Below are 118,864 nucleotides of genomic sequence, written 5' to 3'. Positions count from 1 at the left end.
AAAAAAAAATATCTCAAAACTCAGTTTTGCAAATGTCTGAGGAAGAAAATGCATTCAACATGTTTGTTAGACCTCAAGGCTATACATTAAAGGCCAACTCCATTAATTTTACGCAGTAAAGTGTGTTTACAGGTGTTGGGGTGAAGGATTTCTACTACATTTTTTCAAATATACAGTACTATCAAGCCTTCTTCTCTCCCAGAGTAAGCTGCATATTATCTGACATTGCCTCCTGTAAAATTGCTGGAGTTACCCTTTAAGTTTGCATGAGAAACGCTGAATCAAACTTGTTACAACTTGTTGCTATAACTTTTTTTCTGCGTTTACAAGAAAACTCCACAGAGCATCTCAGCAGACAAAGTCTGTTGTCCTGCAATCGTTGAGGTCTTATGAGCACTTTAAAGGTGCAATATGCAAGATTTTTAGTCGAAATATTAAAACATTTTTTAAAATAAATTACAAGCTAAAATTATCAACAGAATGTGAACATGGCAATATTGACATCATAACATCTATGTATTGGACTGTAGAGTTAGCATGTTAACCAGCTAGCCCCAACCAGTCCGGTCCAAAGCTCCTGTGCTAGCTGTGTAAACATCAACATACCCATGGCACTCTGAGCTCATAGTCCAGAAGGCTAAACTCATGGCAAACAGAGTTAACTACCTAACAGCAGCTACAGTTAGCAGCATATAGCGGTTTCTCTGGTGGTGTACTGCCCCCTTTTTGTTTGGAATATAAATTAAACAGCTGGCCAAATCTTACATATTGCAACTTTAAGGACTTCCCATCTACAATTTCACGACCACTGAGCACGCTCCAACTGCTGCTGATACTATGAACCTCGAAGTTTTGATAAGTGCTGTCTTTTTGAGGACAAGAAGGAACTTTGGAGTGCAGTTTTTTCACATTAGTGAAACTGGATATTGTTTTGCGCTAGTACCTAAAGAATTGCTAGAGTCTGTGTTAAAGATGCAGTCCGTTGGATTTCAGAGGATCAATTGGCAGAAATGAAATACTTGGCACTAGAGAGGGCCTGTTGCATTTTACACATTTTTAGCGGCCACATAGGTTGGTGTCAGGTGAGGGGTATTCAGTTGGTTGCAATGTGCAACCTCAGTGCTGGATGTCACTAAATCCTGCACACTGAACCTTAGAAGGGGCACTCAGAATTTTAATATTTACAATATTACTGAGGTAAAAATACAATATGAAAATTATTTTTTCCATAAGTGAATAAACAAGCTGTTCTCAGAGGAAAATAAGGTCCCAGAACACTGTTTGAAGCTAGAAAGGTGGCAGGGTCCGCCACATATAAACAAACTAAAACAGTATGAAATTGTGTTGACCTTTAAGGTCAGTTTGTTTATTCAGTTTGTTTAGGCATAAAACAATTAATCAGTGGAGATCCTTCTCTTCTTATTAAAATGTCTTCCCCAAAACTACGTAATGCACCTTAAATAGGCGTGAATGGAAATATACAAAATTGTACCAGAGAAGGACAAAAAAATTCCTGACAAAGACCTTAAAGGCCGAAGTGTTGCATCAATAAAAACTTTTGGGAGCTTGAAATTTTCATCCTGGCTCCACAAGAGCTCAAGAGAGTCTAAGGAACAAGCAGGGAGCACAGTGTCACGGGAACACGATGTTGCATGATAGCAATATGTACGATTGTGCAAATTAATCATTTGAAGTTTTCTTTAGGAAATGATTTTGTGACCAGGAACTCACTGGTTCATGTCTCAGTCAGAAGGAGCCTTAATGATGCTGTTAAGTCGAGGAGGAAGGTGATTAATTTCCCACGATGCCTGCGTTCAGTACAGTCGGGCTGTGTGCGATGATGCTGGGCAGCTCCCAGGTGTAAATCTGTGCATCTTTATTACCGCATCAGGGGAAAATGTACCGTCTCAGCAAATCTTTAGCTAAATATGTTGACACTGCTAATTTATATTTCAAGACCATTCATCAAGAAGCCACATGCACTATTTCAGCTGCTTACCAAGGTCAGTAAACGCCTCCATACAAGTTCAAACTAAATCAATGCGGTGAGATGTCAAAGTGATACTCGTTTTCTTCAGCTATATAAACAAGCACCGTAGTCTTAATCAATGCACATGGAGCTTATTACAATCACAGTTACTGTAGGATGAGAGTGCTGGTCAAAACTGAGGCCTGATCTGTAAAGTGCACCCCTGTCCTCGATGCATCTGTCGGCCTCCCGAGTTTGTCATTGTTAAGTAGGTCTGTGGATGTAGGGCAGCCTGTGAGGTCACACAGGTAGATCAGACAGCCAGGGTGGAACACAGGAATAGTTGTGTGCAGCTGCAGGAACACAAGCTTTCAGCTCAGAATCACCAAGGAAAACTGAATGCAGAGATGCTAATGTCAGTGCCTGTGAGCAGGTTTCAGAGGGACCTCTGTCCCACAGTCTGAAGGTAAGGGACTGAACCAAAGTGATCTGTGGCTGATAGCTGGCTCAGAAAAGAAGAAGGTGTAGTACTTTACTGAAGATCTGCAATGCAAGAAAGAAAAACTTCATAATTTTGGGAAATAGCGTTATGATTATTTGTTTTCCTGCTGCGAGTTGAGATGAGAAAATGATCCTGCCAACTTCAGAGTAGAGTAGCGTGATAAAACATGTTGACACTGACTGTTTATAGTCAGGAAAGCTGCCAACATGGTCACTTCATCCCTTCCATTTCCCAACCCAGTGTCAATTCTGCAAACCACAGATATGTTGAAACTTTACATTTCTTTTTCTCCATTAGCCCTAAAATACCTGTACCTGAAGACGATACCTGGAAATTGTCCCGAGATCTCCTTAAAAATATCCAGTGGTGTCACACTTACAAATGTTGAAACGCAGTCTGAAACTGCAGTCACTGGTTTGGCAGTCTCCTCGCCTAGATGTAACTCCAGCAGCATCCTCTCTGCATTGACAGGGGACGTGAACCTGATATGACAAGTTTTGTACAGATGTATGTGTGTCTGACATGATTTTGCATCAATAATAACATTTTAAAATCCTTGAAATGGCACCTACTCCTTCTCTCTCATTAAAAATTCCAGAATATATAAAGAATATTCATCATTTTACAAGTTTAAGTGCTGAACGCAAGACGTCTCTTACTTCACTGTAAATACTAATATGGTATTCTGACATATAAGGGGGAGCGTGCCCATTTTTCCTAAAGGGGTAGATCCAAAGAAGGTTTTGAAACATAAGACTCTGCCCCCCCTCCCCTCACAAATAACTTTCCGACAGTCCCTAATGATCCATCTTCTCCCTCAGAGGAGCACACGTCGCCAATCTAACCTCCACTAACACATATTAGTTTATTGATTTCATCAGTTAAAGAATGTGGTGAACACTTACAGGATATTTGAATGTAAAGAACTGTGTTATGTCAATCGGAGGTAAAGACAAATCCAGACATGTAGTTTAACCCTTTCCTGCCATCATGTGGTCACAGGGGTCCAGCCTGTCTGAAGGGACCACACCTAAAATGAGCTGACGTAAGAGCGTACAATATGAGCTCTGTGTGTGGGGGTGCTCTGCCATGTGAAGCGGGCATGCTGCCAGCACGCTAAGCACACCCCAGGGGCCTCTGGGTAATTATGTTATAGGTTAAGGGCAAATGTGCGCTTGCGGTGAGAGGGGATGTTGAATACAGAGCGCTTCGAGGAGTCCTAATACTGGGGTTTAACTCAGACTGGGTGTGTCTGCAGTGAACTCACTGTGACATACAGTGTACATACATGTTCATAAGCATCATTAAAGAGTCACATATAAACACTGTGATACTCCAGCTTAAGTGTTTTTTCATGTTATGGCCAAGAAATGATGAATGATGAATTACAGGCCAGAAATGCAGGTAATGTATGTGGTGGTGAAGTATAGAGAGAATTCAACATCTGCAGAGCTTCTTTCCTTTAAGACTAAACAGCAGCCCCTTGAGGCTGAAAGCATCATTGCACCGAGAAAATCCAAATTTAAATCACAAGGTGCTCAGCACATGTTAAGGCCTGATATATTATAGTTTTCCCAATTGTTTAAAGGTGCACTATGTAGTTTTGAAGAAATTGTCATCAGAAGAGAAACTGGGTGAACTGAATAGACAAACAAACATCGAAAATCACAACACAATTCCTTTTTAGGGTTAGGGTAGTTTATTAGAGTATTATTTCAAATCTGTAATATTACTCGTACTTAAGTGTGCATTACACCATGTAATGTACTTAGTTACTTTTGAAATCATAATTGATTACAATTTGAATTAATATCTAAACCTTCCATCTGCATTTTTGTAGCCAATGAGGTTATCCGATCAGTTAAAAAGTAACTCGTACTCTGAGTAGTTTGAGGGCAATACTTTTACATAAGTATTATTTTAATACCAGTAGTTTTACTTGTGTATGAGTAGAGTTTTTCAGTTCTCTCTCTACCACTGCAGCTACCATATGAGCACCTCTTGCAGAGCATCAATTTAAACACCAGTGTGAAATATTTAAAACACTTCTATCAAAACACTGCTCCTGTACTGAAGGGTCTGGCTTTAACAGGCCATGCTGAATGCAATATTCAAATCCCGCTCAGATTTCATTAGAAATTCTAGATCCCCTTCCTCCTCCTCCTCCTCCTCTCTGCTCTCTATGCTGCTCCATCCCCCTCCCCCCCCCCCCCCCCCTGGCACTGTAGAGTTCACCACAGGTGTCTTTTATACGCTAAGAGGTGATTGAAGTGTTTTGCCAATTAAGTTTGATCAGGTAGAAAGTGAGTAAAAATGTTTAAGGCCAGTGTTTCCAGGTGAACAAACTGTGCTCAATGATGTGATTTGTGCTAGAATGATCAGGAACTTATTAAATACATGACATCAGTGGCTCCCAAATGGTTTGCTGACACACACGGGTGTATTGTGAGGCAAGTCAGGGTGTGCTGTGGGACAACTTCAGATTATTATTGCAATATACAACCGTACGACAAGTAATGATTGTAATGTTTTTAATTGAATACATCCGTCCTTTATACACATTTTCCTGTAGGGACAAAAATATCATCAGGAAATAATAGTACAGAAAGCAGTATTCCCAACTGCTGTAATAAAACATGATAGTTTATTTGATACTCCAAAATTAATTTAAAATTATGACATTTTAGTTTTAGTTTTCTCAGATGCTGCTGGAACCATCTCACCCAACTTAAGTTTGAATGTTTTCCATCTGTAAGCAGCTCTCCAGCTGCATTGTGGGACAAGCTGGTGTCTGTCAATAGCACGCTCTGACAGGCCAGCAGTTGCAGAGATAATTCTACTCACCATGTGTTGGACTCACGGAAAGATGGACAGATGGACAGACAGTCTGACATCTATAAACCCTTATTTACTGCAGACTGGACTGCATCACATTGTTGAGTGCTCCTGCTATTCTCTCCACCTGCACACGGATCAATAAGCCCCCCTCACTGAGCAGAGTGCAGGCTGTGAGCTCCCAGGTACTCCTTTCATAGCACTCGCCAAAATAAAAGTATTGGATAAATGCAGGAGAACAGTGCGTGTGAGAACAGACAGTCAGTCAGATGAATGGACTCTCTCGAGGACTCTCTCCCCTCCATCCAACAGCTGTATGGGTTTTCAAATAATCATCTAGCACGAGTCCAACAGATCCATCACTCAAAGTCTCACGTTATTCCTCTCACTCTGTTCCAGGCTGCAATGTGTTAGCAAACAGCTGAAAGGTTTCTTAACTGCCTCCCATCGAACGGCTGCCTGTCATCATTGATGTCACGTGAATTGGCTGACACATCAGTAACGGGCCTGTCGGATAATCAGCATCCTGGAAGGTGATACAACAGCAGTGACTGTCCTCAGCCATCCCTCTCACACGGCAGACCTTCAACAAGTCAGTCAAATGAATCTAACAATTAGGTTCCGCCAAAGATATTTTATTAACATATCACAGAAATCCAATTCTTTCACGGACCTTAACCAAAGTTAATCCTATAGATCAACTTCTCAAACTGTGGTACAAGTACCACTAGTGGTACGTGGAGGAATCCTAGAAATGTTTTTTTATTTATTTTTTAAATAAAATAAGTAAATTAAAAAACAAACAGGATAATACTGTCAAGATGCAGTAATTCAAATTGGAATACCGAAACTGAAATGTAATTTAAAATAGTTTGATAGTGAACCGAGTGCGAGTGCTATCAGTTACTGAAGGGTCCAGTGTGTAGGATTTAGAGGCATCTAGTGGTGAGGTTGCAGGTTGCTACGAACAAAATACCCCTCACCTCAAAACTGTGAAAAACACAAAAGGCCGTCTCTAGAGCCAGCATTAGGTGCGTCTGTTCTGGGCTACTGCAGAAACATGGCGGCGCTACATGGAAGAGGACCCACTCCCTCTGTAGATATAAAAGGCTCATTCTAGGGTAACAAAAACACAATGATTCTCAGTTTCAGGAGATTATACACTAATGAAAACATGATCATAATAATTATGTTCCAATATTTAACAACAGGTCCCCCTAAATCCTACACAATAGACCTTACCTGGAGAGCCTGATATTACCTAATTAAAGTGGGTGTAAAAAGTTACAGATTAGGTTCACTCACGTTTTTTTTTTTTTTTTTAGCCTGCTGTGCACTATCTGGCCTGCACCAAACGGCAGACTAGACACAGTTAGCAACGAGCCAGTGAACATAGATGAGCAATTAGTAGCTGAGGTAGTTGATGGAGACGAAACACAGAGCTAAAACACTGGACCACAAGGAACTTTCATTTCCTGTTGATTCTGGCGGTATGAGCACCAACGCCTCCCGTTGTGAAGATCTTTATCTGGCCAGCATGTGCATTTGTTTTTAAGGTGAGTGAAAGAAACTGTCAACATATTTTCAACACTATTTTTCTTTATAAACACAGCTGTGGCTACGTAAGCATAATAACTGTAATATGACAATGTTGAAACAGGGCAAACTTTGTTTCAGTGCCGTACCACCAGACTACAGAGCAGCTTCTTCCCTCAGGCTGAGACCCCTCGATTCACCCTCAGCACTCCAGCATGAAATATTTAGTTTTACGACTTATCTGACCCAAGGTAAGTCAGAAATCCACGTTGTGTGTTCACAGCTTCTTACTGCAGGTTTGATGTATGTTTTGAAACTTATCAATGTCACTTTCAGTAAGGAAAGTATTAGGAGCACAGTACTAACTTTCTTTTATCATTTGACTTCCATTAGTCATTCACATTCAAGGTCTATTGCTGCTGATGTTTGCAAGAAAATATCATGCATACAGCACAACTGCCTTATGTTCTTACTCACGCCACTCTTTTGATGTGTACGGCTTTTATGAACCTATCTGTACAACATTTTCTGCTTCGGTCCATTCACTATTTCATGGCTGTCTGAATGTGTAAAGCACTCAGTGCACGCTGGTGTTTCACATTACATCGCTACAGGGGAGAGAGTAAAAATCACATCTGCGGCACAGAATTCAAAATCCTTTTTTTTCTACTTCAGGGTGATTTCTGTGAAGATACATGTACACAAACAAGCACACTGAGTCAATTTTACCTCTGTGTGTGTTTGACGGTCACTCACTGCAGCACAAGAACATCTGGAGGAGTAAAGGCACTTTCCCAACATTTCTTGAGACATCTTTAATTCAAACATTTCTTACAGTTATTCCGTCAGACATAAGTGCATCTTGGTTTTAGTATGCAATTAGAGTTGTATTGAAAAGTCATTAGCGCTACAGATATCCACACACCCATCTGTCATACTGCTTTAAGATGGATATCATAAACCTGGTGTAGAGTCAAAACTATAACTTAATGCATCAATCAATAAGACTGTTAGTCCAATAATTGAAATGGACAGTCAAAAGAGATATAAATATATCTTGCTTTCATTTATTTTCTATTAAAGGAATGTTTGGCTAGCTAGTACTACTGAAAACACTAGTGGCTACACTCAATGGGCAACAGCCTTTTCAGCTAGAAGGGGACGTAGATGTAGGCTAACGTGCATCATAATGTTGATGTAGAATGTAACAGCAAAACAGCATTCTCCTGAACAACTGAAGTAGCTGGGGACTTGTTTTAAAACGTAAAAAAAACCCAACAAAACCTGTCGACATCAACTCAGGGTGTCATCATGCAATATAATGTGAAACAAAATACAGTTAGTCTTCCCCCAGGTGTTTTCTCTTTGTTTCTTCATCTCTCCTCTTTGTTTTCCTCCCCCTACACTTCCAAGTGGATCCAAGGAAGCCCTGAGATCCCAAATTGATTTCAAAAGACGTTATTTACACCCTCAACGCGTGGTTGAGCTTGTACTCCCACTTCAGATGCACTAGCAGTTTTAGCATAGCAGCTACAGAGAAGATTTCAGTGCTAAAAAGGGTGTAAATAACATATTTTCAAATCAGTTTGGACTCTCAGGGCTTCCAGGAGACTTGGAATACGCCGGAAGTGCTGTAGAGCCATTTAATGTTTTCTTGGGGTGTTTTTTGACATTTTAAAACAAGTCCCATCTACTTCAGCTGTTAAGGAGAATGCTGCAACACCTTTTTTGCTGTGAAGGTCCAGAAATGTTACGAAGCTTACTTTCCATCAGCATCGGGGCAACAGATAATGAATGAATTTTTATTTTTGGGTAAACTCATCCTTTACGCATTTCAGCCGGCAAGCTAAGTTATCTTGCTAATGCTACACAGAAGTCACAGACATTGTGCTTCTATTTTCATAACATCTTAAAGTGCTCGTCTCTTGGAAAGAAGTCTGAGGAAGATGCTGCTCGGCTCAACTAGGGAGGGAATAAAAGATAAAATATGTGGCAAGACCAAAAAAGGGAGAATTAAAGAGTTTAAGAATTAATTTAAAACTAATTTTAACAGAATTGTAATTTATTTATGTTTAGGCTACAGTTAAATTTATGACTAGTCTGACAACGACAAGCCAGAAGCACAAGACTCCAGACATTAAATGGTGATAACTCTTTCTGCCAGAAAAAAGACATTTTGGATCAAAATTCTGTCATAATAATATCTGCAGATATAATTTTTCCACACCTCATGCAGGCAGGTGCTCAGTATGGTATCTGATACATACTGTGTCATCAAATTAACTGCAGTCCTTTTTGTTAGCTGTTTAAAATTTGCACCACTCATACATTTCAAAATCTGCATTTACAAGTAAAACACGTGTGATTAAACACAATTATTCAAACAGGCTGCAGGTATCCAGACCATGTGGACACGTCTCATCCGCTCCCGTCATCACCTACACAAACCATCTCAGCATCAATCAATAAGTGCTCATTAATTTGTTAGTGTGGCATTAATAAACTCACGTCCACTTGACTTGGCTAAAACTATTTACTTGATGTAAATATCCAAGAAAACAGCAGCCAGTCTAGAAAAACTGAAGCTGAACCTCAAAAAATACTTCCATGACAAATCAATGTTGGCTGTGCTGAACCAATATGTGGAGCCATACCAGAATGACTTCACATAACGGAGTTGTTGTGCGCTGTCCATGAAAACTGAATTCTCCTACAGGGCCAGACTCTGAATTATAGTTTCATTTACTTCAAATGATCTCTTCAATAGGAAAACAATGCTTTGAAAATGACAATCTGAACCGCAAAGAAGCTTCAAACATGGTTAAAGATCAATTCAATGACTTTTCAGAGCTGAGCACACTGGCTGGTATTTCCTGGAATATCAGGGAAAACTCCATCGACCGTGTCCAGGCTGACCCTCTCCCTTTGTTCGCTTTCTTCAATTCACATTGTCTGTGTGTGTGCATGTGTGCGTGTATTCTCATCAGCGTGTTACAGTTTGCTGGTCAGCTGTGGGTGTGTGTGTGTGCTGGCTGTCCCTGGAAACCCTCCATCGAAGGCGGCGTTCAGCACCTCGTCCAGGTTTCCGGCGAGTACAAAGTCGAGGTCGACGTGGACGTTGGCTGGAAGCTCCTCGAGGTCCTTCTCGTTGCGTTTGGGGAGGATGACGCGCTTCACTCCGGCCCTGTGAGCCGCGAGGATCTTGTCCTTGATCCCGCCCACCTGGGAAGGACAGACCAATCCAGTTTGTTAAAACTGTGGACGGATTCGACATCTTATTATGCGTCTGATGTGATGAAATCTCACCGGCAGCACCAGCCCCCTTAGCGTGATCTCTCCTGTCATGGCAACGTCTGATCTGACCAATCGGCCGCTAAACAGCGAGGCTAGGCAGGTTACTATGGTAACACCTGCAGAAGGGCCATCCTTGGTGACAGCTCCAGCAGGGAAGTGGAGGTGGATGTCTGTCCCTTCTAGTGGATCGGGACCCCCCACCACTGTTCAAACACATGCAAATGCAGAGTGTAAATGCAGGTTTGCAAGCCTATTCCACAATGTGCTTCATCCTGTAAAGGCATGTACAGTATGTACATTAGACCTGTGAGAACTCACTGTTGGCGAGCTGGTAGGTTTTAGCGTTCGTTCTGAGCCAGCTGATAGCCAGGTGTGCCGATTCTTTCATAACGTCTCCCAGCTGTCCGGTCAGAGTGAGCTGACCATCTCCCTCCATACGACTCGCCTCCACAAACATGATCTCCCCACCGAGGGGAGTCCAGGCCAGGCCCAGAGCCACGCCGGGCAGGGTGAGCCGCTCAGACACCTTCCAACACACAGACACACAGACACACACACACACACACACACACACACACACACACACACACACACACACACACAAACATCCGTGAAGCTGCATTTGATGGAATCATCATCAGAACTTCAAGGAGCGTTTGCAAAATTCAGGAATGAATGTGAAACACAAGGTTGTTGTGACCTCTGAGTGAAGGAGGGAGGGAGAGGAGTGGGAAAAAAGTGTAGGGGGAGGAGAACAAAGAAGAGACATGAAGAAACAAAGAGAAAACACCTGGGGAACACTAACTGTATAGTGTTTCACATTATATTGCGTGATGACACCCCGAGTTGATGCCGTATTATGTTTTCAATGATTCCGACTTCTTGAGCAGCAGCTGTGGTGGAGCTGCGAGACATCTCCACAGGATGCCTTTATATTCATGAGCTGTGGGAGCGGACTGCAAAGTTCAGACAGTCGTGAAAAAAAAGAAAAGTGCTTGGAGGACAAATTCTGCACATGTTTCTGTAAGTGTGGATTATGAACACTGCCGATTCTCCACAGATGCTTCTGCTTACCTCCATTTCAAACAGCGGAGGTCCCAGGATGTCTTTCAGGGCGATGTGGTCAATCACTATTGGCATCTCTGGAGGCGCCGCCTTGTCTGAGCACACATGAAACAAATTGAATCCTATTGAGTTAGCGTACTGCTGGATGTCCGACCATGCATAAAAACATGACATCTGCTCAAAACTTATTTCTTTCACATTTAAGGTGAGGGGTTCAGGTACTAAAATACAAGACTAAAGGAAACACACTTCTCTTGTACATCAGTGTTTTAAAGTTTTTAAAGTGTATGTAAGCACACTGCGGGGAACAGCCACACGTCTTACTCTTCTGTTTAAAGAGACAAAACTGTGGAAGACCGGCCTCAGAGAGAGAAAGAAGAGAAGGTGACAACAGCTGCAAGTGAGACTGGAAATTCACACGTGCACCCCCCCCCCCCCAAGACCCCGCCCCCCCCCACACACACACACACACACACACACACACACACACACACACACACACACATCAAACAGTGAAACTACAAATAGTGGACAGTCATCAAACACCATCCCCTTGGAAAAATGCAAAATACATGCACAAGAACACACATCATTTGCAAGCTCACACACACACACACACACACACACACACACACACACACACATCAGTGTTTCTGCTGCGTGCGGTGACATCAGTTACCTGGCAACACAGAGAGCTCTCTACAAAGCAGCACAAAACAGCGTCCGACTTCCTGTTTCTCATGTCCCTGTCACTACTCTTTCTCTTTCCTAAAGTCCCACCGACTGAATTCATCCTGATTTCAGTCAACATGTCTGATCATTTCAAGCGAGTCTGGAGGGATTTTGAAGTCTAGCCAGCGGGGACACATTTTAATCCACTGGGAATCCTGCAGACAAATTAATACTGCGAGTATGACTTCCTAATGTCATTACCAAATGATTAATGTAGAACGGGCTCGTCTCCACCAAACATGCTGACACAGAACTTGACAGGGTTTATTTTGTAATAAAGAGCAGCTGCTGCGCATTATCCAGCCCATTACACAGCTACTGGCAGACATCATGTTGGAGTTGGAAGGATACTTCAGACACCCAGCAAAATAAAATAACATTACTGTTTATCACTCATATTAAACAGAGACTTTATGTCACAGTTGGGACGCATTTGTCTGTCTGGACAAATGACTCGCTCAGGAATAATCAAGATGATGAATACAATACATGATTTTGGTGGTTTGTACAGACAACCTATTCAGACTTTTATCATGGGGGATGTACATGCTGTTAGTACAGTTCCATCTTATTCCTAAAAAGGCCCACCTACGCAACACTTAAACTCCACAGACCATGTTGTTCTTTTCAAACATCTACTGAAAATACTTAAAACACACTCCACAAGTATGATAAGCACAGGAGGAATGGCATGCTGTGCACATAAAGCCAGTCAAAGACCAGTGTGATCTCGAGGCTTCATAGCTGCAATTAACTTATCTAACAAGCACAAGACAGCATGTTATAATCTTTCAACCAATCAGAAGCCGGGGCTGAGTCCGATGCCATATATATATATACAGTCATGGAAAAAATTATTAGACCACCCTTGTTTTCTTCAATTTCTTGTTCATTTTAATGCCTGGTTCAACTAAAGGTACATTTGTTTGGACAAATATAATGATAACAACAAAAATAGCTCCTAAGAGTTTAATTTAAGAGCTGATATCTAGCCATTTTCCATGGTTTTCTTGATAGTAACCAAAATCACTTAAGTTCTTACATCAATAGCTATGGCACTGTACTACCAAAAACACTGCTTTTAAGCATTCCATGTTTTCTTTTCTGTTTGCTTTAAACACATGATACACACAGGAGTTAGTACTTGATTGCGTAACCATTGTTTTTGATGACTGAAGCCATGCGTCTTGGCATGCTCTCCACCAGCTTCTGACATTGTTCTGCTGTCACAGCAGCCCATTCCTGTTGCACAAATTCAAACAAATTTGCTTTGTTTTTGGGCTTGTGGTTCTCCATTTTGAGTTTGATGATTTTCCATAGGTTTTCAACTGGATTCAGATCTGGTGATTGAGCAGGCCAAGGCATGGTGCGAATGTTGTGGTTCTCCATCCAGGCTTTAACTGACCTTGCTGTGTGGCAAGGGGCATTGTCTTGTTGGAAAATCCAGTCATTCGAGGCAGGAAAGAGTTTTCCAGCTGATGGAAGAAGACTGTTTTCAAGAGTAGCCCTGTACATGACCTGGTTCATTCGCCCTTCACACAATTGCATTTGCCCTGTTCCACTCATACTGAAACAACCCCAGATCATCACTGATCCACCCCCATGTTTTACTGTAGGGGCAAGACAGTCTGGTTTGTAGGCTTCTCCAGGCCTCCTCCTAACCAGTAAGTTAGCTGGAGTGGGCATCAACTCAAAATTGGATTCATCACTGAAGAGAACCATAGCCCAATCATCAACAGTCCAATCCTTGTGATCCCTAGCAAAGAGTAACCGGGCCTTCCTGTGCCTTTCGTTGATGAAGGGCTTCTTCCGTGCTCTGTGTGACTTCAGACCAGCTTCAACAAGTCGGTTTCGAACTGTCCTTGCCGAACAAGTCACATTTCTCGACAGTGCCCACTCATTTTTAAGGTCCCTGGAGGTCTGACGACGATTCCTGACACAGGAACGGACGAGTGCACGGTCATCTCGTGGGGTAGAGAGACGTTTCCTGCCGCGGCCAGGTAGCAATTTGGTAGTGCCGTGTTCGGCTTGTTTTTTCTTGTTGTAATGAACAGCTGTCTTGGAGATCTTTAGTTTTTTTGCTACCTGTCTCTCACTCATGCCAATTTCCAGCAGTGCCAAGATGGCTGCCTTTGTGGCTTCACATAATTCTTTTGTTTTAGGCATTATGTGAGAGCTGACAACTTCTGAGTTGTGCTATGGCTTGAATGTAAGCAGGAAACCACTCTAAGCCTTTGCATGTGCAGTGCTGCTTATGACATGAAATGGCCTCTTATATACCCTGGGAATACAATTAAGCTTAAGAATGTCAAATAGGACATAAAGTATTATGTGATCAGCTGCATTTTTTGTCGTGTTCATTGTATTATACCTTTAGTGGTACCAGGTATTAAAATGAACAAGAAATTGAAGAAAACAAGGGTGGTCTAATAATTTTTTCCATGACTGTATATATATATATATATATATATATATATATATATATATATATATATATATATATATATATATATATATATATATATATATATACAGTCGTCCTCAAAATTATTCATACCCTTGCTAATTTTTGTGATTTTCTATTTTTGTGATGAAATGACTGCATTTTTTCAAGTTTGTTTATGAGGTATACGTGACCAACAAGTGAAAGAATGACAACAATACACATTTCAAGAAATTCTTCATTTCAGGGGTATTTTATTGAAGGATTCCCAAAAAATGCCATGTTCAAAATTATTCATACCCCTGACAATATCTCAACAAAAATCTTTGTCCTGTGGTTATTTCAAAATGTTACAATGGAATAAATACCATTAACATTGTTGAACAAATGTTAAACACTGATTTAAAAAAATAGCATCTTTCCAGAAGAGTATAAATAGAGGAAAAGTGTTCTGGTCATTCTCAATTTCTGGTCATCATGGTCAAGAAGAAGGAGCTAAGTGAAGACCTACGTCGACGTCTTGTGCGTGCCCACAGTGAAGGAAAGGGTTACAAGGCCATTTCAAAGCAGTATGATGTCCCTGTGGCAACCATCCAGAGCATAATTAACAAGTACAAGAAATTCAATACTGTTAAAAACCTCAGCGGGCGTGGCAGGAAGCGTAAGGTGTCCCCCAAACTTGCCAGGAAAATATGCTGAGAGGTCAACAACAACCCCCAGACCACAACCAAGGCCCTAATTGAAACGCTTGACCAGGCAGGGACAAGGGTCTCACGGTCCACCATTGAGCGAGTCTTGCACAGAGGAGGTCTCCATGGACATAGGCCTCGGAAGACGCCGCTGCTCAGGAGGAAACATGTGCAGGCTCGCCTGGCCTTTGCTAGAGGTCAGCCCAGCTTTTGGTCAACCATCCTGTGGTCTGATGAGACCAAGTTGGAGTTATTTGGCCATATGGATGCTCAATATGTCTGGAGGAAGAAAGGCGAAGCATATAAACCAAAGAACACTGTGCCCACAGTCAAGTACGGTGGTGGACGCATAATGCTATGGGGATGCTTCTCTTCCAGTGGCACAGGGAACCTAGTCAAGGTCCAAGGAATAATGAAAAAGGAAGATTACATCAGGATCCTTGATGAAAACGTGAAGGAATCTGCTGAGAAACTACAGCTTGGCCACAACTGGACGTACCAGCAAGACAATGATCCCAAACACACTGCCAAGGTAGTGAAGAAATGGTTCACGGACAATGATGTCAACGTCCTAGAATGGCCAAGTCAGAGTCCTGACCTGAATCCCATCGAGAACTTGTGGCATCACTTGAAGACCAGAGTGACGGCTAGGAAACGGACCAACCTGACCCAGCTTGAGGCTTTCGCAAAGGAGGAATGGGCAAACATCCCACAGGAGACATGCAGGAAGCTTGTGGACACATAAAAGAATCGTCTCAAAGCAGTCATAAAAAACAAAGGCTATGCTATTGACTATTAAAGGAAGACATTGGACTAGGGTATGAATAATTGTGAACATGGTATTTTTTGGGAATCCTTGAATAAAATACCCCTGAAATGAAGAATTTCTTGAATTGTGTATTGTTGTCATTCTTTTAGTTGTTGGTCACGTATAACTCATAAACAAACTTGAAAAAATGCAGTCATTTCATCACAAAAATAGAAAATCACAAAAATTAGCAAGGGTATGAATAATTTTGAGGACGACTGTGTATATATATATATATATATATATATATATATATATAAAAATCTAGGCTTCAAACAAAGTAAGACAGAATCTAACATGAGACAACCATATAGTGAAGGAATATATATGAGGAAAAAATATATATATATACAATATAAACAATGGCTATGTCTGTAAAAATACTCACTGAGAATATCTCAAAGGTAACAGAACAGCCCAACTCATAACATCACATTAAGCAGTAGTTCACCGTTTAGAGCCCGGGGAAACAAGGTCTGTAAGGTGAAGATCCAATAAGCCTCAAGGTTCTTTAAAAACAAGATCACCCCCTCTAGGTGGCAGACTAACCTTTTCAATGCCACAAAACCGTGAGGTGGAAATGTCGTGTTTTTCATCATTTAAGTGTACAGCAACGGGATAATTGCAGTCATTTCTATGTATGGCGCTTTCGGGTTCACTTATGCGTTGCTTCAACTTCCTAGTGGTTTTACCCACGTACATTAATCCACATGGAGTGCGTACACAACGTGTGTGGAGGCGCACGTGATGACACTGTTAATGGAAAATGATTTGTTTGTGTGAGGATGAGAAAAGCTATAGGTTTTATAGGTGCTGTTGCACTGTGCGCATCTCCCACACCGGTAGTTACCGTTGGGTAAAGGGCTTAATAGCCTCTGTTGTATCGGCTGTGTGGGTTTTTGGCGTGCAAAATTGAACCAACAGGTCTGTTTTGGCTAGTTCGGGATCAGATTTTAAAATATGCCAGTGTTTTTTAAAAAACGATTTAATGACATATGACTGAGGAGAATACGAGGTGATACAGGTCTCAGAGAAACTTTTCCCTTTTGTTTCTTTTTTCTTCAACAAATCAGAGCGGGTTTGTTTAGTGCAGTCTCATAAGCCCCTTCAATCCAGTCAATAGGATACCCACGCTGGACAAATCTCGCTTTCATGTCTTCAGCTTTCTCCATTACATCTTCTGTTGTATTGCAAACCCTTTTTAGTCTAAAAAACTACTTGAATTCTTCATCATATGGTTGTCTCTAAGTTATAGTTTCGCGTAATCAGCTTCTTCATAGCCTAGATCTAACCTACTTTTGTATTACATTCATACATTCATACAAACAAATGGTTTTCATTCAGTGGTGTAGATTTGTTGGTCCAGATGTGTTTGATGGGATTTTGAGGGATGTCTGTCTGCGGTGTGGCCTGATTGGGCCACATGAGTCCACAAGCCTACTTAAGACAGCCTCCTCCATTGTCTTGTGAGATAACCTGATGAAGGTCTATGTACCGAAACGTTGTTGTCATTAAACTGAATGAACTGCAAGTGAAGTGGACAGTGTGCAGGAGTCTTTTTCCTGACCTAGTAAGAAGTGGGATATTTTTCCGACTTGTCTGGAACGCAGCATTAATTGGTTCTGACAGACCCGTTTCACTGCAGACATTTTGACTTGTCAAAGCAGGAAAAGTGACCAATGACATTAACGATGGCACTATTCAATTAAGTGTCACAGTAAACAATGCCAGTGAGTGAGCATACACAAAACCAGAGCCCTGGAACTGGTTTGCCAAAATGGAATACAGCCGTCATTAAAGGGTTTAAATTCCACCTGTGCTTTTCCTGCATGTCTGCAATGAAAAGGCTCTATATTAAGCATGCTGCAGTTGGACCTGCTAATCCTTGGCAAATCAAACAGCAAAATACAAATTATTTCCAACTTTTTCTCGATTGTATAAACGGCTCTAACACTTGACTCATCACAGCAGGAGAAGCACAGACTGTTTACAGTGGCTGCTGGTCTGCTCGTCACCATGTAAGATGTGTTTCCTCGGCGCTCTGTGAGGTTATGATTGACCAAAATCAAATTACAAGCACTATTTATTTGTAGATACTTGTTTCTTTGTTTTACCCTGTTAATTTTCCTGATCACGAGTTTAGCCCACTTGTTGCACTTGTGAGCACGCCGTGTCTTCTGCTCAACTGAAGGCAGATCCTTTGTGAGGAGGCTGCACCGAAGCCCTCCACTGACCCAGATTCCTTGCCATAAATAGATGCCAACTATCCTAACCTTCCCAATTGTGGACGAATCAAATCAATGCTCCGCACAATAAAACAGGATATATGCGGGAGAATTCACTTGACTTGCTCGTGGTTTCATTTTTTTTTTTTTTTTATAGGTATATGCAGGTTCATAGCAGCGTTAGCAGCTGCTAGCGTCGACCCCTCCATGACCTCACTACCCAATAGGAACGACATAATCTCTGTTTTATAGTCTCATCCACCTCGTGAAATCCTATATCGCTGCATGCCATCAAAATGCTGTAAGAGGATGATATACATTTTGAAATTGAAGATGATGTATGGGATGGGTGGTTGTGACAGGTTCACTCCTCTTCCACCTCTGCTAGGCACAGGTGTCTACACTGTGAGGTTCAACACCACTATCACATAATTCAGGTTGAACCATCAAGAATGTACGAGGATGTCGACGTTATCAGCAACAATCTTTACCTATATCCATGTGTTTAGGACATGCCCCTCTCTGCATAACATTTGGTTGGAAATATCCAATACAATCTTACAAATTATCTCCCTCAAACCACCTGAAATCACTGCCTTATTCAGAGTCACCCTCACACCTGCAATATTAAATCGTATGAGGAAGTTTATAGCTTCTGTAACTCTCTTGCTGCCCCCCTTTTTCTTGTCAAGTGGAAATCTTCCGCTCCGCCTACCCATTACTCTTAGATTAGAGTTATGTTACATTACATGGTTACTTTGCTCGTACGATCAGATAAGATAGAACTTTATTAATCCCAAAGGAAATTCTTCATATGGAAAAAAAAATGATGATACATTGAGAAGATAGTAAGCTAGTTTTTTTGCATATGCTGATAAACTAACCTTTGCTACCATCCCAGACTGACAGACCATTTTCAATATCCCTCCCTCATTTATTGAAATTATACGTTGAAATTATACATATGCACAAGTGCATGTGTGTTCTTCTTTTCGTTCTCTGATCTTCGGTCTTGTAATGACTTAAAGCTTTGAAACTCGTTATACTACTGTTATCTGTTTGGAAACCCAATCAGTACATTTTGGAAACATTAACAATGGCTCTGTTCTATTCAAATGTCCCAGTGACCTCTTGATTCCACTGGGCACTTCTCCGTTACCTGACGTGTGTGCTGCTGTTTTGTTCTGTCTTCCACTGGAAATGTTTCAGAAGCAGAGCGTCATGCCTGCTGGATGTAGTTGCCCAGATTGTGTTTATTTTATTTCTCCTTGTTTTTTTGTGTTTCTACTGTGGTTGAGAAGGCTACGTAGTTACATTTCAATACTTGTCTGTTTTAAGTGTTTTTATTGTAAGTATTTCAGACTGTTGTGCTGTAGAGCCCCAGTTGGCACCTGGTGTTTTATTTTAAAACAAACTGACCAGATGCACAATGCTGTTCCTTTGTCTGACTTTGTGTCTGGCTCGATCTGCTGTGTGCTTCTGCAAAGATCAGACTCAGCGCATATTCTCTGTGGGGCAGAGCGGAGAGCCCAGTGGAAACTGGAGGTAAGGCATGACAGTGAGCCGGGATGAATAATAAGTAATTACACCTGTGCTTTGCCTGATGTGCCATGACAGAACATTAAACATAGGGAAGGCCTATTGGTACATGAAGCTTAGTGACCTAATTTAAAGGTCTACTGAGACAGAAAAAACAATAGCATCAGTAGAGCATCTAACTTATTGTGAAAAGGCCATCTTTCATTTCTGTCTGCTGCTTCATTTAATCTATTCATTTATCAGTGGGGTTACATGAATTAGGGATTTTGTGTGTGTTTGTAATGTTAGGGCAGATGATCTGCTTAATTAGTCATGGTGAAATAGGTGCAATGATGCTGCAATCCATTGCAAGTCGGAAGTTGATACTTACGAGTACATATTCCTGATTTCTAATCTAAATGTATCCCAGTACATCTGCTTGGGAAAATATGGATATGCACAGCAAACAGATGTTTGTATGTCAAGTCTCTGACCATCACAAGCAACTACAGCAGCTGATTTATCAGATTATGCCAGTAGCGCAGAGATGGGAGGAGTAGGCTCCTATTGCTTTCTATCAAGCATAAATGAACAGAATGGAAATGAAAAAGGCAACTGAGGAGTGTTAAGAGTTGTTACAGAACGTTTCATAATACAAATACTACATTCAGTAAAAAGCAATGAGAAGGTAAAAGGTAACTGTTCACTGTGAGCTGCCATACTACTGTGATGTCATGCGTGTTTATCTCTGTGAAGTCGAGCTTGGTGGATATCCTGCCTGAAAAGTTACCTTTTATTATCTGCATTTTAAATTTGTACATAAAAAACACCTGAGTGGTCACATTCAAAATTAAACCAAAAAAAAAAAACACTCCAGATATCGCAAGAGCGCTTTATGTGATAAAGTGCAATAGAAACAGGCTTAGTGAATAAATGATGTACACAGAGCATGTGACTTAAACGTCCACTGAACCCTCTGCTCCACTGAGGAGGTGTAAAACGGTGGCAGATGAAAACAGGAGCGATAAGGAGACTGTAACATTCTTTAAATTAATACATGAAACAAATGTAGTGTTTCAGGTCGGACTAATACTCATTTCATTGCTCCATCTTGTTGCGCCTTCTTCCTCTGCAATGTTTTAAATGGCACCTGACTGGAAAATTAGCGCTGCCAGTTGTTTACTTGGAACTAAATCCTAATAATCACATAAGAGTCAGGGATGGAAGCAAGAATTCATTTGCATTTTCTTTTGCAGATTTTCTCAAAATTCAGGTCAAATATGCACTACATTTGAATTAAACCTAGTTTGAGTCAAGTTGAGGAAGAGACGGGGTAAAACTCTTTCATCCCATCATATATTAATGTGGTTTCTGTTTTTTTAAATCTGTATGATTTGGAAGTTTTGTATCAGGTTATCTCGCCCTTTGGTAACCTGAGCAGAAGGTATGTTCCAGTTAGGTGAGGCAATATTTTCTGTTTACAGCAATTATCCACTGATGGTGCCACAATAAGAGCATAATTTGATTGTTGTTATGATTATTTCCATAAACTTTAATTTATGTCAGTATGTACACATGTATGTAGAGGCATTTATGTGTTACTGCAGTGCAGGCGAGTTTATCCCCTCCCACTCCAATCAGTCCAATCAACACACAGGGGCAGAAAACAGAGAGCTCAGGGTATTACCTCCTTGCTCTGTTGGGCTCTCAGGGATCAAACTTTCTGTTTTGGTGACTCTGTGACCTTCAGCGACCTTCACAGCCACAGCTCGGCAGATCGCCCCGATTTTCCTCTCTAGGGAGCGCACACCTGCTTCTCGGGTGTACCTAAAACAGCAAACACACAACAGATGAATACAATTAGGCGGAGATGAGGTTTCACTAGCAATGTAGCTTTTGTTGCAATGACCCTTTATCTTGGTTTGGCCTGCGAGAGGAGAAAACCCTGAGAATCTGAATCATAAATAAACAAATTAACTTAGAGAAAGGAAAGTAGAAATTCCCCATTGGCAATGAACTCAGGAGGCTGCCCTCATCCATCTGGCTGAAGGATGTTCTCTGTAATTTGTAACCCTGCAAAAGGAGTACTGGTCAATTTTCAAGACAAATAGCCACTAAACCACCTGACAACTAAATGATACACTCTGACAACCAGAAGTGGAATCCCACGTTAGCCTCAGACGTGAGCTGCCAGCTGGCTGAGCCCTCCGCTCCTCATATCACACACTGGATCTGCTCTTCACAGGACTAAATGTTGAAGCTTTTCAGTGAACATCCAACAATGTCCAAATCAATCTGGGGAAGTTAGTTGAATACAATGAACGACTTCCTTCTGTCGTTGCATCAGAACAATATATGAGCTCAGCAGCATACCATGTTTACTGTAGCAGAAGAAGCCCTTTGCAAAGTGACATGACAAGTGTTTATTTTACTACAAATTCCCTTTAAAAAGTCTACGTTCAATCATATATATTTCCAGTATTTTTAATGCAAAAGTGACGTGGTGTTTATATGCGTCCATCATCTACATTATTGGGTGTATTGTTCTCACATGTATATTGTCAATTAGCCAATACACAGATGATGTGATGATGTCATCACTGTTCATCTATAAATATGGTGTGTTTACACCCTCACCTTTACGATGAAGACCACTTGAGGTGCAGGTATTTATTCATCTTCCTGAACACTATCTCAGCTCAGCTGATGGACAGGGAGTGGCATCCTTGCCAATGAGATCCACATTTCATTTATTCATCCAGAAAATAAAATCAGATAAGAGCTGCACATAAAATGTGGTCCTGCTGCTCTATAATTAAGTCGAGGTCATGTCAAGCTAGTTTTTTTTCCATTATGTTTGTTATGCATGTGTCTGTGTGGACCTGCTGATTATATCCTGCGTGGTCTCCTGTGGTATATGTAGCTGCTGAGGTGTTAATCCATGCTGCTCCAGCTGGTTTGGGATCAGGTGACGGTGAGCTATCTCCACCCTCTCCTCCTGCGTGTAACCTGAAACACACACAGATTTATCATTGCACACCTATAACATCGTCATACTCGCTGCTGACAGTTATAAAAAATGATTAAAATTGAGGGAGCAGAAACAGAGAAAACGTCTTTTGTATTTCTTTGTGTTATGTCTGTTTATTGGTACTTAAGTTGTCAAACAATACAGACCGAGTATATATAATACAAAATAGTATTAAAACAGGGACGATATACAGTATAGCTGTTAATTGAGGTACAAGGCTGCTTTATGTGGTCATAACTGACATCTCACTTAACCTACTTATTGTGGCAGAGAGTTGCGAGGATATTTTTTCGTGTAGCCTCTACATAATCAATGAAGGGTTGCCAAGTGTTATGGAATTTGTCAGCAGAGCTTTGTGATGTGAATCTGAGCTTTTCTAGTTCTAAGGTGCTGCATAACATCTTTTATCAACATAGCGTTAGTGGGAGGTTGTGTCTGTTTCCAATTGAATAAAATTAATCTACCTTGCCACAGTTGAAAGGAGTCCTTTAAGTGGACTGTCCTCTCCCAGTACCCCAAGTACAGCCAACACTCATCTTTTTTTATTTCTTGCCAAAACCTGGCGCCCACATTACCCACAAAACAACTTTAGTGCCGACAGTTTGGTCGGATATTTGGGCTTGTTATGCTGTTGTGTCAGTCAATGTAGCCTCAAGGCGCTAGCCTCAAGCTGAGATGAAGAGCAAGCTGCAGATGTTTGGTTTGCTCATTTGTTTCTAACTCCATACCTCCAGACATGACATGCCTTTAGCTGAAACCAAAGCTGACTCAAGAGACAACACTCTAATCAGTTTTCACACAGCTCTCTCTGGAGCCATGAAAAGCTTCGAACAACCTTTATCAGATATGCTGTAGTGTAACCCAACACCTGTATACAGACTTTGATGCATTTAATGTGCCCTAAAAATAAAGGCAGAAGGTTCTATTTATAATCACGAAAAGCAGCAGGCTAGGAAATCCAACCCCGGTGGTGTGTTTGGTTTGTCTGTCAGTCTATCAATCAATCTCCAATCCTCTCTGTCAGTACTGTGGACAGTGCAGCACCTACACACTCACCCCTTAAATTAACTGTATTCATTTCACCAGCTCAGAGCACAAATGCCCACTTGCTTGTGGGGCTTACAGTAGTTACATAAAAAAAACATTTAAACACCAAAACCCATTCAACCACATGCCAGCACAGGCTCCGCGTGACCTCACTGCTCTCTGTCTCTTTTATAAATTAGATTTAATCGGCATTAAATTGGCAAACGGGCGATTAAAGTATGACAGAATACATTATGCAAAATGTATTTACAGACTTTGTTAGCTAAAAAGGAGGTTCTGCATCCAATCACATGGGTGCTGGTATTAATGTTGGAGGTCCTGAATGCTGTTCTGGCAGCATCCGGCACAAATGAAGCCCTGCATGTTTCAGTGTGTAAAACAGTGGAATAAAAACAATCCAGCGAGCAATTACGTAGAAATGTGTCCTTGATCCTTTTGAATTATCTTTCCTTGGTTGTTAGTAATAACACAGGTTATCATCTACAGTTCATTTGTCTCTGTCTCTGCAACATTCTTGAACAGCTTTAGTGCAGTTTTATCTGGATATACTTCAGGTAATGTATGTTAACGACAACAGTGTCTTATCTTTGACGCCCTTTAAACATGTTTTAGAAGATAACAGACCGGGGTGATGGCACAGGTGTTGTCTGTATTATAAAAACTAATTCAATGATACAGATAAAGCTGGACATGGAGTTGCTGTTTCATCTGTTCCCTGAATATAATCATACAGATTCAGTGACATCACCTGAGCAAGAGTTTGTCTTAAGATCAAATAAAACTGTGCAGAATGGTTCCTGAGAGTGACTCTCACCCACCTGGTACCTGTAGCACCTCCATCCTGTCCAGCAGGGCCGGGGGAATGGTCGCTGTGGTGTTTGCAGTGGCGATGAAGAGCACTTGAGAGAGGTCGAAGGCCACGTTGAGGTAATGATCTGTGAAGCTGTGATTCTGCTCTGGGTCCAGGACCTAAAAGAGCATTTAAAGACCGTTGCAGTGGCAGTGTTGAGAGAAAAAAACCATTAAAAGAAGAATTAGTGAGTAAGTACAATAAATGCCTACTAGCAGTTGCCGCAAAGCTTAAGGTTAGGCTTCGAGCATGTAAAGGTTATGCTGAATGATGACATCTGACACTTCTACTAAGTAATCTGAATGAGAGCGCTGACCTCTAGCAGTGCAGCTGCAGGGTCTCCTTGCAGGCTCTTCCCAAGTTTGTCCACCTCGTCCAGGAGGAAGACAGGATTATTGACACCTACTGTCTTCAAACCGTTGATGATGCGGCCGGGCATGCTGCCTACATATGTGCGCCTGGAGAAATGAGCAGAGGACGTACTGTATTGATGTGTAACTGAAACAGAACTTTATTCTACTGATGACAGTAGTAAAGTGAAGAAACATACATATAACAATATGTCATCTACTTTTTGTAAAAGTATGCATTGCATTACCACACAACAAAAACAAATCTTGGAAGAATTAAGATCCCAGCAATGTTCTCTGTTACAAATTACCTAATGAAAGCAAGTTTCAATGTCAAGTTGTCTGGCTTCAAACAAAAGAATAAAAAAAGTAAACACAAACCACACACATTTTAATAAGAAACCACTGGAGGGGTCTATTTCTCAGACAATTCTTTTCTGAAGTTGAACAAATTGTATAATCAACCGTTAAAGAACACTCATCTTTATCACTCGCTCTCCTGCTGTTGGTATGCCGGACACATGTTTCTCATCTGGCTGATAGAAGCTGTCTCAACTCTGCTTCATCTGCCTTTAAACTACCCGGATTAGAATCTGCAACCTGAGATGAACTCTGCTGCCCTGTTCACCTCTCTGCACAGACTCTCACAGAGGCATAATCGCTGATACATGGCCTGTCAAGCAAACCTATCGATGAGAACACACACAATGGAGCGTCTGCATTTGTGTGTCTTGATACAGATTAGACTCCCGATGGAGGCTGTTAACAGACAGATGAAAGGTTCACTGAACTGATGAACTAATGATTATTTTACTGGCTCTGAGTCAATCAATGCACTGTAGTTCATTATCAACTTCTGTTGTTTTTGCTGCAGTAAACTTTACTTGATGTATGACATGAGAGAAACAGCTAATATCAAGGTTAAGTCATAGGTGACTGATTGATTGATTGGTGGCTAAATTGACATAAAGTTCCCCGACCTATTTACCTCTCATGTTTGTAATTTGACAATGTGGTTTACTTGTCAGGGGAAGCGCCATGTCTGATATGCTGTCAGATTGCATTAATATCTTCACCTCAGGGTAGAAGCTCTACTGCCTTTCATCTTCAGGATCTTATCATGCACATCTGTGCTTTAATCATCTGTCTTTCAAATGACATGCAGCTGGATTTCCAGTAACGCTGCAATATATTGCCCAGATTTCCCATTGTGTTGAACTGTTGGACTGAATAAAAAATAATTATGTTTGAAATGCAGTCCAGATACTTAACTCACGGGGGCTCACTCAGCAGCAGAGAGTGCCCACAGAGCCACTGTAAGCTCCACCATTAAAATAATTAACTGCCATGTCACATTGTTTTACCCAACGTTTGAATTATCCGTGCCCTAAAACTAGACTAAACTAGCTGCTTAAGATGAATCACCATATATTCTTCTCATATCTTTGAGACATCTCGAGCATCATTGCGCTTGCCTCTCCCTGTGTGGTCCAGTAGCATGGAAGGGAACTATGCCCTCTGCCCCAGAGAACTCTGTATATCTATATCTATTTATACTGTGGTGGCAAAACATCTGCTGTCAGAGACCTCCAGCAGAGTTGTTATCTTATTAGCATACCTGTGTCCTCGGATGTCAGACTGGTCACAGACGCCTCCCAAAGCGATGCGGTGAAACTCTCTGCCCAGAGTCCTGGCTATGGAGCGACCCACGCTGGTCTTGCCGACCCCTGGAGGCCCCACAAAGCAGAGAATGGGGCCCTACAGACACAGCATCACCATGAAATTGACAGATAAATACAGAAATCCCTGTTCATTTTCTTTAATAATTGACTCTTGTTTTCTACAACCCTGGATTAAGAAAAAGGTCTAGTAATTAGAAAACAAACTATGTTTATAGACAAAGGTTGTATGAAGTGTTCCTGAGCCCATGTAGTAATATCCTTTATACAATCATGTTTTTCACTAAGTGGAGAATCTCGCCTCATCCTTGCTTGTGAACGACTGAGCCTTTTGAGGTTGCCCTTTCTTTACCCAATCATGATACTCTCACCTGCTACCAATTACCCTGTGAAATGTTCCAAACAGGTGATTTTGGAGCATTCCACAACTTTCCCAGTCTTTTGTTGATCCTGTCTCAACTTGGTGAGGTGAGGTAAATATTATTTTTGTACTGTTCTCAGTTGTGTACATATCTCAAAAAGGATTAGAGATTTACCCAACTTTTTTTAGAACAGGGGTTGTACAATAAATAACCTATTTTCTTTATATATTTGATAAGTTTACTGATGGAAAGTCGGGTGAAATTTCGTATTATTTTTTTATTTATATATTATATATATAATGTACCCACTTGCTTTTGCTCGTTCGTTTAATTGTCTAGTTTTGTCTCGTCTTACTGCCTTCAATTTTATTTATTTATTTTATGTCACACTTTGTGTCTTTCCTCTCTCACTTGTCTTGGGTTGCATCACTTTTTTTTTTTTAATGGCCTTTATATGGCTTTATTGATAGAACAGGCTCAAGGTAGACAGGAAACAGGATGAGAGAAAGAGGGGGAGTGACACGCAGTAAAGAGCCCCAGGCTGGGACTCGAGGCCGTTGCAGTGAGGACAATGCCTCTGTACATGGGACGCCTGCTCTACCAACTGAGCTAAACAGCGTCCCTGGGTTGCATCACTTAATAATAAAAAAATTCCATTCAGGCATTTTGAGATGTCATGTTCAGAAAACATGAGGTTCCAGTGACCGTTGACCTTTGGCCTCTAAAATCTAATAATTTCATTCTTGAGTCCAACAGTGGGTTTGTGCCAAATCTACTGAAAATCCCTTAAGGCATTCTAGAGATATCAATTTATATGGCAGGAAGTTGTTGTGACCTTTGACTTCTGACCTCTGAATGTCTAATCCGTTCATCCTTGAGTCAGAGTAGAAAATTGTGCAAAGTTCGAAGAAAACCAGATAACCCAAAAACATAATGCCAGCCCTGGCTATTGCTGGTGTGGAGGCATCAAAAACAAAAAATATGTTATTAACTTTATTAAAATCATTTACCAGTACACCCTTTTTAAAAGCTATAGTCTTACCTGTAGCTGCTGAGCTAAAAGCATTAGCTTGATTCCCACCAGTGGATGTCGAGGATATAAATAACCGCTTTTCAAATTAATTTGGGATCTCTGGGCCACTGGAGACGAGCTGTATGTGTTCTGTTTAGTTTATTTCAGTTTTTTATTGACTTTAATTTTTTTTTTTAAAATGCCCCATCTGCTTCAGTTGTTTAGGGGAATCCTGCAATGCTGTTTTGCTGTGAAGCTCCAGAAATGTTTTGTGGACTACAAAACTTAACCCTTCTTTTCATCAGCAGGAGTGAGTTGATAATGACTGAGTTTTCATTTTTGGGTCAACTTTTCCTTTAATGAACTGAAAGTACCTTCAGTGAAGTCTTCAGCTGTCTAACAGCCAGGTACTCCAGCACGCGTCTCTTTAGCTTGTCCATGGCATAGTGATCGTTGTCCAATAGAGTCCGAGCAGCTCGAATGTCCAGGCAGTCTGAAGAGCGTGTGTGGGGGATCATGGATGAGATGGATGGATTCAAAAAACAAGAGAAAACATAAAAGTTAACAAAGGCTAAGACAGTGATGAAAACTACAGAGACAGAATGACTGCTGTAATGTAAGAAAGAGAGGAGGAAGAGGGGACAGTAGAACAGTAGTTTCCTTGGGTGGTTTGGCAAATATGGATCTATCAAGGACAGACAATCCTTTGAAATTGTTCAGTGAAGAAGTACTTCAGATTTCTTTGCAGCACAGACTTACTGACCCTGCAACTAAATCAACGCTGTCCTCGTGTTTTGAAGTCTCCACTGATCTGAGCTTATTTGTTTTCATCACAGCCTGGGGTCAGCAGCAGAGACAAAACAAAACAAAGCAGTGGCAAAGATTGTTATATTATTATTATTATCATTAGTGTTGTTATGTCAAACTTCCTCTTTAGTCACCCAGAGGTTTTAGAGCAACGTTAGTCTAATTTCCACTTGTCCTTTTGCTCTCCTCTAACTGATGAGTAAAATATCTGGCTCTATAGCTAAATGCTACCCTATGTTCACCATATGTTCTCCATGCTCCTTCAGCTGGGACCCAAACTCTTATCCCCCAGATCTTTCTATTAATTTTTCTTGACTGACTTGAGGTACTTGCTTTTTATGTTATTTATTCCCTCCACTATATTTAGCCTTAAGCATCAAAAGACTAGGGCAAATTCCTTGTATGTGAAAACCTTGTTTTGATGTCAATTGTTTACTTCAACTCCAGCAAAGCGTGTCAAAGCAAATAAATATGAGATTGGTTATGCTCAAATACTAAACACAGTTATCACCACAGTCTTACACTCAACACATGTTAAGCATTGCTTAAACACTGGGCAGGGAGACTCCTTCAGCTTAGCTCTAGTAAAAGTGAAAAAATATGGCTTCCAACGATGCCGAAGCTATCGTGCTGCTTTTTTCACTAACAACAGTTGTAACTGCCTGGCCATGGTGCAAAGCTGAAGAGTATTATACCCCTTTTCCACCTGTCAAAAATCCCATTTAAACCCACTAAGATCGGGCTTTTGTGTGCAATGAGAATGTGTCAACTTGGCATTTACCGCCTGGTCAATTGACTCCAGTAGACACAGGTTTTTTCACCTCGGCTCGGCTTTGATCAAAATGTAAGACCCGGGTGAACACGCTAAATTCCTCTGTGCTAGGTGATGACTCATTATCAACATCCGGTGGTGGCGCGTAAATAAGGATGTTTTATTACAGGGCACAGAGCCCCGTCCATTCCTATGAAAGCTGCTCAGTGGTGTTTTGAAGCCAAAAAAGCTTGACGTCCCGGCTGTGAAAATAACACAATCGGCAATCGCCGGCTAACTTCCAGTTTAGTGCCCGGCTAACCTGAATGGAGATAAAATAATTTAATCGTGCGGCTCTTCTAGGCTTTCCAAATGTTATTGGACCGAATGGCTCAAATTATGATAGTGAAACGAGTCATTTCGCGGGGGATGTGATGCTCAAAAGAATGTATCCACCGTTTTACAGAGGCTTCTTTCACAATGGGTCTATTGTTGTTTTCTCTTCTGTTACAATTATTTCTGGTGCATTTGTGATGTGAAACATGACGTCAGTAACATACAATGTAGCACGTCAGATAAAAATCACATTTTAAGCGAGTTGACCCGTGTTTAAAAAGCCTGTATAGACAGCTAATTTCGGTGAAAAAGCGATATTAGAGATCTCGTGCTGTATCTGAGGCATCTGACACGTGTGTGTGGAATTGGACTCTTCATTTACCTTTGGTGCTTTTGCTCCATGGTAGTTCTACCATCAGGTCCAGGTAGTTTCTTGTCAGGGCATACTCAGGCATGGACTGAGGCATCTTCTTCAATCTAAAAACAGATGAATTAAAAAAAATGCCAACACTGGTCTGACTGTGAACCAAGACTCATCCTGATTTAACACAGAAGGAGGGCCATGTCTTCATTTCTGAGAAATGATTTAAATGTACGATATCCAGCTATATATGAAATATGAAATAACACTGGTGACATTATGCATCTATGTGAAGAAATCTAGCATGCTAACTAGTTAGCCCAGCGGTCCCAAGCTCCTGTACTAGCACCATCACTTCTCCCATGCTCCAAGCTCAAAATCCAGACCACTAGCTGCACAGCTAACTGAGCCAACTAGCTAACTGCAGCTGCAGTAAGCAGCGGTTAGCAGCCACTCCAGTGATATGCTGGCCCCTATGTGTTTTGAGTGTGGATTCGACAGGTGGTCAATTCTTACATAGCGCACCTTTAAAAGGACCAATGGGTCCAAATAGCTTTAAAATGGTAGATTCTTCTCGTTACTAAAAGCCATTTTTTTTATTAAATTGCTGTGATCTGATGTGCCATTGTTTCACCAAAAATATATATTTTTTTTACACTATGTAGTCAAAAGTAAAATTTAACCAATAAACCCTATGTTTCTAAACTGCACTGTTACAGAGTGAACACAAATGACTGATTAAGGTTTATACAACATTATCTAAAAGAGGAGCTGAAGGTTTAATCAGGGTGAAAATTCACCTCTTGAGCTCTTTGAGGCAAACTCTGAGCGCAGCATCAGGCATGTTGGCCCCGTGGACCTTCTTCTCCAAGGCTACAGTGTCATCGCCATCTTCTTCTTCATCTTCCCCATCCAGATTGAATTGCCGGCCCGGGAACACTCCACCTTTACGCACCGATAACACCTAAATAGATGAGACGGGGAGACGTGAACAGGCAAATATAGAAATATATTAAATGTGTTTCCATGTTATTGTCAGGAGAATTTGAAGCAAACATTTGAAATGCTAGTCGTACTCCCATCAACTGGTTTGAAACAATAAAACTAGGCAAAGGGTAGTTTCACCCAGATGTTGGCTGTACAGGCAATGTTACGCATTGCTGTAATAAACAGAGTAGAAGAAGAAGAGGTAACTAAAACAAACTGGTTGGCAACTGCCAAAAACCCTCAAAAAAAAAGAAGAAGAAACAGAACCAGTCGCCTTGGCGATCTATACGGTAATGTGGGAATTAATCTGGGAATGGGAATCTTATTGGAATATCTGGCAACATGCCGACAGCGGACACAGCTGATCAGCCATGTCAGTAATAGTTTGCTACATCAGAACTTATTTGACAAGGTGTTTGCAACGTTTACTCTTCTAGCGAGAGTAAAACTTTTTTGTGAAATCAAGGAAGTTTTCTCAAATTATGCTGTTTCCATCAACATTTTCTAACGCAATACTTATAAAATGTATATGTTAATGGAAACACAACTATTAAAAAGAGAAAGGAGAAATAAAAATGTTTGTTACCCTCTTCTCATTGTCGGGATTTATTTTCCTGGTTTTCTGCAGCAGTTTCAGCCCCTCTATCTGTTTGGTCAACATGGGCAGAGCCTTCTTAAAGCGTTCCTCCAAGCTCACCGCATCCAGGACCTTCACAGCACACACGGACATACAGACACTTGATTAGAGAAAACATTAATTTCAACTCTTTTCACCAGGACTGATAAATACCGTCTGATTCATTTGTAAGATGCTGTAATCACATTCAACAACTCTAAAAAACTTCACCTGCAGTTTCTCCTTGTTTGAGGTGCGGATCATGGAGGCCACCACATCAGGTAGAGTTTCCCTGGGCAGACTGTCCAATAGACGCCTGAATTTAGCCACCACGGGAACGGACATGTCCAACATGCCTAACAACTACACACACACACACATAGACACACGTACACACAGTGGAGATAAGATGTGGCACAACTGTGTAATCAATCACAGCGTACAAATTGTGCCTGCTTCTTGTTATTTTGAGAACTTCCGAGTTCACTCACAGAGTTCCAGGAAAGTAAAATCACTTGGTCATAAATTGTGAATGCACAGACAGAAGCCTTCGGATGACTTTTGATTAATTGTACATACTTTGAGTTATAGCTTTACCAACTCCCATAAGTGTGGCACAACTGCAACCTGCAGGTGTTCTTACCACCAAGATAAGATGAGAAAGAACATTATTCATCCTGAGGGAAATCTGTGTGCCTGACATCCTTGATTTTTGTAATTACACAGTACAGATATACTACAAATGCATACATAGGAATATGACTAGGAATTCACCGATCTGGTACAGATAACAAGCAAAGATAAATATAAAGAATGAAGGGAAGGAATGAAAACACTGTATGAACAGGGTGCATTCCTTCGAAAGTAGGACAGGGCAGGACATAGATTAAAGGTGAGGAATGTAACTGGGAGTAAGAGGAAAAGGATGAATTTATGCTGAAATTCAGACGCATGTTGGAGGAATGTGATGCTTGAAGATGAGATGCCTTCAGGATTGATCAGATTCAGCTCGGCCGACAACAGGGACTGACTGACCTCTTCCTCTACATGCTCAAGGAGCATGTCATCACGTCAGGGACTGATCAGATGACCCTTTCAAGATTTTTTGTTTTGCAGTGAAGAGGTGAGAGGAATAATTTCACACACAGCAAGGTGAAAACAGAACTTCTGGTTATGTACTGAATGATACATTTTAACAAGCTGGACCTACCCTTAAATGTTAGTAGCTCCTCTGATATCATCAATTTATTATTTTTTATATGTTCAGTGATGTCAAGGTTGAAGAAATGGAAAAAACTAAAAGACAATGGGAAAATAAACTGAACAGCAAAAGCAAAACATGAAACCTAATTTATCACATTTCTATAATCAATGACATATTGCTGTAAGTTCTCTGTGGAATAAAACCTGTCTGTTTTCATTTAACTCTAGGACCATTGCATGAACTCCATGGGAACTGAGAAGGACTTAAGACTGACTTATGGGTTGAAGGAACTAATCTGGAAAAGGGTCTCAGACCTGTAGAAACCACTGCAACTGGTTTATGTTATTGGGAAATTTTAAAAAAACCCTTGAACTGAATTCCATGCAAGAGTGACAAGGATCAAATGTTCCTGTCACGCTTGACAGCCTCTACCTCTTCTTTCTCAGTCATACTCTCTCTCACACACACACACACACACACACACACACACACACACACACACACACACACACACACACACACACACACACACACACACACACACACCTGTACAGCAGCCTGGTAAAACTTCTTGGACAGCTCCCCCAGCTCTCCGTCTTCGGCTGTTGCACCTTCAGTTGCTGGAGTCGTGTACTGCTCCAGTTTATCCAGCTGCTCCACCTGACAATTGTTTTGCAATTAGAGAGACACATACTGCAGTCACACTCATTTAAGCATTTGTATTTCTGAAATACTGACGTACAGGTGTTTTAAGTCCTATATTGGCTATAAAAAAGGAGCTATTAGTAATGAGTCCCCCTACTTTGACAATGTTTCACTAGATTTAACAATATCAGGAGATTAAAAGGTACCCAGTGGAGTTTTTGACCACAGGAAGTGCAATGGAGCAATGTTTTTATGAATGATTTTGTTTACATCGTGCACTCACATGAAGATGCACACTCAAGCAAGGGGGTGACACGATACGCATTCCTGCAGCTGGCTTCACACTATTCTGCTTATTGACAGTTGACAGCAGAAATGCACATTTTATACCTGCTTCAATGAGGTGGTGTTACAGGCCTTGTGTTATGTTTATATTATGTTTGTTTGCCTGCCTGCTTGTGCTTTTGTTTTGTCCAGGCCCTCTCACTTCCTGGTGCTGATCGCAGTCACATGGCCTCCTGCTTAAAAGAGCAGGCCACACCTCCTTCTCTCTCTCTCACACTCCCATTGACAGCAGGCCATGCTGCAGCATCCCTGGCTGCTCATCCCTTTGTCCTGTTTTCTGTGTTTTCTTATATTAATAAACCGCCTTGCACTTAGTGTTGGTCCCCCTTGTTTCATTGTGTTGCTTCCCTGGAGCCGGGGATGTAACATAATGGGGGCTCGTCCATTTTTGATCATTTTCCCCTAGATTTTTGTTGGTTTCTTGGTGTTCCTTTGTTGCTTGGTGGAGTGTGGTGGTTGTGTGCTTCTCTCCTTTTTGGTTGGTTTTGGTTTGGTGAGTATTGTTGTCATTTGTGGGTCACATATTCCAGTGCTAGAGCTCCCTGGTTATGTAGGGTTGAGTGTTCCAGCTGGACTTTGGTCCTTCCATCGGTTCACTCTTTTGTTATTTTCCCTTTTTTGTTTTCGAGGGTATCCTGGGTAGGGGCACGCTTCAGGTTTCTGCAGCTAGCTGTGTTTTGGCTTTCTGCGGGGCTTTGGTTTCTGCGTTTAAAGCCGCCTCAAGCCTGGTAACCTCAGAAGATATTTAGGTTCAGTTTGGTTAGGCAGGTGCCCAGGGTTGCTTCACTATACTCTGTGTTGCACTGGTTTTGTGGTTTACACTTGACAGCATGCTTCCTGTTTGTTTATCTTGGGGGAGGGAAGAGAGAGAGCATTTGTGTTAAGTTAGGTGAGTTGTGCCTGGAGTGGCACCATGTTGGGTCCATGATCCTAACTTTAGTGATTTCAGTGGCTTCTGTGTAGGTGAACTTCACCCTGTGTGTGTGTGTTTTGTGCCTTTGGGCATAGCCGTGATTACTAGCAGGCTCAGTCGTGTGCCTGTGTGGGGCAAGTAATCTTTCGTGCTGCTTTGGTGGCTTTAAGGGTGAGAGTTGTCTATTGAGGTAGATGATGGTGTGGCCATCTTGTGTAGTTTAGCCACTTTGTGTCAGCTGTGTGCTGTGTTGGACCCGTTTTGTGTGCTGTGCTGTATGCATAGTTAACAGGCAGCGGTGGTTGCTTTGTGAGAAGCCCCATTTGTGTTTTGACTTGTTTGGTTTGTTTTCTAAGCTAGTGGTAAAGTGTAACTTTGCTTGTTAAATGATGGCATCTCTTGATGATTTCCTTGAGCAGCCATGTGAAGAGCTCATCGAGGAGTTCACAAAAGAACAGCTCCTTCAGCTTGCGTCTAGTTATGGTATTGACATTTCTGCCGAAGACAGGAAGCTGAAAAAAAATATTAAAGATGCTATTAGGAAGGAGCTCATGAGTAGTGGTGTGTTGAAGCCGTCTCCTCCAGTGGCTGAGTTTGTATTGCCCGTGTCCCCTGTTGCATCCGAGGCTGCAATCCAGCTACGTCATAGGGAGTTAGCTTTAAAGGAGAGAGAGCTGGAGGAAAGGCGAGACCAGCTCAGACTAGAGGAAAAGAAAATGCTGTTAAAGCATGAACGATTGTTGAAGGAGATTGAATTGAAACATGCCTCTTTACCAACCAAACCTGCATTTAATGTGGCCAGCCAGATTAAACTTGTTCCCCCTTTCCAGGAAAGGGATGTTGAAAGATTCTTCCCCCACTTTGAACGTGTAGCAGCTACCTCAGAGTGGCCAAAAGAGTCGTGGACGCTGCTTCTGCAGAGTGTCCTGGTTGGCAAGGCGCAGGAAGCTTATTCCTCCTTGGCAATTGATCAAAGCTTGGACTATGATCTGGTTAAAGAAGCCATCTTGAAGGTGTATGAGCTGGTTCCAGAGGCATATCGCCAGCGTTTCAGAGGTTATATTAAGCAGGATAAGCAAACCTATGTGGAGTTTGCACGGGAGAAAGAAGGCCTATTTGATAGGTGGTGTTCTTCCCAGAAGGCTGAGTCCAGAGAGCAGCTTCGGCAGCTCATGTTGTTAGAGGAATTCAAGAATTGTGTGCCACCGCCTGTGTGTGTGTATTTGAATGAGCAGAAGGTGACAACATTGAACCAAGCTGCTGTGTGTGCGGATGAGTTTGTCCTCACGCATAAGGCTGTTTTTCCTGGACACCATTCTCCTGGCAGGGGGAGGAGGGTACCCTTTAAAGGCAGTAAACCAACTTCTCCGCCTGGAGGGCCCTCTCTTACTCCCCCGTCAGACCGGCTATGTTTCTATTGCAAGAAGCCTGGACATGTTGTTGCTGATTGTGGTGTGCTAGCTAAAAAACAGAGGTCTGCCAAGCCAGTAGCCTTTGTAAAGGTGGAGAATGCACCTTTGGGGCCACCTGGTGATCTCTCTGAAAAGGTGCTGGCAGGTTCCTCCTCATTTTTAATGGATGGTTTTATGTCTTTAACTTCTGCCCCTGAGACGAAATATCCAGTTAAAATATGGCGAGACACTGGAGCTTTTCAGACTGTGGTGCTCCAGGATGCCCTCCCCTTTACTGAGAGTTCTTTTCTTGGGACTTATGCGTTGGTGAAGGGGTTTGGTGACAGGGTTTTGAGCCTTCCTCTACACAAACTCACTCTTGACTCAGGGTTGGTATCCGGTGAAGTTGTCGTTGCTCTCTCCCAGCAGCTTCCAATTGATGGTGTCTCACTGCTTCTAGGAAATGATCTTGCTGGTGGCAAAGTTTGCGCTGCTCCCAAAGTGACCTCTAATCCTCATTTAAACAGTCCTGACGATTTACAGCAAGTTTATCCGGGTATTTTTCCTGCTTGTGTCATCACCCGTGCCATGTCCAGGCAAGTGAAAGGTGAAGCCACTATGTCTGACCCATTCGATCTTTCAGATACATTTATGGCAAAAGGTGGTTTGGATTTGGCTGGGTTTGGTAAAACAATGCCCTCTCATGCTCAGTTGGTGTCGGAACAGAAGGCAGATCCCACTCTGTGCAGTCTGTTTAAAGAAGCTGTAGCAGAGGATGACCTGACTGATGAGGCCTGTGGTTACTTCTTCAGTAATGGGGTTTTGATGAGGAAGTGGACTTCCCCTAGGGTTTCAAGTCAAGACAACTGGAGCAGTGTATTTCAGATTGTTGTTCCAACCTGTTTCAGGACTGAGATACTGCATTTGGCTCATGATCATTGCCTTTCTGGTCACCTTGGTGTTGGGAAAACTTGCAATCGTGTACTAAGGCATTTCTATTGGCCTGGTATTAAGACTGATGTTTCCCTGTATTGTAAATCATGTCATGTGTGCCAAATGGTTGGTAAACCAAACCAAAAGATCCCTGCAGCTCCTCTTCACCCTATCCCTGCTGTTGGGGAGCCCTTTGAACGCGTTTTGATTGATTGTGTTGGACCTCTGCCGCGCTGCAAATCTGGCAACCAATATCTTCTGACCATTATGTGTGCTGTAACTCGGTTTCCAGAGGCAGTTCCCCTGAGGAAGATTACAGCACCAGTTATTTCTAAGGCTTTGGTTAAGTTTTTCACCTTGTTTGGCCTTCCAAAGGTTGTTCAATCGGATCAAGGCTCAAACTTTATGAGCCGGACCTTTTCTCAGGTTCTCAAACAGTTGTCTGTTCAACATTGTACCTCCTCTGCGTATCACCCAGAGTCTCAGGGTGCCCTAGAGAGGTTCCATCAGACTCTCAAAACCATGTTGAAAGCTTACTGTTTGGAGTTTGTGAAAGATTGGGATGAGGGGATACCCCTACTGTTGTTTGCTATTAGAGAGGTGGCCCAAGAGTCTACAGGGTTCAGTCCAGCAGAACTTGTGTTTGGGCATACTGTGAGGGGCCCTTTGAAGCTCCTGAAGGAGAGATGGCTGGGTAACGACTCTAGCCCCACCAACAATCTGCTTGACTATGTTAGTGACTTTAGGTTCAAGCTTACTAGAGCTTGTGAGCTTGCCAAGTCAAACTTATGTGTTGCTCAGGGAAAGATGAAGAAATGGTTTGACAGTAGGGCTAGACATCGAGTTTTCTCTCCTGGTGACCCAGTCCTTGTGTTGCTTCCCCTACCTGGGTCGGCCTTGCAAGCTCAGTACAGTGGTCCCTACATGATAGAGCGACAAGTCGGGTCATGTGACTATCTGGTTAAAACTCCAGATCGTAGGCGTAAAACTCGTCTGTGTCATGTAAACCTTCTGAAACCATATTTTGCTCGCAGCTCGACTGTTTCACCTGTGGTAAAGTCTGTTGCAGTGCTAAACGTTCCCCCTGACCCAGCTCGACCTGCTGTTGATGAGTTCACCAACTCAGGTGAGGCTTTTCAAATCCGGCTGCCAAACTCAAAGGTCCTGGCTGGTCTGAACAATCATTTGCTCTACCTACCACCCGCTGAGCGAGCTGACATCACACACCTAATTGAGCATCATCCCTGTCTGTTCTCTGACGTCCCCACTTGTACCAGTGTGCTTTATCATGACATTGATGTGGGTGATTCAGCCCCTATTAAGCAACATCCATATAGGGTAAACCCCACTAAGCGTCAGCTGTTAAGTAAAGAAGTAGCTTATATGCTCGATCATGGTATTGCTGAGCCTAGCTCCAGCGCTTGGAGTTCACCCTGCCTGCTGGTAGACAAGTCTGATGGGTCCCTACGTTTTTGCACAGATTTCCGTAAAGTAAACGCCATCACCAAGCCTGACTCTTTCCCTCTTCCTCGTCTGGATGACTGCATTGATCGCGTTGGTTCGGCCCGATTTGTGACGAAGCTGGATCTCTTGAAGGGGTACTGGCAGGTGCCTTTGACCCCACGGGCATGTGAGATATCCGCTTTTGTTACCCCTGATAGCTTCTGTCAGTACAAGGTTATGGCTTTTGGAATGCGAAATGCCCCTGCAACTTTCCAGAGGTTGGTTAACCAGGTTTTGGAGGGGATTGCAGGATGTGAGGCATACCTGGATGACCTGGTCATTTATAGCAGTACTTGGGGTCAGCATGTTCAGCAACTGTGGGAGGTGTTTGGTCGGCTTGCTGCTGCCAATTTGACGTTAAACCTCTCAAAGTGTGACTTTGGTCGTGCTACGGTGTCATACCTGGGTAAAGTTGTTGGCTGTGGTGTTGTTAGACCTATTGATGCTAAGGTGGAGGCCATTTTGAACTTTGGTACTCCCTCTACACGGAGAGAACTGAAAAGGTTTCTTGGAATGACAGGCTATTATAGGAGTTTCTGCTGTAATTTTGCCACTGTTGCTGTCTCTTTGACCAACCTGTTAAGTCCTAAGGTCCCTTTTGTCTGGACAGAAAAGTGTCAGGTTGCCTTTGAACATCTCAAAGCGTTGCTTAGTAATGCTCCGGTCCTTGCTGCTCCAGATTTTGACAAGCCCTTTAAGTTAGCCGTTGATGCTAGTGATGCAGGTGCTGGGGCTGTCCTGCTACAGGATGATGCCCAGGGGGTGGAGCATCCTCTGTGCTACTTCTCTAAGAAGTTTGATGTCCACCAGAAGCACTACTCAACTATTGAAAAGGAAACTTTTGCATTAATTCTTGCTTTAAAACATTTTGATGTCTATGTTTCAGGTGCCCCCCTGTTGGTGTACACCGATCATAATCCCCTGGTATTTCTCAACAGCATGACTGGCACCAATCAACGACTCATGCGGTGGAGTCTTTTTCTACAGGGGTATGACTCAAGATTTGCCATGTTCGTGGCCGGGACAATGTCCTGGCTGATGCCCTCTCAAGGTCCTGAGGGTCTTTAGCCTTATTTCTGTTATTGTTAGGTTGTCCCTGGGCAACCATATTAAGGGTGGGGGTGTTACAGGCCTTGTGTTATGTTTATATTATGTTTGTTTGCCTGCCTGCTTGTGCTTTTGTTTTGTCCAGGCCCTCTCACTTCCTGGTGCTGATCGCAGTCACATGGCCTCCTGCTTAAAAGAGCAGGCCACACCTCCTTCTCTCTCTCTCACACTCCCATTGACAGCAGGCCATGCTGCAGCATCCCTGGCTGCTCATCCCTTTGTCCTGTTTTCTGTGTTTTCTTATATTAATAAACCGCCTTGCACTTAGTGTTGGTCCCCCTTGTTTCATTGTGTTGCTTCCCTGGAGCCGGGGATGTAACAGTGGAAAATACATTCAACACATGTGTTAGGGGTCAAGGGTAAACTCAGTGCATTTTGGTGAGTAACACACTGACCATCATTTGACTGGGTCCATAGGAAATTGAGTAGGTTGCCAATAAAGTTTGTGTTTTTTGAAAAATTGCAGTGTTAAAAGGTTGAGGTTATCATAAGATATATCAATAATGTTAAATATACAGCTTCAAACACTAGGAGACATAGTCCATTAAACATATAAGGGGTTTCTTTTATGTTTGTCTGGTTTTAGGCTTGAGTCCTTTTGATATCTACAGATGATTTTCAGTGGAATACATAATATAGAGACATAGATGACAGATGGATAAAGTAGACAGTATAAGTGCAAGTGCCTATCGTGCTCATCTCCCATTCAGTTCACACTGAGGTTTGCCAGTAACGATTATGTGATTCCTGGCCCTTGCGTCGATGAAACTTTTCCTAACTATGACAGTCCGCTCACAGCAGCTCTCTTATGACACCATACCGTGTTGGGTTATTTCGATAACATTTAGCAGAAGGTTAACTTAATCAGCTCTTTGGGGACTGCAGCGAAAGTAACATGTCGTGATGACTGAGATTGTTTAGTCAGCAGGATTACACAAAAGCTACTGAACAGTCTTTCATAAAACTTAGATGGGTCTTAGACACAATAACTATGGGTGCAGATCTGGATAACGGGACGGATGCAGGAATTTTTTACCACTTTCTTTAACGTTGCAAGATCGTAAATCATAAATATCTCAGGGAATAACACATAGAACTTGATGGAAAAAACAAAACAAATTGGGTTTATTTAGGTGGCTGGTATCTATGAGTTTGAGTTTAAACATGAAATTGTTCACAATTTAGCATTATCCTTGAAAAAAAAAAGTGAGTTTACTGCATCATTTTGGTTTTTAACACATCAGAGACCCTAACAACATCACTGAACACAAAAATAAACATAGCTTTTGCTTGTTTACAAGAACTCTCAGAATAATGTGGTTATTAATCTTAAACAAACTATTGCCAATATTAAATAAGTTTTACCTCTGCCAGGACAAAGGGTCGCTCCTTCAGCAGACTTGACACACTAAAGCGGCACAATCCGGTGATGAGGAGGCTGTAGTGAGGCTTTGGCCAGTTGCTGCCCACCACCTGCACCGCTATCCCCGCTGTACCAATTCTACAGACACAGATGGAGAAAAGGTGAGAGTGAGCCAGAGAAGGTGGGTGAGCACAGACAAGCCAGTGGAGGAGTAAGACGCTTCATAGATAACACTATCTTACATTGAACAATAATCCACCCTCCCTGGTTGTTTCAAGATTGTAAAGATTCAATTTTCACACCTCTGATCCTGTTGGGACCTCTCGATTATTTGGATCAAACAACTCAGTATAGGTTACAGTGTAACAACAGCATGTGGCTGTGAGGAAGATAGTAGCTCGGTAGCTTCAACATCTCTGTTGTCTTCCTGGAGTATTCAATGCTTATGAATCAACAATGAAGCAAAAGACTTCCAGGATAGTCCCCTGGTCTGATTATATATATCATGATGTATGGTGGTGCTTACACTTTGTGAAAACATTCAAAGAGGGGGCCTGAATGTTTAAATAAAACCTGTCAAAACACTTGTTAGGTGTGAGGTCTCTACTATCAGAAAGTCTTTAAGTGTGACAGCTCGAATAACTTCTTCCCCGCTCAAAACACAGATCTGTAACTTCTGGTGATATTCCCTAAGACACAACCCCTCTCCAACACACACACACACAAATACATAAAATATGTTTCTGATTATGTGCTTGCATTGGTGTGGACATGAATTTCTGGATTTTTAGTGAAGCTAAGTACCAGCCACCACAGAGGAGATGACTACAGTGTGTGTGTGTCTGTGTGTGTGTGTGTGTGTGTGTGTGTGTGTGTGTGTGTGTGTGTGTGTGTGTGTGTGTGTGTGGATCGTGGTTGATTTGAGATGCCTTCTGAAGGTGCTGTGGCTCTAAGTCAAGACACATGTACTATATCATGGGAAAAGCTGACTGGATAACCAGGATTGAATCCCCCTTTTCCCCACACAACCATGTTGTGTTACTGTGGCTTACCACAACAACACAAGGGACATTCAAATACCTTCTTTCTTTCTTTTCATTTACAAATTCTCCCCCGTATCCAGGATCCTTTATCCTTAGCAGTGCTAAGATACCAAGTTGAGTGCCTTAACATGCAATGCCCTGTTTAATGTGAATAACCCAACATCATCAACAATCTTTGTCACTAAGGAATTCCATACTTTCCCAGCAACGTTTGCCTCTAGAGAGACAAACAATAGCTACATAATAACCAGACTAGCTGTTAGACTGCTGGTGAAAGGTTAAAGTCCATCTCTCTGTGCTTTGGCTGATTGTATTTGACTGCTGTAGACTTTTCTAGCAAATCACACACTGCAACTTTCGTCGAAAATTATGATCAGTGCATAAAAGTACCAACTTCACCAAATATGACATGATTTGTGTAGCTGGCAATCATTTTAGAGGCATAATAAAGATACAAAGAAATTTGATTTGCGATATGTACTGTCCATGCCTGTGAAACGTGGTAACAAAACCTAACCTGCTAAAATTGCATGGCATTTGAATTGAGTGTTGGTCTGTGCGTTATGTCTGGAGTACAAGTACAAGGGTGTTTTTTAGGATTGCATGACTGCATGGAAAAGGATGTAACTTTCCTCAGCGGTGCGATCATGAACACATCAACAGACAGTTACAGCTATTCAAATCAAATGGCAATCCATCTATTTATCCCATGTCTACAATCTAGCTAATAGTAGTCAAATGCTTGCTTTTAGCCTTATGAGTGGCTTTAACTTAATGTATCAGGGCGTGGAAAGGTCAAAGTATTCTGTTTTCACAAGATAATGGCACAAATTTGAGAAAGTTCTGATAAATTAAAATACTTTTGTGTCGTTCTATCTTCCTCTTTATCCTGTTTTCATCTTGTGACCCCTTGGGTTTGTTTGGTGACCTGCTTGAGGGGCCCCCAGGCTGGAGGTCCTGTACAGCATGTCCTAATGTCTCGACTCCAAAACAACATCAACAACATCAGGACATGACTCAACTCTACAATACCCAGCTATATGACAAAATGTTATTACTTATGCAACGTGGGGAGGTCGTCGGTATCGTGCTCTGGGTCTCTGGTGTTGGGAATCACTCCTATGATTGTGCTTTTCAGCGAAGTCCCCCTCAGCAGCCGCTGGCTGACCAGGTGCATGTTCCGCGGAGAGTCCACGCTGAACCTGACGGTGGAGCCCGGCAGGAGCACCCCTTCATGTGACAGCAGCAGTGGCAGACGGCTCGGTATCTTAATTCCACCGTCGGAGGTCATTGTCCGGTTTTCTAAGAGCCAGGACACTGTTTGTAACACAACACTGGCAAACAAATACGCACTTTACCCGCTGTCAAACGGGTAAGCCAAGCGTAAACATGAGACTTCCGGTGAGGACTTTCAAAATAAAAAATATAACTGACGACCCGACTACATAACTAGCTATCAGTGTAAAAATAAAATTTGCTACTGCTTAAAAAATGATGTTTATGAAATGAAAATGTTATTGGTTTTGTTCTCACGCTGACTTTGCTACATTTTATGCACTACAACGCGACAAACCATTTTTTCCCGTCCGCTTCGTAATATGACTTCCTGTATTCTCTGGACTGACTACGGTAAGTACAGAGGGACAAACTAAAGGTTATTGCATAAGATCAAAACTGAGAGAGAAGTTGCAGTGAGTCGGTCACTTGTGTTTTAAAGTAGGTTAGGGCTGCCCAAAGTGGGGCCAGCGGGCCAAAGTCGGTCCACCATTTGGTTCATTAGGTTTTATTTGGCCAACCAGATGTTTCTAGTAAAAAATAAAAACATTTTTTTTTAAAAATTATAATACAAATCGGTTTATGCCGATTTTTATTTATTTTTATTTATACAAAATGCCATTTACATGCAGGATTAGCATGCAGGATTCCTAATTATTCATTAGTTTTCATAATCTGAGCATGGTAGTCAGACTGACACTTTGCACAGCAAGTCAATCAATTAGGGGAACTTCATGTCCTAGTATTATTTTTACATCATAATAATAAAATATAATAGGTGCTTGCCTTTGGCCCGTGGCCCACCATTAAGTTTTAGTTTTGGCCCTTCAAAGGAAAACATTTGGGTACCTCTGATGTATGTGGAGCCTGCATTTTCAAAGTGGATCTGTTTCCAGTGATGGGAAGAAACCAAGTATACTAAGGTAGCATCAATAAATATAGTAATAATATACACAAGACAACAAAAATGTGTTATTGTTATAAATATTTAACTCATTTGAGAGCACAAGCACATTTTCTCTAACTTGTATAATTTTATTTTTTCTACATTTTACAGGTATTTTCATGTCTCTATCATTTTTTCTTAACAAAGATAGATATGTTATTGTTGAAATAATATCACCAACACAAGATTGAAAGACCTGGATTTTATTATGAAAGACAACAGTGGCAGCATAAGACATTTTAATAATGACTGGACTCTGGACACAGGGTTAGTTGATAAAAATAGCGATTTGTTTTTTTATTTCTTTAATAAAAGTATTGTCACGTGTACATTTCCAAAAAATAAATAAATTCAATATCTTGTGTACAAAAAAATCTGTTTCTTAAGACCACAGACAACAACCGTCCATGTATTTGCAGTTATCATTTCTGTTGTTGCCAGTCAGCTGTGGGAAATATCACTTTGTATTCACAATGAGGGATCTGTGAATATACTTTAAAATGCTCTTATGGTTACAAATGGACAACCATACAGTTACATATGATTGATAAAGTATAATACAAATACACTTACTGCATTCATAGCAATACACCAATAATTATCATTCATCTGTTACATCATTATAGAATTGCATTTGAGAACCAAGTGTAGTCCATTATAAACATGTGAAAGCTGTCAATAGGCTCCTTTTAGACTTAGGCACAACCCATTGCTGTGTATATAACATAATCATTGAACATCATCATTCTACCTCCTGAGGAGTGACACAGGCTTGTGAGGCTTCAACATACAACATGTGGGAAGTTAGGAGAAGTTAGGAGTGAATGCGTGAACTTACTTTCATACATACAGCAGGTTTTCACATATGTTGTATATATTATGTTGTATATTTTTTTCTAATTAGTTCAGAAACATTAAAAAATGAACTAAAATTATCAATAAGTCAGTGTGGACCATTTCTTACACTCCTGTAATGGTATGGTGGCCATGTTTGTGGACAGAGTTAATCTTCAATTGACCCTGAAGATAATTATGGCTCCAAGCATATTTGGTTAAACCGCAAGATAACTGAAAGATAAGCCTTTCTTCTACTACCACAGGATTTAAAGCATGTTTTTCTAACTTCAGTAGAATTAGTAGCGGAGATATAGTTTTATATTAAACAGAGTTAGCCAAAAATTAATGAAAGATAAGTAAATGTTACACCAGAAACTGACTAAAACAGCAAGTCAGGCTTTGCAGGCAGTGAACCAGGTGCATCGAGTTGCCACCACTACAACTCAAATTTAAAAACATGGCTCTCAGAAAAACATTGAATGCATGAAGTACTGAGCAAATAATGTTGAGCACCTGACTAATGCTCACCACTGTAAATGATGAGCTAAAGTTAGTTTAGAAATGGAGTCCACTAACATAAAATTAATGACCGGCTTCCAACACAACACAGACGTTCCACAGGACCCCGGTAAGTATGCATATCTAACATTTATAATTAATTCATTATAGCAATTATAATTTCTTACATGTACTTTAAAATATTCTTAAGAGGGAATAAATGGCTACTTCACTTGGGTTAATTTCCTATTGAGTATGAATCTGATGGAAAGCTAATTGCAACTCAAGTCAGTCATTCATAAGACTTTCAGAAGGCCTATAGTACATATAGGCCTCTGTATGTCCAAAGCATTATAAATGTCTTTTGTCATTATAAATTGCTTGGAAGGGAGTGTTTTTCTGAAGTGGGTTATGTATTTATATTCTGGTTTTAAAGGCGCAATGTGTAAGGATTTTAGTTCAAAACATTCAAAAATTAACTAAAATTATCAGCAGAATGTGAAGAAATAACAGTTTTGACGTTATGTCAAGAACATCTATATATTGTGTAGAAGAGATTTAGCATGCTAACCAGCTAGCCACGGGCCTGAAAACCTCTTTCTCCCGCTGGTCCAAAGCTCATGTGCAAGAGGTGCAAAAACCAACACTCCCCTCGTTGCTAACTGCTAACTGCATGGCTAACTGAGCTAACAAGCTAACAGTAGCTACAGTCGTGGATGTACAAAAAGAAAACAGTTAGCAGCAGTTAGCAGTTACTCTAGTGATATGGTGTCCCTATTTGAGTGGAGTATGAATTCAAGGTGGCCAATTCTTACATGCTGCACCTTCAAGACACTAAGAGACCACAGATTTCTGTTAGCCAGTTAGTAACTGAAGATCCTCCTTTTATTATTGTGGGTGAGGTCAAACATTTGAAAACAGACTGCTATGGTTAAAATATTACAGCACGCCAGAGAAGGCTTGAAGCTACAATATCAACATGTTTGTAAAAACGTATCCAACACATTAGAAACCGATGAGTTCTGTCAGTGTGGACCATGTCTTACATTCCTGTAGATATATGTTGGCCATGTTTGTTGACAGGGTTAATCTTCAGTTGACCCTGAAGATAAATATGGCTCCAAGCAGATTTGACTGCTGTTGTAGTAACACCTCATAGCTCATACAAGAATGCCATCACTCCACTTCAACTATGATCCAATATTTTCTTGTCTGCCAAGGTCTCCCTTATGCACACAGGTTTTGGGTCAAGGTTGGGTTTGTGTCAGTATATCAAGAACTGAAAACCTGATTTGGGCCTGCAGACCCAATTAATTCATTGCATATGATTTGCGCATATGTTTTTATATGTTGAGCCTCACAACCATAGTGCCTATTAAATTAAATTGAAATCTCTATAATATGGCTTTTAGTCTTAATACGGTTAATACATTTCATTTAACAGCAACAAGATAGCCTTGAGTTGAATTGCACACATAGGGAAAAAAATAAAGCAGTAAAACAGACAGAAACTGAGGGGCAATCTCAGACAGAAAAACATGACAGGATGTACTGTAAAATCTCGGTCAGAATTTGTTGTTGTCTCAGCTGAAATGACTGAAAATACCCCCAAACCAACCTGGGATGCCAATTTTGTTCATTCTTACTAACTTTAATCTATCCCCCCAGTGGCTGACTCAGGATGTTTGAGGGGCAGGGGCGAAGAAAATAAAGAGGGCACCTGCCGTCTGCAGTGGGGCACCAGTGTGCTTCTTCTAAATACATTTATAGTGAAGAGAGGCCACTGGAATTTTCATAAAAAATTTTCCCATGTTAGTATTTGAAGAGATTTTAAGACTGTTTGGAGCCTGATTATAAATAATTAACTAATCCTAACTGTGATGTTACTCCATATTTGAAATTCTGCACAGGTAATTGAGTCATCAAAATATTGAATAGTTGCCTGATGGAAGAAGTCGGTCAAAAAAGTAGATATTAAAATGCACAGCTTGGACGGAGAGACACTATTTGCACTTGATAAACACATATAAAGAAATACATGGAGTGGCAAAAATGAACAAACTGTTTTGGCAGCTTTTGAATATGCAATGTGGGCCTGTACAGCTCTTAAAATAACATTGTAAATGTAGGCTGTGGGTAAGAGATGCATACAACAACAGAAGTGGGAAGAGAAAACAGTAGTTATCAGTTTGCCGTAAGGTTGAAGTTCATTTACATTGCTCTTGCTCGAGCTCATTGATGTTTGAAAGAAGCATTGATGGATGAGAGGTCTGGCTATGGTACAAAGTCAGCTGAAGTTTCTCAATATAATAATCCACTGAAGAGCTCTCTTACTGCATCCTGTTGGTTTCTGCAGGTCCACCGGAGAACATCACAGGCTTGACAAAGCCACATTGATGTTCCACTCCAGGTTAAGTTAATTCTTCGCTGATGGGGACTAAGCAGCTTGCACCGAACAGTCTGTCTAAGAGTCTGTGTTAGAAAAGATTTATCTAATATACTGATCTTTTCCAAAAGTATTAAAGCAACAATCTGTCATGCCATCAAGAGACAAATATTCTGGCTTCCTGACTGACAGAGGATTGGAAATTCTGAGGAGTTGGAGCTATTACTCCAAATTTGCTTTATTTCATCTTAGCAGAAAGTCCATATGCGCCAAAAATTGCCACGAATACTGTTTATGTACCTACAAATTGTCCTTTTGCCCCATCATGATACCGATCCCTTCTCAGTATCAACTGGGATGACTTCACTTCCGTCTTCTCAGCTTTCAGGCTGTAAGTCTTTCTTCCTGCCTTTCCTCCAATAGGAAACTCTACAGTCTGAAAGAGAAGAGAAGAGAAACTTGATTAGACATTCATGCGACAAAAATATGTGTGGGTGTGTTTGACAGTGCTCTTGACAAGAAGGAATTCAGATCAGTTCAGTGATGAGAACTCTAGGTTTCACCTTTCTGAGTTGTCACATACAGAGTAGCTGCAGCTGTACGTGTTGAACTGCACGATACTTGTTGAATGTTTCAGATTTTGACTAAGCCACAGAGACTTGACCCACCCTCGACCTATGTTAAACTAACACAGTCTGGCCAGCGTGCAAACCACACACAGACATCTTCAAACAGTGAGGCATCGGTTTGATCACATCAACATCTTTTGCAACACTTGCAAGCAAAGTCTATTTTGAGCTTGACAAAATATAGCATAAAGGTTACATTGTAAGATACTCTGTGGTATATATATTTCTGTGCATGATATAACAAAGTGCTCAAAGGATTAGCTCAACAGTTCAAAGTTTACATCCTTTTTTTTCTCTTTCCAAATTAGAAGAGGGATGCCACTCTCGGCTGCTAGCCGTATTTAAGTATTTTTGATGTACAGCTAAATATAGGAGTGATGTCAATCTTCTCATCTATCTCTCAGAGTGAATAGGAGTATTTCCTGAAACGTCAAACAGTTTCCTGAACAAGTCAATGTGAGTTCACCCACAGGGCTTCATGGAGCTCCTTACCGCTGAGGGACACATTTACTTAACAGGCGCTTCTACTTGGGATGGGAAATTTGTCAATGTTCTTGACATTTAATTGAATTTTAACTTAATTTGGTACTTGTTTTATACAGTATATGTAATGTCATTCTGAGGTTTACTGGCTGATATGTGTAGCTACAGTGAAGAGTAAAGTCAAACAAGCAAACACCTGGAACACCTGGACAAATTCACCCACCATCACCTCTAAAGCTCACATGTTAACAGCTCAACTGTTTTCAGTTTTTATTCTAAGCTAACCAGCACAGATCACATATTTTAAGCCGGATTAATACTGGAAAAGCAACAGGTTTACATGGTATAGGGCCACCTGTCTACTCGCGCCGCTGAGAAGGACAGTGAAGTGTGTCTGCTTACCACCTCGCCATCTGCTACTGGAATGTGTCATGTGTTGGCTGCTGTTGTGATGACAGTTTGCGCAGCATGCTGCTAACAGACCCTGTGATTGTGACACACGCTACCAGAGATGAGATGAACCATGAAACACAGTCTTAAAGATAGAAATTTGAGCTTTCATGTTGACTGCCGATCCAACCCTTTCCTGCTGAATTAAGGTCCACATGAGGCACCTAACAGTTGCAGCACTGTTCTTGATGAATGCAGTCACATGTGTTCCACATGTTAGGGCCTCACTAACAGGAAACATTGAGTGTGGTCACATCCTGGCATCTCGTGTATGACCAGGGTGCCTCCGTTATATAAATCTTCTGCTTTTCCTCTGACAATATATATTGCGTTCTGTGTCATGTGAGAAATTAAATAGTTTTGAATTCTGTAATCAATGTATGATAGAGAACATATCAGGATGTGAGAGGAGGGGAGATTCCCTTTCACCTTTTATGGAAGGGTCAGAAAGTCACATGAGGGGCAATTCCAATAAAATAGCAAATGGTCACTGCCCTGGGAAAGGCAGTATCAACACAAACATCAGGGGGTCATTGTTTTGGGAAGGAGTAATTAACAACTGTCATAAAGTGTAACCACTGTATTTAAGTCAGAAACATTTGAAAGAGGGTCTTCTCTCCATGCTGCATGTATTAAAGAGATCTGATTCATCACACTGAGTCTGACTGACTCTCTACCTCAACAAGGAGAATTTCCCTAACAGTCATTATACTCATTTAAGGATTAGTCATGTCCTGTAAATTCTGAGCAAACGAGGGTCCGGGGTGGGGGCTCCCTGCCAGAATGGAGGCCAGGGATCTTCAAAAATAACTGCTGTGAGACCGTCCAGTTTCAGTAAACCTGTGCTGTGCATGTATTAGAACTGATTCCTCTGGATAAGTTGGATATGTCAATGCCGAGTGATGCTTTAACAAAAACGCACAAGCTCTCATTGCATTGCGGATGTATGAACACAAAGGAGACAATTGATCGCTCTTTCAGAATGATATGCTCTTTAAGTACACATAACCCACATATACATGTGTTGGTCTTGTTGTCACTTCGTCTGTCGTCTTGTGGCTCCTCTCTCTGCTCTCTTGGAGAAACTTGCACACCTGTTTTCAAGTCTTTTTTTTTTTTTTTACCTGTCATCCTCTTCCATGCTATTGTACAACTTATTCTCCTTTCATGCTACCGCATTGATGAAAAAGGGCCGTTTTATTTCCACCATACCCATGATTTTAACATGTGATATATAGTCAGTCTGGGGTTGTCAACAATTTGTGAGTGTGTTTGGCAAAGTTTTTGACAGGTGGGAATGCAAACATTAGTGATAAGAGGTTTTCTTGCGTGCAGTAACGCCCTGAGCCACAAAGACTTCGACAGTGCAAAAGAGGACACTAACACAACATCCTCCACAGTGAGGCAGAGCAACAACAAACTGTTCTGTCTTCACTGCCAACTAAATTATGTTCTGTTCCTGATTGACAAATGTGCATGTGATGTCGCCGGGTTAACTGCAATTGCGATGATTATAGAGTCAAGGAACAATGAACCTGCTTGAGTCCAAACCAAGATTTTGTTGTCATTGTTGGAAACAGAACTGTAAGTGAAATCCAGTCTCTCTCTATTCTATAACATTTGGCTCACTTAGAGTCCAATCTTAAAGTTCCCATGAAGTCCAAATATTTTTTTTTTGTGTGTGTGTTTTATTTTCCATATATGCCTCACTCCATATCTCAACTGTACGCCATTATCAGGCCAACAAAAGCCATTTTGAAGGTATTTTTAATACTATAATACTTTTAATACTTCCTGGAAACTCATTAAAAATGTTGATGACTCATCCTGCACTCGGGGGCGTACATTATTGTCTTTCTTTATTTCATGACGCTGCCATGGATGAACATAAAGAGGAACGTCAGCAGAAGATTGTGTTGCTCAGGATTGGCCTTTACCGATTAATGTACAAAAACACAACTTAACAACTTTATTCAGTGATTTTGGTGAAACTTGGTCATGTTTAATTGAGAAAATATTTGCTGGTTTTCCCTCTGCTGTCCTCGGGCTGAGCAGCTGGACAGATAGCTGTACTTGTTGCTAAAATAACTGCTAAAAAACATAACTGATAACCAGCAGCTTGTTTCAATGAACAGCTCTGGACTGGGGCCATAAAGTGGTGATTTATGGAGTTTCCTGGTTGACAGATACCCATAGCTTTGTCGCTAAAGTAAGCGCTAACTGCTGCTAAATGTAGTTAGCTGCTCGGTAAGCGGTCCTTGCTGACTCAGCCCCAGGTTGCCAGGTTCCAAACATGGCAAGAAAACCACCTGGTTACTTGATACTGTATTTCCTTTGCCAAACTGGCGTCCATCTTCTCAGAGGTGACCGTATTTATTGGGAGCCTTTTTTACAGGAAACACTTCCATTTTAAGTTTTTAGTCACAGCCTGCAGTGTCACTGGAGGTTTTTATATTTCCGTTCCCTTTGTCATACTCACAGTCCTGCTGCGCTTCTGTGCTGGCAAAGCACTCGCTGAAGAGGCAGTGCATGGTGTGGCAGAAGTTGTCAAGGAGAGACTTCGGGGAAACAAATCGCCAGTCGGACTCTGGCACTCTGTCAGGTTCTTCTGTTAAATGATCCCAAGTCTCCTGGATCGTCTCTGGGAGCTCCTGCTGGAACACCTGGACACACACGCATGAGTGAGACAGTCAGGTAGGCAAAAAATGAGTGTTTTAATATATATGGATCCGTGACATGCCTATGCTTTCAAAAATGTCAGTATACCATAAGATGTAAAGCATCAATAATGTGATGTAGCATCAAAAATATGTGCATTTCAAAAATGGGATATTTACGGTGGGTATCTAAGGTCAAAATGGACAAGATCGTGTCCTGATGGAAGGAAAAGCACAGGAGCTTTCCTTTGAAGCGTGAAAAAGCAGATTAATCATCCACCAGTCAGTTTTTCCTTCATCTTTCAAACATTTGGAGAAAGCAAACAGATGCTTTTAATCTCTGTTATTTCAAAGTGTCCACGTTGAATTTGGGCTTCTTAATGTGACTCCTGCTGTTACTCTCTTTGTTTTCATGACTGAATAAACTGAATAAACACACTGACCTCAAAGGACAACACAATTTCATACTGTTTTGCTTGTTTTACAGGGTTGTGGGACCTTATTTTCCTCTGAGAACAGCTTGTTTATTCAGTCATGGAAAATATAAATATTTCTGAGTTTGTATTATTGCCTCATTAATATTGTAAATATAAAAATTCTGAGTTTGAATTTCTTCTCCAAAGCTACGTAGTGCCCCTTTAACTGTGAATCACAAGAAAGAACACACCAGATGTGGATCATAATTCAGGCATCTTGCTGTGATCAGTCCAGACTTACTGTCTGCTTCAACACTGGTAGACATCCACTATCGGATGTTTGCATTCATACAGTAGTACTGACATTTAGAAACTGGTCTAAAAATGTGGAGATTTTTTAATCGCTGCAACCACTGGGTCAAAATGGTTGAACACAGAGGTCAGAGAGGACACATTTAACATTTAAACTGAATAACCTGGAGTGGGATATTTGATTTTAACCAGCACAGATTCATATAAAGAGGAAATGAAAAGAGCCGTGGTGCAGATACAGTATGTGATCTCCAGCTTACCTCAGCGGGATGCGACTGTACGAAGACTCCCTCTGCATCCTTGAAGCGTCTCTCCAACTCAGCCGTGTACTGACGTGAAGGATGTCTCTCAGACATAACCCGGATGATCTGAAATGTAAATTTGTCGTAAGTTAAAAAACTTAAATCAACATTATGTAACTATTTCACCTCAAAATAACAGCCTCAAAATCATTTTGATGGTGCAGTTGAAGTGTATGGGCTGTCGTCCTCAAAAGGTGTCGGCGTGTAGTACGTTGATAAAAGATTCTGCGGAGGCAAGGCTGGGTGGATTTGACAGAGCAATCTTTATTGAAACAGATCTCAAGCCAGCGTCCGAACCAGAGTGTGCACTCCCTGGTATTCTCAAATCTCGGCAAAGTGATGCCCAAAATGCTTTGCCCTCTGCTCTATCAGAACTCCTCTCTGACCCTCAGTCTTAGGAGATCAACCAAAATTCACCCCCGTTCTCTGGTGTGCAGGTCCTTTTTAGAGTTCATTTGCTCATGCCCACCTGTTTCCTCTAATTGTTTACTTTTGGGGCACTGAGAGCCCTTCTATCCTGTGGGAAAAGAATAGGTCTGCATAACACCTCTAGAGAATATCTCTCAAGGGAATATGTGTACGTGAATGTGTGTGCGTGACTATATTGATATTATCTGAAGTTGACCTGCCAGTCTCTCTATACTTAGATGAAAATGTATACATCGAATCAATCTTGAACCTCTGAACTGGTCAGTCCTCAGTGTGGGCCTCTTCCTTTAGCTATTCTCCGACGCACACTACAGGACTAATATGTTGTTCTCCTGGACATGAGACCTCTACGTAGTCCCCTTCCCACATATACTTAAAGGGAAGCATCTGGTCCTGTCCCATCCTGTCCTGCCACTCAGAGCTCAGGAGGTACAAGAAACACTCAGACACTACACAGTGTTTTTATAATAGAGTGAATCATGTCTGTTTTTGCCACTCGGCATTCCTATCGCTTGTTTCTGTGCTGTGTGACTTAGGTCAGCAGGTAATATCACAGCCATAACCCTTAACAGCAGTACATCACATACAGCACCAACTATCAGAGAGTTTGGTCAAACTGGATCATATTTTATGGAGAAAATGTTTTTCTGTTTTTTCCGCTGATGTCCTGCAGCTGCTCTGCCTCAACTCTCTGTGATTTACGGAGTGTTCTGAAAGCAACCTGCAACTGCTGCGTGCTTTAGCTACCAGTTAGCACTGTTAGCTGGGGCTTCAAATCACACAAGATAACAAGCTTAGCTACCTTCTCCATTAATACGTTTGATACCTTGTACAAAACTAATTAATTACAATTTTTAAAACAAGTACTAGAAAGAGGGCTTTTCTGAATGTCCACACTGTTAGGAGACACTGTTAGGACTGTAAGCATCTGATGGATTATCAGTCTTTTATTTTGGTAGATTCGGGCATGCATGGGAGTAAATCTGTTACCTGACCTGACATGGGGGGGAGATGAAGGGGGGCCAACACACCTGAGAGGAGAGGCATGTTGGATCTCTTGTTTTGGACTGTATTACAAGTGGAGCGTGTGCCATCCACATTTTACTTATAAAATAAAAGTAAAATGTGTGCTAAAATACAATCTGAACTGCTGGCCAAAGCCAGAAGAAGCAGTCCAGCTGGAGCCCTCACCAGCACTGTTAGTTTTCAAAGCGTGTTCAAAGAGAACTCAAACACAGCATCAGGGAGAGTAAGGACAACTACAGGAGAAACCTGGAAACTGGAGAACAGCAACACCAGGGACGTATGGAGTGGGATGAGAGAGATAACCGGCTTCCAGAGGAAAGGTGGAGGATCAGCTGAGGGAAATGAACAACGAGCAAACAAGTTCAACCAGTTTTCCAACAGGTTTGACTCCAGCTCCTCCACACCCAGCAGCCCCCCTGCTGCTCCTATGAGCAACCACTCCAGGACACAACCCACACAGCCCCACACCAACCCCACAGCAGACACCAGCTATCACCACCTCCCTCACCCCCACCCCAGACTCTCTCACACCCCCCTCGCCCAGGGCACTTGCACACCCCCCACTGCCCCCTACCAAATCCTGCAGCCGACACCACTCTGCACCACCCCTCACCCCCCTGCTGTCACCCACCACAGACCCTGCCACCCCAATCCCCAGACTGGACTTAACATCACAGCCAGCCAGATGAGGAGAGAGCTGGAGAGGATCAAAAAGAGGAAAGCGGCTAGACCGGATCACATCAGCCCTCGCGTGCTGAAGGCCTGTGCCAGCCAGCTCTGCAGAGTTCTCCAGCACCTCTTCAACCTGAGCCTCCAGCTTCAGAGAGTGCCAGTGCTTTGGAAAACATCCTGCATCGTCCCAGTGCCCAAAAAAGGACGTCCTATGGCACTGGATGACTACAGGCCGATCGCACTGACCTCTCACATCATGAAGGTCATGGAGAGGCTGATTCTAGCACACCTCAGACCCCTAGTGTGCCCATCACAGGACCCCCTACAATTTGCATATCAGCCCCATGTTGGGGTCGATGATGCAATCATCAACCTGCTGCAGGAAGCCTACTCCTCCCAGGATAGACCCAACACCACTGTCCGCTTCATATTCATTGACTTCTCCAGCGCCTTCAACACCATCCAGCCCAGGCTGCTGAAGGCCAAACTGGAGAACGTGCAGGTGGATTCTCCCCTCGTCACATGGGTTGATGACTATCTGACGGGCAGACCCTAGTTTGTTAGATTACAGAACTGTGTGTCTGACCGTCTGATCAGCAAAATCGGCGCCACCCAGGGAACTGTGCTGTCTCCCTTCCTCTTCACCACCTACACTGCAGACTTTAAGTACTGCACTGAGTCGTGTCATCCTCTGAAATTCTCTGATGACACGGCCACTGTGGGGCGTGTAGAGGGTGGGAGGGAGAATGAGTACAGGGACCTGGTCTGCAATTTTGTTAAGTGGTGTGGGGAGAACCACCTGCAGCTGAACGTGGCGAAGATGTGTGGTGCACTTCAGGAGGAACAAGCCCCCGCCCTCTCCGTTCTGCATTGGTGGGACACATGTTGACATTGTGGAATCATACAAATATCTGGGTGTTGTGCTGGATAATAAACTGGAGGGGTCTACCAACATGGAGGCAGTCTACAAGAAGGGCCTGAGCTGGCTTTACTTCCTGAGGAGGCTCCTTTAATGTCTGCAACCGGATGCTCCAGATGTTCTATCAGTCTGTTGTTGCGAGCACCATCTTCTTCGCTGTGGTGTCCTGGGGTCAAGCATCAAAGCAAAGGACGCCAACAGACTGAATAAACTCATCAAGAAGGCAGAGTCTGTTGTTGGCCCTAAGCTTGTCACCCTGGAGGAGGTGGCAGAGGACAGGATGCTGGCAAAACTGCTGGCAATCATGGACAATATTTGCCCTTGTATTTTGATACTATCTATCTTTCTTTCTTTCTTTCTTTCTTTCTTTCTTTCTTTCTTTCTTTCTTTCTTTCTTTCTTCCCACAGCAGGGGCTCCCAAGGGATGAGAGAAACATCCTCTCAGGTTGTAGCCCCAGTAGGCAGAAGCATTGTTTTAAAATCACCCACAGTCCACAGTAAAGTAACTGAGGTTTGTTGTTCATGCAAATATGTGGATAGAAATGACTTGACAAAACAAGTGGGGATAATACATTAACTGAAATTACTGCAATTTCTTTCATTAAAATGGAATCCAACATGTGATGAGTCCAATGAAATCAACTTTTTTGTTGATTTGTGGTTGGCAACAGCTGCACTGATGTGACGCAGTAGACTTTAATGAGTTGAGTGACTTCCTCAGCTCTGAATACCTTTTGGTTTTGGATTGAGTGTGCATCAAGTGTTGCTTGATGGTGTTGCCAGTTTTCTAAGTGGTGCAAACTTGTTTACAAGTCAACACGCGCTTACCGTAGTGTTCAAGAATGCAAGTGTGAGTGTGAGAGAGACTAACACCAAACAGAGTTTAACTTGACTCAATTACCAGTTATTTGCAAATAGTAATGACTTCATTCTGAGGATTATGGACTCAAGGCCCAGGACCTGAGCTTCTCATGTTACTCCTCCCCAGCTCTTCCTCTTGTAAATATAAGTGAATTGAAATGAGTGGGCTGCATTTTTAGTTGCTCAAACCATGAAACAAAAAATGAGGATTGCACGAAGAGGAATTTTACCCAAAGGTAAAACGGAAACAACCACAGCAGAGTCTTGACCTGAGGAGTTGGCCCTCAGTGTGGCACAACACAGGAGGGCCAACTCCTCAGGTCAAGACTCTGCTGTCCACTTACATCTGAAGGGGAAAAATCATTCATTTGAGGACAACAATGTAAACATCTTGACCAGAGAAGACAGATGATTTGAAAGAGGAGTAAAGGAATCCATCTATGTTAAACTGGAACGACCGTCTTGGAACAGAGGAGGTGGCCTAAGACATTACTTATCACCCACCTACAATGCAGTGCTCCTCAACTGAAGAAGAATCTGACAAATAATACATCCCTACCTTTTTTAACACGCCTTGGTTGACCTGGAACCACAACCTCTGGAGGACCAGATCATTCAACCCCTCCACCTGTAACCTCTGATGGGGTGATGAGAGAAGAGAAATGTAGTTGATTGATTTATCAGATTATGTGTGACATGAAGAAGGATCATAAAGTCTAACAAACTTACTTTGATATTTTATCAGCAAGTACAGCACAGCACATTACCATGTAGCACTAAACAATGTGTAAATAGGCAGGGAAGGAACAAGGAGGAGAAAGTAAACTATGGTTATGCAGGTTCAGGTGTTGTTAAAGTTTTATTAGTCTCTGTAGTGAGACCTTTGACTGGCTGCATAAGGTCACTGACTGTCCTTGTGGGACTTGTTAGGTACATAGCAAACATCTGAAGAATCTCCTCCACTGACAGAAAAGGAAAAGGAGTCAATAAATCAAGAGACAGAGTCATGATGTTTACCAGTCTGCTGATGTTTGACAGTTTAAAGACTTCGTTGTGATGAACCCTGATGGTGTACTTGATGGGGAAGTTGTGCCTCTGTAAGGCAAATGAAGAGAGAAAGAGAAACAATTAGCTTGTGCATTTCATATATCAGAAAGCTTGCAACAGCTGTCCCCATCTGGGCTGATCATTAATTACACATGTTTCTAATTTAACTATTTAGGACTATTATCAACTTTGAAGATTAACTAGAAGAACTTTGAAGGGCCACTCCACTGAATTTACACATCACGGTTACACAGCTCTGGTTGAGCTTAACAACATTTGAGGAAATAACCCCAGCGATATAATTGTGATGTCATCAAGGTCATCTCAACCTGGGGAGACTACAAATTCTTCACAGAACCATGAGGGTGTAAAGTTTAGAAGACGTGGGGGGTTTACCAGGCAGAGAGAGTCTAACGAAGGACACATTTGGTTCCAATTACTGGACTTGTAGGAAACACTGTTTTCAGTATAAGTGGACACAGCTTCAAAAAATATTAAGATACACGGAATATTATATCCCAGATGATGACATTTACAATGCATAATTGAGGGTGAAACTCCGTCTTTAACAGAACCCTAAAGTTTGGCTTTGAGGGCAGGGTCCGGGGTGCTGAGGGGTAATAATGATGATGTCATTGTAAATGGTGCGCAACATTCATGTTTTTTGTATTCATTTCAAATGACCAGAATAACTTATAGTTATTAACAACAATTTGAGAACGTTTTGCACCACAGCGGACACCAAAACACAGTCAACAATAGCAAGGAGATGATGAGGGAGAGAAATTCCCCAGACTCCCTTATAAAATTCCTCAAATTTATGAGCTGTTGCGTTTGGAGATACTTCATAAACTTTGAGAAACGCTGTCTATGATGAATTTTTCATTGTTCTGACATTCTTGTAAATTCGGCATATGTGAAACATTAAGTTCTTTCTCTTTGTGTAAAGAGAAAGAGAAAGGCTGTGACTGCAGCCTCCTCAGCACCCCTAGTTCCCTGCATCCATGTTTGAGGGTCAGGATTGTACTGACACATTCACTTTTTCTGCTCTGGTCCCTCCAGCTTGTCCAATACTTAGAACCACTAACCCTCCAACCACAAGGCAACTGTACACATGCTCACACGTTCACTGAGACATGCTTGCAAACCTGCCATCATTCTCTCACCATGTACCGTCGCCTGTGGCTGAGGCTGTCGTTGAGCGTCTTCAAGGGTGTGCACATGCTGGCTGGTGTCTGGGCCATCTGAACGGGCGCGAGCAGAAACAGGCCTGCAGAAAGAGAAGCAGCACAGCATGAGATTAAATGCACAGGGTCAGGCTCACAGAGCTCTACCAAACATTGTGTAGACACCACAGTATACAGTAGGCCTACTATACATATAGGTCTGTTTAAGTGTTAGTAGTAGTCTGTTTGACGCGTGATCACTTTGGGTTGAGGTAGATAGATATAGTTTCACCTGACAGAGGTCAACCAGATCAGAAAGTTGTCAGGACAGATATTTTACAGTAGATGCATACATGACATCTTTCCATCACCTTTAAAAGTTTTTGAGCCAAAAAAAAAGAGCGTTGCATTAGGTGTAACGAGATTTCCATGCACATCAAACTCACCATACTCTGCTACTGTGAGGCTGCACTCACAGTCGTCAATATGCTCACCATGATAATGCAAAAACTATTATGTTTACAAGGTAAGTTTATCTTGATCACATTCTTAGTTTAGCATGTTAGTATGCTTAAATTACCATCAAACACAACAGACAGCTGAGACTGATGGGGATTTCATTAGCTTAGCAGAGGTTTGGCCATAAAGTAAAGGGTAAGGAAAATCAGAATTGACCTGATTAAGGGGTTAATTGAAAAGCTATTACACTGACAATATCCATACCATGGTTTTCAAGACATTTCACTCAAAACCACCAATGTCCTCCTCGGGGTGGTGCTAGAGAAAAAGCCCAGAATTACAATAGTCAGAAGGGTACATCCTCTAGGAACCATGAATGTCCGAACCAATTTTTTGTGTCAACCTATCCATCTGTATTTACTAGATGTCCAGATGTTGCACAGGTAATGAAGAGCTTCGACCTGCTGTTGCCAATAGAGAAAAAGTCAGGATAACACCAAATTCAGTAGGATTCATCCTCTGTGGATCATGACTTTACAAAATTTAATTCAGCCACTAGCTGTTGATATATATCAGTCTGGACGAAAGTGGTGGACATAATGATCAGCTGATTGACAAGGCACACAGCTAGCATGGCTAAAAACATGTTGAATTGGTGTCATGCATTGTTTTTTTTATGAATATGTGGTCATGCTTCGGGCTAATTGTCACAGCAAACAGACAACACTGTTTTAACTCGGTCAAGTCAGTCAATGCCACTGTCTATCCATTTAAATCCTCACAATACAAATTCACATGGCTTACAAAAATTGCAATTGCCACTATAAGTTTTGCAGTACTTTGCTGGCAACAGCTAATGGCCAGACACATGATGTTTTTGGGTTGTCCCTGTTCCATTCTCGTGAATCAAATATCTCAAGAACACAGGAACATGGTGGCTGAATGAGCTGATTTTGTCCTTCGAGCTCCTCTTTGCCACTGCCGCCACACTGCCCAGTTCGAAACCTGATCACCGAGCTGGCCTTCCATAACAGCTTGTTGAGAGTACTGATCTTCAAGTCTTAGTGCCACCATTGCAGAGAACAGAGCACTAGCTACTTCAGACTGATTGGAGATCTGTTGCAAACACTGAAGGATCTGAGTCTCCTCAGGAAGAACAGTCTGCTTTCCCTTCCTCCAGAGAGTTTCAGTGTTGTGAGTCAAGTTTAGCTTTTTATTGTGTCGGACCCCCAAGGGATTTGTATGAGTTCACCCTCTTCACTTCCTCTGCCTGAATGACAACTAGGACAGGGGCCTCCTGTTCTTCTGGCAGTCCACAACAAGCTCATGATATTAAGCTTCAGGTGATTTTAGTTGCATCGAAGCTCTATATCAGTCCTCTGCACACTCCCATATAAACAGTCTCCAAGTGAAGACAGCAAGTTTCTCACTCCAAGTTATTCACTGGAATCATACATGTCAGTCAATCAATAACTTACATTTCACCAAAAAATACACACATTACATTTTATTAAAATTGCTTCAAAGTCCTCAAAACATGGATTATATGAGTCTAGACAGACATGCAAACTGCAGCTTGACTGGTTGGTAGAGGCATACAAGGCAAGGCGATTCTAGTGTCCACATGGAGGAAGAAAATAAGCAGTGCTCAGCATCCTGTCACATACCTTGTAGTCACTGAGAGCCTCCATCATCAAATGACTTGACCTCCTCAATTAAGGGGTCAACTAATTGAATGGTAGATCACAGATGCTCAGTGATGATCAAATGACCATCAAACAACAGCCAAACATTGACCGATGACTGGTTTTATTAGCAATATAAACACAGCTGTGATTATCCACTCATCCATTTTCCTCAGCAATGTTTTTCCTCTCCTCCTGGGGGATTCCGAGGCGTTCCCAGGCCACATTAGATATGTTATCCCTCAGACGAGTTGTGGGTCTGCTGTGAGGTCGTGCCTGGAAACCTCCAAAGTGTGGGTGCTCAAACCAATCCAATTCAGCTGGCTTCTTTCGATGTGAAGGAGCATCATGTCTACTACGAGCTCCCTCCAGATGTCTGAGCCATTATTTCAATATCATGAATGCATAAACTAGCCCGTGGCACTGTTTTTCAGCAAGAAGCTCTTCACTAAATACATAGTAGATGAGAACAACACATTTGCCAACAACACGCTAAATATTCCCCATCACAGGGAGAAATATGATTATGCCCTGAAAGAAAGATTCACTTAGTGTACTTTACATCTTGTAAAACGGATACAGTCATGCCTGAAGAGGAACACAGCAGCCCGTTCTCACTCACAATGTGTCAAATACAGCAGCCAGATCAATGGCCCTGGGCTTCGAAGTTTGACGCCGTAGTCACCATTCACATCATCACTTCTTGAAGCAATGCTCTAGTACAACCTCATAAAAGTCGTGACTTTTAGTGAAACAATATGATGTTGCATTTACATATTTATTAGACACTAATATTTGAACAGTTTATCAAAGGTTTGCACCACCCCTCTTGATCTGATTAAAAATTCATTCAGATTGTGCTGGAGAGGATCAGTTTCTTCCGGTTGAGGTGGTTACATGAGGCATTATGATTCTGATTGGCCTGTTATTCTTATTATTAATGGAACATTATGATCCATATACAGTAAATGCAGTGATTGCTTCATAAATTGTGTTTCTGTATCTGAACCTGCACGTCAGCACTTTTTTATACACATGTAAGTGCCAGAAATTGTGCGTGTAAGACTGAATGTATTCATTACAACCAGAGATTATTTTCATTTTTCTATCAGATCAGATGTCACCATAAACACACATCCAGGGGAGCTTCACTGGCCAAACAGCTTGTTCTTGGTGTAATAGATTGAAACCCAACATTGAATATACAACATTATGTAACCAGTGAGTGGTAGCCCACAGAAAATGCCTTTCATTAAGTAATCACTGCAATAATCTGTGATCAAAATGAATGTACCTTTTGCAGTGCTGTCTCGACACCACAATAATTTTTACACATGGGGAGCACTGTCAGCTGTCACAGAACAGGACTATGCAGGAGTTCAGAATGAGAACAGCACAGTGGGCTGCATCGGGTTGGGCACATTGTTGTTGATCCAAACAATCCAATGGGAGCAACAGGTCAACGCTTGTAAGAAGGAGTAGACAGACTATCAACCCAGGCCGATTATCAGGGCTGATATTCAGCATTTTCCGATTATCTGTATTATTGATTTCCTTTTTCAGATTATAGATAAAATAAACTAATTTAAAAATGCACTACTTTGGTAACGCGTCACAATAAATAGCCCATAGACACTGATTAATCTGAAACTGCAAAGTAATAAAGTAAAAGTAGCAGAAAATGGAAATACTCAAGAAAAGTACTTGAGTAAATTGTACTTTTTAAATTGTATTGTTTCATCACTGGTTACTTGACACAAAGCCATATCAGTCAACCCCTACCTTTAAGGGCTTATCAGATGCCAACAAACTGCACAATTGTTTGTATTACTCACAAGCAGGGCTTTATATCTCTGGAAAGTTATCTCACCAGCAACTAGTTTATTTTTATTCACAACAATTACAACACAAACAGTGAACATATACTGTACATCATTCTTACAAAGTAATCTACCATTAATATGTGCTTGCATGTATTTAATTGGCCAACACAGTGCCTGGCCAGATGACACATGACATGGCCTTAAAGTCAACAGCTATGCTAGCAGCTCTGAGACGCAGCACCTAAGCAGACTGGCGATTTGAGCTAAATGCAAAATTCAGCATGCTAACACTCTCACAGTGAAAACGCTAATATGTTAACAATTGCTATTTAGCATTGATGAAACCTAAGAGAATGTCAAAAATTCCAGGGGCTCACCAAAGTCGGTAGTATGACTGAGCTATCCATCATCATGGATATCTGCACAACACTGCAGTGGATGCTGAGATATTGGTGGTGGACCAACCACTGATACACATTCTGTATAATCCCACTGACTGAATGCTACCACAAATTATCCACAATGATTCTAAAGGATGACCAACAGCTCCTGCAGTACCTATTTACATCACTTCAGGATACATGTAAAGAGTATATCATCAAGAATCGCAATGACTCCTCAACAATTAAGAGTTTAACCTCCGTTGGTTTAAACGTCTAATGTGAGCTCTACAGAAAAAAAACAGTAATGAAAATTCTCTTCTTACTTCTTTCAGAACCTGCCCTTACATTCATGTGAAGAAGGAAAAAAGCAGTGGTATGTTCCTGTGACAGGTCTGTCTCACTGATGTTCTCCTGATCTCAATGGCCTCATCAATCTTTCTCAAGTAAAGTGGTAGACAGCTGTTGTCCAGAAATCGATCCTGTGGCTGGGAGTGACACCAAAACCTGCACGTGCCTGAAACTGGAGTCAGTTCAGTAGGCAAAGTGCGCTCCCTATAGTAAATAGCTTGTTTGACCCTTTATGGGTGTTCAGTACTCGTGGGAGAACAATGCTTTTGGTCCATTCGTCTGAACACACTGTGAGACTCACCTTTGGCCAAGTTTAATTAATGGATGACAGAAGTCACTGACTGCGGAAATCAGTAGCGTATTCTGGGGCAAACACACCAGGTTGTCACTTGAAGGTCAAGTACAGCCTCAGCATTTGCTTAGACAAGTAAGGTTTCTCCTAGAATAGCTCAGCAAGCCCACCAGCAGGAGCTTACCATTCCTATGTGGAGTTGTGTGCAGCTCTGTTGGCTGTGGCAACTGATGAAGTCAAAAATAAACAGACAGACCAAATCCTGTGCTGTGCTACAACACATGGACACCTTTGCCCGCTAACATATATGCCGATACCAATATATCTGTGATAGGCCAATACTGGCTGATAATATCGGCTAACCGATATATCAAATTGAACTATTTTCCTTCACCCCAGACGTTTAAGAGCTTGCAAAGGTCTCGACACCACAATAACTTTTACACATGGGGAGCCCTGTCAGCTGTCACAGAACAGGACTATGCAGGGATTCACACTGAGAACAGCACAGTGGGCTGCATCGGGTTGGGCATGTTGTTAAAGAAATATGATCCAAACAATCCAATGGGAGCAACAGGCCAACGCTTGTAAGTAGGAGTAGACAGACTATCAGCCCAGGCCGATTATCTGTATTATTGATTTTTTTTCTTCAGATAACCGATAAAATAAACTAATTTAAAAATGCACTACTTTGGCTCTGATGCAACATCCTCACACATAATGTCCGGCCCACAACAATATCTTATCGGTAACGCGTCACAATAAATAGCCCGTAGACACTGATTAATCTGAATCTGTAAAGTAATAAGGTAAAAGTAGCAGAAAATTGAAATACTCAAGAAAAGTACTTGAGTAAATTGTACTTTTTAAATTGTATTGTTTCATCACTGGTTGCTTGACACAAAGTGTTTCATTATTACTGTAAATGAATATCTGTCCCAAATATTGTTTTTTAGTCTCCTTGATTTCTGATAATCGGTATCGGCCCTGAAAAAGCCATATCAGTCAACCCCTACCTTTAAGGGCTTATCAGATGCCAACAAACTGCACAATTGTTTGTATTACTCACAGGCAGGACTTTATATCTCTGGAAAGTTATCTCACCAGCAACTAGTTTATTTTTATTCACAACAATTACAACACAAACAGTGAACATATGACACACTAATATGTTAACATTTGCTAATTAGCACGAGAGAATGTCACACATTTCAGGGGCTCACAAAAGTCAGTAGTATGACTGAGCTATCCATCGTCATGGATATCTGCACAACACTGCAGTGGATGCTGAGATATTGGTGGTGGACCAACCACTGATACACATTCTGTATAATCCCACTGCCTGAACGCTACCACAAATTATCCACAATGATTCTAAAGGATGACCAACAGCTCCTGCAGTACCTATTTACATCACTTCAGGATACATGTAAAGAGTATATCATCAAGAATCGCAATGACTCCTCAACAATTAAGAGTTTAAACTCCGTTGGTTTAAATGTCTAATGTGAGCTCTACAGAAAACCAGGTTTTAGAACCTGCCCTAACACTCATGTGAAGAAGATGGGGATGGCAGAGGTCACTGACAGCATATTCTGGGTCAAACACACCAAGTTGTCCCTTGAAGGCCAAGTACAGCCTCAGCATTTGCTTAGACAAGTAAGGTTTCTCCTAGAATAGCACAGCAAGCCCACCAGCAGGAGCTTACCATTCCTATGTGGAGTTGTTTGCAGCTCTGTTGGCTGATGAAGTCAAAAATAAACAGACAGACCAAATTCTGTGCTTTGCTACAAACACATGGGCACCTTTGCCCGCTAACATATATGCTGATACCAATATATCTGTGATAGACCAATACTGGCTGATAATATCGGCCAACTGATATATCAAATTGAACTATTTTCCTTCACCCCAGACATTTAAGAGCTTGCAATGTGCCAGTTAGCTTTGGATGCTTAAGAGGGAATTAGCTCATGAACTGCAACATAAACTGGTGTATGTGGAAACCTGCCAAGTTTGGACATCCAACCTACATGCTGAAAGAGGACAGAAGGATCCTCTTACGTCTTTCGCCACTGGGAAAAGACCACATGGTGCACACATGGCAAGCAACCCAAAAGGAAGAGACTGACATGATATGGTATTGGAACTGATCTCCTTGAGATCTTTCATTGTAGCTCCATTAAAGGCCCCCAACAAAGAGCTTGATGAATGTACTGTGTGTACAGGTATCTTATATAGAGAAATCTTAAGTTGAAATCAAGTGGGTTCAGTGTTCTTTGTGTTTATAATCATCACAATAGCAGCTTGAATTAAAGCTTGTTGAAAATAAGCTCCTCTGATGTGCACAAACAAGACCATCCCCTTTAACAGAGATGGCTCTTCAATCCACAACAAGATTGTTTATTTCGTGGCGTTCTCGGAAAGCCTGTTTTGTCACCATTAGAGTGAAATTGCTTGTGTTCATGCACTTCCAAATGAACCGATCTTGATCTTGTTCTATAAGCATGAAGGAATTACAAACTTTCATTTTGTTATGCAACCGTGTGATGTATAATGAAAAATAAATCACGTTGACCCTTAAACTAAACAAATCCTCATTTTAACACCCCAATACATACACAGACTCTGTGTCAGACAGTGAGCATATGTAATGTATACCAAGCTACATGTGACTATATTTGCAGAGGAGAGGAATGGAGAGGCTAAAGGCAGAGTGACTGCTCTTTAATATTCAAATGTAGGAAAACCACCACAGAGACCATATCATCATATTGGGGTTATAATATATGGGTTACCACAACTGCCCCACAATCCATCCCATATGGTTCTGCAGTGTAAACATGTCACACGTGAGGAAGAATATACAAACTATGCCAGTGTTTTTCTATGTTTTTCTAGCACTCCGTCACACCCGTATCTTCAATGGGCCCGGCTGCAGTGAAAGTATACTGACAGATACGGAGTAACGACCTCTTTGGAACCTCTGCAGTATGTTAACACTAATGAGGCTGCTGAAGGTGCACAGAGGCTTCCTGTGAGGAGGATCTTGTGGGAAAAATAATCTCTGTTACCATTACCACAAGAAAAAAAGGGAAGAAATTTGGTAGTTTAACAGAGTGCTGCAGGAGTGAGTCCTAAAATTCGGATATAAGTTAACATTTTTGCCCTTCCCTCATTTTGGAGTCAGTTTTTCAATGGGTTTTTTGGTTAAATGCCTGAAATATGATCTATGGTTTACACAAGCTTAAGAGACCTTCATGTGTTTTTCTACGACACAAAACACATCAGTAAACCCCTTATTTGAATTATTAAGTGTTTTTGTGTGTCAAAAATGAGAGTTGCTAACAAGTGGCCAGTTGAGACTACAGAAGTTGTCGGAGACACTGAACATCCTCACGTCGGACTTTAGTAGCAAACTGTTGACACACAAGTGTGTATACTACACAATAATGTAATGTAAGATGCTTAGTGTTGCTGACGTTGAAGTCATGTACACCTCAGTGTAGTTTGTTTATAGCCTTTTTAGCTGTTAGCTATTTACTTCTGGCGGTTTCATTAATGCTTCAAACATCATTCAAGTCATCTGTGAAGACTTGCCTTGCTGAACAAAACGCGCCCATCAAGGCCCATAAACTTGTGTTTACCAGAGCTTATTTCTGCAATAATCTAAAATCCAATTGAATCCAGTAGGCTTTTTATCAAGAGAACCAGGGCAATGCTAACTACCCAGTTATCCTACAAAAATACAACATCCCTGCAGCACTCCATGAACACAGACTGCAAGGAAGTACTGAAGGTTTAGTGAATCAGTGGTCCTTGCTTGCAAGTTAGATCACTAGTTAATCACATTAATGGGCAAGTGCCCTCAAAGCTGTGGTTAAGTTTCCATTTCCACTAAAGCCCAGGTATGTCAGATTCTTTATTCTTTAAGAGGATCCCCATAAGCTTCCACAAAGTGTTAGCTAGTGTTCCTGCCGTCCACATGCTAGGGACTACATGAGTAGAATTTCACTCAACCATGACACTGATTTCATGATGGAAGCAGAAATAGCAATGGCACCTGCTTCTAACAAATAACAAAGGTGGTGAAGGTGGTCACCCATGGCAGTATTTGAGAGAAAGAAGAATACCAGATGAAGTGCTTCTTATGCTTACCCAAAGATTACCCGACCAACCCCCGAGAAATTAAGATTTTCATGAAGGCACAAGGTTAACCTTATTGAATCATCCTAATTAGCATTAAGTCTCTTCAGATATCTGGCTAACGTCGCTGATTACATACGTACCACAAATGAAAGGGGCACAACTAGGGCTGGTTGAAGCACATCATCATCACTTTCACTGTTTAAAAGCATGTACATAATAATACTCTCCGGATACTCCGGTTTCCTCCCACAATCCACAAAGACATGCAAAAAAAAAAGTTAGGTTAATCAATTACTCTAAATTGTCCGTAGGTGTGAATGTGAGCATGAATGGTTGTTTGTCCCTATCTGTCAGCCCTGTGATGAACTGGCGACTTATCCAGGGAGTACCCCGCCATCGCCCAATGTCAGCTAGGATTGGCTCCAGCCCCCCTGTGACCCCGGAAAGGATAAGCGGTTTCAGATAATGGATGGATGGATGTACATAACCTTAATAAATATGGAGAGCTGACATCATCAAGTGCTCAGCTGTTTTGTGTTGTTCAACGCGAAGCATTTATTTTTACAGATTTTTTGAGGGACGTGCTGCCCTAATGCAAAAACATGATTGATGATCCCTCCAAGGGAATGAAGAAGGCAGTGACTGAGGCCATGAGGGAGTTAACCGTATCGTAACCTGTCAGAAGGAAAAGCCAAACTGGTTTAATTGCCCTTTTGACTGACCCTGAAAGTCTCAAGAGATGCTCAGCAACCCCAGCCTGTGAACACCTGAGAGATTCGCACTCATTTGATGTGTTGGCCAGCATCTTGAATGATGTCCATTCCCAGTTCGACATTCCCGGGAAGATTCTGAGAACAAAAGGCAAAGGCTCCAACTTCTAAAGCCTTCCAACCACCTGCTCAACCTAATAGCCCTGAAAGCAAGATCCAATGTGGCATACAAGAAAGCATATCATTCACAATTTGTCAAGTGTAATGCCCTTTGGAACAAATATAGAAGGTCCACACTTATCCACAGACTGCTGAGGATAATCAAAGACAAGTGAGCGGGGGCGGTCAGAGTCATCTGCATAACTTCCACTTATCATTGGTCCATTTTAGTTAATTATTCATCTGAAATGCTTATATAGTGTTAACAAACAGTTCTGTTGATTTCGTTTTCATCACACGTTTAATCCAGTCGAACTCCCATTCCTCGCAGCGCGCCGCTTCCATGAGCCCAGTTGCCCAGGAAATCAACATCTTGCGAGCAGAAGCAAATCCCCGGATGGCGTGGCAGCTTCCGGGAATCAGCTTTAAACTTGACCGAGTCAAGTTTCCACTGAAGTACTGCTTGCCTCACGTGGATGTTCCACAGTTGGGAATTGGGAATCGTTTGGGCCACATGTCAGGAAACAATGAGCTGATCGCAGCTGCGATTCTTCTTTCAAATACCGAACAACTTGGGCAAAGGATGATGCCACAACCAGAAGGAAAATCAGTGAAAATGTGTACATTGTACACACCTAATATTGGCAAATTCACAAATCAGTTACGCATGTACTGATGCGTGAAGCTAAATCAATAAACTTCAAATTAAGTTGTATTAATCCTTACTATTTTCATCCTCAGAATATCTCAGGATTGGATGATGATGATGATGGATGATGCCAGCATGTCCAGTTCATCTGATGAAGATGATTTCTTCTCTGCACTGCAGTTGTCTCAAGCACTCTAAACAACTGGACAGATACTTGGCCTGTTCAGCATATCAAATGGACTTGCTGAAATCCTTTCCAGCTGTGTGCAGCTGAAAATGCGTCGACCTCCCTCAGCACCCTGTTAAAGACTGTTAAGCATCGCATGATTCTTCTTCAGCCCGAGAAGAGTGACATTGAGTTATCACAATTAAGAAAATAAAAATGTTTTTGAAGATAAACTACATTTTTCATTTTCATGTGATGACTAGGGTTGTTACTGTGGGGAAGGTAGGGAGGGAGGTACGGATGAAGGAGTAGGAGGGAAAAACTGGATTTTCTTTAAATTCTTTAAGTTGTTACGGCCTCCTTTTTCTTCAAGTGTTATGTCGGCTCCATTTGTAAGGTGGTGTACATGCTTTAGAGAATAAACTTCATAATTCTCAAAATTATGACAGCTTGATTTATTATTAATATAATTGACATGTTTGTTAACTTTCAATACTTAACTACATTTAATACCAGGACATTACTTTTGACAACAGTAAAGAGCAGATGCTTTCAGACTTTTACTCAACTGATATTATCAAAGGTGACTTTAACTTCTATCAAAGTCTTTTTCTGGTAAGATATCTGTTCATTCTTCATCCACCACCGTGGACACCACAGTATATCCATAAATATCTATAAATAAACCCTCTTACAACTCTTTGCCATTTGTTATCTCAACCCATAATAAATGTGTGACATTTTTCTACCATGACAGGAAAGTATTTAGAGAAAAGTCCATGGAAATACACAAATCGATGTGACACTGACAAATTGTAGTGCTTACCTGTCAACCTTAAATATTAACATATGACCATGTTTTTAGACTTTTGCTGGTATTGTTTTACCAACAGCTGTTTAACATTTTCTACCTTGAACATTGTCACTCAAAAGTTTAACCCACTACCTCTTATTTAACACTTGTGCTCTTATATCTATACCTACGATTATGTTAGATGTTCAGTGAAATTATTAAGTGGTTTCCTAACAAGGACTAAAGTTTTGATAGCAGTTTACTCTTCTCTTGCTTCTGGCAAACACTTGGATGAAGCCAAAGACTTGAACTTCAAATCTATGGGTGATGTATTCTCAAACAACCTGTCAACTGTTTTGTTAACATATTCTGACCACCAAAATATTTACCAGTCCATTCATTTCCTACCACCATTTATCTTGTTCAGAGGTCTGCGGATTATGAGAGGGTAAAGACGCTAAGACAAACCTAACCTGCATGACTTTGGACTGTGGGAGGAATGTTTGGAAACACACAGGGAAGACATGCCGACCCACAAGACCCCAGTCACATCTGGTCTGATTTGAAACCAGGACGCTCTTGCTATCAGGCAATTTTAAGTAAGTATAATAAGACAAAGTGCAAAACCTTGACTAAAAAATGAAACTTATGAATACTAATATCAAAGGTGCAATATGTAAGACATTTTAGTGGGAAAACATCGATATTTCTTTTAGTAAAATTATCAATAGAAAGTGAAGAAATTTCAGTTTCAAAGTTTGATGTCTGTGGATTTTTATATGCAGAGATATCTACTGAAGTTAGTATGCTAACCAGCTAGTCATGGCCCGTCTCTGTCCAAAGCTCCTGTGCTAGCAGCAACACCAGCTCTTCATCTGTGCTCAGAGCTCGTACTCCGGACCACTAGCTGCACAGCTAACTAGCTAGCTACAGTTAGCAGCAGTTAGCGGTTATTCTGGTGATATGCTGCCCCCTATTTGTTTTGAGTATGAATTAGAACTGTGACTGGCTGGGGCTAGCTGGTTAGCATGCTAACTTCAGTAAATATCTTTGCAGCAATACGTGGACGTCAAAACATGAAAACTGGTAATTCTTCACATTCTGTTGATAAGTTTAGTTAATTGTTGGCTGTTTCAAGTAAAATTGTATATATTAAACCTCAAAAAAGTTTGTATTATGTAAAATGAATTTATATTGACTATCATCTAAACACTTAATGATATTGAGCGGCAAAATAAAACTCCAAAAACTCAACGTGATGGTTGCTCATTTTCCATTCTGTGCATTAAATGCAGATGGGTCACGACCAAGATTTAAAACACATTGTATCCATGAGTGGATATTTGCATTTTTTGGGACAAAAAACCACAATTCTGTTCTGTATACTGTATAGAACCACCACAAAGCATTCCTGTGTAAAGGGATGAACTGCCAGGCCCCACTAACCCTGACACTGCACACACTTCATGACATTTGTGCCTGTGTGGTGAGGAGCTGTCAGTTATCTGTTTCTCTCTGTTGTAACCCATCTGTCTTTATTGCCTCTGGGTGAAGACCAAGCTTTACCCAACATTTAAAATCCCAGCAAAAAGAGCTGAAGATGATTATTTGTGTATGTTTAGAAAGTTATCTGATTATCCAGACAGGCATTGGCTCCCTTTCATACCGATAAGGTATAAAATCTATTTGCAAGGATTCAAACTTGTAAAAATCTGTCACATTTGACAGTATTCCAATAATTTATGTATGTTTCAAAAGTTTAACAAGTACTAAATATATATTATTGTGATGAGAAAATATGTTAATATTCTCTTTGAACAGTACAGTTTCTCAGATATTACCACAGGGATGTCTGAAGCAAATACAAACCAGATGTCCAGCTGCATTTGTAGTAAGTAGACTGACTGTTGTCTTGAAATTGGCAATCAATCATCCCTGAAGCGATTGAATTACACTCTCTCTACATTTTCTCCACTGGTTGTAATGCTTTGATCCTGAGATGCTGGGGCATTTTGAAATATATAATACAGGTAAATCAGTACAGTTCAGTTCACTTGAACTTCAAAAAAGTGTCAGTGAATGACAAGAAATACATGTATTCTTCACTTGAAAATGTATTATTTATTTCCAGTATAGATAACCTTGAACCTTGATGCTTGAACAGTACATTTTAACATTTTCTCAGAAAATTCATCATGGTTTACAGTATACACTGTGAAAGTGTCCTTACATTTTGACAAGAAAGACATTCATTCTCCATTTAGAAAGACGTGCATTTGAAAAATCTTCTACTAAATGTTTTATAAAGTCATGGTTTCAACTACAGCAGTAAAAACTAAGTTACTGTAGCTAGAAACACATGGTTTATTGGAATATAAAACCAGAGGTTGCAGAGTGGGGAGTAAAATGGCTAAAAGGATCAATTTTCATGTTGAAGCAGAGAAGGTGGACCCAAATGCATGAGATGACAGGCAGGGAGTGAAATGGATGAAGTTTTAATCTCGGTCACGGCAACACAAGGAACGGGCAAACACAAAGAAACATCAGGGAGACACAAAGACAGGCTCAGGAAAACAACAACAGCAGGATCATGGAAACTCAGGATCAACAGATGACTCAACCAAGACTGAACTAATGGTGCATTTCATTGCACGTCAGAATTTCCAATCTAAAAGCATTCCAGTGCTTTTGCTCAGAAAAACATGGACGCTTGGTGCAACGGGTGTTCGAATGGCAAGTCTGCGAACTTCACAGCAACTGATTTAACGGTTAAGGGCACTTAAAAAAAAGACAGGAGGAGTGGGTTCCTATCCCATAGTCTCAGAAACTTCTATTGCGCACAGACCAACTGAATGAAAGTGAAAATGGCAACTAAATATTTAATTTACTGCACTTTTCACAAACAAACACGTAGTAAAGTATATGAAGTAAAATGTAGATGAAGAGGTAAAAAGTAATTGTTCACTTTGTGTGCCGCCATACTGCTGTGATGTTTTCTGTGTTTATGTCAGCAAACCCGAGTTGACTTGGAGCTCCGACTTGGATGGCCGTTCCATTACACTTTTTCACATTGGAGGTAGTTTTTTCCGAGTTCCATGTATATTGGATCATACCATAAAGCCTGTACGTTTACAAACTAAACTAACGAGGGGATGACGTTCATGTTGAGAGAGGCGGAGAAACACATGGGAGGGTAATGATTTTTGCAAACACTAGAAGCAGGGAAAGGGCTGACAAGCTGGAAAAATACTGGGAAGAGGGAAGGACTAATGAGGACCACTGACACAGTGCAGGTGTGGAGGAAGACTGGTGAGGAGCACAAGAAAAAACATACCAAGTACGAATTCTTCACCCGAGGTTTACAAACTGAATGGTAGACTGCTCTCATTAACCTGCTAGCCCACAGCAAACATGCTCACTGTAAAACTAGGGTGATAGCTTAAGGCTTCTTCATGTTGCTATAGAGACCAAAGGAAAACACTGCATCTGTGTGGCTTCTCTTTCCGCAAAGAAGGCTTCCAGGCACAAAAAAACACACAGATCACAGTTATCCTGAACCAACACTGGAATCACTGAGAATCTCACGCAATGTTGTACCGTACACAGATGTACAAAATACAGGTGGGAACCAACAGCGGACTGATGATCCACCTGAAGAACAGCTCATGTATAAACAGTGTTTGTACGCCAACATCCACACGACAAAGTGAATCTAGAAGAAAGGCCCTGACTCATTTTTCAGAGAGTGAAGCACAGTCACATTCATGTTAACTCTATTACAAGACACTGAACCATCAACATGATTTTGAAGCTGTTATTTTAAAAAAAAAAGTTAAAAAAAGTTACAGAATGTTGCTTTAATGATGAATATATATCCCAACTGAATATATATATATTTCTATATTTGCCCTTGCATTTTGAATGTACCTGCTGCTATGATAACGTAATTTCCCTTCTGGGGATTAATAAAGTTATCTGTCTGTCTGTCTGTCTGTCCATCTATCTATCTTTCTATCTATCTATCTGTACGGACCTCACTAAGAATTGACAAACACCCTCAAGCACGCCACCTCACAGTGGGACCAATTCACAACCAAACACTGGGCACAAATGGGCACTGTCCATCACCGAGACTGACAACAGCAGCCCCAGTGGGACACTCGCAGACAGGGATCAGGGATCCAGGAGTGTAATGTGACTACATTTGTAAACTACTGGCTGCAAACCCGAGCAGGCTCTCCTAAAAGGAACCTACTATTCTTGTCCTGGGTGCAGAGTTACAACGTGTAAACAGAATACTATACTGTAGCGTAAATGCTCTGTGCAGTGAGCTGTGCTGTTCCAACTAACTGACTGTTTTTACAGGCAACAATGATATTAACAGCAGCCAAAACAGATTAAAGCTGTGGTCTGTCTCAGCCACTGACTGGACTGCAACAGAGCATTCAGACCAATCCTGTCACATGTACTGTTGTCAATAATTATCCAAAAGAAAGTGTGCAAACTACACATTTCCGAATGAAACCAAAACTATCATCAGAAACTTGTATTTAGTAGGACATCAACAGCTCGTACACTCATGACAACCTACTGTATGTTGTACAATGAGTCATATAAAATACAGAAAATATCAGCTTTAGAGGTGTTGTAATGCACTTTAGAAAGAAACTGGTGAGATGTTTCCTCCTGCTCCAAGTCTTTGTGCTAAGCTTAACACGTCCAGCTCAATGCTTCAGGCACAGTCACAGATTGAGACACATTTGAGTCAGGTGCTGGGAACGTAGCACACACACATCATTCCTGCTGGGATTCAATCAGTTGAATGAAAAGGCCTCATACCTCACAGGTGTAATGTGTAACACTGATGTACTCTAGCATGTTTTGATGCGATACTCGTGGTCGCTTTAATTTCAAGAAACACTTAAAAAGAAAAGTGAACTTATCCTTTAAACTTTTCTCTTCCTGTGCATCAAGAAGATCACAGGTTGATGATAGGTTGATATAATCAAACTGAAACTGACATGAGGAAATGTGATTGTGCAGAGATCCACTGCACCTTGTGTTATACAGTATATTGTTGTTCGTCTATTTGAGCATATATTGACATACTGGAGACCATAAGTACAATTTGCCACAGATTAGCTAGGACCCTTCTTCTTCTGGGCTGTTTTTCCACACTGGCACTCAATTAGCCGCTAAAATATGAGTGCCTAATGAAAAACATCATCTAATGTCAGGTATGTATTAAAACAAGGAAAAGTGAATCAGAGTGAGCAATTCAATTCCATTTTTTATACAGGGACAAAAATCAAAAAAACACCTCAGCAGCAGCCACAGCACCAAGGGCCACTGCACACTCATGTAAACACACACATGTAAACGATGTCTCTTACCCAAAAGGCCTCCCAGCAGGCAGACAGAGATGGACAGTTGGACCATGCTCTTGGGCTGAAGTCTACGGTCTTCGACTCCACAGTGCTTTGAACTCAGCACAGTGTGTAAACACACACACGCTCCTAGTACACTGGTGTCTGCAACTCTTCAGTGTGTGTGTTCAGCAGGACACACATGGGTCGTCAGGCTTCAGGACTTCATTGCAGTGTCCAGCATCACTGAAACATGCCAGCAGTAAAAGATCCTGTTTTTTCTGGCTCTTTTGCTTCTGTTGCTCGCAGCTGAAAATTAGACCAAAAAAACAGTCAGGGGGGCTGGACAGGAAAATAAGCAACATTTAAACAGATGGGACACATTTGCCAGTAACCCTGCTTATGAACAGATGGACGGACTTAGACCAGACGTGTTCAAGCCTGAAATGCCTTAAAAAATGTTTCCTCATATTTTGTTACATTCACACTTGTGGATAGTATTTTACTCCCTAATATAAGGAAATGATGGTCTGAGCAGAATCCATGTCACCACTAAAAATGAAACCACCATAAAGCACCACGGGCAAAAAAATGACTGCAATTATTTGAATTTTTTCCTGAGATTATGACTTAGACTTCTATGGATACTTGATTTCCTACTAGTTGTTTAGTGTGCATGGAGAGTCTACAGCCATGATAATGGCTCTTTGAGGCTACACTTAAAGCAACATTATGCAACTTTTTAACCTTAAAATAACAGCTTTGAATTTATTTTGATGGTGTCAAGATACAAGTGTCTTGTAACTGGGTGAATGGTGTCTGGGACGCCAAATCACACAAAATGCCAATTTCTACATAATGTTGCTTTAAGTGCGGAGGCGCTCTGAGCTCAATTCTAATATCAGCATGCTAATATTCTTATACTGACAATGCTATAATGCAGATGTTTGGCAGGTATAACCATGTTGACCATTGTTCAGTTATCAGTCTTAAAAAGTTATGGACCAACCAAACATTCAACACTGCCGTCTTTAGAGCCATCCTGCGTGTGGCTACAACTCAAACTCAATCAATTAGTAAACATCGAATGACCAACATGTTCACGTTCCGACCCACGTCGGTTCTGACCAATCTTCAAACTCGGTCTTCATTTTGATCTCAACTATACATCTGTGTATTCATGGTTGTAACACTATCATGCTGACAAAGATCTGTCCACAGACAGACAGACAGACATATGCACACATGGCAAAGTACTCAAAACTGCTTCTGTGATAGCTCCCGATACAACAGGTGTCTCAAGGAACACATTTTGCCACACACACACACACACACACACTAGGTGAAAGCATTAGCACGCAGTCACGGCTGTTAAAATATATTTTTACATTGGTATTACCAATGCAACAATGATCAAAGTAACAGTGAATGACGAGCAATACACAACATTGACAAACATGAACAAAACTTGTATTTGATGAAAAAAAAAAGACAATCATCAGCCCAGGCTGAGACCTGCAGCACCCAAACTTAGCAGCTTCAGTTCAGCTAACAACATATCCTGTCAATGAATCAATACTCATGGTCCTGCTTTCAACAAGCTGTTAATCTGTATGTTAACTATCAAACAGACAATTGGATATGAGGATTTGGGCCCTGACTAAAATATGGGTGGTATGAATTGTCACAAAATTTGGCACAGACATCCATGGTCCCATGACGATGAACTTGATAGACTGTATATATGTAATGGTACTGTAAAATTTGCTTATGAGCATAGCTGGAACACTTTGCTCCAGTCTGGATCAAATGTAACTCTGACGTTTATCACAAAGCTCCTCCTGGTTTTCATATATGTGATAAAACACAGACTTTTAAAAAGATTTGGATCTGTTTAAGATTATGTTTGGATTTGGATTGAAGATTTCTAAGAGTTAATATAAAGTTGATGATTTGAGGAGTGTGAAAATGTCCTTTTCTTGCCGAGAGGAAGTTTATCTTAGTGATGGATGAGAATGCATACATACATTCTGTTCTCATATATATCACCCTGCACTGAATAGCTGCTATTTGGCACCGCTGCTTGCATATGTGGTCCAGATGTTGGAGTCTGAGGCCGTCATAATGTATAGGATATTAAAGTTAAGAACAGATTAGAGGAATGTTGGAAAAGAATGTGATTCTGAGTTGCATCACTGTTTTCAGTGAATCCCATGAAGCCATATGACAACAATGAAGCAGATTTATATATTGTACGACCTCACAACATCTTGAATATATTACCTGTGAAGGGCAGCACATCTCCTGGAGGTAGCCACACAATCACGTACACTGTAACATATATGTACAGTATCAGTGGCATTCAAGTCTTTCAGCTTCATTCATTCAGTCACCACAGCATGCTATGCCTGTTCTATGCTTTGAGTCACACAGTATGACCTCCAGACCTCCTGGAGGAATAAACACCCAGAGTCACATCGAATTTAGCTCTAATCTGGATCCGTTTACCAAGGGGTAGAGAGCTCAGAGATTACGTTTGATCTTTTGGGATTGTCAATTTATCTTCGCTCCTTTTCATTGTAGTGGAATAAATACATTTGCACTTGTTTTGGGGGCATCGCCTCCGAAGAGCAAAATGAATCAAATCAATAATTCATGAATTTATCAGTCAAATATCCAAAGCTGTGACTTCTCGATTAAATTGATCTCCGTTCTCCAATCCAAAGGAACACACAGAACAACAACTGGGTTTAAATGAAAATATTTATTAATTGATTATATACTAATCCAATGACTGAAATGAAATGATTGTTAAACATGAAAATTTAACGTACGCAAACAATTAACATGATGATAATGAATTGGAATGATGAATGGGAAACGGTGGAAGAAATCATCTGTTCAATATGGACTCTAGTGACTAATATTGACTGAGGATGTGAAACTTGGAGGTGGTATTATTGTTATTATCATTTCGTTGACATCAACCCAGTCATGTGAGGTTATAAAAGATGGTTCGTGCCTACTTTGAGCCGTGAAGGCTGTGGAACAAAACTAAATGAGTAAATAATTCCTAACTCTATGACTAAATAAATGATTTGAAAAAAAATTAAAAAAAATAAATGAAATGAACATTTTCTTCATTAATTGTAATAAGATATGCCCTTGTAACTTAGTCTAAATACGTACTAATATAGAACAATTAACTTTACATGATCCGTAGATGTCAGTATTATCTCACGTTAGAAATGCAATATAAAGCTTAAATGAATAACTCAGGCTTGGGAATTGTTGGAACAATGGGGTTTTCTTTACCTTGAACAAGAATTTTGAATGAATGTGATGAACATAATGGCAAATGAATAAAACAGATGCTTTATAATTATTTCAAAGTGTGCTGCAAAGGTAGAAGCATTTAATATCCACTCAACTTGGTATGCAGGGAGATTTGCGACCCCTGCTGTTATCTGCCAGGCTTATCCAGCCGGGGAAGAGGGCTTTACAGAATCCCCTGTGTGTGTGTTTGGTCCACTATATGAGAGGGGACTTTGTTACTGCAGTATTGTTTTACAGTCCTCTGGTTTGTTATGCCAAAGTCGTTGAAGCAAAAAGTCAATCCCAATCAAAGACGGAGTCTGATTATCGAAACTGTAGAGACGACCGCATCTCCATCCTGTGGGAGTGTTACTTGTCCTTTTGGACCTGATAATCTCAACAGGCCTCTATTGTAAATCAGATGAAGGCTATAAAAGCTAGTCTCTCCTTGGGAGTGGGCAACCTCCCCATTTGGGTAGCATTGATGTCATTGTTTTGTGGTGCTTAATTGGGGAGTAATCCGTTTGTTGAGTGTACCCAAAATGACCTCGTTGTGGAATGTAACCAGGCTGAGCTACATCCTCAACCTGACTGCAGCAGCAATCTGTGGAGGTGACCACCATTGTCGGGTGTTTATGCACTTTAGTGTTGACTGCCAACTGCAGCTGTGAGGGAAATGTACTTTACGTCATGAACACAACGTTACAGTGAGGAGAGGGGAAAAAGAAGAGAGAGAACCGAAGTCTCTGGTGAGTGCTGAGTTCATTGAGAGGTTGACCTGAACTCAAACACACAGATACACACACCATCAGTGCCATTGCTTGCTAATCTGGTAATCTGGCTGTTTATGTTTTATTCATGTCAAGTTTAGTCTCGTTCGCTGACTTCCCTATCACCGAAGTAGTGACTGACAACCAAATGAAATGCACTGTTACCTTGAGTAAACTTCACATTTCACATTTTAATGCAGAATTCGTACATATTGTATCTTTAAATGTAGACATGTTCATACACCAGCGTGCATTGAATTCTTGTGCAAATTTTTAATTGTATTGCTCGAATGGGTTTTGAAACGATATTGTTACAATGCATCAATCTCATAATAAAAGATAGACAACCGCATTTAACTTGTCAATTACATGTTTTACCACCATCTTAATCTTACATGTTTGTCAGTAATGACATGTTTTTATTGTGTCGTTGTGACTAACTGCTTTGCTTCTAATAAAAGTTGGCTTACTTTGGCTGGAAGGATGCATGAACATCCCCTAAATCTCTTATTACTGGAGTCTGTGGGGGGCTACATATCAGCACATGGTTTGCTAATTCAGTGTTGTCTCCTGTTCTACTGAAGCGTGCTTTTTTGCTCTTCACAGGTTTTGCTGTCAAGGCCAAATTGAGTGTGACGACAAGGCTGATGGGTCACCACGGGCAACATTGCACAGCTCAACCAGGTTTACACAGTGAACACGGCTGGACACCAAACTGGGACCAAACACAGCCTGCAAGACTGCTAGATTTCAGTTTGATGACAGGGGTTACAGTATGGAGGTGATTTACAGTGGCTCTAACCAGGACTATGACTTTGGGGATAACAAGACATGGCAGGTGGGGACAGGGGCTTGAAGTTGGAGAGAAGCAACAGAGAGTTGGACATCAGCAGCAAGTGAAAAGAGCGTGTAGAGCTGGATTATTTTCACATCTTACTTAGTGAAACAAGACAAACATGGACTCTTTAGATTAACTTTATTTTGTTTCTGTCAAGTTTTTACGATGAGTTAATGAAACAATTAAGCTCATCTTAGTTTGCTCACAGAGAGAAACTTGATTTAGGAAGACGTAGGGTTGTATTTTTTCCGTTTAGTAAAGAAAGTAGATGTAAGAGTATTTCCTTTCTTGACATTTTGTGAGTTTATTTTGTTTATTTATAACACTAAAACCTACGAGAGCTTTTGCAATGAAGTAACTGCTGCTGGCATACATCTCGGAGCTGAAACTCACACAGGTCACACAGGCAGGCAAGTGGTAAAACAAAAAGCGAGCTTTAATCAGCTGAAGTCCAAAATGCAGTGCCAAGTGCCAACAGTAAAATGACAGCCGACAAAAACTGGCAACAAACAGGAAGGCAAAGGAAAACACAAAAGTAATCCAAAAACTGAGGACAAACCACAAGGAATAAATCAGGAACACAGGGAACACACAAGGACTGATGAACAGGCACAGCATATGCATGGACGAAAACAGGAGGACAACAGGACTGACGAGAACAGACGAACCAACAAAGTGAGGGGACTTAAATACAAACTAAACTAACGAGTGGATGAGGTCCTTGTGGAGAGACACTGGGAACAGGGTAGTGCTAATGAGGCTGATGTGAGACAGATGTGTGGGTGGAATCAGACTGGGGAGGAGCACAGGAGGGAAAACAGAACACTGGGAACACAAGTGAGCAGGAAGTAGAAAGTGACAACAAGACAGAAGAGGATATAAGTACAAAATAAAACAGGAAATAACTGACCAAAAACCAAAACCATGACAATTACAAGACAGGACAGGACAGACCAGGGCTAGCTGGAAAGTATGCTAACTTCAGTAGACATCTCTGTAACACAATACATAGACATCTTTAACATAATGTCAACAGTGTTGATTCTTCTTGTTTCTGTTGTAATATTTCAAACTGAGATTATGGTCATATTTTACAAAATGCTTCTTTAAAGTCGCCTTTTAAGGCAAATAATTTTTTGAGTTTACATTTAGCTTAAGTTCTAGAACTAGATTTCTCGCTCGGGTAGCTTTCCTGTTGTTCAACTAGAAATAATTGGTAGCTTACAACGCTATGCCTTGAAAGTAGCTTTCCCAATACTGATCTCTATCAGAAGCCGATGTATTCAGTGGAGCTTATGGGTTTGCTGGAATTGAATGTTTATGTGTAAACATAGAGAGGTTGTCTTTTGTGTTGCATCCAACCACTGACTGCTGCTTTAACAACAGGCAAGAGCAAAACCAAATAGTTGTCTAATCAAAAAAATGTATTGCCACACGCTTTGTTGGTGCTGCATGTGATGAACAGACACCTAACACTCAGCCTATTGTCTCCTTTCCTGCCTTGCGTTATAGATGGTGCTGATTGTTCATATCCTGTAACTAGTATTGATAGGATTTGTTGTAACTTGTTGTTTGTAGGTAACCGTGTCATCACTATTTTGATGCGAGTGCCATCTTTGTTTCAACTCGCACTGATATCTATGGAAAATCTTCACAGCACAACACCAGCTTTTCTGGAGATCCTTAAGCACTGATGCATGAAAGTCTCGAGTTTGAAATTCCTTGGTAACCCTGAAGTAGATAAAAAACCTGTTGGTGTTCAACAGATGTGTGAAATACAGATAACTGCTTAGTCAAACATAAATACATAAATTTGCCACAACCTGCCACTTCAGAGTTTTGGAATGAAATACAGTTTAATCATTTTTTTTTTATTAAGGCCACGTTCAGTAAACCGTATTATTTTTTCAACCAGAAACAAACACCTACAGTGAAACCGTTGAGAAAACTTTCCTGGGAACATTCCTGTACCCTTCAGCTAACGTCCCCAAACCGAACATTGTTTGCTGGGTCAGTCAGACTTGAGCTCCTATTGAAAGGTTGTTGGAATTGGGACTGCACTTTCTTCACTGCTGGATGTTCTTTCACAAACACTCAACCAGACACAGGCTGAATTTAGATCGCTTTATTTCAATTTGAAGACATGAACCTGACTTGTTGACAGAAGCTGCTCCATCATGTAAAGAGAAATTGTTTTATAGTTTTTTCACAGCACACTTGGGCAACTCTGAAGGAGCACTAGTGCACCACAAAATCACAGGTCAGGCTTTGGTTTTTCAAACCAAACACTGCATTATATGAAACATACTTTAATCAGTGAGTCACTCCTTATATACAAAAGCTGAATTTAGAAAATAGCAAATTTAGATACACATTTATGGTGAAAATTGTATGCTCCCTTTTCCACATCTTTTGCAGCATTAGCATAAAATCTACATTTACTTCATACTTGAACAGACTGGATCATGTGGAAAGCTCACATCAGCGTCATCTATTACAGAAACCCAAGGAAAAAACATCTAGTATCAAAACTCAGTAGGAGGGCAATTTAGTTGAGGAATTCCCAGAGGAGACATGGGATATAGTTGCAATTAGTTTTCACTTGTCTTCCATTTGAGCTAGACACAGTCTAACACAGTGTAAAATCATCCACATCACCCATTTAATTGAGGTCAGGCTTTCTGGGATTTACGATGCTGACCCTGCCTTACATGCTTCATCAGGCCCCTGCTCCCAATGCCCATAAAGCAGACTTCTGACGGCCCAGACACATCAGACGATGTCAAAGAATGAGTGTTTTTGACGGCCGACTGTTGCGTCCCCTCCTTGCATCGCCTGCACTTGAACACACTGCAAAGACTTGAGCTGGTGGCCAATTAGCTTGTATGTTCTGCGCCTGCATGAGAGGAAATAATTCTTCATCCCACCAGGTAGTTGGTGCCTGTATTTGCAGCATTTTTTCTCGGCGCAGACTCAAAGGGCTTTTGCTTTGGGACTCTCAACTGGGGCCGCAGACGCTCACCGACAGCCCTGATATTGGCTGATGGCCAAGTAGTATTTTAGTACAATACAATTACTAACTGTTTTTTCCTTCATCAGCATCATCATGAAACACACTACAAACAATATAGGGTAGGTATGAAGCAGAAAAAAATTCAAATAGGCCAAAAATATAAAAAAAACAAGCAATCATAACCATTCACACACCTCAGCCAATGGGGCACCGGCAAAGATAGGTTGGGTCTTCAACCATCTTGGCAGCAGATGTGTCCCAGACAATATGTTTGTCTGTTCACCCTCGACACATCAAAAACCTCACATGGTCTGATGAACCAGGAGGTCATTTTAGATACAGCTCACAGTGCAACTTCACAGCAAGCAGCAGAAAGAAAGTAAGAAAGACGATCAAAGATGAAAAACATCACACTAGTGATGAGAGGTGTCAAAGCAACCCAGTGAACCTTTTGCAGGCTGTGCTTTGTGCTGCCATCCTACTGGAGCGCATTACATTTAAAGGTGTTCCTAATATTTGTGTAACCCCATCGGGCAGAATATTAGAAACATCTCAGGGAGAAGCGGGGGCGTTCCCCATTTGACTCGGAGACTTTCGGAGCTTCACAGCCCGCTTTTTGTAACTAGTCAATGAAATACTCCAATCTCAAATTAACTCGAGAAAAACCCAGGAATGCCTCTGATGTTTTACTGGAAAACAAACAGGAATTAAGCAGAATGCCGCTGATGTGTCATTGTCACTCGAACACAATGAATTGATGATGTGTCAGTAACGTCCTTCATATTTAATTGAAGAGACATTTACACGTCTTAATATTCAGAATCTAAATCATGAGTCATCCCTTCCGTCTCTGCTTCCCGACTTCCCCCTGCTCATCACTCTCTCTTTCACACCCTCGCCATTCAGCTTTATCCAACTTTCTCCACAGCTGCACGTCACAGCTCAGTGAGTGGCCAGCTGACTAACTCAGTGAATTCCTGGATGGTTCAGTGTGCCACCGGTGGTTAAGTCTTTGTGGCTGTAGCGACCAACAGATGAGTGAACCGAACTGTTTGTTTCACAGTCTGCAAAAATGGATGTAACGGGAACAGTGTGTGTAGGCTGTAATTAGACAGACACTAAACATAAAAATAAAAATTTACAAGGCCACAAGTGCGATCGCTTCATGACACAGCAGAGGATATGTTTAAAAACAGATAGTTCACGTTATAGTTTCATTTCATTCCAGTGCCACTTCTTTTACATGCATGTGAACATATATAAAATGCTGAAGGGAAGGGAACGAAAGCATAATAGGTCTCCTTTAAAGGATGATAAAAGTAATTGTTCTGTTTTGGGGACAGCAGGGGGTGGGAGGACGTCCTTTTCCTTGGAGACTGAAGTTGACAAATTAACAAGACCCATAGGCATGAAACGATCTCAACTTTGCCATGCTCCGTTACTAAGCCTTGAAAATTAGTTCAAAATTAGATATTATTGCATTTGTTCAACTCTGGGCATTTGGCAAGTTTTTATTCATATTTCTCTGGTATAATGTTGCAGACACAAACAATATACAGTATAATATCCACTTCAGTTGCAATATCTCCAACTCAGCAGAGCATGTGGCTCTATATACTGATTATGTCACACCACTGCAGCCTGTATTTGCATACGCTCACTGGTAGCAGTGCCTTCAAGACTGGAAACTGACTGGCTGCTAATCTCAGGTTCAAACATGTAACAGACAACAAGAATTCAATGCTGTTAACTCCCTGTTGTCCAGTACTACCAATAATAGATCACATGGGACAACAGAGGGGCACAAAATCCCAACATGTCAGCACTCAAACTGACACGACGCAGGCAATGATGCATAAAAGCCGCATCTCTAAGCTCCCCTCAGGGTGCACTCAGAAAATTACAGGGTCTCCGATTTAGGTTCTCATCCCACACACACCTATATATAGTGTTATATATATAAGTTGAACGTTATCCTATTTATGCACTTTTTCCTATTTATTTACTATTCCTGTGCTGTTAAGAGCCCCCAACAGTCTACATTCATTCAATATTCTTTCACTCTAACCTTATCCATCACCACTGCATGTCTGTGAAGCTGATCCTAACCGTACACCTCTAAAACTAATCAAGTGTCCTCACATAAAAAGAGCTTCATCACCACTGGTCCTTACAAGGATAGAAACACTGAAGCACACACATACACACACACACATGCACACACACACACTCACATACGCACTCACATTGCTTGGGGCTGACTCACCACAGCTTTCTCTTGTTTCTTCTGACCCTGATCTGTTGTCTCTCTGTTCTATCTTTGGATTTTGTGACCCTGCACTGTCCCTATAATTCCAACCTCTGGCTCAGCAATCAAAGAAAGCATGCTCATATACAGTAAATAAGAAGAAGAAGAAGAAGAAGAAGAAGAAGAAGAAGAAGAAGAAAAAGACATACTTTATTAATCTTTTTTATATCTATTTTTATGAATATCTCAATGACTTCACCAGCTGTAGGTAGTCTGAAAGCTTATACGAAAAGCTGGTGAAGACCCTGCAGCAGAGGCCACGCAGGCTGAATGAGCGATGTTCACAGACAGTCGACTGAATACTGTGCCATGATCGAATAAAGCAGAAATACACGCAGCATTTATTTAAAGGTGCATTTATTTATGTGTTTTTTTGTGGAAAAAAATCTAATCTAAAGTTAATATTTACAATATTAATAATGTTAAGGTCAGTAGGTTAATGTTTTTTTTGTTTTGTTTTTTTGCATAGCTTTTTTTTTGCATAAGCCATCCTCAGAGGAGAACAAGCTAAAGAGGTAGCTACTTAGAAGGCTCCTGCACGTTTGTTCAGTCATGAAAAAGCAGAGATTTTGTTTATTTAGTTTGTTTAGGTGTAAAAAATCAATCAATGCAGAGTTTTCCCCTTTGATTCAAATTTCTTCCTGCTCCTTTAATAAATTAATTAACTGATTAATTATTTTTTAATTTTTTTATGAAATGAGCAAGTCTGAAAAGCATGGCTGCAGCTGCATGACCTTCTCTCACCATGTCTGTCAGGGTTCATTACTGACACTTTTGGTAGTTTTCAGTCGATGTATGAACCCTGAGTGTCTCACTTGTCTCACGCTACGCCTAACAGTCTTGTCTAAGTAACTACTGTATATTAACCTGTCTTCTTCTCAGTTGTGTACCCTGAACTCTTTCACCCTCTCTCTCTTTGCTCTTTAATGCTGATACTGTCCGATGCGGATGTTTACACAGTGTGGCTGAACTGTTGCTGTTCCTTCTGGGTGCATGCCTCATCTCATCGTGCATGGTCCCTGACAGCTGCTGCAGTTAAATTTATGGTCTGATGAAGCACACAGTGTATTTGCCTTGTAAACCTTGTCAGTGGCCACATGTTGCAACTTTCCTCTGCTAGAAGCAAAGGGCCGCTTGAGCAATAAATAGCTGACGCACCTGACGAAAGTGAAAGTATTGCTGGTCACCTAAAGGCGACAAGCTGTGCGCACGGGCACGCATGTGTATATCCAAGAGAAAAGTTTGACAAGCTATAAAGCACTCAATCACACACACACACACACACACACACACACACACACACATACATACATATATATATATATATATATACATATATATATATTGGTAGACACGCACCTCGAGATTCCCTTTAGTCCGCGCTCCCGGGATGCGTAAAGGTTGTATCCGCTCAGAGGTGACGCGCTGTAATCAGTCCTTGTTATATCAGAGGGAAAGCCAACCCGATGAGAATCCACTCACGAAACAGGAAAAGTCATTAAGGGAAGTCCATTACTGGCACCGTCCATCCATCCACGCGGATGTGGTGCGCTGTGTCTGCGTGTGCCGCCAAGTGCGCAACAGGCTGGCCTGCAGCTCCTACCAGTCAGTCACCTCCAAGTCGCAGACACGCACACAAACACAGCCTGCTTTCAAAATAAGTGAGCCTTTTTGCACGCCTTGCAGTTCTCCCTCCCTCCCTCTCTCCCTCCCTCCCTCTCTCCCTCCCTCCTTCTCTTTCTCACACACACCTCTCCTCTTTCAGCTCATCAGGCATTTGATTTACGCAAGCAGAAAAAAAACACATCACACATCTGCGCTTTCATTTCTTTTCATGTCACAGGTGTCCGTCGGTGATGATTTTATTTTGAAAGCTGCGTCTTAACCAGAAGTGTCAGGAGGCTACGGTGTCCCATCTGGCTTGACGGTGGAGTTAAAACGCTCTCCTCCTTTTAACAGGTAACAGATGGTAATACCTTTTCTGGACGGTCTCCTGCTGATTGGCAGGACTCATCATTACTCACGTTTATGATCCGACCTCCGCTCGGAAAGAGAAATAGGACCTGGGAATGCTATAGATGCAGGCTGGGGCGCAAGAGACCATGGATACTATCCTGGTTAGAGAGGGAGCATATGGTCAGAGTGTTGTAAGAAGAACAAGACTATTTCACTTTTTTTTTTTAAAGGTGCACTGTGTAGTTTTAGGGAAGAAATGTTAATCAGAAGAGAAAGATCTTCACTGACTGATTTTTTATGTCTTAAACTAAATAAACAAACTGTCTTTGTTTTCATGACTGATTTCACTGTGTAAACAAACTGACCTTAAAGGCCAACACACTTTCATACTGTTTTACTGTGTTTATATGTGGCGGACCCTGCCACCTTTCTAGCTTCAAACAGTGTTCTGGGACCTTATTTTCCTCTGAGAACAGCTTGTTTATTCAGTTATGGAAAAATAAACATGTCTGTGTTTGTATTATTACCTTGTTAATGTTGTAAATATTAGGATTCTGAGTTTGAATTCCCTCTCCAAAACTGCAAAGTGCCGCTTTAAATAAAGTAATACAAGAGGTTCAAGGAGAAGAGTTTCTCCAAAAATTCCTCAAGTTTAGGTCCATGGTCAAGATCCACCCGTGTTTGACCTCAAACGCCTTCTAGAGCTTTTGGCCAGTGTTCCCACAAATTCAATCACAGATCGTCTTATCAGACATTCATTTATGCTCAGATTCAATCTTTTAATCCAATAGTCTGCTTTTCAAATCAAATCATAATTCACCTTGAGTCATTAAAGCATGACTCCAGCGCCCGATCAGACATGAAAAGAGAAGAAAAGTGCCTCCTGTTATCTATCTATCTATCTATCTATCTATCTATCTATCTATCTATCTATCTATCTATCTATCTAGCATGCACGTTATATGGGATATTATTGCATTATTATACACCAGAGCCACTTCACACCAGACCACAAATGTGTCGCTCCAGACTGGCTGCTGAGCTCAGACGGGAAAAGCCCACAGGAGAGCAGCGGCGTGCCAGGCAGGGCTTTTTTTCCCATTCTTTTATAAATATTTCCATTTAGTCATATGAGGTCTCTTTGATATTGTTTTTAGGCATTTGTATCATCATTTCAAGAAGGAGCTGGTCAGGAAAGCAGGACCATGGGAGTTGCAAATAAAAAGTGTAATTTATCATCAAGGTCACTGATTGGAGTCACTTTCTGTTAAGTGATGCTTTTTTAAGGGGTTATCATAACTAATGGTTAATAAACAGTTTACTGATGCTTTATAGATTAAGCTAAACCTTTGAGTTGCCATGCTGTTTAGCTGTTTCGTTCATCAGATGAACTGTCTGACCAACAGATTTTTCCAGGCTCAGGGAGTGACACATGTAATGGGATTACATTATCAGAAACAAAAAAGGTATTCCGGTAAAGTTACAGAACAAAAGATGCAATTAGATACATATATACATATACAGATATATTCAGGGATTACTAACAGGATTACAATTTTAAAATAAAGAATAATACAGTATGTAACCATGCACATGTGCACCCATGGCAACACTTCACAAGTCTCACACATTACTCTGGTCTTGAGTGAAACCAGATACAGAAATGTTCTGAACATCAAATGGCAGGACTATTTACTACAGGATGGTGCCGGCCTATCTCATAAACTGTCATCAGTGCCACCTCTTGGGACCTGGCCCAGAGTTCACAAAGTAGTGTGAGCTGCCCTCTCGGGACCTCGGACCACAGGGTGCCATGGCCTGTGTAGATGCCAACTACATGCTTGTCTGCTAATTTACTCAACAGTCTCGTCACCCAGGGAAGACAGAACCATCCTTGGACAGCAAGTATTATTTGTAATTCTCTGTTTCATTTGACTGTGCCCGTTCAAAGATATCAATGTATCAATACATCAATGCTCCTCCGCCCGGGCTTCAGCTGCATGACTGGAACAACAGCATGCATGGTCCACCAGAGGCCTGCTGCACCTTTGATTCCTGACTCCACAAAGTCAGCACAGTCTGATTTAAGGTACGCCATATTAACACTAATATTTTGAGCTATAATTATAATCTTACAGGTGCAATATGTAAGAATTGAAACAGCATATTACCAGAGTAACCGCTTTCTGTAGCAATCATTAGCCAGTTAGCTCAGTTCCCTGTTCAGCCAGTGGTCGGACTGGATGCTCAAGGACCAGGGGAGTGTTTTCACCGCCGGCACAGGAACCAGGACGGGCAAGGTCAAGCTAGTTAACATAGACATTGAAAGTTCAAAACTGCTATTTCTTCACATTCTGCTGTTAATTTTAGTTTGAGCATTTTCAACTAAAATTCTCACATATTGCCCCTTTAAGGTCAAAGCACTTAACATACTGCAAACATATACACATGTGGTGGGAAAATACTCAGCACTCAGATATATTGAGTTTCAATAAACTGGAATCTATCCACAGAGTGTAAGTATTTCACTTGGCTAAAATTCCCAATATCCCCAGAAAAAAAACCCAAATCCCCAGAAAAGCACCTCTCAGTGGTGCAGTAACTACAGCCCCGAGGCCAGGTAACCTGGGATGTTACTTAGAATCAACTCAATACTGCATAACTCACTGAGCTGAAGCCCTGAGGACGAGGGTGATCCTTGTTAATAGTAACATCCTCTGACAGATGCTGTTATCAAGAGCTCTGTACTGATCAAGACATCAACATCAGGTCAAGTGAGGACAGACGTGTATCAGCTCATTCCAGAGATCAGCTCAACACACCAAAACCCTTGCAGTGGCCAGCACACATTTTATTATTGACTTTTTATATGATTTTTATGGTTGACAGGCCTGTTTGCGCCGCATTATACCTTTAAAAAAAACATCCTAGCGTAAAAAAAATAAAATGTTAGTGAAACCTTAGAAATGCTCACACCTCTGCCAACAGCAGTGATTCAGCTCTGGTAGAAATGCTTAGTGGCCAACAGCAGAGCACTCTGTGGTTTTACTTGGATTTGTTATTGTGTCCAGCGCTGCCTTTCCATTGCTCATGGTGACACAAGGGCCAACCAAAGTTTGGTGAGCAATGTAAATCCTTCAACACCTTCACACGCAATGACTCATATGTATTTGTTGTCCTGTATTTTGTTCAACTATCTGCCAAGAAATAAGCTATTCATGTGTGTGTTTTTAATTTGTTACATCGTGATATTTTACACAGATTGACACGAGAGGGAGCAGCTGCACTATGTAGAATCAGTAAATGTTACAAATGCTAATGCATTATGGGAGTCAGTCATGCTAGCAACTAATGGATGTATGACACAGATACAGAATGTCTCTTTACTGTTAGTCTCACATCTCATACAGTGTCTTTCTCTGTTCCCACACTGAGGGGTTAGGGGGTATTAATAAGAACTTTTTGAGGGCCTTTGTCAGAAATACAGATAAAGTGAACATATCACATATTTGTAAGCTGTTTCTTTCAGGAAAAAGGGGGGCAGAGGGTGACAGAAAAAATATGAATTGCAACTGTAAAGCAAGAATAGCTGAAATCAAAGCAGCAGAGGCAAATTTATCCTGACCCATAGGCCCATAGTATGTGTCAAGCTCCAAACTGTTGATCCTACATTTCCCATAATTTATGCCATATATTCTATAATCACAAATTTGTCTCAGAGGACCTCATTTCTACAGTACAACAAACAGCACCCATAGTAGCACCAGTAAATACATATTCAGAGATATTTAGACAAAGTAGAGCAACTAATTCTGGATCCTTTTACAACATTGTCGTGATGCTCAACAGAAAAACTCTCCAACTCCAACTGTCTTCTGAGGACACTTGAGAAAAAAATTGCCCTTTCTCAATTGTTCTTGGTATAACTTGACTGGCTGTTCCCTTAATTGCACAACTTCAAGTAGCATTTTGAAACAGCCCCATTTCGACGCTGTCATGTTGTTCAACACATATGGCAAGAAGTCAGTTCCGCACCACTGTAACTTATTTTTAAACCGTCTTCCTACTCACATCTGATTCGGTTTCAGTTCATCCTTAAATACTCCTAAGAATGTTGACGCGGGGTCACTCTACAGTATTATCTATGATGTCGGTGACGTGGCTCAAAGGCCAGCTGTCTAGTGGTGTTTGACACTCCTGAAATGCTTATGTATCACTTCCCTCAGGCTGACTCTGGGTCCCCAGCGAACCAATATATGTATCTCATCCTGGTGGACCACTGATGTCAGATTACTGCAAATTAGGCATTGGAGGATATGAACATTTAATAAATAAATAAATGCCATATATTCTATAATCACAAATTTGTCTCAGAGGACCTCATTTCTACAGTACAACAAACAGCACCCCATACCTTCAGGCCCTCATTTTAGAACAGGAAACAGGAAACATACAGCACTAAACATGACAGATGACAGATGAGGTAGTAACTTGATTTTAAGTGCAGAATAAACATATATATACAGTAAATACATATTCAGCGATATTTAGACAAAGTAGAGCAACTAATTCTTGATCCTTTTATAACATTGTTGTGATGCTCAACAGAAAAACTCTCCAACTCCAACTGTCTTCTGAGGACAGAATGGCCCTTTCTCAAAGAAGTCAACTGTTGTGTTTTAATTGCACAACTTCAAGCAGCATTTTGAAACAGCCCCATTTCAACGCTGTCATGTTGTTCAACACATATGGCAAGAAGTCAGTTCCGCACCACTGTAACTTATTTTTAAACCGTCTTCCTACTCACGTCTGATTCGGTTTCAGTTCATCCTTAAATACTCGTAAGAATGTTGACGCGGGGCCACTCTACAGTATTATCTATGATGTCGGTGACGTGGCTCAAAGGCCAGCTGCCTAGTGGTGTTTGATACTCCTGAAATGCTTATGCATCACTTCCCTCAGGCTGACTCTGGGTCCTCAGCAAACCAATATATGTATCTCATCCTGGTGGACCACTGATGTCAGATTACCGTGAATTAGGCATTGGAGGATATGAAAATTTCATGTCACAACAGTGAAATGTGTCTATGCAGTATTAACAGTCTGTATATGAATTGAAAATTGTCTTTTCTGAAATCTATTTTTTTTATTTCAGTCTGAAGACAGTGAAGTGCTTTATTTCAGAAATACAGTGATAGCATATGTACAGGCATAAAAAGCATGTGATTAAGCAAAAGTGTCAAGTAGTAGTTGACGTGAGAACATGCTTTAATAAATAAGAAGATGTTTTGGATTTATAGCTGCAAGTTAGTCTCAGAGTGTTGTGATAAAGGCAAATCAAAGACTTCGCCGGGCCAGACCTCACTGTTGGTGCAGGGTCCGGGGTCTGGGGTCAGCTTTGTTGCCTGGGGAGCACCAGGTCATGTGTTGTCTTTCTCAAATACTAATCCTCTTCGGTTTGCTCTGCAAATCAGTCAGCCTACGTGGGAAACATCGCTGTATAAGTGCCCTCTTGGATCCCCCTATGACAGGAACCGGACGCAGCAGGCGTAGACCCAAATGCTCAACAATTTACGGTTTAGGTTTACAAAAAAGCAGTCTGAGGGCAGGTTCAGCACACAGAAAAAAAACACAAAGGGCTAGGCAGAAGAAGTAAGGTTCTAAAACAGGATCAAAAAACACTAGGAGGAACACTTGCTACGCAGGGCGAAGATGAACTGTCGGAGAGGGCACGGAGCACACATACTCGGGGTGCATTCCGAAACGCTGTGAAATTATTTAGACTCACTATATACTTTTCATACTTTTTACTATTCGCAATATTTCTTATTGCAGCTGCCCTTACAAAGTACATATTGTGGCCTGCAGTATGCACACACTTGGGACATACTACTTGATCATGACAGTGCACCTTGAATTTGACCCTCTTGCTCCTGTATCGTTCACAAGAACACAGTACTTCCACTTAAATGTGCTATCATCTGTCATTGCGGTGTCTGTCCTTCTGCCTTTGTTTATATTTGCGTCACACTCCGTGATGTATCTTCCGCTGTGCAGAGGACTGTGGGTCAGAATAGCCAGAAAAGCATGCTGGCTTGCAAACTGCAAAATGTGACCGGATGTAGTAGAACATCCTGGTGTGTTTGGCCTACTGCATTTCACATACTTAGTACTGGGACATACTAAATCTTTTTCTGGCATACTAAATAGTGTGGTAGTATGGCTATTTGAACACAGGGTATATAGCTACACAAGGGAGGTAAGGATAAATATATACAAATGAAACACATGACTGAGGGGCAGACACAACAGTGGGGGAAACACACAAGGGTACAAAGGGGGAAAAAGTGTTGACCTGAGGAGTCCACTTACATCTGAAGGAGAAACATCATTCCTTTGAGGACAACAATTTAATAATAACCATAAGACAGATGGTTTGAAAGAGGAGCAAAAGAATCCATTTCTTCGCCTTCTGCGATGTACATTTTTTTATTGTGTTTTACAGCATTGAGCATTTGCAGCGAGCTGTAATGATGTGTCTCTGCACAAGGTTGAGAAGAATGCTGCAGGTAGACTACTCCCAATAACTAAGAAAGTGCATGGCATCACTCCAGTCCACCTGAGATTTTCATCTTACGCGTCAGAGAACAGCAGCTTGTCAGACGGTCAATTCAATCTACCACATATCTGGAAAAGAAAACTCACATGAGGTCGGCTCCAATCGACTTCTCTGACATCCTTAAATTGTATCAGAACAAGACGTACTATCATACTTAACTATCATACTCAACATAGTCTTTATCAACCGAGAATGTCACTGGTTTCATTTCCTTTCCAGTCAGCACCCATGCAGTGAACAATAGGTTTACTGTAACACTAACAGATAATGACTGACTGAACTGATATACATAAAACAATGCCCTGACTACATGGCTCATTGACTCATAAGATGTTTATCACCTACACCTCTGCCCTCCTGACACACTCAAGAGTCCTGTTTTTAAAAAAATATATTTAGAAAAAGATTAAAGAGACTAACAGCCCACAGCTACAATAGATCTCAGCCAGGTTCACACAGCTGCACACCTTTTAAACTTAATAACACATTATTGTAATACACTGTTATTACATGAAAGTTGACTGATGGCACACCAACAGTACCAGTCTCACAAAATGACTTTATCTTTCATAATAGGGTTAAGGATATGGCTGAGGATGATTTAATTTACAAATTAATTTTTTTATCATTTGACATTCAGGTTTCTACGGAGTTGAATTGCGTTCAATGACAACATTCTCTTTTTACGTAAGGAGTGACAGTCGATCGCAGATTCAATCAAACTGATTATATTGTAAAATATAGAATCCAAATGTTAACATTAAGGATTTAGGGAAGTTAACACATGCTCAATCCATTTTTAATCCATTTGCCTGTAATGCTTGGAGCCGACAGCCTGATAATTACGCGACCCAAAAAGTTGCTGGTAGACATCTGTGATGGAAGAAGGTGTCAGGCTGAAGCAGACGCTCCTCAGACTCTCAGTCTTCGCGGCCACAAAGAACTGAAGCATCCATGGTCACAGGATTAAAAACTCAGTTGTGGGGGACATTCAGGAGGACACAGAGAAGGACATCCATGTGACCTTCAAAAAGTTTTGTTAATCAGTCTGATGAGACAGGAAATGAGGAAGGTCTATGCCCAGGTTGGTCCCATCTAGAGGACCTCGGTTTGGGGATGTAGTTGACAGTGGAGGGAAGACTTTGAGGGACTTCTGAACAAACGCGTTGTGCCCTCAATGGAGGAAGTCTTAGGGGAAGCCTTACCCTTTTCCTTTGGAGAAGGTAAAGGGAAAACTTCAGAGGTGAGCTGTGAGAGGTGAATGAGACGCTGAATGCGCTGGATGCAGTTGAGCTGTCAGCTGGAGATAAAGCCAGCTTCCTGTTTTTGTAAAATGGGGATGTAGGGTGTGAACCATATATTGATGTGTCACCCTGCTCAGTCGCCCAGGGAAGTAGAAATAAACATCAATGATAGTTTTAAAGTTTTGGCAATGAAGGAGACATGTGTTTGATTCACATGTACATTATTTTAAAACCTTTAAAAAAATGTTAAATGATTTCTAAGTGCACCTGCGGCTTGACCTCCAAATGTAAGCGAATAAAGTTTAAGCACACATTATAAAAAAACACATTGTAAAATGGTCACTAAAACTTGCTGCTAGTTGCAAACATTATGGACTGTTAAAGGTTTTACATTCTCTTAAACTCTGCTGCAATCCCACTGAAGCCCGTTAAACACCCAGGGGTCAGGAGTTAACTGTCTGTTACACAGAGCTCCCACACTGCACATTCGTAGCCACCAGGTGAGAGGCTACAGTCCCTAAAGATGTTATATATATTGTATATATTGTTTGTTGATTGTGAATGTTATTCTATTGCATGGTTTTATTAAGGTCTTATTCCATTTTTTTTTTTTTTTCATTGTCTGTGTTCAGTATTTCATTTAATAAAAGTCTTTTTTCTACATTTAACTTTGGTGTCTTTTTATCATTTTATAAAAGAAATAATCAGTAAATCAGTACATCACTGATTTTATAGTAGAACCGATTTGCTATTTTTCGATATCAAGAGAACTTCCCGCCATACTCACTGAATACAAGCACAGGTACATTATTCTTCTTTGATGCACCTGATGTAATACTGAGCAAGAAGGTTGGCCGCAAAACACCTCTACACCTGTGCAAGCATTAAATCCCCTAACATTGTTGTGATGAAGGTGATGCTCATTGTATGTTATGTTAATGGATTTATCAAAGTAAAAGTCTAGAAAGCAAATGTATACATTTCATGTGCGTTCACCAACTCCTTTCAATCATTTTGTTTTGTGAGTTCCTCCACAAATGGATGGAAACCATAATTGAGTCAGCCTGTGAGCTCATGCATTGAACTTAATGAAAGGGACTTATTGAATCATGGCATCATAAACCCTTTAAAGCTAAGAGGAAAATCCAATGAGGAGTCTAAACATAGCAGGAATTTCCTCTGAGACAGAGCTAAAGTGATGGCTGGGAGGTAAATGTTTCTCATGTCTTAAACTGTCCTCTCTTTGGAGGACATGCCACTGAGTTACTGAGCAGCGAAGATGAATGGCTGCAAATAAACATCTCTATAAACTTCTGTCTGTTGTGAAGGATTTCCAACTTTCAAACTTGTGGGATTCCCCTATGACTCATGTGCTGTTGTGTTGCTGGAAGTGTTGTAGAACTAACAAGGATGTTCAACTGTGCTGACACTGACAGCCATCACTGCAGAGAGCCAGAAAAACTGTGAACTCTTTGTGAACTTTAAAATTACTAAAGTAAATGATGATGAATCAAATGAAATAATGTGAAACACAGGTGACAACTGGAGCATCTTAGGTGTTTTTATTTAATCAATATTGTCATGATTTGGGTTTTAGTGTGGCCCTTTTTTCGTGTTTGGTGTGTATTTTCTCTGCTTGTGAGTTTCAGAGGTGTGTCTTAGGCTGAGGCGTGGTTTCCCTAGAGGGCTGGAGCTTGACACACACACCTGCAGTGAATCTCCTCATCACTCCTGGTTATTTACCGTGGTCTACTCTTCATTCGCTGCCAGATTGTTTCCGACATCACACTGTGGTAGTATAACCTTCGAGCCCTTATCCGAGAGTTTTTGCCTAGTTTTTGTCTTTCGACCAGATTTAACCCCGTGTCTCCTCGTTCCTCCCCAGTGTTGGCGTCTCCACGCCCTCCAGCCTCTCACCTATCAGCCTCCTGCTTACGCACCTCTGCCACCAGCCACACTGCTTCAGAGAGTCCCCAAGCCGAACCTCCTCCAGGATCTCACCACCACCCAGCCAGCCAGCCAATACGCTTCTCTGTATTCTCTGAAGTGTCCTGACCTCTGGTAACCCCTCTTCTCATGGGGCCCTCTTCATCCTGCTTCAACGAGCCACCCCTGAACTGCGCTTCATTCATCTATTGTTAAATAAATCACCTTTAAACCTTCTCCAGTCTGGTTGTCTGACATTCTGAAAGAGTAAAGTTCTTCCGACTCTGTCTAGAAATTATATTCATACACCACTAATTAAGTCATTATGTTTCAATGGGAAATGTAATTCATTTTGTACTGCAGTGATAGGGAGGTCGGGGTGGGAATATAAGTTTGCATTGTCACTCCCATGTATGGTTAGGTTTTGGTAACTAAAACACTTTGGTTAAGGTTGGAGAAATACTGCACTTTCGGCAAAATATAAATAAAGTTAAACTGTTGTGTCATATGCCTCAGGTCATGTGTAACTTTTTCATTATTTAACCGCAACCACGGTCTTTCCCTAACCTTAACCAAGTGCTTTAAATGCCTAAAACATAACCATGGGAAAGTTAAATAATCCCTTGGCTGCTACAAACTGATATTGTGATAGAAGAGCAGGTATTTCATGAAAACAAATGAAACTAGAATGGTGCTCAGTAGAGCGTATACCTCCACCAAGGCCCAACAGTCCCCTTCAATTCACTCATGCCAAATCCAGTATTAAATAAAACACAATTAAATCTTCTGGATACAGATTTGTGTTTGGATCATCATCAAATTGTTCTCATTTATAGATACCAGCCGCCTAAATATGTCTGATTCTTTTCATAAAGATCTGTGCATTATTCTGTGAGAAATCCATTAAAATTTTGAAAATCTTGCTATGTTAAAGAAAATGTGTCTCAGACTGTGACTCCCTGTGCTGTACCACTGCCATGTCAGACATTTAAGGCTCCACCTGACTGACGTTCTGAATTATTTTAACTTTACTAGTTACTTGTTACTTTGCAGATAGCGTGCTGCATCAGCGCCAAAGCTGCACAATTTTACATCAAATTATTTTATCAGCAATCAAATAAAAAGACACTGATTGTGATCATCAGAAAAATGCTGAATATTGGGTCATATAATCAGCCAGGTTGATGATCAGTGTAACCTGAGTATACAGTATACATACATGCAAATATATGTGTAATTCATTATTACTTGTGCTTCTGATACTTAAGTACATTTAATATCAGATACATTTACTCAAGTATTATTCATATGGATTTGGCTTTTACTAGTATTATTTTAACACATTATCTTATTTCTTATTTTATCTTAAGTATAATGTTTGGGTACTTTTAACAACACTGCACAAGAGGAACACCACCCAGCAGGAAGCCAGAGCCTGGACTCTCTTGAAAGGCTGCACCTACCAGCTGTAATCCCCCAGAGGAGCTGGAAGAAGCTGAGCTCAGCTCTGCTCATCCGCAGCCGAACTGATTCTGAGCCAGACAGGCTGCAAGACAACAGATCACTGGACCAGAGTCAAACTGGCTTACCTGCTGATTTGCTTGATAGTATGTGGTATCTCCGTACCAGATAAAACCATTTTATCACATGCTGTCACGATCATCATCAAAGACTAAAATGAGAAAGAGAAAAAGAAACTCTGAAAGTTATCTGTGCTCTCATCTGCTCCATCCCTCCTTAACTACCCCAAATCTAACACATAGATTTCTTGGCAATATAAACACGTGATAAATCATAGCCTGCATATTTTCTCAGGAATGGTTTGTCCAATAACCAACTTTGAACATTTTTCACTACAGTTGTCCAATATTTTATGTTATTCCTTGTGTCTTCCAATTTATTTTTTAGGTTCATATTTCAAGAGGCAAACTCAGGTCTGTTGGTCGGGATGAAAACACTTTTGTACTGGTATAACTTAAAGCTGTACTAATGGAAATTGTGTAATGTCAACAACGGATAAAATTAAGACATTTAATGTTTAAAGGACGTTTTTGTAAGAAAAGTTGATTTTTGAGTCTCATTCCCATCTCGTTTAAAACTGGCACTTTGGGATTGTAGGATGGGTCGGCCGCCATCCAGCAGTCAGGCTGTGAGCAGCAGTTTTTGACGAATTGGAGTGAGACTCAAAAATCTATTTTTCTTTACAAATAGGGCCTTTAAATGTTCACTCCTGGCGACTTACAGAGAGTTATTACCCGACCCAATGGTATCACCTTGTCAAAACTTATCCAGTGGTTTTACACTTCTAAATGTTGAAACACAGGCTCAAACTGTGGTCACTGACTTGGCAGCCTTCTTGCATGACTCCACCTCCATCCCATTCACCTTCTGATATGAAAGTCAAGTAATAAACATGTAACATGAATGTCACACATTAAATGTCAGTATGGTGCGTAGCCTAGGACACATACAAATGTGAACAAAGGAGTGGTTTGCAGAAACATTAAATGCCAACATTTTATCCTGGCGATTGGGCTGCTGCAACTGAATGTTTTGGCTCACTCTCACTGCCTTCATGAGCATCCAGCCTCACCAGGTAGCTGCTTTTAGCCAAAAAGCTCAGATAAATGATTGCATGCTTATTGCCCAACACCAAACGGCACAGACACAATAAGCAACCAACTTGTGTACAAACTGTATTCAGCAGCCCACAGGAGTTGATGAGAACGACTAAAAGGGAAGTGAATATCGGTGTTACCGGAAACAGAATGAATGCTACTGTAGCTTCCTTTTCTACAGGATGTGTATATATTATCATTTTACACCAGAATGAATGTGTATATGTGTTTGTTTTTTAAAAGTAGGTCAAATTGAACCGAGCTTGAACAGAGACAGATGGAAAAGTATTAACAAGCCAACACTGCGCCAGAAAATTAGTGTGTCAATCCGCTGTTTGGTTTTCATCACAGCCAATCAGACCTGTCACTACTGCAGAGCCACTTGACGCAAATGATCCCATTCAAGAGAACATTTTTAATTTGGATTGGACATTTATGAATTAGTTGTAATGTCTTTGGGACCAACTGCACAAGGACTCAAAAAGGAATCCAGATATAAAGAAACTCCTCAACAGGACGTGAATCACTCCTGTTTTCCTGGAATATTTCAGTGTCCTAAGTACATTACAGCTAATGTTCACCACAACCACACGGTGACGTTAATGTGATTCATTCATTCTATTTCATGTTCAGACAAGGCAGCGCACTTAGAGATGCCCGTAGTGATCAACCACACCGCTCTGAAAAGGACCTCTGCTGTTTAAAATGGAGGTAAGTAGAAGAGCATCTGCAGAGAATAAGCAGTGCATACAGTCCACAGTTGGAGAAACCTGCAAAGAAACTGACCTCCCAATACTTTTTTATGACTGAGCTCTCTGAAGCTCTTTTTCGTCGAAATCTGTTGCACATCAAGTGCTACTCAGCCGTGGCTGAGAGGCGACCAGAGATGCAGGGTTGAACTGTGAGGGAGGGTGAGCAGAGGTGATGAGATGCATGGAAACCAGTAGTGGAGCTCACAGCTCATGAATATAAAGGCAGCCAGTGGAGATGACACACAGCTCCACCACAGCTGCTCTTCATAAAGTCGGAATGGTTAAAGACATAATGCAGCGGCGAGTTGAAGTGTCAGCATACAGTAAAATGTGAAACACAATCCAGCTTGTGTCAAAATAGGTGATTTGTCTCACTCTTTTTTCATATACCTCTTATTTTTTGTCCTTTTCATCCCTCTTCCCTCTGCTCTGCTCCTCTTACGCATTTCTCATCTTCCGTCTCGTGTGTCCAGAGCATCTGATAATCTGCCTGAGACGAGATAATCTCCCAAGAGTTTCCCTTTTGGACCCTATCATAACCCAGGGCCCAGGACCTTTTAAACAGTGTGTTCAAATAACTGCTGGGAGGTAAGACAGACTTTAGACCTGGAAGCAGACAGGATGCAGTTTAAACACAACAAACAGACTTTTCTTTCTTTTTTTTCCATAATGTAATATGTTGCAAGGTGAAGGATTCCTCAGAGATTTCTAAAATGTAAAGATTAAGGCTGCTCTTTGGCTTTACTGATACAAGTAAACATTTTGGAGGAGACTGTAGATTGGCTTTATTTCAAATATGAAGCGCATAAAGGAGACAAATAGCTTAGTTTGGCATGAAAACTGGAAGCATGGGTAAATTGTTAGCCAAGCTGAAGTTTAAAAAGGACAAGGTGCGGATTTCTCTCTCCGGTCCGTTGACTTCCTGGGGTGGCCAGTGGTTGCCATGGAACCAGGCCGAAAAAGTCCAGCACATAATTACACCTCAGAAATCAAGTCTTGGTCAAGCTCTGGTAACAAGGCAGGAGTAGTGATCTTGATGTGGAAATTTTCTGTTTGTGTTTTTTGTTGACATTGTTGTTGCTGGGAAACAAAACATTAGGCTTAGCCCGGGCAGAAGGGTTTGCCTTTATAGCTATAACCATAAAATAATTGATCATTTTACATGCTATGGTCCCTTGTTCACCCTGTCTTCACTATGATCCTAGTGTAGTTACAGCATACATTAAGTTTAAGTCACATGTACAGTAGTTATAGGTCAAGTCTGCTGGTACCATGTAGTTATTCGAAATGTGTACCACCTAAATAGTAATTAAGTTCTAGGTAAGTTTGTTACCCCCTTATTTTATGTAATTCTTCACTTGTACTTTTAGGTAACCAGTAAGGGTACATTACCTTCAGAGTATATATTAATACATATATACAAACCATGTGTAACAGCAAAATGATAATGATAATCCAAGTGTTTACTGTGGTAAGCAGTCACCAAATCAACCAATAGTGACAAAATAATCAGTCAAAAGCAGACAAAGACATGAAACATGTTTGTTTGATATATTTGTGACACACCTTTAAAATAATGAATGATTGATATGTCATTTTTTAGTAGTCAGTAGATCAGTGGTGGAACAAGGACTCAGATCTTTTATTCATGGAGGTTAAGTACAAATACAACAATGTAGCACTTCATTACAAGTAAAGGTCCTGCATTCATAACCTCACAAAGGTAAAGGTATTCTCTGCTGGATGAACTTTTATTATCAAAAGTCAAAGCATTGGTTCTGCAGTCAAAACCTCTGTGTGTGGTTAAGGCTTCATAACAAACTTTAAATTCTCAACAACTGACAACTTTTTGTTTATGCTATTTTATTTATTTATTTATTTATTTATTTATTTATTTATTTATTTATTTATTTATTTATTTTTTGATGCCCAGACTTAAAGATGATGTTATTTTTGTGGCTGATGGTGTTTCAGGAACAGGCGACCAGCCCGAGCTCTCTAAGAAGGAACAATTCCCAGTGAACCTTGGAGCAACCAGGAAGGAACACGGGAAGAAACCTTCACTTTCCACTTACCCTCAAACAGCTCTTGTCTGTGTTGGGGGTTAAGACTGTTTAATCTGAATGATCCTCACAAATATACAAGGACAAATGCTTGTTTTTTGAGCCACTCTTTGTTCCTGAGCGTGGATCTGGTTACCACAGGAGTTTCCTGTACCACTTCTTCTTTTTTTTCTTGTTGATCTGGCTCTCCAGATCTTCCAGCTGGGACTTCATGGCGCTCTCTCTCTGCTCCAAATCCTGCTCCTTCTCTTGCAGAGCCTGTTTCAGAGCAGCCATGAGGGTGGTATGCTCATGTTTCTGCTCATCCAGCTGAGCCACATGAAGAGCATTGGATTTCCCCATCTCCCGTTGCAAGCAGTGGCGCTCAGTCTCCAGCAGATCCTCTGCCATCCTCAGGGCCGATGTTATCTTCCTGGTCTCTGCTTTGTGTTGCTCCAGCTGGGCTTGATGTCAAGCCTGGGGTCTTTCCAGAGCCTCTTTGCCTCTCCCTTATGTCTCAGAAGAGCTTTCTCCATCATGCTCAGTTTCTGAGCTTGAGCCCTCTCAAATACAAGATCATGCTCAAGCTGCTTGGTCTCTGCTGTATCTTTCTGCCCTTAATACCTCCACTTCCTTTTGAAGATTCTCATTCTCTGCCTTCATTTTGTCCAACCTGACTTGAAGGTCCTTGCTGATGGAAGTTTGCTGCTTAAGCTCAGTATGATTTTTCCACAGGGTCTCACAGAAGGCTCTGAGCTGTGGTTTCATATCCTCGATCACCTCCACTGAAGAGTCCAGACTGGCCCGAGCGTTGACCAGCTGCCCTTTAAAAGAACATATCTCCATCTCGATCAGCTCTCTTTCTCTCACAGCTCCACTGCTGACACTTTTGTTTTTCTTGGAGCTAACTCAGTAAAAATGTCAGCGACTCCCTGTGTATTTCCAAGGGGACTCTCCTCTTTGATCCACTCAGAGTGAGCCTCGCCTCGCTGTCCTTCTGCACACACCTTATGTTCTCTTGGGGAGAAGGGAGCTGGAAAGCAAATGAGTGTTCAACCTCCGTCGACATATGTCATGTCGTCCAGCTGTGTCTGCTAATGGACCATGCTGTTTATTCTCCTCCGTCTTCTTTGGTTGCTCTTACAATGAGCACCTTCGATTACTACAGTGAGATTTGTGTTGGAACCAAACGTGGGTCTGAGAGGTAATGGCAGAGATATAGCTATAGATGCTATTTATAACAATGTCAACATACCAGAAGTGTTTGTATGACATCAGAGAATCCTGGTGCCTCCTATCCTTCATTCATGAATGAAATGATTTCTGAGATGGATGACAATGTCAAATGTATTTTTGTTACATTGTTCTTACAAATATGACATTCAAACAGTCAAATTTAAAAATGATCATTTTTACAATTCATATATGCATTGACTTGAAGAAACTAGAAAATAAAGAGATACTGTTCAGTACAGAATATACAAATATTAGGAACAGTTTGGAGCACTCTAGCCTTATGGATGTAATAGTAATACAGATAAGTTTAAGGGCGGAGTCAGTACACTGTGAACCTGTGTAACAGTGTAGAAACAGCACCATGTCTTCTGATATTAATATGAGTCTATTGAATCTTTGAAAAATCAGCAGAGAAATTGAACCCAAAATGTTTGAGAGTGAGTACAATCAGAGAATAAATGAGATATTGATTGAACATGTTGGAGAAATAGCTGCTTTGAGTTCATTTAATAATTAATAATTTGATAATCTAAAACTAATCTACACTTATAATTAGAAGATAACAGAAGTTTCAGGCCACCGCAGATATCAAATAACAGGTTAGGAATGTAAAACCACGAACAGGTATTTTTAGAAGAACTATATCCAACTGATCTTGAAAATCTGATTGGTCTTTTCAAAATCTAGTGCATTAAATCCCCCTTCAGTGCAGCTTCTAAAAAATGTTTTTCTTTTAAGGGTTGAGATATAATCTGCTCTTTTCAGCCATTGTATATTATTCCGACTGTATTTACACTATCTTTATGTCAGCAATGGATAAAATGACTAGGTTTAGGGGCAATCTAATGATCTTTCACCCGGCTCAGCTCTGCAAAACATCGGTGGTTGACTTCAACATCCTTCATGCTAGATTTGTTTATTATTCTATTCTAATCTGATCTGACCCTTCCCCTAACGCTGACATTTGAAAAAGTCAGCACAATATCATCAGAAGTAGCCTGATGCAAGCTTTTCTCTGGATTTATAACTTCTACCAGCTGTTACATTTTTCAGATTGTAAAGAGATTTTTCTTCAGAGAATTTTAGATAATTTATTAGATGTAATCTAAGAAATTTCCTCCAGGGATGTCACTCAGTGGCAAAGTTGCATTGTGGTTAATGTAGGTGCCAAACTTAAAAAGGAGGAAGAACATGTGGAATAAAAACTGAGACATCTCTGGTTCGGCTATGATGAATTTGATTTGTTTTTTTAGACTGGTGCTTACATTACCCACAATGCCACTCAGCTACTGAGTGACATCACTGGAGGAAATTTATCACATCACATGCAACCTACTCTGGAGCCACAAAAGGCTTCATACTACTTTTTCCACATACACACTGGTGCTCCCCAAGACCTGAAAACACACTGTAATTTGTAAAAATGGTGGAGTTACCCTTTAAATCTCTGCTGATTTCGAGGGAAACTCCACCAGTACTAGTAACTAAACAAATGTAGTGAAGTATAAAGTACAATATTTGCTGATGAAATGTAGTGGAGTGGACGGATAAAGCAGCAGAAAATGGAAATACTCAAGTAATGTACAAGTACCTCAAAATTGTACCTAAGTACAATACTTGAGAAAATGTACGTGTATCAAGTTTTCAGGAAATGAGTCATGAAACAAATTATGGGACAAAAAATAAAACATTTAAGTGCCTTATTTTATCAGTCACACGTCATCATCAATTATTCACGCCAATAGTTTTCAACATAGGAACAGCAAGGAATTCCTGCCAAGTGCAGCCCATTTAATCCTGTAATGCTGTGTCTGTCTTAACTCTGCATGTAATGTTTTCACTGGAGTCCTAATGGTATTTTGATGGCTCTGACTCTTGACTTAAAATATGCATGCTCACACATTCCTCTCCCACGGGGACATATTGGGAACATGCCTTTTATACTTGAGAAGCCAAATGATTAAAAAAGACTGCCATTTTAAGTTGCCACACAACTTTTGCACGGCGGAAAATCGATCAAAGGTGAAGGGAGGGAAAGCCTCGCCAAGACTAGCAGAGTTGTGTTTTTCCGCAGAAGTATTACATATTCAGAAGATCTGCTTTTCAATACATCAGAGAAACAGTGGTTTTCAAATTCGGAGCAGACGGACACAGTTTGAAAACATCTGACCAGTTTCGATCATATTCCTTCAGTGATTAGATCAGGGGACTTAAAATGGAGATTGTGATGTCCTGTTAGAGTCTAAGATCACATCAATAAAAGAAACGTCACAAGAAGTCTTTACAGGATGCTGAATAATCCTGGGGCAAACCGCTGTAGGAGTCCCCAATCAGTGCCTGACTCAAACTGTGTTTGTGAGGAAGCATTAAGTGTAATCTAGTAAAATAGATACTTCCTGTGGAAGGTCAATGCTCCACAGCTCTTCAACAGCTGGGGGAAATCAGACATCCTCAGTGTTGTGATGTTGATTGAAAGAAAGCAAGAAGAATGTCAACCACATAAAAGCAGGGCCTGGACCCTCGCTGAGTCAAGCGGTGCTGACGGAGAAGCTCGACTCCCAGGCTTTATTGTCACCATATTTTGTGGTTGGATACATGACAGATGGCATTCTCTCCTAATTTTCTCCATCCCCTTCCTTTAAAAACACCATTTTGTGTATATTTTTCTTGTATTTCAGCTTTTCACAACAGTTGATCTTGCTTGTTGTTGCTCAGCTTGAAATTTTAAATAACACGTGTCTACTCAAAGCAACACACACATACTCACGACTGCAGGGCCCGCTGTCTTCACTTGCATTATTCAGGGACAAACTAATTTATTCCTGGAAAAAATACTGTCTTCAGAAAAACATCACATGTATCAACAAGTTTGATTTTTAGACTGTGGTTTTGAAAAAGTTGTGACCACAAGTCGCTGCAGATCAGCAAATACTGGTGGTCAACCTTTCATTCCTTCAGCCAAGTGAACAAAGTGCTGCGGCATCCTGCCCTCAAAGGGTGATCTGTCTCAGACCACTAATTGCCTGCTAAGTGGTTACTGCTGAAGTGCATCGGATGATTTAAAGAGAAAAAATTGGATTCTTTTGCAGCCATTTTGGGTAACTGGCTCCCTCCAGAATGAAGTTAAAAATAAATTTTATTAGCCGATCTTCATGCAGAGTATATTTCGAGGCATTCGAGCACCCACACAAACTGTGTATCAACTAATTTGTTTGCCGCCAGTAGATGTGCTCGTGACCATGAGCACTGAGATTCATGCGCAAAACATTAGGCAGGTCCAAAACACAGGGATGATTGAGTTCTGTAGTGTGCAGCTATCTGCGAAATGATTTGTCAAACAGTGATAGCACTGTCTGCTTCTGATCCCTCCAGCAGCTTTTGATCTCAGCGATCCACGGCAGATTTTTTTGTGACAGAATGAAAATTTTGTGTGGGAAGAGCTGCACGAATTAAAGGGGATATAACTTTGACAGCTCTTGTTTTTCACTTCAGCAGTTTTGCATTTCCCAGTGAGAAAACACTGGTGAAAAACTATGCGTTTTTTGAAAGTTACTCAATGTTTGCAACCTCAGTCATCATCAGGAGACTGAATTATCTCCAGATTGTTTTTTAAGTACTGACATATTAACCAGCTGTGACAGCGTCGGCTGGATATGTATTCACTTTGTCACCTCTTGTGACGGAACTGCAACAGAAATGCTTTTGACTCCTTTCCCAGGTGTTTACACATCCGTCTGTCTGTCTGTGGACAGATTTTGTCAGCATGATAGTGTCACAACCGTGTAAGAAACAGTCACAAAACTTCAAAGGTGTGTAGTTGAGATTAAAATGTAAGATGAGTTTGAAAGACGTAACAAGACAGAGAGAGACAGAGAGGGAGATTGGAATGGGGAGAAAAGGCGCGTTAGTGTCTCGTATCTGCAGAGACCCTGCAGCCCTCTGCCAGGATTTTCTTATTTTCTCAGAGTGTTGCTGCTCGGGATGCTTTGCCAGCCCAAAATGTCGGTATTTGACGTCCTGGGAATGAGACTCAGCAATCAACTTATCTTTGAGGTAAGTTTACGAACAGCTGAGACAATTAATATTTATTCTACTTTTAAGTTTAATTGTCTTTGAATTATATTAATATGACATGAGGTTCAGTTAGCTTTGACCAGAGGAATACTTTTTACTTTTAAACTTTAAGTGCTTTTCAGAGCCTGTACTTTATTACTTTTACCAGAGTCTTTTTTTCGCATCTGTATTTCTACTTGAGAAAAGAATGTGTGTACTTTTGCCTCCTCTGCTCATTGGTCAGAGCGAGAACATGGCCATTGTGGCCAGTGTGATACCATCGCGAGGTGGTCTCTAGCTCATCTGGGTTTCGGTTCTTCAGATTTTTCCCTTCCCTGTACAACATCAGAGCTCTCCCTGCTCCAAACCAAAAAGCTTAATATCAACCATCTTTCTCATTCTTAATTCTGATTGGCTATTGATTACTTCATTCACAAAGAAAGAAAAGGAAAGGAAAGGTTATGCTTGTTTTGTGGTCATGGGTCTCTGGCAGCTGTTTGTCACTGATGTTGTTGTTGTTGTTGTTGCTACGGGGGTTGGGGGGGGGGACATCAGCATCAATCCTGACCTTAGTTCCACAAAACAAAGTTCATGTGTCACCGTGAAATAGGTGTCAACTTTGTTACTCGGGTATATAAAAAAGGAAAGCTGGATTTAATTACCACAAAGTTGTCAGGATGATTATCCAGCAGTCGGCTGTAAATTCATGTGTCAGAAATTGTACAAAGTATACTTTGCGGTAGGCTCTGCTTATGATTTATCCACTTAAAATGGCTCTCACCACTTCCAAAACTAGTTCACACTTTGAGGTGGTGTGGCCATTCATTCTTGTCGTACCCGACTAACATGTCTGACAACCCATTTCTAGAATGTGGAGCATTTATTACTCTCCTGACATGATGTAATCCTTGCAACCTTGAATAAACCCAAAGACTCCATAACTTCTTCACAAGTGCTTTTCAAACTATCATATAGGTTAAAAATGAAATAGGAGAATAAGAATCACACTTTGTACACTGTGAAGTTATGTAATGTCACACCATAATCCAGGGCTATAAAACAGTGACTTTATGATTTAACACTTAATGAGACAATGTTTTTTGTGAGTGAAAAGTTCAGTAGTAAATAAGAGGTTTTGCTCCAGCCAGGGAACCACATCTGGTCACAGAGGCCCCAAAAAAACAAATTTAAAACTGAGGTTAGTCAGTCAACACCAGGATTTAATCAGAAAAACAAACAACCTCATGAAAACAAACACTCCAGGTCAACAGAAGACGTTTGAAAGTCAAGTGTAATCAAAATGAACACTGTGTGCGCTCCTTTCAGCTTCTCCTGTGAGGAAGCAAAGTCAGACAGGTCAGCTAAATGAATATGGCATAAAGAGGGACATTCAATCTCAATGGTGTCATGTTACATATTCTTCAGTATTATTACATGATGCTGGAACACAACAACAATCAATCATAGTGAACCACAGGATGACACGAAGACGGTTATATTCAGTTCATTTCTAAATTAAACAGACCACATGAGTTGGATACATGTTTGGCAGACAAAAGCATCCTTCATAGGCAATCTGGAATCCTTATTTAATTAAAAAAATTGTTGTATCTAAATGAGGCATCACAACAAGTATGAAATTATTCCTGGTGGCAGATCTTGTAGGGGCGCCCTGGTAGCTGCCTCGTCTCTGGGTGTCATCCAGTGCTTAATTTGTAAAACCAGGTCCCGCAGCACAGAGAGGTCACTGTGTCAGCGTATCAGAGAGAGAGTAAAAAAAAGTCATGGAACACATCAAAATCCACAGAGCTTGGAGCACATGGATAACCCCTGGGTGCCAGCTGTGAAAACTAAACTAAACTATAACTGTCATCGTCAGTTACATTTAGTCTTTTACATGTACAAGAGTGGCTTTTTTGGTCAATTGTCAATTATTTTTAATGCAGTGCCGTAATAAGTTACGTTATTAGTTCCACCTGTGTGATTCCTCTACATTGCTTCTATGAGAAATGGAGGGATGGAACAAAATACAATAATGTGAGAAAAATACACAGACTGTTGTGTGACAAAGGCCATTTCATCTATGCATTGAAATGACACAGGCCCAGCACGCAAAAGGGTAAACACACACAACTGTTACTCTGTGACACACAGTACTAAAGACAAAATAGAGCGAACTGAAGCAATCCACAGTTGATCTTTCTGATCGGCACTGTAAGTTTAAATAACAGTAAACTCTTTATTACGTACTCACAGACGCAGGTGCAGTTGTCTTGGTAGCTTCATCAGATAGATAATAAACAATACAAATACTCTAATACTCATCACAAGCACACAAGATTAACATCAATAAGCCAATGACCTGAAGCATAGCGTCTCAGCTCATTCGTTGGTTTCTTAAATGTTGTGTTTGAGGGCGTCCATATTTAGCATGATTTAGCACATTTACACCAGATCACATATATGTTTTTTTACCTTTATCCAGCTGTTTGTTCCCACTGATTACAGTCCAGTATGAAAACAAACTTGAGACTTGAGACTTGCCTTGTTTCGCATCACAGCAACGGCAGTGCATGCAGATGCAGTGACAGTAGCTCCTTCCAATATGCTACATTCTGTTGATTTTCCTCTGAAACACGTATAAACTAGGACAGAAATACATTCATCAGCATTGGAGAAGAAAGTGAGTGTTCTGGACTCGATCAGTGCCCACAACATCTTTCAACCATCCAACCTGACCAGCTGGAACGTGCCAGGGAGGAGAGGGGAGAGATCCGGCTCCATCCTGCTCTGAGCCGATAGAGCGCAGGACTACAGTGTGACGAGGAGAGCTGGACTCTGTGTTCACATCGCTGATGCTTGGTGCGCACACACAGTCAAGGTTAATGGACAGTGTTTCCCAGATGTCAAACTTTTAATGTGAGGATAGCAACCATATTATCACCACAAGCACTCGCAAATTCAAAAAAAGCACTAAGTGTTTATGTATATACTGTATATGAATAACTCTACTGTATGTTCTGTTTGTATAGCCTGGAGGGGTTTACTAACTTTGTTTTGCAACCCTACTGTTGTAGGTTCAAATAAATCACCTTGAACTTTGAGCCTTAAAGCATGTAATCCATTTACACATCTGATCTTGTTTTGTGCCTTTGAAACACTTTGGTTTGGAAAGATAATTGGCAGCACTTACAGTTGACTGGGCTAACCCTGGGCTCTTTCCTTCATGGTTAGTCAATCCTACGCGTCATCTGCTAATGTCTTGCCAAGGCCGACAAAATGTATAGAGGTGCCTATAGAACACTGCATTTCTAAAATGTCTGTACAAGAAAACTGTTTCTTTGGTGTGAAAAATCAAAACAAGCAGGCAAGAAATAAAACAGACCACCTCCGAAGTGTATGGGGTGTTTTTACAGTGCAGTCCTTTAGTATGTTGACACATTTGCTGTGGCCCTGTACCCAAGCACATTCAATTTGAAACAAAATACAGACTATGAAGTAAAAGTGCTGACTTTCAGCTTTAATGTGATGGTGTTTACATCCTAATCCCATTAATTGTATTGACGTTATGGCCATTTACTGTTAATATAAAGGCGTCTCCAAAGAGACACAAAAGTTTTCACTGTTCAGCTCTGTACGAGAGTAGAGCCAAAACAATGAAGAACATGTTTGTTCAGTTTTGCTTCATGTTATTTGGATATTAACCAAGAATGAATCATTACAATGGAGCCAAACAGGCTGCAACAAAAACTTGGAAGCTTTATTCCTATCATTTGATCATCATTTGAATTCTACACCAACAGTCAAGTGCAACATTTTGCTCGATAGTTTATTGTTATTTTTTTATTTCCAGGTTGTCATATGCTGGCTGGGAACGAGCTACCATCCCAAACCCGACCTGGGAATAAGATTCAACAAGAAACTGTATCCAGAATCGCCTACCTTCAATCCACCTTCAGTTTTTGACTGTAACCTTTCTGCACAAGCGTGGCATTAAGGTGTGGTTGCTGAAGGTCTCAACCTGCAGCCAGGTGTGAAATCTCTCTTGAGTGCAGGAACATGAGCTGAGGCACACTTTGCGTCAGACAGACGGACAGGTAAGACACAGAGGCACAGACTGAGCCTGAGAAACTTCAGGCCACAGCAACATTCACTGTCATATTGAGAAAGGTCCGTTTTTGTAGAAAACTTGGTCTAGCTTTAAACCCTGAGCTTAAATTCAATTTCACCACCTGCATGACACAAAATCTAATAACTTCACTGCCATTTAAACAGGGGGAAATGTCTCACACTGAGCTGCTTTCAGTGTCTTTCCAACAAGGTTATAGTTTGCTTATAGTTTAATCCAGGTTCTCTCTCCCCTCTTCCACATGCTGAATGGACGCTCATGTACTGAACAAAGGTCAGTCATCAGAATGATCAATGACACGGTGGGCAACCAGAAAGAGTCAAGAATTTTAAAAAGATTCAATAAACTTTGGAATGTTGATTTAGACGTGCTGTTAGCTATTTAAAATATAGAGTTGACCGTGTATATGATTGCCTCCCTATGGAAGTAAAACAGCTCCAGTGTAAACAATGGATCCCTACAATTAAAATCGGGACAAAACAGGACCGTTGAGTTGTCAATGAGCTGTAGCACTCTTGGTTTTCACAATTTACTGTTTATGACTTCATATTCAATGGATGTTTAGTTTAGCGAGGAGAAACTCTGTCCAACTATCCAGCGCTCATTACAAATATACAAGGTGGGCGCCCCGGTGGCTCAGTTGATGCATGGTATGTATCTTTGATGTCCTAAGTTTTGAGGCATTCTTGGTTCTTTTGTTACACACTGACTGTCTCATTTCTTGATCCTTCTACAGTAAAAAGCTGTCCAAAAAGAACAATGATAAGACACATCGCCAAGAGGTTGAATCAGGACATGGTTTAATTTATTGGAGAGAAATCCACTTTGAAGCACTTACTGTATTCACATTCACATTGAGGCCGGGGCCATTCCCAGCACGCACAGGGCAAAGGGTGAGGGAACATATTGGACAGTTTACCAGTCAGTCAGTCAGTACATTCCCAAATAACTGCTCACACATGAGCTGTTGAAAGTCTCCTGTTCCCCTGACTTGATAGTACATTGTTATGATGTAAGAGGTTTGTTTGTAGTTGGCACCTACATTACGTCTGACATATTGTTACAGACCTGGGATTTGTATTTACGATAGTGGTGTTGCACTCAGAAACTGTGGGGTGCCAAAAAAATGTCAATTTCTACATAATGTTGCTTTAACCTAAAAAGGGCAGCACTACTTTCCGAGCCAGCGACTGCTGAGGTGGAATTGTAATTTTCAGATTGAAGAGCCAGTGTTAGCAGCAGGCTAATTAAACTGACCTAAAACACAACTCTTTCTCTGTTTCTAGCCAAACAGAGTTTGCTAACACTGGTAACACTTGTTCTAGTAATAATAGTCGTAGCTCTAGTAATAATCTAAGATCATTGGAAAAAACATTATGTAACATTATGTGCCGACTGTTGTTTCTATAATGACATTTTAAAAAAACAAATTGAATGAATAACATTTCAAAATAATGTGCTTAGTTTTAATGATCTCTTAAATTAATTCTCAAATGACTGATTCATTCATGGATTCATAAGTACTTGTTTATTTAACATTAAACACCTTTGGGCCCCATATATTAGTATCTGTCTTTTGTTCATGTTGATAAGTCATAATGGACTGCCTTACTAATACTGTCTCTAGCCAGCAGGGTATGAAGGCACCGATGGTTAGATCATCCTTCGCTTAATAGTTTTATTGTCATTTTTTTAAACAAGGGTTTGACAACAATCTATTTCAGATAATTGTAGTATTGAGGATGAGTTCAGGAGTCTCACAGCCTGAGGAAAGAAGCTGCTGTGTAGTCTGGTGGTACAGCAGAGGACACTTCTGTATCTTTTGTCAGATGGCAGCAGGCTGAACAGACTGTGGCTGGGCTGGGTGTCGTCTTTTAGTATCCTTTGGGCTCTTAAATTCACTTGAGGCCCTGTGAGGCTTTTATAACGCTGTAGAACGTCCTTAAGAGATAACTTTTACCTCAGATGCCTTGAGTCTGTGACCCTTCTGTCAGAAGACCACAGAAATATGAACACCCTTTACACATGCTACAGCAGGCACATTTCTCTGCACAGGCAGATTTCTCAGACAGGTGTAGTGGGGCATGATTTCATGAGGAGACCATCTGTAAAAGTTCATGATGGAACTTCAACAAGCTCCACTAAACATGTAATGACGGACTGTGAACGTTTTTCAAAAAATGCTATAAACGCCCACAGGCAGATGTAAAGTATTCTCAACCCCTCAGATGTCCAACGCCACCAATTTAAACCACTGACTGCTCAAGTTCAATATTTTCAACTCACTCTGGCAGTGATGGTGTGAATGACACAAACACGTATTCGCATCATTCACACTATTCACGCCACCCGGAGCGAATAGACAAGAACTTTTTCATTGACTTTGTATGTAATCTAGACAGACAAATAATTTGCACCGTAACTAACATGAATTCAGCTTCAGCACAGAAAATGTTTCATGTGAAGGCACAAGCTGCCAACTTTAAACTGCCATCTGCCAAGGGGAGAGTTTCTGATAGTGAAGACAAGATAAAGATGCATTGTTTTCTATCATATCTCTACATGATGTGTAAGGAAACCACAGGTGGGCAAAACTTTGAAACTTTCAGTGTTGTCCTTTAATGCCAGAAAGAGTCAACATGCTAAATACTTTACCATACTCCTGGCAACTCAGGGATCCAGTCATTTAAAACTGTCTTCAGGAGACGAGATGACAACATTGACCCAGAAAATTAAGAGGCCTCTAACTAAGTTTTCAAATTTCCATTGGCAGAGATGTGGCCTAAATAAACAACAACAGTAAGCATTAAGTGAGTAACTGACAGCAGTCATGTCTCATGATTGCAGCTTTGATATCGCCATATTTACCTCTGCTGAAGAGGCTGTGATTTCACCCGTGTCCATTTGTTGGTTAGATGGTTTGTCAGCAGGATTACACAAAAACTACCAAACCGAATTTCATGATACTGAGTGCCATTCTACTGTAGTTAACATCATATTGCTGTGAAGACAGATTCAACTGGATGTCTTAAAAGTATTATTCATAAAATTCAGCCACTATATGTGGAATTCCATCTCCACCTTAACATTGAATTCAGGTCAAAGCACTGCTGTTGTTCGAATCATCTGCAGCCTCAAGTGGTTGCCAGTTTTTGTAATACCTTACGTTCCTAATGCTACCTAACGTTAATGGCGCTAACGCTAGCTAATGTGAGACAGTACATGCTGGGAGCATACTGTAAATAAGTCAACCGGCAACAACCAGGACTGTTGATCACTGATGAACCACAGATACCACATGATACCAACGGTGTTATACTATTGGCTGACAAACGTTGTTAGAAGCTGGAACCAATGTCAGAATTCTTACACAGAGATAAACAAAACAAACCTTTTTCGACCCGACATAATAATAATAATAATAATTGTAAAATTATTGATTCACAATCATAATAATCCTGTTTTCAAGGTGAAGATCATTTTATTTATGCACATTTCTACAAGCTCTGTAGTTGTATAATCAAAAAAAAAAAAGATTTGTCTACATAAAAAGTTTATCAGTTTGACCTTTAAATGAATGGTAAGAGTTTGTGTGGTTTTACAACATGTGTGGATCAAATGCCAAAACACCGCTGTGCAGAGCTGATGAGGAAATGCTGTTCCCTGCTTCAAATGACGAATGATCCATTTTTTCAAATTGAGAATGTCGTTAAAATGTCAGACTTTAATCACCAGCTAAAATGTTGATGCAGAGCAGGACAACCATCACCATTTTTCACATTGCGCCATACTCAAGCTACACCACACACAACTTTCAGCTGTGTATTTTAGGGGTCAAAACTCCAGCCTTTATCACAGTTATCCACAGGATGTTGATGGAGTCTTGACATATTTTCCCCACAGAATTGTGCCAGAAATTCTCCCTCTGCCCATTTAGCTCCATATCAGTGGTGATCAGTGACATAAGTTAGCTCCACATGTTCTCCCAGTTGGCAGCCACATGTGGCGTTAATATGGTTAGGGCTGCTTCGGGTGTTGATGAAGATAAATTATCAGGTTATCAGATGAATGATAATTGGTACTTTTCATTCTACAAGTTTTTAAGTGCATTTTCACACAAAAAAATTGTTTAAAAAAACGGGAGAAAAATGAAGTAATCGCTTAAAAAGTACATTTTCTGTCAAATACATCCTTCATTGCATGCTGCCACTCACTGTGACATGACTCCAGTTCACCAGAAAGTCTCAAAATATAGAACAAAAATGAGTGCATTACAGAGGGGGTCACCTTCCTGCCTGATAAACAAATGTCCCTTGAAAGCAAGAGATGCAAAGAGACAGCATGCGATGAATTCAGGTCAGTTGGGGTCGGGAAGAATGTGTGAAGGCAACGTACACTTCAGTCATCAGTCCCTCCTTCATTGTTTACATGTCTAACTACCTCAAGCCGTTTTTATACTGGACAGCAACCCCCCAATTTGGCTGTCCTTTTTGCGGCTAGGTCTGCGAATTTAGACAGAGCGCAGTATATTGGAGGTCTGTTTTGGTCTGCCAATATGAAGCCTCAGAGGGTACACTTTTAGCCGCCTCCATTGCTATGTAAATCCAAGGCGTCGATGTGCCGGCAATTGCGTGACGATTACGTGCACTGTTGTGCGACCCACAGCCGGGAGTTTTAAAAGCAGGAAACAGCTGATCACAGCAGTCAGTTCATCACTTCATCCACGGACGTCAAGATGAGCAACTGGAAAGCCGCTGAGATCCGGGAGATGCTAACCATCACAGCCGAGAGAATCGTCAATAACCAGATCACGCCCAACTTCATGCTTCACGTCACGTCATGTTTACGCCTACCCCAGTGGCGGCTTTTTTGAAAAGGAGTAATATTACACCTCCATTTCACATAGACAAGACAGCAGATTGCAGCCTTTACCTGGCTGCAAATGTGGTGCATTTTCTAACTAAAAGGGCTTCAGTCTGCCCATGGGGAAGCACAAAAGGGCTTAGGGATTAGGGTGAGAGTTTTCTGGTCAAGGGTCATGTCCTCAAACCATGACTTAAGCAAGAGGGGGTCTGGGGTCATCAGGGAGTCTCTGTGGGATATCTCACATGCAAAACTCTTTGTAACAAACACAAATGCTCCTTCAGAACAGAGTGAATAATGATTTGATGATTGGATTGCAGTCATTCTTAGGTGATGTTTTTTTAAACACAGGTCAACCAGCTAAAAATCGCCTACTGACCCCATTCCCACTTCCAACAGGCAAGGCTGGTCTGTGATTTTGTCTGATGTATTACGTTTAGAAAAAACAACAATAGACCCATAGTGAAAGAAGCGTCTGTAAAACAGTGGATAAATTCTTTTAAGTGCCACAACCCCCACAAAATGACATGTTTCAGAGCCATGTGATTAAATAATTTTATCCTCATTCAAGTTAGCTGGGCACTAAATCGGTCAGCGGAACAGGTATTTTAACTGGGAAGTCAAGTTTTTTGGCTTC

General features: G+C 41.0%; 2 protein-coding genes across 2 annotated transcripts; both read right to left on the bottom strand.

Annotated features, from left to right (window-relative positions):
• Positions 1 to 7,642: 7,642 nt before the first annotated feature.
• On the bottom strand, positions 7,643 to 43,651 carry lonp2 (lon peptidase 2, peroxisomal). The gene is made up of 17 exons (XM_073472639.1): positions 43,311 to 43,651; positions 41,212 to 41,347; positions 33,556 to 33,669; positions 32,037 to 32,168; positions 31,776 to 31,898; positions 31,003 to 31,166; positions 30,224 to 30,318; positions 28,322 to 28,440; positions 26,513 to 26,652; positions 24,861 to 25,002; positions 24,513 to 24,663; positions 22,499 to 22,625; positions 21,304 to 21,443; positions 11,211 to 11,296; positions 10,455 to 10,662; positions 10,149 to 10,339; positions 7,643 to 10,064 (listed from the first exon to the last, which is right to left on the bottom strand). Exons 1-17 carry the CDS (start codon positions 43,541 to 43,543, stop codon positions 9,834 to 9,836), a joined length of 2,532 nt encoding a protein of 843 aa, XP_073328740.1. The 5' UTR covers positions 43,544 to 43,651; the 3' UTR covers positions 7,643 to 9,833.
• A 1,090-nt stretch (positions 43,652 to 44,741) lies between these two features.
• On the bottom strand, positions 44,742 to 88,412 carry il34 (interleukin 34). Its single transcript, XM_073472626.1, has 8 exons — positions 88,149 to 88,412; positions 76,573 to 76,854; positions 59,564 to 59,667; positions 58,368 to 58,445; positions 57,910 to 57,987; positions 53,402 to 53,509; positions 52,236 to 52,419; positions 44,742 to 48,630 (listed from the first exon to the last, which is right to left on the bottom strand). Exons 2-8 carry the CDS (start codon positions 76,616 to 76,618, stop codon positions 48,572 to 48,574), a joined length of 657 nt encoding a protein of 218 aa, XP_073328727.1. The 5' UTR covers positions 76,619 to 76,854; positions 88,149 to 88,412; the 3' UTR covers positions 44,742 to 48,571.
• Between the last annotated feature and the right edge of the window lie 30,452 nt (positions 88,413 to 118,864).

The sequence above is a fragment of the Pagrus major genome, chromosome 8 (assembly GCF_040436345.1).
Source record: "Pagrus major chromosome 8, Pma_NU_1.0".
Classification (NCBI taxonomy): domain Eukaryota; kingdom Metazoa; phylum Chordata; class Actinopteri; order Spariformes; family Sparidae; genus Pagrus; species Pagrus major.
This window is presented reverse-complemented; position numbering and strand designations above follow the sequence as displayed.

What these genes read in the sequence shown, in the direction of transcription:
- lonp2 (XM_073472639.1), bottom strand. Translation starts at nt 43,543, where the DNA reads ATGACCTCCGACGGTGGAATTAAGATACCGAGCCGTCTGCCACTGCTG. An exon ending in AGCTGAAGACTTCACTGAAG is followed by an intron (nt 26,653 to 28,321) that starts GTACTTTCAGTT and finishes CTGTGTCTGTAG; the next exon opens with GGCCCCATTCTCTGCTTTGT. An exon ending in GAGCCCAACAGAGCAAGGAG is followed by an intron (nt 11,297 to 21,303) that starts GTAATACCCTGA and finishes ATGTGTGCTCAG; the next exon opens with ACAAGGCGGCGCCTCCAGAG.
- il34 (XM_073472626.1), bottom strand. Translation starts at nt 76,618, where the DNA reads ATGGTCCAACTGTCCATCTCTGTCTGCCTGCTGGGAGGCCTTTTGG. An exon ending in TGTCAAACATCAGCAGACTG is followed by an intron (nt 57,988 to 58,367) that starts GTAAACATCATG and finishes TCACCCCATCAG; the next exon opens with AGGTTACAGGTGGAGGGGTT. An exon ending in TACAGTCGCATCCCGCTGAG is followed by an intron (nt 52,420 to 53,401) that starts GTAAGCTGGAGA and finishes GTGTGTGTCCAG; the next exon opens with GTGTTCCAGCAGGAGCTCCC.